The sequence below is a fragment of the Stegostoma tigrinum genome, chromosome 27, assembly GCF_030684315.1.
Source record: "Stegostoma tigrinum isolate sSteTig4 chromosome 27, sSteTig4.hap1, whole genome shotgun sequence".
Classification (NCBI taxonomy): domain Eukaryota; kingdom Metazoa; phylum Chordata; class Chondrichthyes; order Orectolobiformes; family Stegostomatidae; genus Stegostoma; species Stegostoma tigrinum.
The window spans coordinates 16,842,169-16,964,064 of record NC_081380.1 but is presented as its reverse complement, the minus strand read 5'-3'; the positions used below and the strand labels follow the sequence as shown (position 1 = coordinate 16,964,064).

Below are 121,896 nucleotides of genomic sequence, written 5' to 3'. Positions count from 1 at the left end.
ACAGTAGTTTGGACGTTGATTTGGTCGATCAAGTTAGAACCAGTGCTAGTCAGTTAACCATAGAAAATATTAGAGAGAAAGAGAGAACCAGTTCTGACTGATTTTTGGCAGGAGGCAGAATGATTTTTGAAAAATTCCAGAGACTGTCATTTTTTTGCTTTGCTCCCTCTCTGGTCTCTGTCTAGTCATCAAGTTGTTTAATGCCCTGAGAAAAGAATCCCATTCTGTAAGAAATAAGCAAATATTTCTAGAAGTCTACTGAAACAATCAGCATTAGCTGGTGACTTCGGAATTCAAACAAGACATACAGATCTGCTTGCCTGTGAATAGCCCAATGTCCAATGAATTCTGAAGACCTGGCATTTATCATTTTAAATAGTTTATTGTACTGGCAAATTATGATTCTTATTTTTTATTTCTTTAAATTATCCCTCAACTGTATCCTGTGCACCTGTCTGTGTGTTAATTTTTAATTGTTAATTTTTGATCAATTTATAAACTTGGTGTCTCAGAACTGTTGTAAGGAACAACTAAGCATTTAAGTGTGTCACTGTATGTTTAATTTCACTGTGCTGCAAATCCAGTGCTAGTGAGGCTGTTTGGTTTGAGGTGCTATCCCTATTTCATAACAAAGGGACTTAAAATGGAGTTTGTTGGATTTTGATTACTCAGACTGTTAAAAAAAGGTTCACGTTAATCCATTTAAACTCTGCAATTTAGATGATTCTAGTTTGGCAGAGATGTACCATTTGGTAAGGCAGAACACTTAGTTGATGCATAATATCAAACTTTATTGAATATAAGCAAAGACCATAACACAGTAATCCAACTACTATAATGATTACTGTACCGAGCAGAAGACAAATGCTAAGCTTTCAAGAGGATCACAATAGCCTCCACTCAATTACAGTTAAGCAATATATTCAGGTACAAGGCAGATTTCTGGTTCAGCTTGGATTCCCATTTGTGGATGGGAAATTTTCTTCTCTCCTAAGACAGTACATGCCAAAGTCCCCAATGACAGAAGTCCGTAACTATGCTGTCCTGAAACTGGTCCTTCCAAAACACCTTAAGCTTCTACTTCGCAGAAATTGAAAACATTTTTAAACTGGTCCATATTCTGGCCAATGTGGGCAAAAGAGTCACTTCCCTCAGCTGGAAAACATCCGCACATAACCCTTATTTTACAATAAGTTCAGAATTAAGCCTTTTTATTTAAAACATATTTTAATTTAAAAATTCAATTTGCTTATAATGCAGTGATGCTTAAATTATTTGGTCTTTACCATTGTACAAATTGCCTTAACATTAAATAAAGCAATTTTCTCATAGAATGTCAGGCCTACATTCATTAGTCTGTGTGTCTGTGGATGTGAAACCTGAGGACAGTTTTAGCTGTTAGTGAATTGGAAGCGTTTCGCCCCGTATCTCGCAGAGGCGGTTTCTCAGCTTATGAATAAATTCCATTTAAGATACATATTGTTACATTTATCGGTAGGAATTAATTTTAAGTCTTTTATTTCTAATTATTAATTACTTTTTTTTAATACAAATATAGTTAGGACACTTCTTCTAATTAATCATTGATTTCTGGGTCGATACTAAATCTGGCAGCATGTTGAGATTGGGTGTATCTCTGCAGCAGCAGTGCAAGGTGACTCCTTTCAGACCCCAATGTATCAATGCCCAAAATAATTGCTTTCCTCTCTCAGATTAGTTATTTGCAAAAAGCACCTAAAAATACACAGATTAAGCAAGCTGAATCTCAAATCCATACCTTCACTCTACTTATAGGGAAATCAGTTGGTTTGTGGGAGCAATACTCAGTGGCTGCTATTCATGGAATGGGTCAGGAGTTGGAGAGGGAGATTATTATGGATCAGGAAGTCAGAAGTAGGAACAGGGAGGGTTCACAGTTCTGACGGCCCAGATCAAATGGATCAGGAGAAAGCTCGAAATTCTAATGAGGGGTGTAGGTTCTGAGAGCTCGTGCGCAAATTTGACAGTGCTAGATTGTGGAATTTCCTCAGGTTGTCAAATTAGGTCCAGGAGTTAAATACAAATGGACATTCAGCTCTTTGATCCAAACAACCATTACCTCTAAGTAACTGATTACATCAACCGAAGTTTGGGAAGACTATCAAAAAATCTAAACTAAATCTAAAAAAAACCAGAACAACAATGATATAAGCCACTTCCTCCCTGAATCAGTTTAATCTGAAAGTGGGTCAGTTTAAGGCTCATTTTAGTTTGGAACCCAATTTAAAATGTTTAGACTCCCCACCCCTCCAAACTCTGTCAAAACATGCCCATTTATGTTTGGGTTAAATTTCAGCTATGACTAGTCTCACAGCCAAATCAGGGATAACATAATAGAATTGAACCGGTACAATTAATTTTGGATTCTCAGTTGCCTAATGTGCAGAAAAAGTTGGATGTTTTCAGAATAATTCTCTTGTTAAGCGGCCCAGCTTAATCATTTTCTGATCCAATAAAGTTGTCATCCACTGTTACTATTCTTTGATTCTCACAAGGAACCCCATGCACCTGTTAAAAAAGAGTAGATCAACATGTTTATCTGCACCCTGCAATACGCAGATATTTCCCTGCACTTGTTAAGTAACATAGCTCCCATCTTCTGGATTATTTGGAGAAAGAAGAAATTAAGACATAATTGAGGCCAGCATACAATGAATTTCTTTGAGAAGCCATCACTAAAGGAAGCTGTGACAAAGTTGATGAATATGCCCAGTATTGGCAGAAGTGAACGGTATTGCACCTTGCACGGATCCCTCCAAAAAAGGCTAAAATCAGAAATTGCTAAGAGTCAATATACAAATTATGAATGACAGCTAGGAAATATTTGGTGTGGAACGGCCTAAGTGAGGACAGTTTTATACAGTAAACCACTCAAAGTCACTGCAACATTTTACAAACATTTATCTCCAAAACACAAGAGGCTTAATGCGCTGAACTTGGGCTTCACAAAGCAAGTTGAAAGATCTCAATGCTCTGCTCCTGCTTTAAGTTATCATGCATAATTTGCAAAAAAAAATAGAAATAACACCAAACAATTTCTCTTTGAGATAGTAAGAACTGCTGAAGCTAGAGTCAGAGGTAACACAGTATGGAGCTGGAGGAGCACAGCAGACCAGGCAGCATCAGAGGAGCAGGAAAGTTAACATTTCGGATCAGGACCCTTCTTCAGAAATCAGAAGTCCTGACCCAAAACGTCAACCTTCCTGCTCTCTGATGCTGTCTGGCCTGCTGTGCTCTTCCAGCTCCACTCTAAATAATTTCTCTTTAGTGTTTTCCCCAACATTTAAAGAAATCGTAAAGACTTGCATTTATATATGACTATAAGTTGTATCAAATTGTTTTACAGCCAATGAAATACCTTTTTGCAGCGTTTAAAGTGAGTGAAAATCAGCTTTTAGTGTTAACTATGGTGTGAGCAGTGAGGTTTTGGATGAGCTCAACTTAAAGATAAGGGCAAATCCAAGAAAAAAAGATTATTTATTCATTCCTCAAGTAAAGTCCTGAGGATATGATAATGCAATTCTAAATTAAGATCCTGCATTCAGTATCTGCTTATGAGCTGGATTTAGTCCCTAAACGTTAGAACAAAAACCAATGTCTGAATAACAACAGAACAATACTGGTTCCTAACTTCTCTTCAGTGCAAGGCCCTTCAAAAACAATGCAGAATATAAAAACAGACAGGAAAATGAGGTACAAGAATCTTGCAGGCATATCAGAGGAAATTGCCAAAAGTCTACCTTTTCCAGGTGCCCATTCTCTGATTGCTTCCATTTTGAGCAAATCTTGACCCTTGCACCTGTAATTTAATCAGATACAATCAGTACGGAACCTAAAGATTTATGATATTTAGTGAAATGTACCAGAAATTAATTCAATAGTTCTGTTATAGAGTCACAGAGTCATACAGCATGGAAAGCGACCCTTTGCTCTGACTAGTCCATGCTGACCATAATCCCAAACTAAACTAGTCCCATCTGCCTGTGCTTGGCCCATATCCCTCCAAACATTTCTTATTCATCTATTTATTCAAATTTCTTTTGAATGTAACTATACCTGCATGCATTACTCCTTCTGGAAGTTCATTCCACACATGAACCATTTGCTGCATAAAAAAGTGCTTCTCATATTATTATTAAATCTTTCTCCTCTCACCTTAAAAAATACAGCCTCTAGTCTTGAAATGCCCCATCCTAGAGAAAAGACACCTGCCATTCACTTTATCTATACCCTTCATGATTTTATAAACTCTATAAGGTCACGCCTGAACCTCTTATGCTCCAGTGACAAAAGTCCCAGCCTTTCCAGCCTGTCCTTAAAGCTCAAACCATCCATTCCTGGCAACATCCAGGTAAATCTAGGCATGTGTGCTAACTGCTTTCTTAACCACACTGCCTGTATGTGATGCAAACTTCAAAGAATTATGTGCCTAAATGCCTAAGTCTCTCAGTTCTACAACACAACCCGAGGCCATACTTTTAATTGTATTATTTCCTTTCTGAAATAACTCCACAAAGGCCGGTATCCCATCACCAAGCCACCCTTTATTTACATGCGGAGAGCCCTCGACACTGATCCAGCTTCCCCAGAGTCAGCTCTCAGAATGAACAGAACCTCTGATACCCCTGTTCATATTTGTCAACCAGGGCTCCCTCATTGGATCAGATTAACAGCCACGATCAGGGAACTCATATTCTATGAAGTCCACCTGGATGTCTACATTTTCCTCTCAATTACCTGCCACTTAATCCTTTCCAAGTGCATTTGCTGTGCACACAGTGAGGTAGGACCAATCTGAACTACAGTTTGCCACAGATACAGAGATGGCTAAGGCAATGGAGATTAATATAGGTTTATACTCCATCTTTTGTAAATTTCACTTCATCATACCATATATGATGGTCAGTAACAACACTGATCTGAATCAGTATTTACACTAAACTTTTAAAATTGACATCCCTGAAATTCCTGGGCCTCACTCAGTCTCCTCCCACACTAATTCCACTATCTGGCAGATTTCCTGTGGCCAATCTTTTTGCATTTTTCACTTTGGACCACTAACATCATCTGAGTTTGATTGATCGACTTTTCTTATATATGTCCACTGTTTACCTCCCCTCTCTTGCTTGTACATTTTGTATACATTCAGGCTAATTTAGATGCTGTGCAGAGACTTGACGCTGCAGGAATTAACATCAAAGCAGTCAGCTCCTCTCTCTGTTAGTTTGGGACGTGTGTTATACTGTGGAGCTTGACATCTCCCCTCTGAGAATTAAAGCTGAAACACCCAAAGAAGAGTGCCTCACCCTTTAATTTGTCAAAGGAGTATGAAAAGTGTTGTAACCTGCCTTTCAGCAACTTCTAGTGGTTAGATAAAATAAAACCCTGACACTCACTTCAAGATCAACAAGTTACCATTTATCTAATTCTAACAGTGAACAAATTAACTAAACTATTAACAAACCAAATAAATCTTGTCTAACTACTAACTATTCCTGAATAAAGCAAGATTTTAATGGTATACCAATAAATACAGGTCGCACATGTGTAAAATAAAAATAGAATTGAGTCTCTCAAAAGCATAACCAGGTTACCTGTCTTCTGGAATTCTCCGTGCTTTCTCCATTGATTCTTCTTTCAGGAATATTCACTAGATGTGCCCTTATTATTTAGATTATACTTTCTCTAAAACTTAGAGGAGACTGTGAGAGCCAGTGATCCTCTCTTGAGAGCTGATGGCTGTTAGCTCTGGCAGATGACAGTTAGCTCTCTGGTCTTTGTATAAGTGCCACCTTCTTTTATACCCTTGATGACATATCAATATTTCTTACAATAGGATTGGTCCCATGTTGTCAAAACCAAGGATCTAGGCCTGAAAAATTGGCTTTCCTGCTCCTCTGATTCTACCTGGCCTGCTGTGTTCATCCAGCTTTACACCTTGTTATCTCAGATTTTAATGTAATTGGTTTTTGGTATCTAAGTGCCTGGTTCAAATTGATTGGCTAAATTCAAAACTTATTGCCTTAGTAAAAACTGCTGCTTTGCCGATTAACTGTACAGCCTTTTAATACAAACATTTCAATCTGGGGCTCTCTGTGTACTTGCAAACTTTCAAGCTCCTGCTCGCAGCCATCCATTTTGAATCTCTAAGTACAGAAAAAGCACATCATCTTTTAAAGGACCATGCAATGCTTTCTTCCCCTAACATTTTATAAACCGCAAATTTTAACTTCCTGCCTCCTAATCCGTAAGTACTCTGCCAAACTTCACAACACATGTCTGAGACACCTATCAGGCTCAGTTAGGAATCTTGTAAACAGACTTGAAATAGGACATTGTTTACAATGACTGCAAAGCCTTTTTTTGGTGAAGTATCCTCTGTATGCACTTAGTTGAGCTTGTTAATCATGAAGTGAATACCCTCAGTGGCAGGTGGGACGTTTATTTTTTGTGGGACCAGAAAACACTCGAATGCTCTTTGAATTTAATCCTCTTGGTTACAGTCCTGGGCACACCCTCACACACTTCTGAAATTGTAAGCCTTTACCTAGCCTTCTCCTACCACAGGTTTTACTGTAATGCTGCCTTCATGGTATCCAGCTTACCCAGCACTGCCCTTAGCTTTCCAGCTTGCCAGTTCTATATAAATGAGATTTTGCACCTGGAATAACCTGGCTCTCCTGGATGGCTAGCTTCCTGGTTGCTAAAATGAGAAATTATTTTCCTCTGCTTCTACATCTATTAATTCACTTACTTATTAAAACTCTTACCCACGCATCTAGGTGGTGAAGAGTTCCACTTCCCATTACTCAGACATGTTATTGTGTCCTCTCCCACCATCTTGAATCCAGATTTACAGCTGTATTTGACGGCCAAATTACAGAGTGAAAAATGAGCATTTCTCACAACAGGAACAGAGCCACAGGGGGTCACTGTAAAGAGAGTAAACAGACATTAATTAGGAAATGTTACAGAGAATGTTCGAACAATTGTGGGTGACCAGCCAAAGGTCAGACAAATTGACAGAAAGATGGTGATCAAGTGAGTCTTAAAAGTAAATCTTAGAAGGAAATGAGGATGATGAAAACATTGAGAAAATGAGAGGATATTCCAGTGTGTAGGCCTTGAAGACTGAAAATACGAAAGCCCAGCCTGCAATTGTTGGATAAAATGAGGAGGAACAGTTAGAAAGGTAATGGCAGAGTTCAGAGATATCGAGAAGCAGAGCTTTTGGAGAAAGAAAGAAAGAGGAGAATCTAAAGCACAAAGATAAAAATTTTAAGAATAGCAAGTTGAGGACTGAAAGCTGGGACATATCAGTCAAAATAGGGGTGAAAGGAAAATGCTACTTGTGTGGACTGTAAACTTGCAAAAGAGTTTTGGGACAGTTGACATTTATTGACCATTAAAGACTGGAATTTGGCCAGACATTATTTGGAGTAATTGAGTATTAAGAGAAAAAAAATACATGGATACAAAATTCATTGGTTGATATTCTGTGGTCAAGGCAGGGAAGGTAAAAATAGAAAGGTTTGACTGCTAGAGAGTGTTTGGGTGCTTCTGACATCTTGAAGACAATGGTAACAATAAAGAGATAAGGACTGCAAAATTCTCTTGTGAGAAATATTTTGATCTCTATGGTTTTTATTGTTTATTGCAGCTTGAAATTGAAAATTTTTATCTGCTCTTGAGTAAGTGGATTAAGAAGATATTAGGCCATTTAGAAACAGTTCTCCACACTCAGTAATTTCTTTAATGTGCTTCTTTTGCAAATCAGTTCATGCTGGTAACGGCGTCTGAGGAAACCTACAGGCAGCCTTGAAATGTCAATTGAGAAAGGAAATCCTTATGGGATCAAGCAGTGAACACTTACAGTTGTTTTAAGATGACAGATTATTAGTTATGTTCACAAATTTTGTATTTAAAAATCAGAATAAAACAACTGGCAAATTATGACAATAAAGTGAGAGTGCTTGGTTGATATTCACAGAATTATGGCAGAGAAGGAAGCTATTTGACCTATTGTGATTGTACTGGTTCCCCAAAGGAACAATTCACCTAATGCCAGTTCCCCCATCTTCTCCCTGTAATCGTGCACAACATTCCTTTTCAGGTAGTAGTCCAATTCCATTTTGAATATCTCAGTTGACCATGCCTCCGCCATTCTCAGGCAGCATATTCCAGATCTTAACCTCGTATTGATTGAGGAAGACTTTCTGTGCATTGTCATTGGTTCTTTTGCAAATTATCTTAAGTCTGTGCCCTCTTGTTCATGATCCTTCCACCAATGATAACAGTTTCCCTACTATCTACTTTTTGCAGACATCATTTGAACTGGATATTGAAGCATCTCTTTTCATTCAAAGTGGGAGTGGGATAATTATATGCAAAAATGCAAATTTAAAAGCTCAAGAAATCTAATTTTGAAACTGCAGGTGGATCCCCTGCTCTTGAAAAAGCAAAGTGCATGACTAAATCACAAAGAAATGGATTTCAAAGTTCCAGACCTTAGCTTCTCTTAGCCCTTTTATTACACCAACAGGTTCAGGTAGTTCAAAACTAAATGAATGATAATTCCAGCTTTCTGGAGGCTGTGCCAGTCCTCTAATCCCATACCTTGAGCATCCTCCTTCCAGTCACTCAGGTCTACCTTTGGTATCTTGCTGCACTCCAAATAGTCTTTTGGGTACTGATTGAACTTAAATGCTTCCTGAGGAACAACTTGAATCCCGGTGTTGTCACAGATAATCCTGGACAGGGAGATTGCAGAAAGAGCCTGACGTTGGCTGCCTGAGAAAACTCCTTGATTTTCCCACCAGAATCTACAGGAAAAGAAGAACTTGCATATGCATTACTCCCTTTACAACATCAATATTCCACAGCTTATCATAGATAATGATAAACACTTAAAGCACTTTCAGGGACGCAACACCTAATTTTGTGCATAGCAAAGAGCAGTGAGATAAATGACCAGATGCTCTGTGTAGAGGGAGAAATATTAGCCAGATTTATGGGAAGCTTCCTTGCACCTCTTCATTTTCCCTTGAAAGGGCAGAAGGATCTGAGTTTAGCACTTTATCTGAAAATGGATCTCTGACTGTGCAGCACTCCTGTAAATATTCACTAAGATGTAACTTAGGACTGTAGGCTTCCGGTGAAGTACTTGAACCTATGGTAGTTGAGTTCAGAGCTGAGAATGCTCAGAGAGCTAAAGCTGATGTCGGATAAATCAAAGGGAAAGCATCATAGAGAAATCTCTGAAATTGGTAAACTAGATCAGGATGCAATGTGCATGATCGAGACTGCTTCCTGTTGGAATGAATCACATGGAAACAAGAGGATTCTGGCAATATTTTGAGAATTATTTGAGATTTACAAATCAATAGTAATCAATTCTATAAGGGATAATCAAGAAAGGAGTTTCACAGGGTGCAAAAATTATTCCCAATGATGATTGCCATAGCAGAATAAATATTTTCAAAAAGGGAAAGAGCTGTGAGAATATGGAGTACTGTGTCATCCACCAGGCTAAACTGAAACATCATTCATTTAAATGTGTGACCATACTATGGCTCTAGAGGTATATTTTGTCCTGGTTTTCTCATGAAGAAAGCTTAAGAAGGGGCGCCAAGTGGTCTGTTCCAAGCCAGTAAAGTAAACAGCTTGAGAGGCTTTTTTTTAAGAAGTTGGAACAATAGAAGCAGCATGAATGGGTGTACGCAGACTCCTACAGAACCAGGGTCTTAGTTTAGCTCTCAGTAATTGTTGGGGTTTTGAAGTTGCCACACACCTCTCCCTGCTACAGCAAAATGCTTGAGTTCATTCTTCCTCTACCAGATGTTTTTCTTAATGCTCTTTCCTCCTGGACTGTAGAAATGTTGCACGTGAGACTATCTGTTTTACTGAATTTGATTTACAAGAATGTATTTAAGTGCCGTTACCACATCGGAACAGTTGTTGTTTAGCAAATAATCTATTATTCTGCTCAGTTTTCCAACACAATTAATGTTACACCAATCCATCTTTTCTTGCTTTTACTTTAACTGTAGAGTAAGAATTAAGTGTGTTTTGCTTAAAGCCGAGTAATATAACCAATGAAATTACATCTGGAACACAGCACATTACACTTTTCTTTAAATAAAGAAAACTTAGCCTAGACCATAGTTCCTTTATATTTTGAAGGGGGTTTGGTCTGGACCATAATAAGTGGAAACTGAGCAATTATTTGAAAAGAAATAATATAAAATGATTCAGGAAAATGGGATCAGAGTAGTTAATCCTTGTTGAAAGGCAAACATTGATATTTGCATGAAGGATCAAGGGACCTCGTTTAACAATGTGACTTCCATGGCTTCTACTTATTCAATGAGTGCAAATGCACAGCAGAGAAAGTGTAATTGCTATCCTAAACACAGTAACAGTTGACTTTCAGTTAGACTAAAGCAGCTATTTTAAGAAGGTCAAACAGGAACTGCATTCATTGGCTTCAAATGTAGTACCTAGTAAACTCAGGAGGGGAAAATCAACTTTCCCGTATTTGACAAAGAGACTCAGATTCTCAGACAGAAGATCTAACTATGACTGTCCAATGAGTTCACTCAACAAGCCCAAATGGTGAGTTAGGAATAATAAAAAAGGTCACCATTGTCAACAAACCGATTTCTCTGTTGTTAGTCACCATTTAACCAAAACAGACAATCTAAGCATTGCCCTTGTGGGCATATGTCGCATGTTTCCTGAATAACCTTTGATCCTATAGCTTCTTGGCCAAAGCCCTTTCTGACAAAACTCCAATTATAAGTAGAAATGTATCATCATTTTTATTGTAATGTTGGCTTTACACTTTACTTAATTTTCAAATTTCTTCAGAATACTAAGTGATCACACAGTTTCCAACTGACTGAAAGTACATCTACAGGAAGGCAATAGCTGTTGAACAGTTTTCATTCATGTTGGTTCATTTTGAAGACTGTAATCATATTTCCATAGTCTCTGAAAAGTGGCATGATGTAATGGACTGATTTGTTGGTTGATCAACAATGTGATACGCTGAGCACTCCCATTACAACTTCGTAGCTCATAATATGGTCCTTCATCTTATATGGCTGGAAGACTTTATAGAATCTCAGAATTGGGAATGGAGATGGAAACAAGAAATGATACCCACTGGATCACAGATTAGAGCGGCATGTCAACCTAGAATTCAGAGCCAGGAGCACTGATTTCGGTGCCTTGAGACTACCCGAGGCTGAGTGCGAACCTTGCACCTTCAGACACAGAAGTCAGATTGTAACACAAAGCCAACTGTTTATAAACACAACCTAAAATGGCAGGGTGGCTGAGTGATTAGCATTGTTGCTTCACCGCCCCAGAGCCCTGAGTTTGATTTTAGCCTCAGGCAGTTATATGTGCTGAGTTTGCACATTGTGACTGGGTGCATCACTTTCCTCCCATTTTGCAGGATAGTTAGGTTGGCCATGATAAATTGTCCAGGGATGTACAGCATAAGTAGGTTAGTCATGGAAAATGCAGGGTTATATGGATGGGTCTGGGTCGGACGCTGTTTAGAGAGTTGGTGTGGACTTGATGGGTCAAATGACCTGCTTCCATACTGTAGGGATACTACAATAACTGACTTTGCCTGTAACTGTGATGCATTGAATCAATCAATTTAGTTAAGTCTGTTCGACTGGAGTTCTAGGGAACCCAGTGTCTCTGAACTGTGATTGCTTGATTGTGAAGTCTTATTCTTCTGGAGTACTGAATATCAGCGTGTTTAGCTGTTTTTGTGCTCTTAATATTATCCATTACCTGTCTCCATCTCTCAGGTTCTTGAATTGCTGTCCTATTAAACAAGCCAACAAAGGGCCCACCTTTCCACCTTTGACAGGGGGCTCAGCGACTGCCCCAACCCACACATCGATATTGTTTGCAGTTCCATACAACTGGAAGAATTTATTTGTCAAGACCAAATTCTTGAGAATACTTTGAAGTTGTTGTCGATTCCCGGCTTCTGGAAGGCCACAGAATTTCCGCCAAGCATTAAAACCTGAAAAATTTAGAGAGAGTTAATGGAGCTACGCACTTGCATTTTAGTGAATAACACAGGTAATTCGGTGACCAGCTTCAACAGTCGCCAAATCCAGTGCCATTTTGAGTCCCTGGCTCAGCTGCTGTTTCAATGACACCAGTAGCATCAGCTCTGGGCATACAATGCTGCTGCTGCAGTTGCTGCCTTGCCAGCACCAGGAGTCCCTGCTCTGGGCCTACTGCAACCAGGAGCCCAGGAGCCCCTGGCTCGGCTGCCAGACCAGGCCACGGCCTCTGTCTTGCAAAAACACCTGCTCCAGCTGCCCTCCTCTGAGACATTGCCCTGTCAGTGCCGCCATCTTGAAATCTGCTGCCGCTACTAATCGCTGGAGGAGTCTTTCTGTTGCTGCCTTTGCCAGCTCTGAATAGGAGGAGGATAACTTTGTACCTGCTACTGTCCTCTGTAGCTTCCGATTGCTGGGAAGCGCCACTGTTCCACATACAGCCCGATCTAGATGCCACTCTGATTTTATTGACTAACCCACTGCAAAAGGCTTCAAAGTAAGGAGAGAAAAAAAATTGAGAGAAAATAAGCAGAAGTGAAAAGAAAAAGAAAGAGAGCATGTGAGAGTAAATGAGCCCTGTACTACAGCCCCCATGCAGCCTTGCTACATCTTGATAGCTGTGCATTACTTAAGCCAGACAAAGCACAAATGCTGTTCTACTTGTGAGACAGTACTCATTTAAAGATACTTGCTATCCCATGACTCTGTCCCTGTTTCCCTTTGTAACTGGTTAGAGCACACTATCCCTAACAACGGCTAGCGGATGATATGTTTCATAATACAGTTTGTGGAGTGGAGTAGACTGAACTGATAAAGATTGGTCAGTGCTGGGATTATACGTTTTTGCTACCTATAAATAACTTGGACCTTGGCGTGAAAGGAGATTGAGGGGATATTCTGGAAGTTATGCAAGATTTTGACAGATCTGGGAGAGGTCAACAAGGAAATAGCATTTCCATTAGCTGATAAGAGAAGGACTGGGTGGAAAAGAGTAAAGTCTTGGGCAATAGATGCAGGCATATATGAGGAGGAACACCCTTTACACAACAAGTGGTCATGACCTGGAACATACCTCTCATGAAATGGAAGGAGTGGAAAATAAAAATCAATGATTTCAAAAATGAAATTGGAACTCAGTCTTTCACTAACTGACTCCCCCTCATTTTATCCATAAAATCTTTTCAAGAAGTCTCCCTTTAGGCTTAACGATCATAATTCTTCTTTCAAAAGGCACTGAAAGGCAAGTTCAAAAGACCCTCCTCCCCTGCAAAGGTGTGCTTCACCAAATAACCTGCATGGTCCTTCAGCCACTCTACTGTAAGGTATGGAAATTCCAGGCCCAAACACCACCTATGCATTGTAGAGAAACAATGCTCTTCATAGTAGGAGTTAGATTAACAAAAGCTTAAAAAGTTATTCATTCATAATTTTTCATTACATATCGTAAAACATTCTCCTTTCTACTGCAGAGCAACAGAAATATCAGTCATCTTGACTTCTTAAAGTTTCAATACCTGAAATGTTTTACCTTCTGTGAACCAACACTATCAAATTGATCGAGATCAGAGCTGTCAATCAAGCTGGGCATAGCTATTTCAACAACTGAGTGCATATTTTCTCCCTGCCGTGGGCTCTCAGCCAAGAATAAAACATAATGAAACTGTAGCTACATCTAGCTTTTCTTTCTGGAGTAGGCTGTAACCAGCAGCCAGCTAAGATTGCACTTTTGAAAGCAATACCTCCAGAGGTAGGCATGCAAAGCTGGGAAATATTTCAATTTTTTTTCTACCTGCCTTGAGGATGAAAGTCCAACTTTTTACTGACTCATCTCTGCATCTCCAACCTCAGACTCAAATACTTACTCTACCTGAAGACTCCCTGTTTTTTTTTCTTCTGCTTTACAAAGATTAACCCCTGCTTCTGTAGTTTCTCCAGGCAACTGAAGGCACTCATTCTGAACACCATTCATGTCAATAACCTTTGCAACTTCAGCTTTTCCCCAAAAGCTATGGCTAAACTCATGAGTTCAAAAGATTAGAGTAATGTTTTGCTTTTGGGCCAGAGGGCTGCTAATAACTGTAAGGGGTGGAAATTTGGGAGTCAAATTCAGTAGTTAAGAAACCAGGAAGTACATTTCCCATTTTATTTTATTTTGAGCATTTTCATTTCATACATCAGCCTTTTTACATCATTTTCAATCAGTCCTGGAGTGGGGTTGTTAAACAAATTATCTACATGAGTGAAACTAGTGCTTGCTAGCTAAGGAACTCAAAATACCATGCAAGCTGGAAATCTCAAACAAACACAGAAAATGTGGACCTGGATAGCTGAATTGGTAGAGCATCAGGCTTTTGATCTGAGTACAGGGTTCATGTCTTGCTTTAGGCAATTTTTTTTTTGAGGCACAGCATTGTGGGTCAGAGGTTAGCACTGCTACCTCACAGTACAGGCAACCCAGGTTTGATTCCACCCTTGGGTGACTGTGTGGAGTTGGCATACTCTCCCTGTGTCTGCATGGGTTTCCTCCCACAGTCCAAAGACGAGCAGGATAGGTGGATTGGCTGTGCTAAATTGCCTACAATCTCCAGGGATGCATAGGCTAGGTGGATTAGCCATGGGAAATGTAGGGATGGAGGGCGGGGTGGTGGTTGGTCTAGGTGGGATGGTCTTCATAGGGTTGTGTGTGGACTCGATGGGCTAAATGGCTTGCTTCCACACTGATAGGGATTCTGTGAATGCTGGTGAATCTCAGCGGGTTTAGCAGCATCTGTGGAAACAGAGACAGCAATGATATTTTGATTTCAGTATGACTCTATTTAACTCTGATTCTTTATTCACACATGCTGCCAGCCCTTCTGAACACCTCCAGTATTTTCTACGCTTGTTCCTGCTAGCATCTTCATACTAAGAGTCTTAGTAATAAAATTGTTGGACATTTCTATATATTTTTTTCATTTGCACAATGATTATCCACTTACCTGGAATTCCATGATCCCGGGAACGCTGCATATTCAAAGAACCCAGGTCCATGGCTATCTGGCTGGTCAATTCAAAAAGCCTTTCTCGCAATTCATCATGCATCATCTTGTCCTGTACTTGCAACTTGGCTGGCCTGCCCAGCAATCCTCGTATGACAGGGTCAACGCCACCTAAAGCATATGTGGGTGCAAGGGCACGCACACACACACACACACACACATAAACACACACACACACACACACACACACACACACACACACATAAATAAACACACGTTGTTAATCTATGTCGTGGGTAATTATTCTATTGTCTAAACTGTACCTTGAAGAGCATTAGTGGAGTTGACAGAGTAGGAGAAATACATAAATATCTATGACAAAGATTACTACCCAACAAAATCTTACATTGTTTAAGTAAGACTCTATAACATTATATAGTGTTTGGCCAACAGATAGACGTCTGAATTATAAGAAGGCAGTATTCAAGTTTCTTGCCATAATTTCAAGGGCCATATGGCAAAATTGACATTAATGGCTTTTGTGATATTTCTCCAGAGGATTCATTTCTCTTCCACTAGTCTGTTTTCAGAAATTCTGTGCAATGCTATGTGGTACTTTAAAGAGCGAGAGAAATATAGTTTGATAGTTTGAAGAATATAAGAAAGAATATAGAAAGTTATTTTCATGTTTTTGAGTCTGCATATTGTAATGAAGCTAGAAGTCTATAAAAGCAAAAATTTATGCATGCTAGAAATCTAAAATTAAAAGAGAAAATGTTGGAAATGTTAACTCAATTTATAGCTCTTGCCTGACCTAAATACTTTCAACATTTTCTTGTTTCATTGGAATACAGCAATGTGCTCTTTGTTTCTTATATTCTACCATTCTGATCAAGTTTTATAAGGATATTAAATGCCAATTTAAAAAGCATTGTATATAACCTACTGTCTGTGGGGGAATCAAAAATAGCATGCAAATAAACAAGGATAGGAGATAAAGTTGGCATTCTCTTAAATTCCGATGTCAATTCCTTAAACTTTTCTGTATTTGAGTACAGTTCCTTTGTGATGATGAGTAACCAATTAGTTTATATTTGGATGCAATTTGTGGCAAAAGGAAAACCTCACTTTACTCAGGTTCTCAGGCTCTGCTGCAATGAGTGATGGTGTGGATTAAAATAGTCTATTCAGAGAATTGGGTTTGAAAGAAGAACCCACATGAAAAGTGTGGGTCGTTGCCTTCAAGTGTCTCCAGCCAGACTCATAGCAGCTAACAATTTAATTTGACCAATATTGAGCAATTTTCCTTCTCAGTTATTAAATGACGAGTTTGCTGGCCTGGCAATCTGCCGATACAAGTACAACATGAAGCCAATCAGAAATTGATTGCATTGAACTTCAGTTATCTCATTCATCATTTATCAGGTACAACCGCTGAAGTCAATGGGACAGAAAATGGGAAAAGGTGCATACAATCATTTAATTAGAATCAACTACTTTTATTCTAATGCTGAAGATTAAAGCCATTCCTCCAAGAGTTTCCATTGAGGGGGAAATGGCTTTCAATGCCTCCCTTCCCCACTGTTAGGGGACAAATAACAGAAGGATATAGTTGACATATTAAAGACAACAGACTAGGGAAAACAGGCCCAATAGAAGACAAATGACAGGCAACAAAAATTCCAGCAGAAGGATGAAAAACGTTTCATACAATCAGAAGCAAAGAACAACTAAACTAGTGGCATCCTGAGAGTTCTGTTGTGTGGGTTAAAGCACAACCCCGAGGATATTGTTTTGTGTTATCATTTATCAAACTAGTTATTTACTATCACATTTATTTTTCTTTTGAAAGAAGTGGAAAATGGTGGAAGAGTCAAACATTTGAGATCCTTAGTGTTTCCTCTTTCAATTTGGTGATGTTGCATACTGCAAAATAGAAGTACAGGTAGTCCTCATTTAATGCTGTCTATTTAATGGTGTTGTACTTTATTATTGTTAAATTAATGCGACCTATGTGGTCTTTGACCATTGCAAAATTTCCTTTAAGATCATTCCTTGTGCAGCCAAGTGGCCAACTAGGTCCAACATAAAATCAGATAAACTGCTTCTGCAAGCAAGGCCTGATGGAATGCAAAGATGCCAAGGTTACAACAGATCAAAAACAAACAAGGACTCGCCTAGAGGAATAGGACTGCCCAAAACTCATTGCATCATCGATAGCCATAGATGAGGCCCTGGAAGACTGAAGGGGAGTGAATGTTGTGCCTTTATTTAAGTAGGGCTGCAACAAAAAAAACCTGGGAATTATAGACCAGTAAGTTTAGCATCTGTGATACATAAGTTTCTTGAGAAGATTCTGAGGGATAAGGCATATAGGCATTTGGAAAGATTGGGTTTGATTAGGAGTAGTCAGCATGGCTTTGAGCATGGGAGATCACACCTAAAAAATTTGTTAGAAATATAGATTTGGGTATGGATCCAAATGGATTTCAGCAAGGCCTTTGATAAGGTTCCACATGGGCTACTCTGGAAGGTTAGATTGCATGGAATCCAGGGAGACCTGGCAAGTTGGATATACAATTGGCTTGAAGTTAGGAAGCAGAGAGTAATACTGGAAGGATGCTTGTCAGACTGGAGGCCTGTGACTAGTGGTGTGACTCAGGGGTCGATGATGGAGCCATTGATGTTTATTATCTGTATCAATGATATGACTGAGAATGTACAAGGCATGATTAATAAGTTTATGGATGACACTAATATGGGCGGTATCATGAACAGTGAGGAAGGTTATCAAAAATTGCAGCAGGATCTTGATCAGCTGGGGAAGTGGGCCGAGAAATGGCAAATCAAGTTTAATATACATAAGTGTGAGGTGTCACGTTTTGGAAAGCCAAATCAAAATAGGAGTTTCATTGTGAATGGTAGGGCCTTAAGGAGTGTGGTGGACCAGAGGGACCTTGGAGTTCAAATGCAAAGTTCTCTGACAGTGGAGTCACAGGTGGATAGGACAGTGAAGATCACTATTGGCACACTGGCCTTCATGAGTCACGGCATTGAGTACAGAAGTTAGGAAGTCATATTGCAGTTGTACAGGATGTTAGTGAGGCCGTACTTGGAATACTGTGTTCTGTTTTGGTCACCATGCTATAGGAGAAATGTTGTTAAAGTGGAAAGAGTGCAGAAGAAATTTACAAGGATGTTGCCAGTATTTAAGGGTCTGAGTGATAGAGAGAGTTTGGACAAATTGGGACTTTTTTTTCTTTAGAGTGTAGGAGACTGAGGGGGGATCTTTACAGAAGTGTATAGGATCATGAGAGGCATGGATAGGGTGAATGCACTCAGTCTTTTCCCAGGGTTGTGAAATCTAGGACTAGAGGGCATCAGATTAAGTTAGGAGGGGAAAAAATACATGGGAACCTGAGGGGCAACATTTTTACACAGAGAGTGGTATGCATATGGAATGAGCAGCTCGTGGGAGTGGTTGAGGCAAGTACATTAACAACATTTAAAAAGCATTTGGACAAATGCATGGATAGGAAAGATTTAGACGGATATGAGCCAAGTGCAGAGAAATGTGATTAGTGTGGATGGACATTTTGACCAGCATGGACCAGTTTGGGCCAAAGGGCCTGTCACTGTGCTCTAGGACTGTATGATCCTATTAAGAGTTACTCAGCCTCAGAGTGAAGAGATAACACTTTAGAACTAAGGATGAGGAGGAATTTCTTAAGCCAAAAGGTTGTTAATTTGTGGAACTCATTGCCACAGAAGGCTGAGGATGCCAAGTCGTTAAGTGTATTTAAGACAAAGACAGAGAAGTTCTTGATTAGGAGTGGCATCAAGGGATATAGGGAGAGGCAGGAGAATGGGTTTGAGAAACATTAGTCATGATCAAATAGTAGAGCAGACCCAACCCAGTGGTTTGGAATGCTCTTTCGTCAGTTGGTGCAGACTAGATAGACCAAATGGCCTCTTTGCACACTGTAGGGATTCTTTCATTCTAAATGCTTTAATACTTCCTGCTTTCTGCTATCTTCTTACTATAGCGTTCATATTAGATTCCTACGGGAATCTGGGTTTCATTTAAAGCTGTTTCCCTTAAAGTAGCAATTCTCAGAAATGTGACGATAACATTAAATAAGGACTATCTGATATGACACACCACACTTAGATGCTAGTTCGTGTAATCATGAGACTTTTACTGAAGTGGAAGGCTGCTCTCAGTCTCACTGCAATGTCTCAGGATGAGATTGCTGCTGTCATATTAAACGCTGTTACCTACCTTCCCTGATCAGTCTCCAGGGAGTGAAGAAAGTCAAGTGCAGGTCAATGCTTTTGAATTGTGGGTGTTCCTGGTAGCTCTCATTCAGGCGGAATATCTTTGGCTGAATGATGACATGTCCGAAACGGAAAGCTGCTGTTGAGACAACATTGGCAATACTGGGATCGATAAATTCATTATAGCTTTCATAAGGTGGGAGAAATTTCTGCATTGCTTCATTCCCAATAAGTAATGGAAGAAAGTCTCTGTAGGTTATTATCTGTAGAAGGAAGAGAAATTATGTGTAGTTTGATCTAACGGGATCAGTAAGTATTGTGCTAGAAAATGATCTGCTTATTGTTAGATTTTAATTGGTTCAGCTCTGGCAGACAGAAGTATTCATGTTTCCACCACTGCTGAGTTTTGGGAGGGAGAGTGAATGTGAATTACTCTTTACCCTGATACTTGGGATATGGCAGCTCAGAACGTAATGATTGGGTACGGAAGTTCAAATTAATAACGGAATCAGAATATTACGGCACAAAAGGAGATCAATTGACCCATTGTATCTGTGTTGACCTTCTGAAGGACTGATCAACCTATTCCCAAACTTTCCTCAGAGCCCTGCCCATGTTTCCTATTCAGGTTTTATTTGAATTTCCTTTTGAATGTTTCAATTTTAAACCAGTATCTACCAATTTCTCAGGAAATACATTGCAGATCTCAATTTTTTGCTGTGTGAAACATTTTTCTTCTTGTTGCCATTGCTTCTTTTACTAATTACCTTAAATCAGTGTCCTCAGGCTCACAATACTTCCACCAATAGGAACAGCTTGTCTCTATCTACTCTGACCAGACACCGTATAATTTCGAACATCTATCAGATATCTTGTGAGCCTTCTCTTATCTGAGGCAAGCATCTGCAATTTCTCCATTCCGTTTAATAATGGAAGTTCCTCACTGTTGGAAATATTATTGGCATGGTGACTCAGTGGTTACCATTGCTGCCTTATAATGCCAGGGACCTGGGTTTGATTCCACTCTCGAGTGACTGTCTGCATGGGGCTTGCATATTCTCCCTGTCTTTGTGAGAGCTTGCTGCAGTTTCCTCCAACAATCCAAAGATGTGCATGTTAGCTGGATTACCCGTGATAAATTGCCATGTAGTGTCCAGGGATATGCAGGCTAAGTAGGTTAGCCATAGTTAATGTGGGGCCACTGAGTCTCAAGTCTAGCTGGAATGCTCTTCAGGTGGTTTGGTGCAAATTTGATGGGCTAAGTGGCTACGATATGCATGCTAGGGATTCTATAATTCTCTTCAATTGCTTCTGCACTCACTCCAAGGTCTTCACGTCCTTGCAAAGAAGTGGTGACCAGAAATGTATGCAATATTCTAGTTGAGGCTGAACTGGAGCATTATACAGTTCTAACATGAGCTCATTGCGATTTTATTCTGTACCCGGATTCATAAAGTTCATGATGCTGTATGCTTTATCAGCTGCTCACTTAACCTGTGCTGCCATCTTCAGTGGTTAATACACACAGGTCTCTCTGCTCCTGCACCTCTTCTAGAATTGCACTCTATTTCATATTGTGTCTTTATGCTCTTCCTATCAAAATAAATCACTCCTCACATTTGTCACAATAAATTTCACATCATTACAAATTATCTATCTTCTTTTGAAGTTTACCACAACAGTGATTCACAAAACTTTCAAGTTGCATATTATCCACAACTTTTGAAATTGTGCCTTCTACATTAAGGTCTGAGTCATTAATCTGCATAGGATAGGTTATATGGAGACCAACACTAAAAACCTGCCCCCTATCTGAAATACAGTCTCTTACCACTACTCTGTTTTTGTTCATTAAGGCAATTTCATTGAGCCATTTTGCTACTGCCTCATTTTTTACATGAGATCTAACTATCCCCACAGATATTAAACAAAAAGCAAAAGTACAGCAGATGCAGTAAATTAGGATACAAAACAGAAGTTGCCGGAAAAGCTCAGCAGATCTGGCAGTATCTGTGAAGGAAAAAAACAGAGTTAACACTTCGGGTCCAGTGACCCTTCTTCAGAACAGTTCTGTGGAAGGGTCACTTGGACCCAAAATATGAACTCTGTTTTTTTCCATCACAGATGCTGCCAGACCTGCTGAGCTTTTCTAGCAATTTCTGTTTTGTATCCTCACTGATATGTTGCACAATACTTTATCAAATGTCTTCTGTAAACCTATATCTTCCATATATACAGCATTACCTTAACAAGCTTCTGTAGCACCCCAAAAAACTCAAGCAACTTCAAAACAATTTGTCCTTTGAAAATTTAAGTTGGCCTCCCTCAATTATTCTGAATTGTCCCAAATGACTGTTAAAATATCATTTCTAAAAGCTTTCCCACTGAGATTGAAATGACCAACTCTTTTGCTGAGCTTCCCTCGTCATTTCAGAACATAGAACATAGAACAGCACAGCACAGTACAGGCAATTTGGCCCACGATGTTGTGCTGAACTTTTACTTTAAACCTAACGTCTATATAACCTCCACCCCTACCTTCTACTATCATCCATATGCCTGTCTAATAACTGCATAAATGCTCCTAATGAGGCTGACTCCACTACCCTCTCTGGCAATGCATTCCATGCCCCTACCTCTTTTTGAGTAAAGAATTTACCTCTGATGTCTTCCCTGTATCTACCTCTACTCGCTTTAAAACTATGCCCTTTCACAATAGCTACCTCCACCCTAGGAAAAAGTGTCTGGCTGTCCACTCTATCTATCCCTCTGATCATTTTTTACACCTCTATCAAGTCACCTCTCATCCTTTGCCATTCTAAAGAGAAAAACCCTAACTCCCTCAACCTTTCCTTGTAAGACCTTCCTTCTATTCCAGGCAATATCCTGATAAATCTCCTTTATACCTTTTCCAAGGCTTCCACATCTTTTCTGTAATGAGGTGACCAGAACTGTACACAATACTCCAGAAATGGCCGAACCAGGGTTTTGTATAGCTGGGGCATAACTACATGACTCTTGAACTCAATCCCTCTATTAAAGAAAGCTAACACACCATATGCCTTCTTAACAACTCTAGCCACCTGGGTGGCAGTTTTCAGGGAACTGTGGACATGAACCCCAATATCCCTCTGCTCCACCACACTGCCAAGAATCTTTCCGTTAACCCTGTATTCTGCTTTCAAGTTTGTCTTTCCAAAATGAAACACCTCAAACTTTTCAGGGTTAAACCCCATCTGCCACTTCTCAGTCAAGCTCTGCATCCTATCAATACCGCTTTGTAATCTAAAACAGACCTCCGCATGATCCACAACTCAACACATCTTCATATTGTCCGCAAACTTGCTGATGCACCCTTCCACTACTTCATCCAAATCATTTACAGAAATCACAAATAGAAGAGGACCCAGAACAGATCCTGGTGGTACACCAGTCATAACTGAGTACCATGTTGAATATTTTCCATCCACAACCACACTTTGTCTTCTAAGGGTCAACCAATTCTGAATCCAATCTGACACACATTTCCCCCTGTCCCAAGCCTCCTTACCTTCTGAATGAGACTACCAGTGGAACCTTATCAAACACCTTACTTAAATCCATGTATACCACATTTACTGCTCTACCTTCATCCATGTGTTTGGTCACCTCTTCAAAGAATTCAATAAGGCTTGTGAGGCATGATCTACACCTCACAAATCCATGCTATCACGAATCAAACTGTGCCTTTCCAAGTGATCAGATATCCTATTTCTCAGAACCCTTTCCAGTAATTTGCCTACCACTGACGTAAGACTAACTGGCCTGTAATTTCCGGGGTTAACCCTATTCCCTATTTTGAACAAGAGAATGACATTTGCCTCTCTCCAATATTCCAGCACTATATGTTGATAGTGAGGATGCAAAGATGATGGCCAAAGGCCCTGCAATCTCTTCCCTCGCTTCCCATAGAATCGCTGGATAAATTCCATCAGGCTTGGGGGACTTATCTATCTTCAAGTTCCTCAAAATTCCTAGTACATCCTACTTACTAACATCAACCTCTTCTATCTGACCACTGTCCTCCTCTACAACTAGGTCCCTCTCAGTTGAGAATACTGAAGAAAAGTATTCATTAAGGACCTCTCCTATCTCTTTAGGCTCTGTGTACAAACGCCCCTTACAATCCTTGATTGGCCCTACCCTTTCTCTGGTCATTTTCTTAATCCCCATGTACGTGTAAAAAGCCTTGGCGTTTTCCTTGATCCTATCTATGAAGGTTTTTTCATGACCCCCTTATATCTCTCCTAAACCCTTTCTTCAGCTCCTTCCTGGATAACTGTATCCCTCTAGAGCCTTTTCCATTCCTTGTTTCCTAAACTTTATATAAGCCTCCTTTTTTCTCCTAACTAGTCGTTCAGCCTCTTCAGAGAACCAAGGCTCCCTCACTTGACCGCATCTTCCCTGCCCTGCTGGGGACAAACTTATCGAGCATACACAGAATGCTTTCCTTAAACAACTTCCACATTGCAATAGTGATCTTCCCTGATGGGATCTGTTTCCATTTTGAGTTACCCAGTTCTTGCCTAACAGAATTGTAACTACCCTTCCCCCAATTATAAACCTTACCATGATGTATGTACCTGTCCTTTTCCAAGACTATTGTAAAAGTAACAGAGTTATGATCAATACTGCCAAAATGCTCTCCTACTAACAGGTCTAACACTTGGCCCGGTTCATTGACAAGCATCAAATCCAAAGTGGCCTCTCCTCGTGTTGGTCTATCAACATACTGTGTCAGGAATCCTTCCTGAACACACGGGACAAAACTCACTCCATCTAAGCTGTTACAACTAAAAAGTTTCCAATCAATATTTGAAATGTTGAAGTCGCCCATGACTACAACCCTGTGACTTCTGCACCTTTCCAGTATCTGCGTCCCAATCCATTCCTCCATTTCTCTGCAACTATTAGAGAGTCTGTAAAAAAAACCCAACAAAGTGACTGCTGCTTTCTTGGTCCTGTCCTCAACTCAAACTGACGGTAGACATATCATTCTCATTTTTTTCTGAACAAGTGGACAACACTGGCAATTTTACCAACCGCTGGCAATCCAATGTTGGAAAATTATAGACAGTTCCACCACAAACCACATACAGACTTCATCAATATAATGTTACAAGATAATGTACGGCTTAGAAAGGGTGAACGCTGGGAAGTTGTTTCCGTTAGGTGGGGACACTAGGACCCGTGGGCACAGCCTTAGAATTAGAGGAGGTAAATTTAAAACGGAACTGAGGAGACATTTCTTCAGCCGCAGGGTGGTTGGCCTGTGGAATTCATTGCCACGGAGTGCAATGGAGGCCGGGACGTTAAATGTCTTCAAGGCAGAGATCGATAAATTCTTGATCTCACAAGGAATCAAGGGCTACAGGGAGAGTGCGGGTAAGTGGAGTTGAAATGCCCATCAGCCATGATTAAATGGCGGAGTGGACTCAATGGGCCAAAGGGCCTTACTTCCACTCCCATGTCTTATGGTCTTATGGTCTTAATATCCTAGAGTACACCTCATCCCATTCTGGTTCCCTGTCAACTTTAATATATTTGAACTTTTTGAAACAAGGCGAAGTTCCCTGAACGCTAAGGCCACCTTAGCTCAGATACTGCCTGACCTGAGAACATGGGCATCCCACTATCTGACTCCAGAATGCGGCTTTCCTAAAATCTGACCCCACAGCAGGGCACCCCATGGATATCCCACAGCCTTAACCCCAGAACATATATAACCCACTGCCTGACCCCAGAATGGAGGCATGCCCATGCCTGACCTCAAAGCGGGGGCACTCCCCACTGCCTGACCCCAGAGCGGTGGCACCCCCTACTGCCTGACCCTAGAGCAGGGGCACCGCCCACTGTCTGACCACAGACAGTGGCACACACTTGCAGTGGGCCCTTCAATTTCTAACCCCAGTGCCACTGGAAGTGCATTGGCAATAAAACATTGTTTAGGCATAACTAACTAGTTCACAACTGGAATATATTCATAAAAATTGAAACTCAAGGCAACATTATGTCAACAAATGTTAAGTGAACAAAAACAAGGAAAATGTGTCGAAATAACTGAAAAAGTTACAGTCTGATTAAACTTGAAGAACCGTGAACTTAATTAAAGATGACCTGTACATGCTCCTATAGATATCACTTGTGACATTTTCTCTGTACCTGTTGAAAAGCTCCCAGGATTTTTCTTGCTTCGTGATAAATTGTATCTCCGCTCCAGTGAGGGTTCATCCTTTTCAGCTCTCTTGCTAAACGATTGTGTTCCCGGAGAAATACCGTATGTAACGATAACAGGGCTAGCTGTTCATTTACTCGTACATCTCCTGGGAGAAGACAGTTACATTCAAGTTGAAAAGTGCTATGTCTACAATCCTACAGAAAAAGAATTAAAAGCCAATAAATAATGAAAGTAACTCAACACAACCTTCCCAATGGCAACTAGCATGGGCTATAAATTTTGGTTCAGTAATATCACCAACATCCCACAAATGAATGAGGAAAAAACCTGAAAATGAATTAAAAAGATTGAAGATGGTAGGAGATCTCAATAGATTTAGATAGTATAAGGGTGACAATGTGGGAGGATTACTGATTCTAGATAACCAGCAAGATCGTACTACATCATTGAAAATCTTTGGGGCATGAAAACTTAAAGGATACACTTTCTTTTGCACCAGAGATTTTGGGTCTATAGTTGTGGAAAGAAAATAGTAAGGGCAAAATATTAAGGTATCTGCATTTATATATCACCTTTCACAAATTCAAGACATCTCAGAGCAAGGTGTAGACAAAAAAAATGCTGAAGTGGAGTCACTGTTGTAATGTAAGAAATACAACAGCTAATTTGTGTCCGTCAAAGCAAGACACAATGTTTAGATTATAAACTTTGTGTGGTATTGGTTGAGGGATAAAAAGCAACCAAATGAAGTTTCTGTCTCAAAATAGTGTCATGAGATAATTTATATCAACCCGAGAGTGCAGATGGGATTTTGGTTTAACATATCATCCAAAGAATGACACCTGTGACAGCAGAGCATTCCCCTCAGTACTGCACTCGAACATCAGCCTGGACTATGTGCTCATGTCTCTGGGATAATAAACTGGAAACCACAATTTAAAAGACTTAGAGGCACAACTGTAGTCAATAGATGATTAAGAATTGAGTTATTAAATGTACCTTTGGCCTTGTGACAATATTCTCACCACTGAAAACAAGAAGGCAAAGCTTCATTCTAGAGACCAGGCAATTTCAGCTGGGATAAATTGCAGCATTGTATTGACAGAATGCTAGCATTGCAGTGTGGGGTGTACTGAGGAAATGCTACATTGCCAATGATGCTAGCTTTCAGATGAGGTATCAAACTAAGGCCCCCCTCTTCCTCTCAGACTGACATGCTTTTGGAAGTGGAGACATCAACATTCCTATAGTTCATTATTTATCTGCCAAGCCTTACCTGAAAAAAAATAGCTAATCATTTATATTTTCTGTGATAGTCAACATGGGTAAAGATTTGCCAGCATCAGGCAAGGATTTTGTTTTTGATGGACTAAGAGCAGTATTTATTTCTCACCAGAAGCCTGAAAATAGGAGGTTATCAATTTTATGCATGTTGGCAAGAAGGATAGAAGAGCTGAATATTATTTTAAAGGAGAAAGACTGCTTAAGGACAGAGCACAATCAGAGTTGGGGCTTCTCATACATTAAACCCAGCATCCATGTTCAACAGACTAATAGGTAAGGCGAATGGAATATTGGCCTTTATTTAAAAAGGAATTAAGTATAAAACTACGCAGGACCGTAGTCAGATCGCATGTAGATTACTGGGAACAGATTTGGTCCCCTTACTTAGGGAAAGATATACTATCATTGGAAGTAGTTCTGAGAAGGTTCAGTAAGTAGATCCTGGATTAAGAGGTTTTTTTTACACGAAGAAGTTTGAGTAGCTGGACTTATGTTCACTAGAGTTTAAAAGAATGAGAGGAGACCTTATTGAAACAATAGGATTTTTAGAGAACTTTGCATGGTTGATGGGAGAGGTTATTTCCTCTTGTGGGAGAATCAAGGACCACAAGGGATAATCTCAGAGTTAAAGGTTACCATTTAAAAGAGAGGTGTGCTTTTCTTTTAGATTTCTTCTCTCAGAGAGTTGTGAATCTGTGGGAATTCTCTATCACAACATGTTATTGAGATTGGGTCATTAAATATATTCAAGGCTGAGATAGACCAACTTTTAATCAGTAAGGGAACCAAGGGTAATAGGGAAAAGATAGAAAAGTGGAGTTGAGATTGATCAAATCTCATCAAATGGCAGGGGTGAATGGCTTACTTCTCCTCTTAAGTCGAATGGTCTTATTTTGCCGAATGCCAAAAGATGGAATGTGCATCATAGGCATCTCACCACCGTCACTACACAAGTTGCAACATCCATTTACACAATACAAATAAGTTCTCTTCTATAAAGATATGTTTCTGATTTGCCCAGCTAAAAACATAAAAGCAGTAACTGTATGAATAATGATAAAGTCAATCGTGAGGTATAGTCATTTTTGACTTGCTATTGCCCTATCCCTATAAGAATGCTATTTTCCTAGTCCACTTTAACATCATTGGTGCAAATTTTGGTGTAATGGTCTTTCATATTTCAATTATTCTCATCTTTGGACATCTTACAAAATTAATTGCTACAGGATATCTCCTAACACCTTTCTATGTAAATTCCTCTAATGTGTGTTAAACAATTGTAAGCCTGGAGCTGTGTATGTAAAAAGAATGCCCCATACAAAAGTTAATTGGGACAGGATTAACCCAGCTGTTACTCACCAGCTAAAAAACATGGAGTTGAGTTTTCACTGGTTAAACAACTTTCCCCCATACTTCCACAAAGGTTGCTTGAAATGGTGTTAAATGGTAAATATTCTCGTCCATTGTCGGAGAATTTCGTATTGACAGCCAACAGGCCAAGTTCATTAGTGAGGTTTCTGAGCTTGTTGGCCAGACAGTCTGTACTGCCATAGACTTCGTTAACATCAATGAAAGCAGTAAGTGCGTTGATCTGCTGACGAGTGTTGACATCTCCAAACAATGAGCCCAGCTCACCACTGCCACACGCAGGAGCTGACCGGAAGAATGGCAAACATGTACTACTGTCCTTGATTCTTGGGTCATTTCGAGGGATCTGTCAGGAAAGACCCAGAACACTTTAGACCAAAGTGGAAGAAGTCCTGTCTATAATCAGTGACTGGGACAAGGACTTTGTCTGCATTCTGCTGCTCACAGAATAAATAACTTGGAGCAGTTGACTTTAAGCAATTGTTAAATCTTGCCTAATGACACTAAGGCACATAGCCAGGTAGCTTTTAGAAATAGGTAAATAGTATTCAAACTGTTCAGACCAGATATATTAAAGGACTAAGAAATAGTTAGTTGATTTTAATGTGAGTAAAACAGCATGACATAATGCAGGTTGGTGCAAGATATGAACGATGCATAGACAACGAATAAATACTTATTTTTAAAAGCACAAATTTAATCATTTAGCAAAAATGTCATAGTGAAGAATACCTGTGATATGTTATAAATATAAAATCAAGGGCAGGCACAGTTCACAACACTAGAGCTCAAGGAATAAATTACATTAACTATAAAAATTCATTGATATAACCATTGGATTCGACTATGGACACTGACTGCATGTTGATTTAGTGCAGAGCATTGCAGAAGAGTGTAAATAAAGATTCTAAGAACACATATGACCCAGAAAAAAAACAAGTATTTTTTGAAGCAATCCCACTGTCCTACTTCTTTTCAATAGTGATGTGTATTCTGACAATGTAGTTCTAGAGCATAATAACAGTTTTATCTTCAACTGGCCTTCATTTTCCTCAATACTTCTTCAATCGGATGCAATACATGGTTCCTCACTCTTTTCCCTATTCCACCTTAGTTAATATTTCAGTTGCTATAGAAAAATTCAGTTACACCTTTCCTGATCCATTATGAGTAAAGACTGTAGGTCAAACCAGGTCAGAGGGTATTTTATAGTTGAGAATTTTGAGTGGGATTTTCAGGAAAAATTTGAATACTCCTGATTTCACTGGTGAGCCTAGATAAAATGAATGGAACAAGGCTGCAAAGAAGTGAAAAGATCACATGCTGCATGAAGAACTTCAGGAGTAGAATAGAGGTCTCACCTGAATTGGGAAACAAGGACTTTGCCGAACACAAGTCTTTTCACAATTGATGCCGTCATTGAAGGTCTGGAGGCTGCCACTAAAAGGACTTAAACTCAAATCATGATCAATCCACTGACCCCACTGCATAAAAAAATGACTTCTTGTTAAATCTGAGATCACGTCTGTATTGGCTGTTTTCAGGATTTTGTTTGACACGTGTCGAACCTGGAGGAAAATTGAAAAGCATTCTGCACATGAAAATAAGTCAAGGTTCATCCAATGATCAACCTTCTGTCCTCTCCTCTGCTGTTCTACACCATGTTCCCAACAAAGGGAACATCAATGAAGGCTGAAATGTCATGAGAACACAAAGAATGTATCTAGCTAGAGACATTAAATAGGTGATGGGGATTTTCTTTTTAACTTGCCCAACCAGTGGGCCATTTAGTACATCACTGCATTGCAGTCTTTCCATAGATGCTGCAAATCTATTTCCAGTTACTGCTGTATTAAGGAGTCGTTTGTGCTTTGTTTCCACACCCACTAAGACTGTGTTGAGTTTTTGCAAAGACGACCCATAAAATAACAATGAAAGGATGAAAGTGAAAAAGTGTGCTTCATCCTATCTGACTGGTTAACTCTAGGTGCAGTATGAAGTAATATGCGAGATTTATATGTATTTTAACATCATTTTTATAGGGTTTGGATTTGGTAGACTTTCTGGGGCCATGATTTTTGTAAAGTGTGAGGATATGTTTCCTGGAATTTGTTCACATTAGTAGAGTTATTAACCAGTAACTGGCTCTGGGGACTCAGGAGGTGAATTACTCACACAGGATTTCTAGCCTCTGACCTACTCTTGTAGCCACAGTACTTAGGTGGCGAGTCTAGTTGAGCTTCTGATCAAAGGTAACAAGCAGGATGTTTAGGATTTAGTGATGGGGATTTGGAAGCTGAGTGATCCTGGTGAACCATGGTCAGGTAAAGAGTAAAATGCATTATAATTGCGGACAGAAGGATCCAGAATGTTTTTTTTTGTTTCGGGAAACACTTATAGTTTGGAAACATTTTGAAAACATTGCTTGTGGTTTCAGTTTGGAGGAGTCGCTCGAGAGATTAGATCTGTAGGATGTATGTTTCCTCAGTATAAACTATTTGAAACTCCAGGCCTGAGGTATTTAGTTAGAGCCTGCAGTGATTATTTGAAGCTGAGAAAGTATAAGCTCTAGCATGTTAATGCTTAAAAGATGAGGCTATCCGACTTTCAGGGCAGGGAATTGAAAGAAAAGTTAGATCAATCCATAAAGGTGACAGAGAACTGGTGTTTGAGTATTTTCACTGTGGATATTGAAATATTATAGTTTGTCTTATATGAAAATAGCTTGGTTTATTTGGTTTAATCTTCTTTTATTTTGATAAATAAATTGCATTCTTATTATTAAAACCAAATGTTTGATATTGTATGCCTGTGTTTCTGTCAATTAATTTTCTGTCACCATTTAAAAAAATATAAAGAAAATAAAATATAATCTATGATCTAATTTGTTCGGTCATAATATCAAATGGGATCATAAAGAAGGGATACTGCACTAACACACCTCATTATCTGCTCCCAGTATGGTGTAGATCTGTACAGGTGACTGCAAACAGACAGCTCTTTAATGCATAGCACAGAGATTTTGATTCATTTTTGCCTGATATGCAAATAATTACCAGTGGCAGAGGAGATCCAGCATGCAATTTTCCCGGAGTCCAGCCCAGTGGAAGTGAAATTCCATCTTCGTAGCGAGCTGGGAGCCATCGGGCGAGTGCAGTGTTGGACGATCCCAGGCGAGGCTTCCTCCTGGAAATCAGGCAGACAAGACTTTAAATTTCTTTCCGTCAATGTAGCCAATCCAAAAATAGAACTTAGTCTAAATGAAACTTGTACAAATAATGTTTCTATAAGTGAATGACATTTTAATAAAAACATTTACATTTTGTCTTACATGTATACTTGTTAAGGTAAATTTTGGTGAGTTAGAAATTACTGCACAAATTTTGCTTTGTAGGAAAATTTCAACAAACCTAGAATTATATATACGATCTCTTTTCAAATAATTAATTGCACAGTTTCAGAGTTTTGACCTATAGTTGAGGGGCCTGAATAAGCAAATATTTGGCAAGAGGTTTTAGTTTACAATTTAATAGCTAGAATGTATTAAACCTAAGGCTACTCAGGCATTCAGCTTTAGCAACAATGTTATCTTGCTGGTTTGCAGAAAATATTGCCTGAAGTAACACATTTTTCATAATTAAACATAAGTACGGATGTGCTTATCCAATACTTTAGAAGTTATGGATCCTGATTGAGAAGTACAAACTCCAATGTTGATCAATAACCTTTTTCCATGTTGTCATTTCTAAGCAATTATAAGATGGTTCAGAGGTTTGAACTGTAAAATCCAGAGGCGACCAGAGTAGTCAAAAATTCCCTTAGCAGAAGGAAGCCAGTAGATGTCAGTGTAGTGAAATGTGAGGCTGGATGAACACAGCAGGCCCAGCAACATCTCAGGAGCAGTTCCCATTATCACGGATGTCAGTGTAGACTTGATTTCTAGACATCTGACAGAGATCCTCAGCATCACAGTTACCAGCCTTCAACCAATCTGATTCACTCCACATGACATTGAGAAATGACCAGAGGAACTGGATACTGTAAAGCCCATGGACCTTGACAACAGTCCGGCAATAATACTGAGGATCTGTGCTCCAGAATTTGCTGCACCAATAGCCAAACTGTGCCAGTACAGGTCCAACACCAGCATCCACATGTGGAAAAATGACTCACGTTTGTCCTGGACACAAAAAGCTTGGCAGATCTAATCTGGCCAATTACTGTCCCATAAGTCTACTCTTGATCATTGGTAAAATGATGGGAGGTGTCACCAAAAATGCTATCAACCAATACCTGCTCATCAATAACTTGTTCATTGAGTACACCAGGGTCACTCAACTCCTGAATTACCATCACTGAATCCCCAAAATCCTGCTGGTTACCTTCGATCAGAAACTCAATTGGACTGACCACCTAAGTACAGTGGCCACAAGAGTAGGCCAGAGGCTAGAAATCCTGTACCAAGTAATTCACCTCCTGAATCCTCAAAGCAGGTCCTATATCTAGTGACACAGTCAGAAGTGTGATGGAGTGCTCCCCACTTGCCTGGATGAGTGCAGTTCCAGTATCACTTAAGTAGTTTGACATGATGCAGGATAAAACAAACCATTTGGCTGGCACCACATCCACAAACATTTATTCCCTTCATCACAAATGCTCAGTAGCAACATTGTGCACCATTGACAACATACAGTGCAGAAGTTCGCCAAGTTCTGTATAGAGTGTAGTGATTCTAATGAGGTCAGCCAGGTGAACAGCATAGAATATGAGTTTCCTGATTATGGCTGTTAGTCTGGTCCAATCAGGGATTCCTGACTAACAGCTGAAAAGAAGCATGTCAGACATTCTGACCCTCTGACAGCTGGTTCTGAGGGAGCTGGACCAGTGCCCAGGACCTTTCATGTGTAAATAATGGAATACCAACCTTTGTGGGGTAATTTCACACAATACTTTCTGAATCCACAACCACTTCCATCTAGAAGAATAAGGGGAAGAGATAAATGGGAACACCCCCACCTGCAATCTCCCTTCCAAAGCATTCGCCATCCTGACTGGTAAACATGACACAGTTCCTTTAGCGTCATTGGAGCAAAATTTGGAACTCCCTCCCTGAGAGCTTTGTTGATCTATCTACATCAAATAGAGTGCAGTGTTTGAAGAAGGCAGCTCACCACTGCCTCCTCAAGAGTGACTATAAATCCACAGTAAATGCTGGCCCAGGCACTGATGGCCACAACCCGTGAATGAATAAAAACAAACTCAAAAAGTCATCCATCAATTATGATGGTTTAAAGGAAGTATAACTATAGTAAACACATACTAGATGATACTTTGAAACTAGAAAAGTACTGACAAGCCAGTGGAAAATTTATAACTGGATGGCTGGTGCAAATGTGTAGAAGGCCTGGAGAATTCATAAGCCACTCATCACAAGGCGCAAGTGCGATTTATAGCGTTGCAATTTTTCGTATGGTTCGGGGGCGGGGGGCAATCATTGCCACCCACGCTTTGTGTGATCTGACAGAAAATGTTGAGAAATACCTCAGTGGGAAAAGCTTCACTCCCCCAGTGTAAATCTATCCAAAGTAACAGGTATCTATTATTACAAACAAATCTCTGTCTTTGCGAAATCTTTACAATCCATCTTGGTTTCGAGACCTTTTCCTGTTCCATCGCTCTCTCTTCAGTTAAGACCATTGACAATATTCACAGGTCTCATGCATCAATGTGATGTAAAATGGCTCTGAAAATGGTCACATTTTATCCACAATGTTGCTTGTTGCCCTAACATTTTTGGTTTTTGTTACAATGATATAAATGCTTCTGAGGACATGTTTTTTTTTATCATGAATAATCAAAATGAAAATGAAAACATTTAATAAATAACTACATTTGTTTAACGCTCAATCACTGCAGTGGATAGTGGTCACCAGCAGCATCAGTTCCTACCTGTTGTTGCATATAGATGTAAAGGTTCTGTATCGATCTGTAAAACAGTCGTATTTACAGAGTGGGGGTTGACGTATAGCTAGACAGCCTGTGACACGCACAATGGCATCCAGATCAGCTGGTGATAACAAATCTGCAGGAAACACACACACACTTATTGATCCAGTTGAGAAATTTACACACTAAAAGTGCATCAGTTAAACAACAATTTGGCTGTCTGCTACAGCAACAGCATTGATAGGTACTGGCTGTCCCCTCTGGTTTGTGGAGGCATACAAATGGTTGCACCACTCCAGGTTCTGTGATTGTGGGTTTGAACTGTAGGGTGACCTACTGTTATGTGCCACTGCCTTTGACTTTATTTCACACAATTTCAATGAGAAATTCGTTGTTTCTCAAACAGGCTGCTTCCAGGTGTGTTTTGTAAGTGCACATCTCCTCACATTGGATAACAGCTGCAGCTCAGGACTTGGCAAGTGCCAGAGCAGGATCTGAAATCCCAGGAAAGATTTTACTCAGAGCTACTCCCCAGCCTCCCTTCAAATGTGCTGCAGGAGGGCTGTGACACTCAATGGATGAAGCAGAGTCTTGAACTGAAGAAATCAGTAAAATACGGAGTGTCTTCCATGTAGTCAGGCAGCCCATAGAGAACAGCTAGTTGGATGGACCTTCTGCCTTGTATCATCCACTCCCTGGCCTGTGTCTACACTGTCCTCATGCATATTGTAGTTTTGTGAATGGAACTTATCCTCACATGACTCAGTTTGCAAAATTGTTGCAAAATTTTAGTGATCATGGCGTGGGATTGAATGAAATAAGTAGGTTGGACAGTCAAATGCAGCAAATGTTTCCTTCAGGTTTCTTTAAACCAGGTTAAGTGGGCATATTTGAGTGATTTGTAGGCACCTAACGTGACCAGTGGGGTGACTCTAAGCACTGGCATCATTTATATGTTGATCATTTCAACATTTTCCTTTAAACTGCAACCAGAAGCCTGCTCTTCTGAAAGTGGAAAGCAATGGAAGCACTCCAACTGATTCCTTGACATCAAACTAATTGTTTTTTTTCCCTTTATTCGTTCACAGGATGAGGGCATTACTGACCAGGCCAGGATTTATTGTCCAATCCCAACTGCCCAAAGGGCATGAGTCAACCACATTCCTGTGGGTCTGGAGTCACATGTAGGCCACACCAGGTAAGGATGCAGTTTCCTTCCCTAAAGGACATTAGTGAACACGATGGGTTCTTCCTGACAATCAGCAATGGATTCATGGTCATCATCTGACTCTTAATTCTAGATATTTATTGAATTAAAATTCCACCAGCTTTTGTAGTGGGATTGGAACCCAGGTCCCCAGAACATTACCAAGATCTGTGTATTAACAGTCCCACTAAGGACAATATCACTAGACCATTGCCTGCTGTTGGCGATGGGTGGAGCCATCACAATTGCATTGCACATTGGACGAGCTCAGCAAATGCTCCAAGAGCTCCAGAATATTTCTTAAGCATCTAATTTTTTTAAAAAAATGGACTAGCATGTGCAATAGGCTGCAAAATTTTCTTTTGCATGTTATTGCTATCAGGAAGCCTTTTTAGATCTTTTCTCTCTTGGAAAGTGGGTGTTGTTGGACAGCATTTGCTGTCTGTCTCTGATTAGAATGGTCTGCTAAAGGGCAGCTCAGAATTAATGATATTGTTGTGGATCTGTGGCTACATATAATCCTAACTGTGAAAAGATGGTGAATTTTGCTCACTGAAGGACACTAGCGAACCGAATGGATTTTTAAAATGATAATATGTGGTAGTTTCATTGTCTCAATTCCTATAACCAGATCTATTTTTTTTAAACAATTGAATTTAAATGTCATCAGTGTTGTGCTTGGATTTGAACCCATTGCCCCAGAGTATTAGCCTGGGTTTCTAGACTGCTCAACCAATGAAAGAGTGGCTAACAGCAGACGTAGATTGAAATAAAAGCAAAAATTGCTAGGGAAACTCAACAGGTCTGGCAGCAACTGTGGCAGGAAAGCAGAGTTAATGTTTTGGATCTGTTCACCGGACTCAGCTTTCTCTCCGCAGATGCTGCCAGATCTGCTGAGTTTCTGCAGCAATTTCTTCTTCTGTTTCAGGTTTCCAGTACCTGCAGTTCTTTGATAATAAAATGTGAGGCTGGATGAACACAGCAGGCCAAGCAGCATCTCAGGAGCACAAAAGCTGACGTTTCGGGCCTAGACCCTTCATCAGAGAGGGGGATGGGGGGAGGGAACTGGAATAAATAGGGAGAGAGGGGGAGGCGGACCGAAGATGGAGAGTAAAGAAGATAGGTGGAGAAGGTGTGGGTGGGGAGGTAGGGAGGGGATAGGTCAGTCCAGGGAAGACGGACAGGTCAAGGAGGTGGGATGAGGTTAGTAGGTAGCTGGGGGTGCGGCTTGGGGTGGGAGGAAGGGATGGGTGAGAGGAAGAACCGGTTAGGGAGGCAGAGACAGGTTGGACTGGTTTTGGGATGCAGTGGGTGGGGGGGAAGAGCTGGGCTGGTTGTGTGGTGCAGTGGGGGGAGGGGATGAACTGGGCTGGTTTAGGGATGCAGTGGGGGAAGGGGAGATTTTGAAACTGGTGAAGTCCACATTGATACCATATGGCTGCAGGGTTCCCAGGCGGAATATGAGTTGCTGTTCCTGCAACCTTCGGGTGGCATCATTGTGGCAGTGCAGGAGGCCCATGATGGACATGTCGTCAAGAGAATGGGAGGGGGAGTGGAAATGGTTTGCGACTGGGAGGTGCAGTTGTTTGTTGCGAACTGAGCGGAGGTGTTCTGCAAAGCGGTCCCCAAGCCCTTCAGGTATCCATTTGCAAGAAAATATATCATTGTTTAGCCTTTTTTACCTGGAGCGGGTAGCATGGGAAGGGTGGGAGTTCGAGGTGAGAGTACGGTGTAGTTTTGAGAAACCTTTAACTTGCCACCTTCACCCAGGACTCGGATTGCCCCAGACTGGAGTGAATACAGCTACCACCCACTCTCACAACCTGACAGACAGGTGCTCAGCTACTTGGTCATCTTTCTCACCTTGTGAGAAAGGCAGGCAGTAGAGGAGAAGACGACAAAAGAGGAAATAGTGACTCAAGGGAAAATGTTTTATGTGGTGAATGGTCAAGATGTGGAATGCACTGCCTATAAAGAGTGAGGTAGGTACAATCAAAGCTCTGAAGGAGAAATTGGATTATTATCTGTAAAGCAAAAATGTGCAGGGTTACAAGGGGAAGGCAGGGAAGTCACAGTAAGTGATTTGCTACTTCAGACAACCAGAATGCACACAACTGATCAAATAATGTAAAAACCAAAAGAACTGTGGATACTGTAAATCAGGAACAAAACCAAAAGTTGCTGGAAGCTCAGCAGGTCTGGCAGCTTCTGTGAAGGAAAAATCAGAGTCAACATTTCAGTTCTGAGGAGCAAAATGTTAACTCTGATTTTTTTTTCTTCACAGATAAAATGGTGTTCTATGCTATAGCCATTTTGTGTTTGTGTCTTCTGTCACACTCACTCCAGCCTGGTTGGGTTCAGTTTGTGTTTCACTCATCTGTGGATATACCACTTCTAAACTGACCTGATGCATTCAGGGAGCGTTTGTGGACTCGATGGACGTTGTGTTGGATGATGTGCAGTGCAGTTTCCATGTACTCTGCAGATCGCACTGCAGTCCTAGTTTCTGCTAGAGGTTGCTTAAAGAAACGCAGAAGGTCAGTTGTTTGCAGGGATCTTTTTTTCAGCTTCTCTTTGTATCTGGAAATGAAAGAGCTCATACTAAATGGAGATATCTCCCACGGTGACAATGTATGAATATGAATCTAGGATAAAATGCGACTGAGTTAAATAACAGTTTGTTAATTAAGAACACTTGTTTCATTAACTTTGGATTACAGTTTCCCCGCACTGATCATTTAACAAAGTAAAAACCAAAAGTAACTGCAGATGGTGTAAAGCAGAAACAAAAACAGACGTTTCAGGGAAAGCTCAACAGGTCTGGCAGCATCTGTGGAGAGAAAGCAGAGTTAATGTTTTGGATCCGGTGACCCTTCCTCATACTGATGGTAGCTAGGAAAATATCAGTTCATATGCAGAAGATATAGTGGGAGGAGACGGTAAGGGATAAATGATGAGAGGGGATAGAGCCCAGAGCAGAAAGAACTGTTGGGCAGACAAAGGAGTTGCTAGCAATCTGGCTAAGAGAGAGAATTGCTGTTAATGTGGACAGAGACATTTTTGGGGGCAGGACATCAATGATCTGCAAAGCAATCACCCAGTCTACACTTTGTTTCCCCAATATAGAGAAGACCATATTATGAGTAGCGAATGCGGTAGACTAGATTGTGGGAAGTGCAGGTAAAGTGCTACTTCATCTGAAAAGTATGTTTGGGCCCTTGAATACTGAGGAGGTAAATGGCTAGATGTACACCTTTGGCCGTTGTAGGGCAAGCTGTGGGGGTTGTTGCAAATGAGGGAACAGTGGTCCAGGATGTCCCAGAGGGTGCAGTCCCTGCAGTCAGACAAGGCGGGGAGAGGGGATAATATGCCGAGTGGTAGGATCTTGCGGGACGTGGCGGAAATTTTCTGTATGTGGATGCTGGTGGGATGGAGGTAAGGGGATAGAGATCCCTATCACTGTTGCGGGACAGAAGAGTGGGACTGAGGGAAAAAAAGTGCAGGAAATAGGTCAGACCCGGTTGAGGGCCCTGTTGACAATAGTGCTGGGGAATCATCGTTTGATGAAAAAGATGGGTATTTTGGAGGGTTCCTTGTAAAGGTTGGCCTCATCTGAACAGATGCAATGGAGACAGAGAGACCGGAAGTATGGAATTGGGATAGTGAGATGAAGTTCTTAGAAGAAACAGGGTGCGAGAATGTATAGTCCAGAACGTAGTGGGAGTCAATGAGTTTATAGTGGGTATTAGCAGTCAGACTATTCCCAGAAATGGAAACAGAGACATCAAGGAAGGGAAGGGAGGAATCAGAGACAGATCAAGTGAAAGTCAGGGCAGGGTGGAAATTGGAAGTGAAATCAATGAACTTTTTCAGTTCCAGGCGAGACAGAGAGAATAGCACTGATGACATGATCGATATAAGGATCCGGAATAGACAAGGAATGTTCCAAGTACCCCACGAAGAGACAGCCCTAACTGGGGCCCATGCGGGTACTCATCCACTATAAACCCACCGACTCCCACAGCTACCTGGACTATACATTCTCACCTTGCTTCCTGTAAAAACTCCATCCCATTCTCCCAGTTCCTTTGTTTCCATCGCATATGTTCCGATGAGGTCAACTTCGACAATGGAGCCTTGAAATGTCCACCTTCTTCTTCAGCCGAGGATTCCCAGCACTGTTATTGACAGGTCCCTTAACCAGGCCCAACCCATCTCCTGCACTTCCACCCTCACCCACTCTCTTCCTCCCAGAACAGTGATAGGGTCCCCTTGTCCTTACCTACCATGCCACCAGCATCCACATCCAGAAGATCATTGGACACCATTTCTGCCATCTCCAGTGTGATGCCACCACCAGACATCCATTCCCCTCCCCTCCCTTGAACACCTACCGAAGGACCATTACCTCCAAGACAACCTGGACTACTCTTCCTTCACCCCCAACACACCCCCTCAGCTCCATGGCACCTTCCCCTGCAACCTGCAAAGATATAACACCGTCCATTTACCGCCTCCCTCCTCACTATCTACAAGGGCCCTGGATCTGATGGCCTGCATCCCAGAGTTTTACAAGAAGTAGTTGTCCTATTGAAATCTTTCAAAGTTCCCTAGAGCCTGAAAAGGCGCCAGCAAATTAGATACCCTGGTAATGTAACAATTTCATTCAAGAAAGGCGCTGAAACAGAAAACAAAAAACTGTGTTCAATTATTCTATCATTTATCTTTGGGTCAGTGCTCAAATTCATTATTGAAAGGTAGTAGCAAGTTGTTTAGAAACTCTTAATTCAATCATAATTAGATTTGTAAAATTGAAAACTTGTTTGACAAATATTTTAAAGACTTTTGATGATGTAACATATATAATAGATTAGGAGGAACCCATGATGTAGAGTATTTAGATATCCAAAAGATGTGTGATAGGGTGGCTTGTCAAGGTAATCATACGAAATAAGACCTTATTGTGTTGAAGATATATCTTAGTATAGATAGAAGACTGGTTCACTAACAGAAAGAGAATTAGGAAAAACAAGTTACTTAAAAGATGACAAACACTAATTAGTAGAGTACTGAGGCAGGAACTATTTATGAATAATGACTTGGGTGCAAGGACCATCAGCATTGTAGCCAAATTTGTTGATGACATGTAGATAGGTAGGAAATAAATTTGTGAGGAGGGTATGAAGAATCTTCAAAGGGATATGAATAGGTCAATTGAGTGGGCAGATAAGAATATTATGGAGGAAACGCAACAGCTGTCCATTCCAGCAGAAAGAGTAGTAAAGCAAAATATAACTTAAGTGTACGGGGGGCTGCAAAGTGACAAATATTGGCAGTATCTCAATGTCCTTGTACATGAATCAAAAAAAGTATAGCAAGTCATCATGAAAGCAAACAGAATGCTGGCCTTTATTGCAAAAGGAATTGAGTATATAAGTGGGTTAATCTGGCTACAATTGCACATGGCGTTGGTGACTGCAGTCTTTGATTGCTGTGTGTAGTTTTGATTACCTTGCCTTTGGAGAGATACACTTGCATTAGAACAAGTTCAGAGAAGGTTTATTAGATTGAATTGTCGGATGGAGGGTTTCTCTTAAGAGGAGGGGGTGAGCAAGTCACGCCTATACATGTTCACTTTTAGAAGCATGAAATGTAATCTTATTGAAATGTATAGGATTCTGAGAGGGCTGGACAAGGTTGATTCTGACATAATGGTTCCTCTCGTGGACAAATCTAGAATTAGGGGCACAGTTTAAAAAATTAAGATGTAGATCAAGAGAAATTTCTTTTCTCCAAGATCCTAATTGACAAAGGAGTCAAAGGTTATGAAGGACAGACAGGAAAGTGGAGTTAAGGTTACAATCAGATCAGTCATGATCCGACTGAATGAGGAGCACATTCTACAGCCTGAATTGTCCACTCCTGCTCCTACTTCATATGTGTTCATGCTACAGTTTGAGAGGTCATGCTATGCAAAAGTTGATTTCAACATTTCCCTATGTAGCAGCAGTAGCATTTGAAAGTTAAAAGCAATCGTTTGTTGTAAACTACTTTTGATACTCCTAAAACCATACAACTGCAAATGGTATATTTGATCAAAAATATACCTCATGGTCACATTTCACATTCCAGTTTAAAATTTCACTCAAGCCTCTCATAAATTTAACTTACAAAAAAAATCTTTCTTAGCTTTTTTTCTGAACTTTCTGATATCGAACATTTTTTCTGTGCTACATCACACCAAAGGGGAATGTTCTTCTATGATCACAATTAATTTCCAAATCCAAATTTATAGCCTTAACACAAAAGGTATATGTTTGATCACTGTTGCGTCAAGACTTTCAGATCCCCAGAATTGAATATATTATGAGAAGACATCTCATAGAAATGGTTATGAAATAGTTACTTACCGGTCTCTGGTCACTTTATAGGCCTGGTCCACAAGTTCCATGGCTTCACGTACAGCTCTTTCCACAAATGGACTGCCCAGGGCAACATCTATAACAATGACAAAGCAGTTCTAAGCCAAACAGGTCACATCCTGAGAAAGTTGAGAAGTGAATTGATATGCCAATCATTAATTTTGTCAACTGAATCAAAACATGTCTGCAGTATGTTGTAAGTGTGGCAGAGACTTGCAAGAGTGACTGCTTTCTGTTTCGTTTGATGCAAGTGCTACTTTGTGATAAATGAATCAATTTGCAAGATTTGAAGCAATAAACTATTATTAGGTGAAGGCTCAGAAATGTAATAGAGGACCAGGATAACTCAACAGAGCTGTGACAACATCTGATCCGATATGCTGCCAATGTAGCTCCAATTTAAACAGTTATTATTACTTTGTATTTGTTGAGTGCCTTCCCAGTAGCAAACTTACAATTTGTTCAAATGTTTGTGTAAACTCCAACAGTGTCCATAGGCTATTTTTCTCAGCTATAATAGGAATGGAGCATTGGTTCATTGATATTGCTTCAATTTTGAGCATATGTTACCTGTAAAAGCTGAATAAACCAACCTGGAACTGAATATCCTGCCTGCAGTGTTAATTGGAATTCAGAAAATATTGTTTTTTGACTAAGTGACAGGTCCATTTCTTTAAAGCATGACACGGAATTCATGCATAGCACTTTTAGACCTTCTCTTTTCGTTGAAATACTGAAATTGAGTATGTCAAACCATAATTAGGCTGGCATGGTGGATCAGTGGTTAGCACGGCAGCCTCATGGCACCAGGGACCCGGGTTCAATTCAAGCTTCAGGTGACTGTCTGTGTGGAGTTTGCACATTCTCCCCATGCCTGCATGGGTTTCCTCCGGGTGCTCTGGCTTCCTCCCACAGTCTAAAGATGTGCAGGTTAGGTGGATTGGCCATGTGAAATTGCCTGTAGTGTTCTGTGATGATTGGAATGGACGATGGGTTTCTGGGCAGGATGCTCTGATGGTTGGTGTGAACTTGTTGAGCCAAAGACCTGTTTCCATACTGTCGGGAATCTAGGATAATCTCACAATGGTAAAACAGCAAGCAACAAATCAACACAGCATTGTGATGCATAATTACAAAATAAAAATATGCTGATAGCTGTAAAATACTGGGGTTATATTTTCACTTTTAGGAAAGTTCTGCAATTGTCACTTTTAAAAATGTAATTACGATGGTTTACAACTTACAATTTCCACAAATTGCACTTGCTACATAAATTGTAAATTGAAATAATCCACCTGGCACCTCGCAACCGATATCCATTTCAAGCCCACCAACTCCCACAGCTACCTAGAATAGACCTCCTCCCACCCACCCTCCTGCAAAAATTCCATCCCCTATTCCCAATTCCTCCGCCTCCACTGCATCTGCTCCCAGGATGAGGCATTCCAATCCCATACATCCCAAATGTCCTCGTTTTTCAAGGACCGCAACTTTCCGCCCGCAGTGGTCGAGAACACCCTCGACCGTGTCTCCCGCATTTCCCGTAATTCATCCCTCACACCCCATCCCCACAATAGCTGCCAAAAAAGAATCCCCCTCGTCCTCATGCACCACCCCACCAAACTCCAGATACAATGCATCATCCTCCGACACTTCCGCCATCTATAATCTGACCCCACCACCCAAGACATTTTTCCATCCCCACCCTTGCCTGCCTTCCGGAAAGACCACTCTCTCCGTGACTCCCTTGTCCGCTCCACACTCCTCTCCACCCCACAACACCCAGCACTTTCCCCTGCAACCTCAGGAAGGGCTACACCTGCCCCCACACCTCCTCCCTCACCCACATCCCAGGCCCCAAGATGACTTTCCACATCAAGCAGATGTTCACCTGCACATCCGCCAATGTGGTATACTGCATCCGCTGTACCCGTTGTGGCTTCCTGTACCTTGGGGAAACCAAGCAGAGGCTTGGGGGCCACTTTGCACAACACCTACGCTCAGTTCGCCATAAACAACTGCACCTCCCAGTCGCGAACCATTTCAACTCCCCCTCCCATTCCTAATATGACATGTCCATCCTGGGCCTCCTGCAGTGCCATAATGATGCCACCCGTAGGTTGCAGGAACAGCAACTCATATTCCACTTGGGAACCCTGTAGCCCAATGGTATCAATGTGGATTTCACCAGTTTCAAAATCTCCCCTCCCCCCACTGCATCCCAAAACCAGCCCAGCTTATCCCCGCCTCCCTAACCTGTTTTTCCTCTCACCTTTCCCCTCCTCCCACCTCAAGTCGCACCTCCATTCCCTATTTCATAACCTCATCCTACTCCCTTGACCTGTCCATCCTCCCCGGACTGACCTACCCCTCCCTACCTCCCCACTTATATTCATCTCTACAGGCTCCATCCCCACCCCTTTAACTTGTCTGTCTCCACTCCACCTATCATCTCCTTTATCCACCTTCGATCCGCCTCGCCCTCTCTCCCTACTTATTTCAGAACCCACTCCCCATCCCCCTTTTCTGATGAAGGGTCTGGGCCCGAAACGTCAGCTTTTGTGCTCCTAAGATGCTGCTTGGCCTGCTGTGTTCATCTAGCTCCACACTTTATTATCTTGGATTCTCCAGCATCTGCAGTCCCCATTATCTCTTGAGATATTCCTTAACAGTTTCCAGAGGAGCACTGCTGCAGAGAATGGTTGGTAAATCAATTACACTCATTTTCACCTGTTCTATTTAGTTTGATGCTAGCACTTAGGAGCTCACTCATCACCCACTTGTCAACTCTCCTCTCCATCCACCTAATCTGTCGCATGGGGAGGTATTAATTTTTACACCCACAGTGTGATTACCTCAACTTATTACTTCATAAAAACATTTTCCTTATCTTGTGTTGATTTTTGTTTTATATTTACCCTAGTGATCCCTGGATTTAGAATCGGTACCTCAATTTGTAAAGACTATAAGTCTTAGGTTATAGATTTTTGGTATACAAATTTGAAGAGTGGGTTGGAAGTAGAGGGAAGGTAGCTGCTTAAATCAGTCTGAACAGTTTCAGCAATTTGGCAAAATTTACAAATTGCAGGATTAAATCGTTTGCGATCCATTCAGTATTCGCAGCCCTGTGCATTGTGTCAGAAGCCAGAAATACTTTCCTTCTCATAGCTAGTTTTCAATTCAATTGATTTGTCATTAATTCTCAAAAACCTCCAACATGGAAGTTTCGTAAATGTTTTCTTTAAGCTATCTCTGCTGTTAAGTCAAAGACTTCAGAGATTCATAATTCATACTCAACACAACTGCAATCTTCAGATCAACATTCCATCAAATAAAACCAGACTCAGTGGTTTAGTTTGTTATTAAAAGTCAGTGTTGTAATAGTAGTCTCCAGATCAAGACTGTGATGGTTTTCTTCACATATTAAAGTTACTATCTAAAGCATGGATTAACTCAGTTTGACTAAATTTTGAATTTATCCAATGTCTTCATTCAACCAAAGTGGTGTTAAAGCTTCGCGTATTAATATTTCCACGTCCTAAATGACTTGGTGCTTGTACTCAAGCATTATCCATTTTAAAGGCATATTTTGTTTTCTTTCTGGCATCTAATTTCATATATTTTGCTGAAGGATTTCTTTTTAATTCTCCCATCACCTTATTGTGCCTCTCTCAAAGGGAGATGGAGTTTGGGATAATCAGCCTGAGATCTATTCTGAGATCTAGCAGGCCATATCAGAGGAGTCCGATTCAGCTCCTCATACAATGTGAGTTTACTTGATTAGATTAGATTCCCTACAGTGTGGAAACAGGCCCTTTGGCCCAACAAGTCCACACCGCCCATTGCAGCATAGATTATCTGGGTTTAGCCACTTACCTTCTTTAACTCCTTGAGTCTGAGACAGGAAAGTGCCAGTGAGAAACACACCCAGGAACCACAGGGGTGCCATTCTGAAGGAAAAGAAGCAACCAGTAATTTAAGAACAAGGTTGGTAGTTCAGAGATGATGTTTGTAATTTAGTTCAGATTAAATAAGGTAAATATGGAAATACAGATGTAATGTTTTGATACTTGATTCTATTGTAGCAAGATCAAAATGTCAGTAAATCATAGGAAATTTTATTGATTACTGCGAGTTAAACATTTGTCCATGTCACACCAAGATCCAATGAAATCAAAAGAAAATCTTATAAATTTAAGAAAGATGTTGATATATACGAAACACTAAAAGACTTGATTTGCTTTGCATGCCTTGTCATTTATAGATCGGAATAAGATTCCTACCTCGTTTAACTGTATACAAGGTGAAGATGCAATGAAAAGAGCTTAAGGTCAGTCACATTAAGGACTTAAGAGTCAAATAATGAACAAATTAATTTTAACTCAATAAAAATCTGTTTAATGATAAACATCCAACTTACTTTGCACACATTAGCTACAAGATTTGAAACTAGCAGTCAGAGTGATGCTTCCATTTGAATCCTTGGGTCCAATCAGCAAAACAAAAATTGATGTTTCACCTTATAAACCATTTGGGCGGTCCTAATATTTGCGTAGACAGTTTGAAGTTCCAGCTGATCCAGTTAAGCAACAACTAGCAGAAAATATCATTGCATTTTTGTTTGTTATTTTTATAGAAATTAGTTGATTACAGATTTTTGCACAGCCTATTACCTCTAGGTATGAAGCAATTATCAGAACAAGGCACAAATTTTAAAAATTTCAACTTAAGTGTTAACCCTTTCACCACCAGTTCCTGTAACTTTGATTAAGATTCCCAAGTATGTCAAGACTCTGAAGCTAACTAGATGTCATATCTTTTTAGTAAGCTTTACTGGTTTGCAATCTTCCATATGATAATTGAAATTTCTATCCGATGACATTTTGCATGTTAGCTTATGTTGTTCTAACATTAATCTTGTTCATTATTTGAACCATATGAAGACTTTTGGTCTGCTACATTATGCCTGAACTTGACAGGACATTTAAATTTCTGACTAATTCTCCTGTGAGTATTTAATATTCAGGATATCTTGGAAGCATCTTCTGTAAAAACACCATGTTGATTGATAAAGTTGCCCATTGCATTGTAATAGCAAGCTCTGCATTCGGCAGAATAAAAAGCTAGATATGTTCCACCTTTGATGTCTTAAGATCTATCTGCTGCATCAAATGTCAAAGTCCTGAACATTAAAGTTCATGCAAAATACTGCATTCTGCATATCAGAGGTATGCTCATCTGATCTCAGCTTCAATGGGAGGACCATAACTGCTTGCATGGAATATTCCAATTTGTATTTAACTGCGCCATAAGACATCCAAACATTTGCAAAGATGTTATGAAAGTCCTTCTGCTGTAGGTTTGAACCCATTACATGGGGTTTAAAAAAAAAACAATCCAAAATGGATTCAAGTGGAAAAATCTTTGTTATTAACCACTCAGCATTTGAAGGGTTACCAGTCACATCATTACAGACAAATGAGTGCTCCATAAAGCCAGAGCCTATATCTAAGTGTTTAATAGTTTTTTAAATGTAATATTTTGCAATTGGATCTGCAAATCAAGATTTGGCTTATATCACAAATGAAAGGACATTTACATTGTTGGTGAGCAATTGGTCTCCTTGAAGAACACTCATCTTTTGAAGCAATGGGAAAACCCGGCTTCAAGGATCAACAAGCCAATTCCCATTGTATCTGTCTTTGAATCAGAACTTTTCCTTTAGCATTTCCTTTTCTTTTCATGTTTCTTGATGCTCCATCCTATTCAGCACCCAATGGCCCTGATTTACAACAGAAACTGTATCAGCAGTTGTCACAGTTTGGCAAGAAGAATAAGGAGCTCTCATTTTATTTGGAATATAAGAATATAAATAAGACAGAGGAGCCAAAGGATTTGGAAGTTCAAATACATAGATCACTGAAAACTGTGACATGGGTCAATAAAACAACAGCAATAAAATGCATTCAGTTGAATTTACTTTACGTGAGATAAAATTCAAAATTTTTTGGACTACAATGGTGAGTACAGTCTTGTTGCTATTTTAGAAAAGAATATGCAGTCATTGGTGAGAATGTAAAAGTGATTTAATGATTCCAGATCTACAAGACTATTGCCATCAGGAAAGGATGAGTAGGCTTGGTATCTTTTCCATTAAAAAGAGGAAGCCAAAAGCTCATATAATGGAAGTTTTAAGATTATGAATGATTTTAAGAAAGTAAACTGTATTTTTGCATTTTTTTGAGAAGGAGAAAAAGGTTTTAAATAATCACTATGTAGGACATAGGAACATAGGACCTAAAAGCAGGAGTAAACCATTTGAAACTTCAAGCCTATCCCACCATTCAATTTAATCATGGCTGATCTGGTAGTGGTGTTGTCTCCATTTTCATGTCTGTCTCACGTAATATTTTACTCCTTTCTCACCAAACTTCTATCTAACCCACCTATGAGTAAAATTAAAGACCCAGCCTCCAGTATCTTCTGGGAATGAGAAATCCACCCAGAGAAATTATTTCAGTCTTAAAAGAGTGTTCTATTATTTTTGGACCATGGTGCCTGGTTTTAGTCTCCTGAAAAAGGGGAAACATGCTCCTTTTTTCTACGCTGTCCAGACCCCTCAGAATTTTTACAGAGTTTCAATGTATGCTATCTATAATATGGGAATGTGAAGTCTAAACCTGAGGGAGTGAACAGCAACAGACTTTATTGAACACAGTTATTTACAGAAGTTGGTAAGAGAGGACATCTTGCCGGGAGCCCTGTAATCTCAAGCTATAGTTCCATGTGATCTGATATTACTATAATATAGTTCCTTTAGCAAATGCCCAGCACTTACACTCACAGTAAAGGTATAATCTCCTTTACTCTGCACAATGGTCAACAAGACGTTCATTGGGAAATCAGATGAACCGTGTATACACAGACAATGATGAGAATGTGGACCTGACTAAGGGAGTGGTTGATGCAAGTAGTATATATCCGTGGAAAGCTAATAAACATACAACGGAGAAGGGAGTTGAAGGTTATGCTGAGAGAGTGGGATGAGAAAAGACAGAGGAGGCATGATTAGAAAATAGACATTATTTGTATGAGTGGTTAATTTCTAACAAAATTACATCTTCAGCCACCATGGGGCACTATGACACTCAAAGAGTTTTAAAAAAGGCAAGTCAAAAGGAGACAAACATTACATGAACCCATTATAAATCAGCAGCTTCGCTGAAGGGATAGCGAACATCCAACGTTTTGGATTTTGAGATGAGGATTGACTTGACCTTCACTGTATTTTCAAAAGTTTCTGTTTTCTCCCAAATGTATTACAAACAGCAACTCAAATTTATGCCTGATTGTGTGGTGTAAACACAGCTACCATTCATAATATGTAGACAGTAAATTACATGTCACACAGTCAGTCTATCTTACGAAGACTCATGTTATCGAATTTTAAATCCTTTTGGTTAAGTGCGAGTTGGTGGGAGGCTTCTCCCCTTGAGGCCGAACAGGTTGCCTCCCTATGAGGTTGAGTGGTTTTTCTCACCCTATTTGGCCAAGCTCACTGTGTTGATTGGCTTTCCCATAGGTACGGCATGTATCCTGCCCGTTCACCGGCAGCCATACCAACTTTGAATGCCTGTTGTTGCTCACCTAGAGGAGCAGTGGGATTTGGCTGCTGTCCTGATCAGTGAGGATAGATACCAGACTGCCAGTGTGCTTCTCTGAGAGACCCCTGGAAGTCCTGGTCAATGGGGTAATGAAGTGGAGGTGTGCTCTATTTCTGGAATACTCTAACAGGAGGCTACACCATCAGATGATGCCAGCTTAGTTGGAGATCATCACTCAGGCAGTTCCATCTCCACCATATAGAGAACCCTGCATGCTGAAAGATGGTCAATCACCTTCTCCCTTCGCTGCCAGGGCCATATCACATCTTCACAAGCAATCTTGTTCCCTTGTGAATACCCAGTTACCTGTTGCAGGTACAGCTCCCTCCCATGCACATTGGTTCACTTAGTCCACCCATTCTGAGTGTACATGAACGTTCTTCTCAACGCTGAACACTACCTATGTGCATCACAGTGGGAATAACCTCAAGCAGTCCTTTGCCAGTAGCTTTCAACCTTAGTGCAAACGTGCCACTGAATCACCAAATGCCAACCTGGCCTTCCTCAGTGCCCATTTCATCAATCCCACAGGATTTATATTTCCCCTGGGAATCACCCAAGCTTAGTACATGTGCCTACCCCTGCTGACCTACCCAACACCACCCCCTAAACAATCCTTAAAGCCCCCCTCCTACCCAACACCACCCCCTAAACAATCCTTAAAGCCCCCCTCCACCTTAATTTCTCTTACAAGAAATGACAAGATGACAGTGGCTCATCTCACTGAGTGCATGGCATGCCAGCTCCAGCTTAGGCCAGCTCCTATGGAGACAAAGTGCTGATCATGATCCACCAACTGGAACAGAGACATGGCTCATCTGTGCAAAGGCACCCCGACTGGAGCCTGGGTCTGTTTTTGACTAACCATGCTGGGCCCTTGTCTAGACTTCACTGCAGACACTCCCCATAGACTTACAGACATATCCAAAGGCTTGCTGCTGTGTGCTTGGTATGAACACTGAGACCACATGGTACAGGTGCTAGGTTGGCATGGCAAACTCATGTGTAACAAAATGTACACACCCTTGATTGAGGACTACTGCCCAGCACAGCAACCTGCCTCATGCTGTGACTGCGCCAGTTGTCAATGCAAGGTAAGGCATGCACAGTCACGGCATGTCAATAGGCGCCATGTGAATGGGTGCTGAGAGAGGTTGGGAGCAGTCCTGGTAGACAGCCTGATCCATGCTGTAGACTGGTTCCTGACCCCTGACCCCATACACTGCCAGTTGCCAGTCTGCCCTGTTAGTAAATCTGCCCTTGCAGGTATGGTGCCAATGCATTGGAGAAATGCCAGGAATGGTGGCTGTATTTCCCTGAATATCAGGTGCCAATGCCCGTGGTGGACAGATATGCACTTCTGCCTCTCACTGTGCCCTCCTCCGCAGTTTGTCTGTGGGCAACAGGGAAGTTATCTGGAGACAATGGAAATCTGTACCCGGCAAGCACCTGCTCTAGTTTCCGTATCAGGTTATCCCAGCAGCTAGTTGGTTGGGCAGTGTTTGGTAAAATTGTAATTGGAATATTAATGAGGTGCGAAAAGTATGTTGGAAATTTGAAGCAATCACTGAGTACACCAGAACAACTCAGTGAGAGGGTTACAATCTGTGGAGGGACAAATAAAGTTAACATTTTGAGTCTGATTTGGCTTGTTTTCAGAATATTAACTATGTTTCTCTCTCTGCAAATGCAGCCAGACCTGCTGAGCTTCTTGGAGTTTGCTGTTGGTGTTTGTCGTTAACAGGGCAAAATGGACCTCTCCATGAGGAGCTTGACGAATATTAATCACCGTCAATTAGTAAGTAACCATTATCAGGTAAGAATCTTGCTGTGGCCCTTGCACTACTTGTCATGCAATTCTCCACACATTTTGCCCGAGCCCACACTATGTTCCTCAGACTCCTGTAAGATTCCTCTCAAGCTGATTAACATCTATAGGTGAGGTACCATGCCTCTGATGGTTCATTTTTGTGAACTACTTAATATGTTCCTGGCACAACAACAGACTCAATCAAATTGAATAATTTGAGTATGAACTTGATCACTTATTGTCAATGAATTTTACATGTTCTCTTTAAAGTCATTTTTAATGACCTGTCACTTTATGGGAAATTTATGTTGCATTAGACATGAAAAAAATCACAACTTAAAGCACCACAATGCTTGTCAAAAGGCTTAAATTGAAGCAAAAGCACAAAAGTAGTTTACACATAGCTAAGATGCATAAAGTGAGAGAAGTATTGTATTCAAGAGCAACTAATTGAATGTTTCAGTTCATTAGGACAATTAAATGCAGTATTCTTGAACATCTGCATCTCAATGATTTTGGAATCCAACACACGAATACAAAAGACTACACTGAAGTGCTTTAAACCATTTTCAGCCAGCAGTGCTGAGTAAATATTCTATTCCAGACTTTTGCTGAGATCTCTGCCATCACAGAAGCTAATTCAATTTACTGTGCACAGCATTAAGCGACTGATTGTACTGATCAAAACATAGACTATGGATCCTGAGTATATCGTAGACATAGTACCAGAGCTTGTGTTCTAGTGTAGCCATTTTTCTAGCCAAACTCTTTCAGTATAGAGACAATAATGACATTGACCTGACAATGTGAAAAATTGTCTAGATATATCCTGTATACAAGGAGCAGCACAAATCCAAACCACCCAATTACTGTCTCTTGAGCCTACACTCAATAATCAGTAAAATGATGGTGGTTTTGTTTACAGATTTATCAAGTGACACTTACTCACCAAAAGCCTGCTCACTCTGTATCCAGTTTGAATTTAATTAGGACCAGACCTTATTACAGTCCTAAATAAAAACACACCGATTTGAAAGTATTTGCAGCAGGTCAGGTAGCATCTGTGGAGTAAAAAAGAGTTATTGTTTCTGTAAGATATTATTGCGTAGAATGTTGCATACCTATCTGAGTCCCTGCCACTGTCTGCAACCTTCTGGCCAGCATGGAAGGAAGAGAAGTGTATTGAATATGGCACTGAATCTTAACGTTTTTTGTGGAGGAAAGATTATGTGATAAATCTAGGGGGAAGTTAATTGAAGCTAATTGTGTAACTGAGGTAAGGGGAAATAAATGTTATCAGATAAAGCTGTAATGAAAAGAAATTGAGACATGGGGGAGATAGTAGGACCTGCTTTGCACCATACTACAACTGCACCTCCCTTGTTCGCAGGTTTTATGGTGAGGTTGGGATTGGAGCAGAGAAGGGTCTAGGACCGAAACTTCAGCCTTCCTGCTCTTCCGATGCTGCTTGGCCTGATGTGTTTGTCCAGCTCTACACCTTGTTATGTGAGACAGGGGGAGTTTGGATTCCAAGAAAAGTATGAACAGCATGGACTACAGCAAGATTAGTGGCAGGATTGTCCAAGCAATTTAATTCAGCCCATCTTGATGTCAGCTGCAACTTCTTCCATCTCTGATACTTTTGCAGATTGGTGAGAGAGGTAATTGCTAGGCAGCAAAAATTTGACAATTGATTGGGATTAACAATGATTAAACACCTCTGTAATTCCACGTCTTGTCTCATTAACTTCAGTTTTCTAATTTACCAAACACATCGAAAATGACATCTGTTGAGAAAACACAACATGGAAATCAAAGCGTGTACCTGGCAAATTCAGCGTGCTACTGGCTTATACATTGATATTGGCATCCCGCATTTCTCAACTCCTCGCAGCCATCATCCAAGCCAGCAACAAACTGTTTAGACAGTGCACTCTCACATTGCAGAGCACACAGGCAGATTGCCCTGAAAGACTGCAACATAGGGTCAGGCACTCAGCTCCTAGACTGCATCTCAGGGATACTCAGTTGTTCTCTTAACCCATGTTCACTTAACACCTATCTGCATGCTCACAGCAACCATACCTTACCTTGTCATGCCAGTTAGCACAATTTTACAACCAGGCAGATTGTTTGCTAGCCAGCAGTCCACAGTCAAGAGGCTGTATATCTTGTGTGATACATTAGTGCCATGTTTTCCTTGTGTCAGCAGGTTTCATGCCAAGGCAACTGTATGTGGAGCAAGTGAGCAGCCATGTCCTCAGTTAGATCTGTCGAGGTGCCTGCCAGTCAACTGTGGGTCATTATGGCAGGAAGGAGACTTGGGAACTTATTTGGAGAGATCAGGGAATGCATATTGGAAGAAGTAATCACAGTTGTGTAATGAGGCAACAATATTTGGAAGGGATGAAATGGCAAAGGATGGATAGGAAGGGAGTCATGCAGGAGGTGGGCAATTATCCACAGTTCAGATTAGCCTGGCTTCAAGTGGGGGAGCAGATTATTATGGAGCTGGCATGATCATCTCGTATGGCTTGGCCTGGCAGAAGAGAAGCAGAGGGGTGGAGTGACTTGTAGACAGGATGGTGAGGACCTGGCATGAGAGAATCCTATAGGGTTCATGAGAACAGTGATTAGACAGAGGATCTGGATGTTAGGCAGCTGTGCATGTGTTGAGGCAGATGTTGAATGCAATCACTGATGAGTACTCACTATCGGTTCCTATTTTACTGCAATATGAATGAGCTCAATGTGAACGGAATCAACTGTGACCAGACCAGTAATGGGTGCAGTAAATGTGTCAACATGTGAGGGAGATAGCTGCAAGATCTGCTAATGTGAGACATTTTCAATGGAAGTCACATTGCATGGGGAGCCAGGCACTGTATAGATGACGGATCTGAGGAGTCTCTAATCCCTAGGATCCTAAAGCATTGGCCCTGTGTACATCTCCCCGCCCTAGATATCAGTGGCCACTTCATTCACACAAACACCTTTGCACACAGAGGCAAAGGATCAAGTAGGAATGTACCGCTATGTGGGCCAATGGTGTTGCAGAGCCTTCTGTCCCTTAAATGCCTCGTGATATGCCCCTCCCATGATACACTCTTCCTATACAATGTGAGAAGTCATGGACACTTTTAATGTCCTTGGTGACCGTGTGTACAGCATCCATGTCCAGATGCAGCTATTGACTAATCACATTTCAGAGTTGGTGCAGTCACTGAGGAGCCTCCATGATGTTGAGATGATCATAGCCACCACATTTGATGAAGGTAATCACTCCACTAGTGAAGACTGAACAGGTAGAAATGGAATGTGTGACTACCAGACAGAGGAGAGGAAGGCATATACCACCGGACACCCCAGTAGCAGTCCCCCTCTCTAACAAATATTCCATTTTGGATGCTGTTGGGGCAGAGTGGGGTACATCTTAGGGATTGCAGCTGAAGTCAAGTCCATGGCATCACAGGTGGCTCTGTGGTGGGAGAAGAAAGGATAAGGAAGGCCAGGCTATTGTCACAAGGATTTATTAGTAAGAGGAACAGTTGCTGCACCTGGTAAAGAGGCTCCAGGATGATGTGTTGCCTCCCTGATACCAGGGGCAAGAATGTCTTAGAGTGGCTGAAGGGCATTCTGAAGGGGCGGGGGGGAGCGAAGGTGAGCAGCCAGTGGTCGTGATACAAATCAATACCAATGACACATGGTGAAAAAAAGATGAGGTCAAACGAGCAGAATATAGGTCAGCAAAACATAAATTAAAGCATAGTGACTCAGAGGTAGAAATCTCAGAATTATCAAAAGGTGAGAAGCTAAAGTGGTCAGCAAAAAAAAACTTGAGTGAAAAACAAATATAGCGAAGGTGTAAAACTAAGATGGCTGCCAAGGTTAGAAAGGCTAGTCCAAAGGCTTTGTCTCTCAATGGACGGAATGTGAGGTAAATGGAATTAAAGGCATGAGTAGGTCTAAATGGTTATGGTATAGTTGCAATTATAGCAATATGACAGTTGGGTGGCCAAGAATGGGAACTGAACATTCAAGAGTTTACCTCTTTAGGAAAGACAAACAAAAATGGTAAGGAGATGGGGTGGCATTTTTAGTAGAGCAGTTTTATGTCATAGTGAGGAAGGATATCAGCTCAAAAAAATCATGATTTCGGATCTGTGTTGACAGAGAAGAGAAATACCAATGGACAGAAAACATTGTTGGGCAGATACATACGTTCAAAAAAGCGTAGTGGAGATGGAAGGAAAGCAGTAAACAAGAAAGCGGAAATGCATGCAATAAGGTACACTTGTAATCATGGGTGACTCTAGTTTATATATTTACTGGACAAACCAAACCTGCAATGATATTGTGTAGAAGAATTTCCTGGAAAGCGTTTGTGATCATTTTTAGACTAATGCATTGAGGAAACAACCAGAGAAAAAGCTATGCCTGACTGGGAAATGTGCAAAGAGAAAGGATAAATTAATATTCTTGTTGTGCAGGGTGCCTTGAGGAAGAGTGACAACATGGTAGAATTCTTCATTAAGAGGGAGAGTGAATAAATTGATTTTGAAACTAGGACCCTGAATCTAAATACAGGGACCACAGTGATGAGGGTGAAGGTTAGGCTGGAATTGGCAATGATGGATTTCGGAACGAACCAAAAATATCGATATGGATAAAGATGGATAGGCAATGCATAATGAACATACGCATGGATTACAGCAATTCTTCATATCTGCCGGAAGCAAAAATAAAAGAAACGTAAATCAGCCATTACTTACAAAAGAAATTACGGATAGTGTTAGATCCAGTAAAGAGACATATAAAATTACCACAATCAGCAGCAAGCCCAAGGTTTGGGAGCTTCTTAGAATTCAGTAATAGAGGACAATAAGTTTGATAAGAGGGTAAAATAGATTATAAGAGTAACATTACACAGATTATAAAAACAGAACGTAAAAGAGTAAGTAAACACAGGAAGAGAAAAAGCACTAGTAAAGACAAATTACAGTCTTACAGTCAGAAACCAGGGAAATTATAATCGACAACAAAGAGATGACAAAAGAATTGAACACATACTTTGGTTCTTTCTTCAAGGGGAATTAATGGAGCTAAAGGTTGACAAATCTCTAGAGTTGGAATAGCTACACCCCAGAGTACTAAAACAAAAGGCCCTGAAAATACTGGATAATTTGATGGTCCTCTTTCAAAAGACTAAAGACTCTGGAGCAGAGCCTGCCGATTGGAAAGTGTCAAATGTATCTCCACTATTTGAAAAGGGAAAGAGTAGCAGAGTAGTTAGCCTAACATCAGTAATTAGAAATCACATGATGGCACAGTGGCTCAGTGGTTGGGGATCAAGGTTCGATTCCAGCCTTGGGTGACTGTCTGTGTGGAATTTGCACATTCTCCCTTTCTCTGCGCGGACTTGCTGTGAGTGCTGTGGTTTCCTCCCACAGTCCAAAGGTGTGCAGGTTAGGTAGATTGGCCAGGCTAAATTGCCTGTGGTGTCTTTGGCAGGAAATGGTGTAGGGGCTGGGTCTGGGTAGGATGTTCCTCGGAGGGTTGGTGTGGAACTCGATGGGCCGAATGGCCTTCTTCCACACTGTAGGAATTCTGTGATCAGTGGCCAGATTTATTTGAAAACACAAGCTTTTGAAGCCTCAGTCCTTCTTCAGGTGTTCGTGAAGAAGGCAATATCAGACACAGAATTTATAAATTAGAGATCAAAAATTCACATCGTTGATGAGGAGTACTTCATTCTTTAATCAGTTAGAAGGGTTTAGTTGATTAATATGTGCATGTATATCTCCAAAGTCTTTTCAAGTCACAGTCCTGAGAGAGCTACAGGTTTTATCAGGGCAAAGAAGAGGTGACATTTTAGTTCAGACAATGCATGTTAGGTGTCAGACCTTGTTTAGAATCTGTTTGTGTTTTAGCTTGAAGTCAGGCTGGTTCTATTTCTAAACTAGGTAGTTGTAAAATTGACTGATTGTCTATAAATTGTGTGCATTTTGAACAAAATAGAACGAATCTGCAAATACAAATTCACACCATAGATCCACACACGTGTGTGTGTGTGTGTGTGTGTGTGTGTGTGTTTGTGTATCTGATTGAGAGTGTGTGTATGTGTATGCACACATACATGTATGTTTTGGGCCAAACTCCTTTGCCAAGACTCCTGATGAACGGTTTTGGCCTCAAGTGTTGACTTTCCTGCTCCTCTGACACTGTCTGACCTGCTGTGCATATTGAGCATCACAAACATAGACTAAGAGTTCTGGGCAAGGCACTCCATGGAAGCTGCCAACCTGTCTATGGAGGCAGCCATAGAGTCATAGAGATATATAACACAGTAACAGGCCCTTCGGTCCAACTCATCCATACTGACCAGATATCCTTAATTACTCACATCCCATTACTCAGTATTTGGCCCATATCCGTCTGAACTCTTCCTAGTCACGTACCCATGAATATCCAGATGCCTTTTAAATGTTGTAATTGTACCAGCCTCCACCACTTCCTCTGACAGCTCATTCTATGCACGCACCACCCTCTGCATGAAAAGTTGACCCTTGGGTTCTTTTTAAATCTTTCCCCTCTCACCTTAAACTTATGGCCTCTATTTTTGATCCCCTTTACCCTGGGAAGAAAGACCTTGTCTTTTTACGGTATCCATGCCCCTCATGATTTTATAAAATTCTATAAGGTCATCTCTCAGCCTCTGATGCTCCAGGGAAAATAGATTAGATTAGATTCCCTACAATGTGGAAACAGTCCCTTTGGCCCAACAAGTCCACACCACCCCTTGGAGCATCCCACCCGGACCCATCCCCCATAACCCACACACCCATGAACGCTACGGGCAATTTATCATGGCTGATCCACCTAGCCTGCACATCTTTGGACTGTGGGAGGAAACCGGAGCACCTGGAGGAAACCCACGCAGCCACAGGGAGAATGTGCAAACTCCACACAGGCAATCGCCTGAGGCTGGAATTGCACCTGGTTCCCTGGTGCTGTGTGGCTAACCACTGACTAACCACTAACCACTAACCACTCAAATCCCTTCGGAAAGATACATTGGCCTTGAGGCAGTGCAATGTAAGTTTACAAAAATGATACCAGGGCTTCAGGGGTTAAGTTACATGGCGAGATTATATAAGTTAGGCGTGTTTTCTCTAGAATTTTCAAGGTTACGGTGTGATCTAATTCAAGTGTTCAGGGCATTAACAGGAAAAGGCAGGGTGGGTAAAAATAAACTATTTTCACTTATTGGAAATACTCCAACTAAGGGACATATTCTGAGAGTTAGGACCAGAACATCCAGGAACCATGTTGAAAAAACAATTCTATGCAAAATGAGTGGTACGTGTTTGGAACTCTCTTCCAGAAACAGCCGTAATGGTAGATCAGTTGTTAATTTTGGATATGAGATTGATAAATTTCTATTGAACAAAGTTGTTAAGAAATATGGGCCTAAGGCAGGCATATGGAGTTAGGCAACAGATCAGCCATGATCTCATCGAATGGTAGAACAGGCTCAAAGGGCTGAATGGTCTATTCCTGTTCTTATTATACATAGACACCTTTAAGGCATCTTGCAGGGGAATGTACTATTGAACCACACAAACAGGTATCAGGGTGGTCCACAACAATGTGGCGATGAGGCAGAGAAAGAGAAAGAGAGAGACAGAGAAAGAAAGAGAGAGAGATGCCAAGAGAGTGTGAGTGCGTCTGCATGTGTGTTGTGGTGGAGGTGGGTGGGGGGTTAATAACAGATTCAGAATAGTGTAAAGATGAGTTTTCTTTGATATATTTGTTCATAGGATGTGGTCATCACTAACTAGATCAGCATATAGTTCCCATCTCGAATGGCCCTGAAAACAAATGGCTTGTGTGGCTATTTTAGAAGGCCGTGAAGAGTCAAGCACATAGCTGACAGTCTGAAGACTCCTGTAGGCCAGGCCAGGTAAGGATGGCAGATTTCCTTCCATCTAGGGAACAAACTGGGTTTGTACTCAATTGACAGTGGTTCAGACATTCACATTGAGAAATGAGGTCCATTCTGTCCCAAATACCTGTTCCTCCCAGACCATGTGCCGTACATCACTGATTGCCAACATTGTACTGTCCTCACCTCTCAGGGGCATCTCTTCCTTGGCCAGCTATGGAATGGCTGCAGTAAGGAGATCACCAGCTTGTACTATTGAACCCTGAAGCTGACATTTCCCATGAGGTGTCTGAATCTGATCTGGTGGGGCTACATGAGGCAGCCTTATCAATTCTTCATCTGAGGCCACCGTACTGTCGTCCTCACACATCAAGGAGGTGACTTTTGAGGAGGGTGACCAATTCTCCACCAAGCCGCTGGTGGACATCTCGCTGGTATCTGCAAGACAACAAAGAAGAGAAAGGATTGCAGCTAATGGTTAGGGGTAGCGTGCAATGGAATGGCATCAACAGTGGTGTTAGTGTGAGAGTGACAGTGGAATGAAGAGTTGTCCTTACTCATTTGGTGAGTCATGGATGTTTCAGCATTCCCACTGGTGCAGTCCTTGTCTTTTCTCAAAGGGAATGTGGGGTTTAATATTGGACATTCCTCCATCCTTCTGGTCTTCATTTCACCTGTGGAGGGGTGTCTTCTGCCAAGAAAGGGAGGGATTGAGGATGGTCTAAGAGTGTGGTAGAGCAGTTAGTACTGGTGCATGTGAAGAACAGGTGGTGAGCTGCTCTGAGGTAGTGAGCAGGCTGTCTGTATAAGATGAGCAGGATTACTGGTAAACGAGGTCAAGTTGAAACAAGAGTGGACGAGGGAAGATGTTGCAGGCAATAGTGGAAGTGTTAGACCATGAGCCTTGGTGGAAGGTTGATGCCATAGTAGAGATAAATTGAGTGTGATATTGCTGTGTGAAGTGTACACTGGTGGAGTAGAGAGGGTCATTGAACTACTTGCGGCATTCTGGCCATTTCTGAGGATTGTGGAATCCACGCTGACCCGGGTGGTCACCTCAGACTAGGCTGATAGAGTATGGCGGTGGGCCCTCCACTGTTAGTGCACCAGGAAGATATCGACCCTCCTCTGGAACACCCCAACCACCATGTTGTCTAGTTGCCTATGGGAGAAACACAGCACCAACTTTCCTTTCTCAGACACCTTTGGAAACACTGTCCTTCAACAAGCAACAGCACCACGATGCCAGTGGTCATTCGGGCACTAATTCAGTGGTTTTTGAAAATGGCATGTGCACAAGAGATGTTGGCATTTGGGCAGATATTTGGTGAATAGTGAGCTGTTCCAGCAACAGTGTGGTAAAGTGAAGTGGAAATCACATGAACAAGGCACCTTTAAGGAAGGGTATGCTGTTAATGCAGTAAATTGGTAAGATACAGAAAGAAGTCTGATAATCCTGAGGGAGAGAACTGTTTCTAAAAGCTCATCACGATCTGTACTTAGCCTTAAAAAGTAAGATTCAGCCAGTGGTATGATAGTGAATAAACAAGTTGCGATCAAACAAAACTTTGGTGGTCAAGTGGCCTTCTCATATTCCATTTTTTAAAATGTTTTTATATATATCACTGTTTACGAGGAAGCCAGAGGTTAGAAATATATCCTGGAATATTTCAGAACAATAGCTGCTGGTTAGAATATGAAATTGGGACCAAGAAAGGAAAACAGACATTTTTAAACACTTTATGCAATAAGTCAATGGAGAAAGTTCATTGAAGCTAATTGTGTAACCGAGTTCAAAAGGAAGTAAATGCTATCGGATGGTAGCTGTAATGAAAAAGAATTGAGACATAGTGTGATAGCGGTTAAATCAGTTGAGATAAAACAAAAACTCGTTGGACCAGTGGCCTTTTCATATTCCGATTAATATTTTTATGTCCTTATACATTACATGACAGTTTATAAGGAACCCAGGGGCCTACTAATATACCCTGGAACACTATATGTCTATGGTGAGTTTGTATTTTCACACTCTCTGGCAAGGATTCCATAATAGGAGCAGGAGTAGGCCATGTGGTCCTTTGAGCCTGCTCTACCTTTCAATATGATCATGGCTAATCTTCCAACTCAGTGCCCTGTTTCCTTTTCCTCCTATGCACTTCGATCCTTTAGCCCTAAGAACCATATCTAGTTCTTTCTTGAAAATATTCCATGCTTTTGGCTTCAACCAATTTCTGAGGCAGTGAGTTCCACAGGCTCACCACTCCCTGCATATAGAAACTGCTCCTCATCTCAGTTATAAATCATCTATCCTGTATCCCAAGACTGTGCACCCTGATTACAAAGACCCCTGAATCCCAACTTCAGTTTGGGTTCCAATTGGACTCAACTCTAGCCTAAAACAAAAATGGAATCTGCTGGCAATACTTGTAGCAGGTCAAGCAGTATTTGTGGAGGGAAACAGTGTGTTTGAGCAGTCTACACAATGCTGGGAAATGTGTCAGAAACACCTGAGAGTTTTCTGAGACCCACTTTGATTACTACGGTGTAGCAAAGCAGGATTCTTTCTGGGCAGCAGAGAGTTGACTGTTAAGGGGGTTTGCTGCTTGTTAGTGACCTTGCTAACTGCACATCCTGCCTCATTAACATACAGCTTCCTGTCTTACCAAAGCTGCCAAGCAAACTAAATGCTGAGAATACTCAACATGGAAACCTGGAATGAGAGAAAGGCATGAGAGATGGGTGCAGGGAAGGTCATGACACTCGACTGTGGTATTAGGCTGCCACCCAGGTCAGTGCAGTCTGGAAGGATGCCCCGTGGTGTAGTGCCATTCTTGGTCTCCCAGAGTAAGTGCCACTATCGTCTTTCTGAGATCTCACACTTCTTTTGTCTCAACTGCTGTACTCACCTCCCACCAAGGCGCATGGTCTATCACTCTCACTGCTGTCCTTGCCTATTCAAACCCCAGACTCCATGAACCCTGTGTGCCCCTTTGACTCAGTATTAAGGGAGAAAGTAGGTGGCTGAGCTATTACTGTTGATGTAGGTGGGAAGGTGTCCTAACTGAGTCAGTAGGCAGCGCAAAGGGGCACACAGCGTTTGTGGAGTTCAGGGTTTGAATGGGTGAGGACACGTGAGGGAGACATTGCAGACAACAGTGAGAATGATAGACCATGCGCCTTGGTGGGAGGTGAGTACAGCAGTTGAGACAAAATGAGTGTGAGGTCTCAGAAAAACGATAGTGGCACTTACCCTGGGAGACTAAGAATGGCACTACGCCATGAGGTGTCCTTCCAGACTGCACTGACCTGGGTGGCAGCCTCATACCACAGTCAAGTGTCATGACCTTCCCTGCAGCCATTTGCACCATTCATTCAGCAAGACCATCGTATCTCGGGGCACAAAATGAGGCACCAATTTTCCCTTGTCTGCCATGTCCAGAGCAGCCATCAGGAATCATGCGGTGCAGCTGTGGACCAGCAGAGTTTGTCCGGGTACACAACAAAGTGTCGGAGACAGTGCTCGTGTCAGGGAGAATTCTGTGATGTCTTTGTAGTGGTGATTTGTCCTCAAAAGTGGTGGTAGGATGGAGCAAGAATCACACGAGAGAGGTGACATGGTGGCAAGGGAAATAGTCAATGAGGTAGTTTGGTAAGAGACACCAAGAAAATTCCCTGGGCCTCATGGACTGAAACTTTCAGTAGAATTTGACTGACACTTAAGTAAAAAAAAATTGGAAGATTCTGCATTAAGTGATTGTTTCTCAAAAGATATGACTGTTCAATGTGTCCCATACAACAGCCCTAGCTCTGCCACCTTCTTCCCTGATTGAAAGTGAGAGAAGTTCACTAAGGGTAGAGGAAAGATTATGGATGTTTTCTTTTCTTATTTTCCAAAAGATAATTAACAAAACAATGCTGACAATTTAATTCAGCATGGAAATGCTCAAATCCAAAGTATCAACATTGCACATAAAACAAAATACCAAATCTTTTTACTGTGTTGATGTTTCTAAAGGTGCATGTGAACAGAAGATGAGATTGACCCAAAAAATGGAAGATGGTATTTTGCAGATGTGCAGAATCTGGGGAAGATGGGGACATTGCTGAATGATTTGGGGAGATGATTTCAGAACAATAGCTGAAGGTTAGATTATGAATTTAGGAGCAATAAGGAAAATAGACATTTTTGAGCAGTTTGTATGGAAAGTCAATTGGGAAGCTCATTTGAAGCTCATTGAGTAACTGAGTTTGAGAGGAAGTAAATGGTAACAGATAGCAGCTGTAATGAAAAGAAGTTCAGAGATAGTGTGATAGTGGTTAAATCAGTTGAGATAAAACAAAAATTTCTTGATCTAGTTGCCTTCTCATATTGCTAATGGGGAAAAATATACAGGAAAATTATTTAGCAATAATGAGATTGTATTTGCTTATCTTATGGCTAGGATATCATGGAACTCTTGGTTGATGCAGAAAATGATTGCAAAAGCTCACAACTTCAAAGTTGGTGCATGATATTGATAGTGGGAAGCTGGGATATCTGCCTTTGATTTAATTGGTGGAAAACTCTGTCATTGATGATTTTTGAGGGCCTATGATAAAGGTGGCTATAAAACTTTAACATTTATAAAATTTTAAACATAGCATATGTGTCTCAGTAAAGACACTTCTGCCATAAATATTTAGCAAAGCAGTAGGCAGAAGATATTCTATCAATCGATACTGGTTTATTATTCAGTATTTATTAAGGGCTGTTTTACTCTGGTGAGGATATTATTGAAAGTAGAAGGCTAAATCAACTTACCTAAGACTATAATAAACACGTGTAAAATTCCTTACACTTCAGCAACAGGGAAGGGTTGAGATTATATATGTATAGCAGTAGTATTTTGCTGAGTAAAATAAAGTGTAATTACATATATGACCCCAGGTCAAAATGTTTCAAATAGTCTGAAGGAACCTGCATGCTTGAGATTCTGCATGTCTTCAAAATATCATCAACTGAGTGAAGGAAATTCCGAATCAGCAACTCCATGGCAATGAACCACACAAACAAATTGTAAATTACCTACCCTGAATCAGGAAGCAATAAACTATTTGTAAGATTAAAACATTTGTATGGGAAAAATGTGTTTGATTACCTTTCAAATTCAGTTGAAAGCCTAGAAATAGAAAGAATCAGACAAATCTTGTATCTCAAATATCTCCGTAAAATGTAAATAATTAAATAACAACAGAGTCTGAATTCCTTCTTTATTAAATGATTTAGTTAAACATTGATTGCTAAGTAATTTTACTTTTTTAAAAAATGGTTTATCATATTTGCAATTAACTGTGTGTATATTAAGTTTTAGACATTGTAACATGAGGTTTGAACATAAGATCATAATGATGGGATTATTTAGTCCACTGGCATCAGGTCATTTTACAACATAAAGAGCAATTAAGATTAAACATATCTACATGGACTTAAGCTCTGGCTTACAACTGCTTGAGGATATTCTTCATCTGTCTGACTCTTCTCCCTACTGGATTTTCTCATCCAAAAAGTGCCCTTTCCTTCAAGAAGGATCACTCAAGTTGCTCAGTTCTGTGTCCTCCCTCACTTTTGCTACCTGCAGTTGGCGATCCTGGCACATCTGCATCAATTGCCCTGCCTGATGCCATCCCTCACCATCACCACCTACTGCTGGAGATTCTGTTCCACAGAGCATGCACAATGAAGTGTGAATTCCTCTGCACACGGTACATATTAATTGTAGTACTGGATTCACAACCCAGAGGGTGTCAATCCCAATTTCACCATGGCAAGTGATAAAATTGAATTCATTGGTCATTTGTGGATTAGCCCCAGATAAACAAAACAAGGTCATGTGTCGGCTCTGACTCTGATCCAAGCTCAGTGAACTATTTTCAGAGTAAGACGGTCATGAGGTCAAGGTCCATTCCAGAGGCTTGCTCCATAATATAGGCTGAATCCAATGTAATACCAATGGAATAGTGTATGAATATTTAACTCCTCCCAACCACTTCTGCAACATTTTACCGAACCTCAGGCTTCCTGCTGCCACCTTCCCAGGCTTGAATCACTTTTTAGTAAAACTACAGCTTTCCTCTGTCCTTTCTTTGGCATCCTCTGAAAGGCCTATTGAGATTCCTCTCACTACATCCTTGCACACAGCAAGCTAAGCTCTTTTGTGCAATTTTATTGTTGCAATAGAATATCTGTCACTGCCGCTATCCTCAGTAACTTCTTGGCTATCCATCAACTTGTGAACAATGTCCCTGCCATCCATGAACTTTTGGATGTTTGGTTAGATGTTGTGTCCTTTTTTGGAAACATGGCTTGTGGATAACGATGGCTTCCCCTTTATGGAGCCCCCTGTCCTGCTTTACCTCTGTACAGACACCAGTATTACAGTGAGTCTTTGCCATCCTAACTTTCTACTCTAGCACCACCTTCTTCCTTGAGCATCTCAACTTTTTGTAACTTATTAAAATTCTTATCCTCTACTACTGCTACTCCCACCAAACCTCCCGGTTTTTCCACTGAGAAATCTTCACTGCTGCCCTGCTTCACCCTCTGCATCAAGAAAATTGTCATCCGTGATCATTTCAACCCGTGTCTCAACTATCATGCCCTCTCTCCTTTGAATTTACTGCCCTCCACTCCTCCTTGCATTTTCCCACCATATGTGTCTCAAACCATACTCAGAGTCACATCGCAAATCTTTCCATCTCTATTGGAACTCTCTATTGCGTTAATCAATAAGGCCGTCTCAAATCAGTGTCTTATATTCTCCTCTAGTAATCCCTCCAGTCCCACCTACTTCTGCATCCACCCTTAAAAGAAACATTTCCCCCTTTCCCAAAGCCTAGTGGGCCAATGGCCCTTGAAATTCTTCTTGTCCTAGCCATGAATTCACATGCTTCTCCAGTTTCTCTCTTATCTTCCTTCAGGCAGTCTGCAAGTTTACCTTGTTCACATCTTATTCCTTTCAGCCCAATCTCCATGAAGCAGCTGAGTGGCCAGTTTTCCTCAGGCATTGATCCTGTCCTCAATAAGACCACCCTCCTTCTTGCAGATCGGCCACTTCATTTCTAACCTTTATTTCCTCTTAAGTTTTTCAACATATTATTGTTACCCAAAATCCACACTCTTCCTTCCCTGAACTCCTTGTTTGCCATCCCAATATTATTCTCTCCTTTGCCAACAAACTGAAACATCCCTTATCAAGGACACAGATGACATCAAACATGCCTCTGGCTATGATAACTATCCCTCACCATTGGAATGGAATAGAATCCCTACAGTGTGGAAGCAGGCCATTTGGCCCATTGAGTCGTCACAGACTCTGAAGAACATCTCACCCAGACCCAACCCCCAACCCTGTCCCCATAACCCTGCATTTCCAGTGGCTAACCCACCTCGCCTGCACATAGAGTCATAGAATCATACAGCACAGAGACAGGCTCTTTGGTCCATGCCAGACACAAGCCCAAACTTAACTACTCCCACCAGCTGCTCCTGGCCCATGTCCCTCCAAACCTTTCCTTTAGATATTTTTATCCAAATACCTTTTAAACATTGTATTTGTACCCACAACCATCACTTCCTCAGGAAGGACATTCCACACGCAAACCACCCTCTGTGTAAAATTTGCCTCTCATGTCTTTTTAAATCTCATTCCTCTCACCTTAAAAATGTACCCCCTCATCTTGAAATCCCCATCCTAGGAAAAAGACAGCTACTATTAACTCTATCTGTACCTCTCGTTTGTTTATAAATTTCTATCAGACTCCTTTCTCTCAAACTCCTTTCCTCCAGTGAAAAAAGTCCCAGCCTATCCAGCCTTTCTTTATAACTCAAACCTTCCACACCAAGCAACAACCTCGTAAATCTCTTTTGAATCCTCTACAGCTTGATAATATCCTCCCTATAACAGGACAAGCAGAACTGGACATAATACTCCAGAAGAAGTCTCACCAATGCCCTCTACTACTTCAACATGACTTCCCAACTCCTATACTCAATGAAGGCAAGCGTGCCAAATGCCTTTTTAACCACTCTGTCTATACATGACACAAACTTCAAAGAATTATGTACCTGCACCCTAGGCCTCTCTGTTCTACAACACTACCCCAAGGCCTACCAATAATTTTATAGGCCCTACCCTTGTTTGTTGCACCAAAATACAATACCTTGCATTTATCCAGACTGAGCTCCATCTGCCATTTTTTAACCATTGACCCATTTGATCAAGATCCCTTTGTAATCTTAGAAAGCCTAATTCACTGTCTACTATGCCACCAATTTTGGTATGGTCTGCAAACTTACTAACCAAGCCTTCTATATTCTCATCCAAGGTATTTATATAAATGACAAACAGAAGAGGACTGAGAACCAATCCCTGTGAAAAGCCACTGGTCAGACCTCAAGTCTGAAAAGCAACCGTCTACCATTACTCTCTGCCTCCTGCCCTTAAGCCAATTATGTATCCAATTGGCAAACTCATCCCGAATCCCATGCAACCCAACTTTACTAATTATCTACCATTAAGACTCTTGTCAAAGACTTTACTAAAATCCAATTAAACAATGTCTACTGCACTGCCATCATCAATCTTTTTGGTATCTTCATCAAAAAACTTTATCAAGTTTGTGAGACATGATTTTCCTCACACAAAACCACACTGACTATCCCTAATCTATTTTTGCCTCTGTAAATGTCCATAAATCCTGTCTCGTTTAATCACCTCTAACAATTTACCCACAACTGAGATCAGACTCGCATGTCTGTAGATCTCCAGTTACTCCTTACAGCCTTCCTTAAACAAAGGTACAAATCTCCAATCATCAGGCACCTCACCCGTAGTTATAGATGACACAAATATTTGTGCAAGGGGACTCATAATTTCCTCCTCTACTTGCCACAATTCTCTGGGATACATTAGATCAGGTCTCGGAGATTTATCCACCTTTATATTCTTTAAGACCTCCTAAACTGCCTCTTTTGCAATGTGAACTGTCCTCAAAACAAAGTTTATTTCTTTGCATTCTCTAGACACCATTTCTTCCTCCACAGTATAAACTGATGTGAAATATTTGTATTGTGCCTCCCATCTCCTGGGGTTCAACCCAAAGATTACCTCCTTGATCTTTAAGAGGCCCCATCCTCTCTCTAGTTTCCGTCTTGCTGTTAATGCATTCGTGGAATCTCTTTGGATCCCTGGATACATGGGTAATTTAGCATGACCAATCCTCATAACTCGCACATCTCTAGCCTGTGAGAGGAAACCAGAGCACCCAGAAGAAACTCATGAAAGCACAGGGAGAATGAGCAAACTCCACACAGACAGTTGTCTGAGGATGGAATTGAAACTGGGCAGCAGGCAGCAGTGCTAACCACTGAGCCACAGTCCTCCCACATTTATTTTTATTTTATCTCCAGCATTTGATGCAGGTAACCTGTTCCTTTGGCAGTGGTTTGACTAGATAATAAATAGGGACAATGGGAATCTCATTCATCCATTCACGCATGTCACTAGTTAGATGACAAGTCATTTGGCTATTTTAAAACACATAAAGGGTGCCTCATTGAAGTACTTACATGCTCATCCATGTTTTGGAAAATCTCCATGTAGTGAAATCACAGCCACTAGGTCTAACTAAGGAGGATGGTCTTGGGATATCCCAGGGCCCAGGACAACTCACCAAGCATTGATGTTCGAAAACTCCACAGTGCAGTCAGAAATTTTGAACCCAGTGGGCTGCTCTGGTTACTTTCCCAAGGTCAAAGAAACATCAATTGATGTGCATTTGTACATAGTTACACCGCAGTACAATACTAACACAACTTATTCAAACTTTATTCAATCTATCAAAACTACGTTACCCATGTTGGTGCCCACATCAAATGGTCTTGGTTTGCCCGTACAACCTTGGCATCGGAGGTGGGTGAGGGACATCCGCAGCTTGCGCTGGGTGACATAATGTCATCTTCACCTGTTGCTGAAAACCTGAAGAAGCTCCAGGGCCAGGGAGATGGTGAGCCAAGATATATCTTGGGTAAAGGACTTATATCTCTGAAGGCCCAAGGAATGGTCAAGGCTGTTGTTGCTTCTTAACCACTTGTCCTGTGCTGACATGATGAATCCTAAAAAACAAACTGTTACATCAACCATGGCAATTTTGTGCCCTTCTTGAAGATAAGATCTGGCTTCCAAAGATGTCCACCATCATCCTTAATCCGTAATTCCAAGTAGGTGGACCATCAGTATTGGTTGATGAACTGATGAAGACTCTCCACAATCTTATTATGACACTTTATTATGTCATTCTTCACAAAGGGGCAAATTCCAGTTATATGGGATAATCACTCCCAGGGAGTGTCACATTTCCGGCATTCCTTTAACAATTATGGTCTACCTCTAGAAAGTGTTGTTCGACTTAGGTATAAATTACATTTCGACAACAATCTGTGAATGAAACTCAATAATTTAATCTGTAATGAAGTCTTTGTCCACGAATCAGAAACAATATCATTCTTGAAATGCTGAATACCAAGTCCTTGGCTTTTTAGCTTTGACCACTTAGACAGCTCCCAGTCATGTCAGGCCCTATGGTCAATAATATCTATGGTAACTTGTTGGTGGATTAGGCGATCTAAGATGTCTCTGGCTTAGTCAATGAAGCTTTATGAGTCTTCCAGCTAAATTGATAGCTTTCAATCTATTCCAGGAATTTAAATGCCTCAGTCCTTCGATATATTTGACATTCTTGCATTATTAGAAAGAAGGCCTAATCACTGGGTCCTTGGGTTTTTCAAGAGACTGTTGTTTATGTATCATAGCGGCCGGAATCTGGACCTCTAATTTTGGTACCTAATCCACCATCTCTACTCCGAGAATAGAGTAATCGATCTGTGGTGTAGGGCAGGAGATGCAGAGTCTCCTTGACTGAGATCGTAATAATAGTGCCCCACCTCTGCAGTATATTCTAAGAGGCTTCTGCAAGGATTAGATGATAGTACATTCTTGGAATTTTATGCAGTATGGAGAGCAATATGTTGTAGTTTGGAAATCCATATCTTCAATTTCTTGCCCCAATCACCCTCCGACACACCTGCCCATGGATCAATATGCACACCCAGCTATTTCACTATTGTCCCCAGGGGAATGTATTCAATGCTTTGTCCTTTGAGGGCCCAACTTTTTTCATGGTTATACAAAAAGGTCTTCCCTTTATAAGTAAATTGGAATCCCAGTGTCTTTAAGACATTAATAGTCAGACTGAAATTCTCACAGAATGATTGAATAATTTTGAGGTTCTTTGCTATCCCATTGTGAGAGTCACTCAACAAAGCAATGTTGTCAGCTAAGGCAAGAGTGGAACAGAAATTTTCCTTCCATTCTGTTGCACAGAAACCTCCAAGCTGACATCCTCAGGACTGCACATCAAAGTGCCCAGCGCAATGTTAAACAAAATTGGTGATGAGGAGTCAATCTGTTTGACTCGTTCTAGAATTTTAATTGGATTAGTTTTGCAGTGATTCTCTTCAATTGTCGTTGAATTATTAATAAACATATCACTGATAATTTGAATGAATTCCTTTGGCAAACAGACTTGTTGCAGGGCTTTTAAAAGATGCTTGTGTCCGATTGAGTTGAACGCCTTAACCAAGTCAACAAAGACAACTGGAAGGTCCTTCCTGTTTCTCTTGGGGCCTTTGATAATATTGGCCAGGATTGCAATATTTTCATTACATCCCATTGTTGCTCCCAAGAATCCCTCTTGTCTTGGATTCAGTTGAACTATCACAAAGTCACTTTGCCAGAATTTTGGCAAATAGACAAAAAAAACATGGGCCCATATATAATCAGCCTCCAATTGTTTGCATCACCCAGCTTCTTTGGTTTATCTGTCTTAGGTATCAAAATGGTCTGACTCCTCATCAACAACTCTGGGATCATGCAAGTCCTCATCCGCAAGGTGAAAAGCCTCACTTGCTATGAAGCTTCACCATCATAGATCTTCTGGATGTTTTCCACCTTCATGCCATCTGATCTAGCAGCATTGCTTGGGTCAATATCCTTGATAACTGCAAGGACTTTCTCCTCCTTAATGGGCTGCATAAGCAATCTGTCATCTGTGCTTCCTGTGTATGGTTTGAATTTTCTGATGTTGGCCTTGTTAGCGGTTGAAAGTTTTGTGACAAAATAGTTCTCCAAATCTTCCTTGGATAATGGACATTCCATGATAGCTGGTGCTTCTATAATTTGTCTTGCTAGCTGTCTCTTACCTTTCTGAAAGAATATCTGGATGGTTTGGAACTTGGCCTTCCTCACTACCCAATGTCATCTCACACTGGAATTCTTGCAAAATGCCATCCATGTTCTTCTTTCCCTCCTAACTTCTATGGTCCTCTTTTTTCTCCGTCTTCAGCCCTTGGAGAGGGATCTTCTCCATTAATCATGAGGTCTGTAATACTTTCTATTAACCCCAGACCCAGAGATTTAACCTCACGGTCACTGTTCTTGACAAGTTCTGCCTGTGTCAACTAATCATCAATGTCTCGGTGTTTCAGAGTGCAGGCCAGTGGTCTTATAACTGTTTTATATTGAGAGATACCTAGGGATTTGTGTGCAGAGTCTTCTGTAGGAGTGACCACTTAAGGTTTGGGCAGTGGGGCTTGAGATTCCATATCAATATTATGCAGCATTCTTCACTTTTCAGAAATCTGCTTTGGTGTTTTAGTCTTCAGGATGCTGGTGATCTTCTTGTTGATAAACCCTTGTCCTACTTTTCCAGCTCACAAAGAAGATTAGACTCTCCTTCTGTCCATTTATATGCCTTCCTGCCTGCCTTAGATGTAGTTCTCAGGGCCTTCAGACTCTTCTCATTGCGATACTCTGCACACTTATGTTTTTCATGGTGGTTAAGGCCAATCTTAGTCAGTTCACACCTCAAGCACGGCCCCTGGTTCTTTTGGAGTCTTCATGCCACTACATTTCAATAGCGTGGTATTCTCTGCTGTAATCGCATTTGGAGCACCAGTAGGAAAATCCCTGACCTGGAGTATCTTGATCAGGTGCTCCCTGAAGGTCCATATGGTAAGGAGAGAATCACAAGCCTTACAAAACAAACCATCTGGGGTATAATGTATTACAACCTCCTTGATGGCTGCTCTGTCAAACGAGGGCTCAATAATAGTCAGTTCAATATAACACAACGGTTCAGCTGTTTCTGTGCCCTGTTGTTCTCAAATTTTTCGGTCCCATCTATTGTATCTTCTGCTGTGGAAGGTTTGTGTCATAATCACCTGTTCCATGAGGTGGGTCACCCTCAGTTCCTCTTCCTCAGCAGGACTCTCGAATTCCACATTGGGCCTTGGCCTACCATGCCTGACTGGACCTTGATTCACACAGATAACGTACTTCGGGTCTTACCATCATCTCCGCCATCTTTGCAGAGATGGATTTTATCTTTGTTTCGTTTCGGTACTTCTCACAGGTCACTACCACCAATGAACCTGCGGTGAGGTTTTCTATCCGGGATTGCATCCCAACCGGGCTGATGCAAATCTTTAACAGTCTCCAAATTTTCTCAATCGTTTGCGTATTGTGATCCACATGGATCAAGCCACCATCTCGGAAAATTTTCCAGGTTACAATTGGCCAGCAATAGCCAAGTGGAAAGCTATCGTCATTACCGATGGCAACCCTGAGGGGTAACAGCCATTGTCTGACAGGATTGCATCAAAACTACCACAGCAGTAACTACTCAGGTGTGACTCCCTTGGGAGAACTGCCCACTGAGAGTTATAGTCACTCGCACCGCTTACCCGCGCTTCATTGAATTTTTTCACTTTGACATTCAGAGCACTGGGCAGAAATCACATCAGCACCCACCTGCGGCCTTCGCCAGGCTCTGTTTTATTTAAATGGTTGGATTCCACTGGTCCGCACCAGTTCTAAGTCACCTGCTAGACACCAGCCAAGACCACCTGCCTGCCGTGGAATGACAACGGGCACCGCAGCTGGGGCGATCCACTGGAATGGCCGGCATAATTCCAGAGTAATCACTGGCATCTGGAGGGGGTGGCACCTCATCCAGCCGCAGCACATACCCAGCTCTGCGTCGCACCATAGCCTGACTGCTGCAACCCTTGTAATCAATCTTATCCCAAAGTTACGGATCTGACTTGCTGATTTCTTTTACCTACATTGTTCTAACTTGCCAGAGGCTGTTCTCCTTGGACACCTGCTGCGGATATGGGTACGGCCCAGCGCGAGATTTACACCATCTCCTCAGGATTTTCAAGTGCCAGTGAGAGCTCGCCAGATGCTGCTGGTAACATGATGTTTTCCCATGAGGTTGAACCCATTCCAAGGCACGGGCCTCACTGTCAGGGTGAACCCATTCCAAGGCATGGGCCTCACTGTCAGAGTGAACCCATTCCAAGGCACGGGCCTCTCTCTCAGGGTGAACCCATTCCAAGGCACGGGCCTCATTGTTAGGGTGAACCCATTCCAAGGCATGGGCCCCTCTCTCAACACGAACCCATTCCAAGGCACGGGCCTCACTGTCAGGGTGAACCCATTCCAAGGCACGGGCCTCATTGTTAGGGTGAACCCATTCCAAGGCATGGGCCCCTCTCTCAACACGAACCCATTCCAAGGCACGGGCCTCACTGTCAGGTTGAACCCATTCCAAGGCACGGGCCTCACTGTCAGAGTGAACCCATTCCAAGGCATGGGCCTCTCTCTCAGGGTGAACCCATTCCAAGGCACGGGCCTCTCTCTCAGGGTGAACCCATTCCAAGGCATGGGCCTCTCTCTCAGGGTGAACCCATTCCAAGGCACGGGCCTCTCTCTCAGGGTGAACCCATTCCAAGGCATGGGCCCCTCTCTCAGGGTGAACCCATTCCAAGGCACGGGCCTCACTGTCAGGGTGAACCCATTCCAAGGCATGGGCCTCTCTCTCAGGGTGAACCCATTCCAAGGCACGGGCCTCTCTCTCAGGGTGAACCCATTCCAAGGCATGGGCCTCTCTCTCAGGGTGAACCCATTCCAAGGCACGGGCCTCTCTCTCAGGGTGAACCCATTCCAAGACACGGGCCTCACGCTCAGGGTAAACCCATTCCAAGGTGCCCTGCCCTTCACAAAGAAAAGAGATCCCTCCTTGGGGCTCCAGCTGGCTTCTCTAGGGCTGTTTGTGTTACTGCACTGGCAGCTATGAATGGAGCAATGACCTACTGGTACTGTTGCTGGACTGTTAATCCAGTGATCCAGGTAATTTTCAGGGCACCTGGGTTCAAATCCCACCACAGCAGCTGGTGGAATTTGAATTCAATAAATATCTGGGATTAAGAATCTAGTGTTGATTGTTAGGGTAAAACCCATCTGATTCAATAATGTCCTTTAGGGAGGGAAAATGGCTATTTCCCTAACTGGTCTGCTTTACCTGTGAATCCAGACCCACAGCAGTACATTTAACTCATAACTGCTCTATGGGCAATAAATGCTGGCCTAGACCGCAATGCCCTCATCCTGTGAATGTATTTTAAAAAAATATTAACCACACAGGCAACAGAATGGTGAATGCTGATTTTTGGACTAAAGTAAGGTATACTCTACAGTTCCTAGAATTCGGCACTCTTTACATTCTTGTTATATAATCCTGCTGCAGACATAATAATATACAGGGGACAATTTTCAACATTAGCAGATAACTCAGATCTATTAAATATTATGAATTGTAGGGAGGATGGTGATAAACTTCATGCACTGTAGGCAGGCTGGTGAATTGCGGAACAGTTACAATGTAATGCAGATAAATGATTTTGATGCAATTTGGTAAAAAGAATAAAGAGGGACAATATAAAATGAGGAATATAATTTTAAAGGTGTTCAGGAACAATAGTTTCAGAATAGATGTGCCAAAGTTGCAGGATATTGTAGGACAGGTTAACAAGAGTTGTTGAAAAGCTATATAGGATCATGGGGTTGATAAATAGAAGCATAGAGTACAAATACAAAGAAATTGTAATGAAACTTGATTGTACAGTGTTTCAACTTCAAATGAAGTACTGTGTTAAATTAGACTCTGCACTTTGGAAAGGCTCTGAAGATGTATGGGAGATTCAGGAAGGATTTAGAGAATGATGACATTGTTGATGGACTTCAGTTACATGGATTGATGGAAGAATCATAGAACACCCACAGTACAGAAAAAGGTCATTCAGCCCATTCAGCCTGCACTGACCCTCCTAACAGCAGCCCAGCCAGGCCCTGCCTCCACTCTATCCTCATATTTAGTATGCCACTCCACCTAACCCGCACATTTTTGGGCTGTGGGTGTAAATCTGAGCACTCAGTCAAAAACCACACAGACACAAGCAGCACTTGTAAACTCCATCCGGGCAGTTACCCAGGGATTGGGTCCCTGGCACTTGAGGCAGCAGTACTAACCACTGAACCACCATGGTGCCTCGGCAAGTGTTTTTTTTTCTGTGCAGAAAAGAACAGTGTGGAGAGACATGTTAAAATCATCCGAAATCACGAGGGTTTGAGACGAAGTAGTTAGAGGGAAACAGTTCCCATTGCCAAAAATCAAAGGATACTAATTTAAGGCGATCAACTACCAAAGGTAACATGAGGAAATCTTGCTTACATAGTGTGTGCGCTGCCTGAGAGTGTGGTGGAGGCAGATCTTGGTTTCCAAAAGAAAATTGGATAAAAACCTAAAGACAGGAAATTTGAAGGGCTGCTGTGGAAGGACAAGGGAGTGAATTGAGGTTCAGTTACACCTCCAGAGGGCCAGAACAGACATAACACACTGATCTGCTGTCATCTGTGGTTTAAAAATTCATGAAACTTCATTAGCTGTGAAGAATTTGGACAATCGTGTGATAGTGAAAAGTGCAACACTAACGTAGGCTTTACTTTCATCTTACAATAAGCTCTGAATCAATTCTTTTTGCCATTAAAAAAATCATGTAACAATTTTCAAGTGGAATCTACTTCCATTGCCTCCTTCTATCCACATGTGCGTCCAGCCCCACACTGACTCATAAAATGCTCCTTGAGGTAGCCTGGCAAAATAATTAGTTTTACAATTATTTCAGATTAAAGGGCATGTGGGCTGAACAATAAATGTAGCGTTGCGAATTAGAGTCATACAGTCACAGAGTTGAACAGCATGGAAACAGGCCCTTTGGAGCAACTTCTTCATGGTAACCAGGTATTCTAAATTAGTCTAGTCCCATTTGCCAGCATTTGGTCCGTATCCCCCTAAATCACATACCTATCTCGATGCCTTTTAAATGCTGTATTTGTACCAGCCTCCACCACTTCCTCTGGCAGCACATTACAAACACTACCCACTCTCTACATAACTAAGTTGCCACTTCCTTTTAAATTTTTCCCCTCTTACTTTAATCCCTTTAATTTTGGACCCCTCTACCCTGGGATAAAGACCATGGCTATTCACAATTATCATGCCCCTCATGATTTTATAAGCCTCAAAAAGTCACCCCTCAGCCTCCAATACTCCAGGGAAAATAACCCCAGCCTATTCAACTTCTGCCTATAGCTCAAGCCCTCTGACCCTGGCAACATCCTTGTAAATCTTTTCCGAATTCTTTCAAGTTTTGCAATACCTTTCCTATAGCAGGGAGACCAGAATTGAACACAACATTCCGAAAATGGCCTAACTAATGTCCTATATAGCCACAACATGACATCCTAACCCCTGTATTGATGCACTGACCAATAAATGTAAGTGTACCGAACGCATTCTTCACTACCCTGTCTACCTGCAATTCCACATTCAAGGAACTATGATACTGTAACCCAAGGTCTCTTTGTTCAGCAATGGTCTCCAGCGCCCTACCATTAAGTGTATAAGCCTGCCCTGATTTGCCTTTCCGAAATGCAATGCCTCACATTTATCTAAATTGAACTCTATCTGCTACACCTTGGCCCATTGGTCCACATAATCAAGGTCATGTTGTACTCTGAGATAACCTTCTTTGCTGTTCACTATACCTCCAATTTTGGTGTGATCTGCAAAGTTTCTAACCATACCTCCTGTGTTCACATCCAAATCATTTATATAAATGATGAAAAGTAGTGAACCCAGCGCCAATCCTTGCGGCATACTGCTGGTCACAGACCTTCAGTCTGAAAAACAACTCTTCACTGCTACCCTCTGTCTTCTACCTACATGCCAATTTTGTAGCCACATGGCTAGCTCTTCCTGGATTCCATGGTGATGTAATCTTGCTAGGCAGTCTTCCATGCAAAACCTTGTCAAATGCCTTGTTGAAGTCCATATAGACAATGTCCACCACTTTGCCTTCATCAATCTTCTTTGTTACTTCTTCAAAAAATTCAGTAGAGTTAATAGACACAATTTCCACACACAAAGCCATGTTGACTAACCCTAATCAATCCTTTCTTTTCCAAATGCATGTAAATCCTGTCTCTCAAAATCCCTTCCAACAACTTACCCACCACTGATGTCAGGCTTACTGGTCTATGCTTCCCTGGGTTTTCCTTACCACCTTTCTTTAATAATAGCATGACATTCACCATCTTCCAGACTTCTGGTACCTCACCCATGGCTATGGATAATACAAATATTTCAGCAAGGGACCCAGCAATCTCTTCCCTGGTCAGGTCACAGGAACTTATCCACCTTTATGCATTTTAAGATGCCCAGCACCTCTGCCTTATAATATAGATACTTCTCAAGATGTCACTATTAATTCCTCCAAATTCTCTAGCTTCTATATCCTTCTCCACAGTATATACTGAGGCAAAATACTCATTTAGTATCTCATCTACCTCCTGTGGTTCCACGAATAGACGGCCTTGTTGCTCTTTAAGGGGTCCTCTTCTCTCCCTTGTTATCATTTTGTTCTTTAATGTATTTGTAGAATCCTTTTGATTTCTTCTGAACCATATTTGCCAAAGCTATCTTATGCCCCCTCTATGGCCTCCCAACTTTCCTCTTGAGCATACTTCTACTCTCCTTATATTCATTGAGGGATTCACTTGATCCCAGCGATCTATATTGACCAAAAGTCTCCTTTGGCTTTTTGTGAGCCTCAATTTCTCTAATCATCCAGCATTCCCTACACCACCAGCCTTGCCCTTCACTCGAACAGGAGCATACCGTCTTTGGACTCTCATTATGTCAGTTTTAAAGGCTTCCTTTTTCAGTGAATAGCCTGTCCCAATCTACTTTTGAAAGATTTTGCTAATGCCATCAAAACTGGCCTTACTCCAATTCAGAACTTTAACTTTTAGAACAAATCTATTCTTTTCCATAACTATTTTAAAACTGTTAGAATTATGATCACTGGCTGCAAAGTGCTCCCTCACAGACACCTCAATCACTTGCCCTGCCTTATCTTCCCAGAGGTCAAGTTTTGCTCCTTCTCTAGTTGGTACATCCACATACTGAATAAGTTCATTTTGTTGTACACATTTAACAAATTCCTCTCCATCTAAGCCTTTAAGACCATGACAGCCCCAGTCTATGTTTGGAAACTTAAAATCCCCTACCATTACAATGCTCCTGTTCTTGCACATTTCTGAGATCTCCTTACAAATTTGCTTTTCAATTTCCCACAATTGTTGGCGTGCCTATAGTACAATACCAATAAGGTAATCACTCCTTTCTTATTTCCCAGTTCCACCCAAATAACTTGACTGAACTCACCAACATCCTGTACAACTGCAACACAATGCCTCAACTTCTATAATCAAAAGTCTGAACAATGGGGGCAAGTGTGGTAAACACTTTCTTAACTGCCCTATCCAATGTGATTCAAACTTCAAAAGATAAAGTACCTGAACGCCTAGGGTCATTCATTCAGCCAAGACTCTACTTTTAGTAGCAATCGTCATTGGATAAGCATACGGACGTACATGGAATAGTGTAGGTTAGATGGGCTTGAGATCAGTATGACAGGTCAGCACAACATCGAGGGCCGAAGGGCCTGTACTGTGCTGTAATGTTCTATGTTCTATGTTTTATAAGTCCTGCCCTTGTTTGTTTGACTAAAATGCAATATTGCACATTTATCCAAAATAAACTCCATCTGCTACCCTTCAGCCCATTGACCCAATAGATCGAGATCTCTTTGTATTCTCAGATGCTGCTTGGCCTGCTGTGTTCATCCAGCCTCATATTTTATTACCTTTCTTCACTGTCCACTATACCACCAATTTGGTGTCATCTGAAAACTTCTTCCATATTCTCATCCAAAACATTTATATAAATGATCAACGAAAGTGGGCCCAGTGTGTTTTTCTTACTCTACATTAGCACACTTTAGAATGCTATCTGCAGATAAATTGGGGTGGACTGGGAATGGAGTTTTGCAGTAAAGGTGGTTGAGGAACAATGGCTGATATTTAAGAAAATAGGTTATGGCTCACAACAAAGACATCTTTCAGTGAGGAACAAGGATTCTAGGAGGTGAATAAGCTATTGTTACCTGTTGTTTTTTTTTGTCTCCTTCCTGTTTTAAATTAAGCTGTTGAATTGGCACTTTTCTTAACCTTTAGGGTTATTTCAGAATAATCTTGTTTTTTTATTTATATAAAGAGGTTGTCCAACTTGACATCACTTTCAAATGTATCCTCAAAGTTTATTTTCTCCCTCTTGTTATTTTTACATTTTTTTGTTGTTGTTTATTTAACACTCTCTTAATCCACTTACCTTTTTGATGTTTGTTTTCTTTCAATATGATACTGCCCTCAACTTCCCTGGTTAGCTATGGTTGGCTTATCACCCCCCCCAGAATCCTTTTTCCTAAACCTAAATAGCTAACCAGGGAAGTTGAAGACATATCATATTGAAAGAAAACAAACATCAAAAAGTTAAGTCGATTAAGAGATTGTTAAATAAACAACAATAAAAAAACGTAAAAATGACGAGAGGGATAAAATAAACTTTGAAGATACAGTTGTAAGTGATGTCAAAGTGAACAATCTCTTTATATAAATAAAAAACAACATTATTCTGCATCAATCCCTGTGGAATACCCCCAGTCCAAAAACAACCCTCCACCATTACTCTCTGTCTCCTGCCATTAAGCCACTGAGTCTGTTCTATTTAATGGCCTGTTCATTAATTGTATGATATTATGTTTAGCTCTACACCATTGATAACTGTCAGCTGGAGAACATCAGGAATGAACAAAGAAAGTGGCATCCAGCCTTCCTCTTAGCGCAAGGAATGATTACTTTCACCCATAGAGCATTTGGATACCCAGCCACAATCCACCAGCTGATGTAAAGCTTAGGACTATAGTCTTTCTAAGAATTTTTCTATGTCCCTTCTTGACTCACAACAAAGACATCTTTCAGTGAGGAAAAAGGATTCTGGGGGGATAAGCCAACCATAGCTAACCAGGGAAGTTGAGGGCAGTATCATATTGAAAGAAAACAAACATCAAAAAGGTAAGTGGATTAAGAGAGTGTGTTAAATAAACAACAACAAAAAAATGTAAAAATAACAAGAGGGAGAAAATAAACTTTGAGGATACATTTGAAAGTGATGTCAAGTTGGACAACCTCTTTATATAAATAAATAGGAGAATAATGTTATGTTTCTCTATTTAAACTCAACATGCCTTATGTTTAATGGGCCTTAACTAATTCCTTTGTCACCTATGAACCTGGTTGTGCCTTTAGATGTCTAAACTTAGTGAGATCTAGGAGTTACACTGAATTTGTAACCCGCTTGGTTTTACTGAGACATGCCTCAGAGGCCATATGCAGTCAGTTATCAAGCAACATTCTCTTCAAAAGTGAAACAATGAATCACTTCCCTGCATTAACTGAAAAGCAAAGCCTGTGAAACAAAGTTGTTTACTATACTTACTAAACTGAGCACAATGCAGAGCCTCTGCCTACTCACTGCTATAACTGGCTCTTGATTCATTCCTGTCTGAATGGAACACAACAAGAACATAGCTCCTAAGATATTGTAGTTCATTAGAATATATTAACTGTCGCTTAATTGGGATTTTGCCAAAAATATCGTTCTCTTTTGCAGTTAAAATGTTAGTGGATGGTCAGTGAAAATCCTATTTATGGTCAACTGGGATTTCTGGTAATCACACACCAAATTTCTAGCAGCCAAGGAAAGTCTCAGCAAGTGCATTGTCAAAACTCACAGGATTCCAAGTAACGCATGTCCTCATACTTAGCAATCAAATATCGACTAGACTGAGTCAAGAAGGAACTTAACTAGCTCCCTATGTTTTACATGATTTATGATCAATCTCCTTTAAGGACAATTATTTTTCTTTCCCATGGATGGTTTCCTGGAGCCTAAGCAGCTATGGCTTCTTTCATGCCAAAGAACATCCACCCTGCAAGTATTTGTAAATATTTTCCTTCCTTGAATATGTTGCAACAATTTGTGATCATTTTCTGGATGCAGTGTAATACTGCACCATTGTTCTTTAGCCATGTAAAAAGATATGCATGAAGAGTACATGGAGGATGCATTTCAGCAAATAGCTGTAGGTGAGAGATTGGTGTAGGGGAGATTTGTACAATAACGTACTGGTGATCAGTATTTGTTCCAACCAGATTGCTGACCAGAAGCAACAAAAGTCCCATTAGTTACTACGTATTTTCTTTGAACTGTGTTTTTCTTACTCTACATTAGCACACTTTACAATGTTATCTGCAGATAAATTGGAGTGGACTGGAAAAGGAGTTTTGCAGTAAAGGTGTTTGAGGAACAATGGCTGATATTTAAGAAAATAGTCTATGACTCACAACAAAGACATCTTTCAGTGAGGAAAAAGGATTCTGGGGGGATAAGCCAACCATAGCTAACCAGGGAAGTTGAGGGCAGTATCATATTGAAAGAAAACAAACATCAAAAAGGTAAGTGGATTAAGAGAGTGTGTTAAATAAACAACAACAAAAAAAGTAAAAATAACAAGAGGGAGAAAATAAACTTTGAGGATACATTTGAAAGTGATGTCAAGTTGGACAACCTCGTTATATAAATAAAAAAAAGATTATTCTGAAATAACCCTAAAGGTTAAGAAAAGTGCCGATTCAACAGCTTAATTTAAAACAGGAAGGAGACAAAAAAAACAGGTAACAATAGAACAGCTAACATAATATCTGTTATTGTAAAAGTGTTAGTCTATTGAAAAAGGATGCGACAGCAGCTTATAGAGAAATGCGTAACATGACCAAACAGAATTAGCATGGCTTCATGAAGGGGAAATCATTCAATACAATAACAAGTTATTGGAACTCTTTGAGGATGTAACAAGCTGGATAGATAAAGGCGAAGCAGTGGATGTAGTAGATTTGAATTTTTAGAAAGCCTTTGGCAATGTACTGTTAGGCTACTTAATAAGATGTGTCCACGCTGTTGGAAGTAATAAATCACCATGGATAGAGGATTGACTAAAATAGAAGACAGTAAGTTGGGATAAGGGAGGTATTTTCAGGATTGCGACCTACCAAATGATGTGCCAGAGTGATCAGTGTTGGGGACTCACAGATTTACAATATATGTTCATGAGTTGTATGAGGACAGTGAATTTACTTTACCTATGTTTGTGGATGACTCAAAAATAGATGGAACAGCAAGTGCTGAGGATTGTACTGTTGGAAGGATATAAACAGGTTAAGTGAGTGGGTAAAACATTAGGGAACAGAATATGTTGTGGGGAAATATGAGGTTTTGCACTTACAGAATGCAGGAGCTGAATATTAGATAAATGTAGAATGACGGCAGAAAGCTACAAAATTGAGACATTCGGAAGGCCTTATCCATGAATCATAAAAGCTGGCATCCAAGTTCAGTAGGCACTAGGGAAGGCAAATGGAATGTCGGCCTTTATGTTAAAGGGAATTAAATATGAAAGATGAGAGGTTTTGCTGAAACTTATGCAAGCCATTAGTCAGACCACAGCCGGAATATTATGGACAGGTTTGGGCCATTTACCGAAGGAAAGATATGCCAGCATTGGAAGCAGTCCAGAGAAAATTCCCTGGGCTGATACCATGTTTAGAGGGACTACGTGAGGCAAGCTTGAGTAGACTGGGCCTGTATATGTTGCAATATAGAAGAATGAGAGGCAACCTTATTGAAATATACAACACTTTTTAAAATTCAAATTAAAACAAAACTAAACGGAAAATGGACCTTTGATTTTAGTTGACTCTTACACCTACTTCAGTATTTACTAGAAAAGAATTATCTAAAAAAATGTATATATTTAAAAATTAAATTCTTGGCATTTATATGAGGCATCAGGGAGGGTCCAATTACTGCATGGACCCCCATTATGCTTGGCAGAAGGACCAAATACAGCAGTCTTTCCCCACTCTGCCTTGGCATAGCTCTAGCCTGCACCTCAGTATGTAGCCCTAGACCTTGGAATGAGTAAGTCTGCAACATTCTGGTATGGTCAACTCTTTCAACTGGAAGACGAGCAAGATTTGGGCAGACCAAAGCTCGTCATTCACTGAGTTGCTGGCCCTCTAGGCGTAGTTGATGTTTGTCTCTGTGTGCATTCCAGGGAACAGACCATAGAGCACAGACTCCCATTCACAGAGCTGTTCGGGATGAGCCTTGACAAAAACCATTGCATTTGTCTCAAAAATAGTAAAAAGTACAGATACTGAAGTCAGAGATAGCAAATGCGCAGCTGGAGGAACACAACAGGCCAGGCATCATCAAAGGGGCAGGAAAGTCAACGTTTCAGGTCGACAACCTTCTTCAAAAATCAGATTCTTGAAGAAGGGTCCCGACACGAAACATCAGCTTTCCTGCTCCTCTGATGTTGCCTGACCTGCTGTGTTCATACAGCTCTACACCTTGTTATCTCTGCATTTGTCTCCAGGCTTGTGTGTGCATAGGCGCAGCCCAGGAGGTATGTGACAGTCTTGCCAACTCTGCAGCCACTTCCAGGGCAGTATGGGGTGGTACAGAGTCCAGGCATCTATAAAGAATCTTACAGGCAGTGTCCTTCTCAGCACCAACCAAGCGATGTTCTGGTGAATGTTGGAAAATTCTGGTGATGAGGCATTCTGCCAAATGACTTTGACAGTCTGTACAGGGTGCCACCGACAAGATCCACCCTTTCCTCCTCTTGAAGGGTCTTGAGCGAATCACTTCCTGACGACTTGTGGTCAAAATTGTTTTCCTTCACAAATTTCTCCACAAAGGACAGGTGATACGGGACGGTCCAACTAGTTGGAGCATTCTGTGGCAATGAGGCCAGGCCTATCCTTTGCAACACGGCGGGGGGGGGGGGGGGGGGGTGCAGGTAGGACCTCAGTATTCTTGCTGCTTACATACTGAGGGTCTATGCACAGCTTGATGCAGCTGCATACAAAAGTGACCATCAGGGTGAGGGGGCAGCATTGTTTCTCCCTCTTTTTTCAGTTGTTTATACATAACGTCTCTTTGGACTTGGTCCATCTTCGACTTCCAAATGAATTGAAAGATGGCCCGGGTGACTGCAGTGATGCAGTTTCGGGGAATAGGCCAGATCTGTGACACATACAACAAAACTGACAGTACTTCACACCTGATTTTTACCCGCAATGGAGAGGGACCAAGCTCCCATCTGACTGGTTCCTGCCTCACTTTGGTGACCCGCTCCTCCCAAGTTTTGGTCCATCCCCCAGCCCCTCTAAATCAATACCGAGCACTTTCAGGTAACCTGACCTGACAGCAAAGGGGATAAAGGATTGGTCTGCCCAGTTCCCAAAGAACATGGCCTCGCTCTTCCCTCTCCACCTTGGCACCCAAGGCTACTTCAAACTGGTCGCAGATGCTCCTGACTCTGCGTGCTGACAGTGGATCCAAACAGAAGACATCAATGACATCCATGTACAGGGAGGTTATGACCTGCAGGCCTCTGCTGCCTGGAATCTTCTTCTGCCACCCCCCAAAGGTTCGCACCCTTCCTGATGGATTTGGCAAAAGTCTGTACACAACACACAAACAAAGCAGTAGAGAAAGGGCATCCTGGTATGACTCCAGCTCTGATTGGGGAGCATTCTGGTTCCCACCCATTGATTGAGACTGCACTAACGATGCTGTTGTAGTGCAGTCAGATCCAATTGCAGATACCCTTCACAAAGCCCATTTTGGAGACCTCGTCCCACATGCAATATCCTGTCAAAGGTTTTCTCCTGGTCCAGGCTGACAACACAGGTGCCCACTGCCACCTCCACCCCGTCCTGTATGTAGGCGATTATATCGCTGAGCAAGGGTCTCAGAGATCTTCCTGCCTGGTACAACACAGGTTCAGTGATTTATTTGCTTCTCTGCAAGGGTCTTCACCTTGCCCAATGCACTTGGTCATGCTGTCTATTTGCCTCAGGATCATCATCTCGCACACCTTCATGGTGATACCAATTGCCTACCATTGGGCCTTCACCCCTCTTGCTTCTCCTCCTTTTTTTTAATCATCATCCTAAACCTTACAACGCAGTAATCATTGTCTCCGATAAAGAAGGGCCCCGACACAAAACGTCAGCTTTCCTGCTCCACTGATGCTGCCTGGCCTGCTGTGTTCATCCAGCTCTACACCTTGTTATCTCAGACTCCAGCATCTGCAGTTCTTACTATCTCTGATCATTGTCTCCTAGTTGTTTCCCACTGAAAGTTGATCAACTTGGTTCTCATTTCCAAGAATTAGTTCCAACTGTGTATCCAATCTTGTTGGACAAGACATAGTTTGCTGTTGAATATTTTCCTGAACACAATTGTAGGAATATTGCTCCTGGCTTTCCACGCTGCCAATGGTCCCAGTCTACATTTGAGAGAGTGAGTAAATTCTCCTATTTTAACTGCTCCATATTTTTAGTACCTTCCCGTAATCTTCCAGCAGATTTGTTTCTCTATATCCTTTGTATTAATTTGTGGTCTACAGACTGCACTAAGGAAATTAATTGCATCCTTTTTTGTCCTAAGCTTCAGTCAAATTGATCCTGTCCTTTGACTCTCTGAGGCATCCTGCATTTCTCCAGCATTGCAATATTTCCTTAATCAAGCGCAAAGATGTGCAGGTCAGGTGGATTGGCCATGCTAAATTGCCCATTATGTTCAGAGATGTTTAGTAAGGCTTCAGTGGGTAAGAAGGGGATGGGTCTGGGTGGGATGCTCCAAGGGTCAGCATGCACTTGTTGGGCAGAACAGCCTGTTTCCACACTGTAGGGATTCTATTCTATTCTATGCTAATTCTACCACCCCATTCTTTCCTGCTTTCCTTTTTTTTCTGAACAACTTGTATTCATGAGTATCAATTTATAATTGCCAATGATGTGGTCAAGATTGCGTGTGGATTTGTACCCATAGATGTATACTGCATGTGTTTGCAGGGTACTACAATCACAGATGCATCAACCTATACTGTACCTCATTAACACAACTGCCCTTTGAAGGGCCTCATATGTCTGACATGCTGACCCTGCTTGGGGTTTTGGGCAGTGGGGAGAGCTATTGAAAATGCAAGTGCCTATATCATAGAATCCCAACAGCGTAGAAGCAGACCGTTCTGCCCATCAAGTACACACTGACCCTCCAAAGGGTCAAGGAATGGAGCAGTATGTCATGGAGGAAGAAATTCCTTTGGTATGCTGAAAAAGGAGACGAGAAGAAGACATGTACCTCACAGGTCAGTTGCAGAGTAAAGCTCCTTTCATATTGTTCACTTAAACAGGGTCAGGCTAGGATTATAACAACAATATTCAAAGTGGAAGTAAATCTGCATTTAGCATTGTTTTAAATAAGAAACTCCAAACATTCTCAAATTTCCTACCCCATCACCTGCTGTCCTCCATCTCCATTTAGAGGATAATTTGAAGCGATGTGGATACATTAATGAAGATTCTGTGTACACAACCAAAGTTGGGTTTGATGCAGGCTCCTGTCCCTATATCAGAAATGGGGAAAACCTTTCCATTTTGTCACTGGGGACAGCTTCTGGCTTCCAGTGTAAAGTTATGTACTCGGGTTTGTTTGAGTTTCTTGCAACATGTTGTTTTAACTTTGATCTCATTATGGGTATGTGTGACTCCCCAGTCCACATACCTTTGAAATTGCTATTCTTGCAATGAATGTCAGATGTGGTTTCAGTAACACACCCAGTGACTGGTCAGCAAACTTCTGGCAATTGCTGTTGTATGTAGAAGTGATGGTATCCCCTGAATTCTTGTAACAGCATTCCAAAATAGTGGGGCATGAGATTCAGCTTTCATTAAGCAATTTACCAAGTTAGTTTGTTTTTATTTTCTTCTGTTGATGAGAATGAAACATTAATGGGAATTTTCTTGCTGCTTGCACTCTGTTGTTGTAAAGTCTGCTAAGCTGGAGAGAAAACTCTAATTGTGTAAAGTGGAGTCTCCCTCCACAATGTATAGATCTCATGAACAAATGTACAACATGTTGGCATTATTGGCACAGTTAAAATGAGCAGGAGTCGGTGTTGCAATGAGAAATTAGAGAAATAGCAAGCAACAGAGGAATCAGATACTTCACAGAAAAGAGAGGATAGCGTGAGCTTGAGGAACCTGCATTGAGCTGATGACTCAGCCAGTGAGATCAGTGGATTCCAGGCAATGACAAGTAAGCATTAATTAATTTCAGAGAATGAAAAGCGTTTATTTTGATGGGAGGATGAAGAGTTGTTTGATACTTTGTAGGTGAAAGACAATAATGCTGTCTACTGAGAAAAATTGTGAACTGTTGAGCTATGCCAATTAGTCCTGTGTGCAACTCCATTGTTATGCCAATTAACATGGCCAAGGTGTTACATAACAGACATATCAATTTATCTGGATAAAATCTTGTTAGGACAAAATAAATCAGATGTAACCAATGGCTGGTACAGTTTATATGAAAGTTAAAATAAAAAATTGGCAATAATAGGTCAAAATTGAAATGCATGAGAAACAGGTTGAGATATTAACATATAAAATGGTTGATCAACCAGCAACATATTCAGGAGCACTTCTAGTTTCTACAAAAATTCTGATTTTGAAACTAAAGAGTTAAAAGGGGCACTTTGAACATTTGCAGCAGGCAAACATCAAATATTGCATTTAGGGTGAGGAAACAGGATTCAGTTACAAATCAACAAACTTTCTTTATTGTTGTGACATTTAGACTTTTGATCTATTCACTTGTTTTGACTTTTTGATCTTTATTTTGTAGGTTTGTTTTAACAGATTTAAAAGCTGTATAACTCTTTTTTTGTCTCTGGTCCTATGAAGTGCATTCTATGCATCTGGGTCATTGTCTTTGTCTATAAGTATGCACTGATTAATATTTGTTGATTACTTACATGGTGCTTGTATATAATTTTTGTTTTTTATTTCAGTTTTGAGTTCTTCTGTTCTGGGGTTTGACCAATGAAATTAACAGATTGAATATATGATCAGATTACGGGAATATGAGCACTGGCTTTTGGTAGTGATTTGGACTTCAAGGGCCATTCCAGAGAAGTGAGTTAAAACGAAAACACAGGTTGACATTCTAGTGCAGTGCAGAATTGGAGGATGCAGTCTTTGACGTGAAATGTGAAACTGAACCCCATCCATTCTCTTAGAAGGATGAAATTGATCACATGGCATTAATGTGAAGAAAAGAAAAGGAGATTCTACCCTGATGCCTTGGACTCTGTTTATCCTTCCATCGCCATCACTGTAAGGTGGATTAGCTGGTCATTATCACGTTCCTGGGGTGAGAGCTTGGCATTTCCAATTTGGATACTGTATTTCGGATATGACTGCACTTCAAAAGGGCAGGGCATGAATTGCTTTGGAGAATCCTGAAGTTGTAAAAGGTGCGATATTGTACACATCTCTCTTAGTTAACCCATGTTGGTATTTATTGTCGATATAATATTAGGCACTTCTGACTCCATCAACTCACAATGAGGAATCAAGATCTGGATGAGAACGAATGAAAGTTTCAAATCATTGTGGTGTGATGCATGGAACTGATAGCATGTTCTTATGTCTGTTCCAAGTGTATTCATTTTAAGATTGTGCCCCCAAAGGTGAAGTCAGTACAGCACTGGAACAGGCCCTTTGGCCCACCATGTTTCTGCTGACCATGATGCTATCCTAAGCTAATCCCGTCCACCAGCATTTGGTCTGTATCCTTCTATTCCCTGTTAGTTCATGTGACTTTCTTAATTCTTCTTGAACATGGCTATTGTATCTGCTTCTACCACCATACTTTACTATCCCTGATTTCAGAAACCTATTACCTGAAACCCCTTCACACAGACTGCTACCCCATCATCAAGTCATGCTTTGTTTACACATGGAAAGCCCTTGACACCGATGCTGCCTCCTTGGACTGAGCTGTCAGAGTGAACAAAACTCTGTCAGCCATGGCTCCCTGATTGGTGATGTTAATTTGGTCCAATCAGACAACTTGTATTCAATGAGGTCCACCTGGCTGACCTTGTTACAATCACTACATCCCTCCTGCTCTGAGTCTGAGGACATAGGCCAGTCCTTCTGTTTTAGTAGCTCCTCCTGGGGCATTTTAGCATGGAATCAGGTTCCTCCAACTCTGCCCCTGATGCAGGCATTGTGTAGTGCATTTTAGCTCATCTCTTGCACTGAGAGTATCTCAGAAGAAATTCATTCTCCTCTTCAGGAGGCAAAGGCATCGAGGCAGCAACATCTGCCATTCACCTTAGATTCCGAAGTATGTTCATCACTTGGTGGAGGAGGAGAACCCCTGGGTTCTGGGACAGTCAGAAAGGCAGTCAAGGCGTTGGGTAAGTGTTGCTCCCACACTGTTTGTGAGTTTGCAGCTTTCATCTGGTTTATGTGCTTGTTTAGGACCATCGCACTTACCTGAATTTTATATGTCGCTGGACCTGATTTCACACTTACAGTGCCTCTTACCCAAGTAAGGGCATTTCTGTGGTTTCCTATACCAAACTTTGACCCCTGAAGTAAACTGTCTCTTTCACTCAGCAGAATCTTGTGCCCGGAATTGACATTCCTCATGCTGTTCCCCCCACGCAGGCCTGGGAAGATCAGATTTAACCTGGTGTGGAGCCTTCTCCCATTTAGCAACTTGCCTGAAGCTATCTGTGTCATTGCGTGAGGGGTGGCCCGATAATTTAGGAGGAACCCGGATAATTTGTATTGAAGCTGCAGGCTGTTTCTTTAAGCACTCCTTCAAAGTTTAGACTGCATGTTCTGCTAGATCATTGAAAGATGGATAATATGGAGCTGTGCTTACATGTCGAATACCATTTGATTTTAGGAAACACAGTGTTTTTCTGAAGAAGGGCCCCAACCCAAAACATCGAGTGAAGACCTAATTAAAGACCTGGAACTTTTGCAGGAAGGTCAAGGGACTATCAATTGTCTTTAATTAGGTCTTCACTCGAGCAGCCATTTTCTAATTGAAAAATGTTGAGTTAATCTGAGCAAAACTTTGTCAACCAATTTCACCTCCACCAAGCTTGGGCCTGAGCCTTATAATACAATCAATGATAACTGAACCTGCTGTCCATCATAGAAGTCCAGAACCAAAGTCTTATCCTGTAAAAGTTCCTGGTATCAGTTCTCAGTCTAGTTGCAGTCTCGCCCAAATTTTGTTAAACACTGTTTCTACAATCATTGAAACAGCTGTGCTGGTATCGACCTCCATTAGAACCTGCTCATCATTTAATCAGACGTTCATTTTGATTGGTTCAGATTTGGATGTTGCTGACCAAATGGACTGTTCCAAACTAGATGTAGGTGGACTTTCCAAGATATGCACTCTCCTGGATACTGGCTGGTGAGTTCTCTTACCCAATTTAGGTCTAGTGGGACGGTTTTGCTGTCTTGAGTCTGCATACCGTCGGTAATTACAATGGCTTGCTGGCACGGATTCCAAAGAAAATATTAACCATTTTGTTGTGGCTTGGCTTTGATTCGGGGTTTTGCAGATAGATGACCTATAGCCCCTCTGTTCAGGGTATATTTTGAGTGGCGTTACACAATTGCCTTCACTCAAGTGGTGTTCCCAAGTTCAGTTGGACTGGCAAGAGTGTCCACTTTCATCGGAATAACCTGTAACTCATATGCTCCACTTGTTAGATTTTCCAATGAGAAAGCCTGTTTTGAGGTCCAGTTGGGCTTTAGCAAGAAGTGCTTTTGCATAGTCACATCATTAATCCCACATGCCAAATGGTCTCTCAACATCTCATTAAGCGTTAAACCAACATCAAATGCCTCTGTTAGTCATATTAACCTTGTCAAAAATTCCAGTACGGATTCCCTCTGGTACTTGAATTATGAAGTCAAGCCAATAGCGTTACATAATTAGAGGATGCTGAGGGTCATGATATTCATTAACTAAATCCATCAACTCTTGAAGTGTTTAATATCAGTGCCTCAGGAAAATAATAACTGAGAACCTGTAGATGTGCAAGCTGTCAGCAGAATTACTCATTGCTTTTCATCTGCTCCAATGTAACATGCCTAGAAAAATAATGCATTCTGTCCACATACTGGACCAAGTATTCGAAGGCAGAATTGAACAAATCAAGCTTCCTAAATAACCACATGATGCCACAAATGTTAGCCCAAGTCAAAGACAACGGTAGTGAGTAAATTTCTTCTGGAGTGTGTTTTTCTCCTGTTGTTCCTGAAAGAACACCTCCAAGGCCAGCAGCCGCTCACCGAGTTGTCCTCTAATTGGATGTGGAGAGCCATTCATACTGACCCAGCTCCCTCGCAGCCAGCTCTGAATGAACAGAACCTCTGTTTATATCTGTCAGCCAGGGCTTCCTAATTGGACCAGGTTAACAACTCCAATCAGGGAACTCACTCTATGGACCTTGTTACCATTGCAAACCACCCTTTTGTATGAAAACACTTGCTTTACAGATCTGCTTTAAAATTGGTCCCCTCACTTTGAACCAACCCCCTATTGTATTTAACATTTCCACACTGGGAAAAAGATTCTGACTATCTAACCTATCTGTGCTTCCCATAATTTGATACATTTCTATCTGTTCGCCCTACTCACCCTCCGATGCTCTAGTGAAACCAATCCAAGTTTGTCCAACTTCTCCTTACAGCTAATACACTCCAATCTAGGTAACATCCTGGAAAACTACTCCAAAGCCTCCCATCCTTTCTATAGTGTGAAGGCCAGAATTGCACACAATGTTCCAAATGTGGCCCAACTAAAGTTTTATGAAGTTGTAACATGACTTACCAACTTTTATATTCAGGGCCCCAGTTGATAATGACAAGCAAGCTATGTATTTTCTTTACCACCTTATCCACTTGTGTTGCCAGTTCCAGGGAGCTATGGACTTGTACCCATGTATCTCTCCATGCATCAATGCTCCTAAGGGTCCTGCCATTTACAGTATATTTTCCCCTTTCATTTGACTTCCCAAAATGTGTCATTGAACTTATCCAGATTAAGCTTCATTTGCCATTTCTCTGCCCAACTTTCTGACTGATCTATATCCTGATGTATCCTTTGACAACTTTCCTCACTAGCTACAACTCTGCCAATTTTAATGTTAGCTGTAAACTAACTGATGTGACCACCTGGATTCATATATATTACAAACAACAAGGATCCCAGCATTGACCCCTGCAGATCACCACCGGTCACTGACGAAGGAGCAGAGCTCCGAAAACTTATGATTTCAAATGAACCTGTTGGACTATAACCTGGTGTCATGCGACTTCTGACTTTTTCCAAGTTTGAGTAAATCCAGCCCCTGAGAATCTTCACTAATAACTTCCCTGATGTAAAGTTCACTAGCCGAAAATATCCTGGATTTTCTTTGTTGCTCTTCTTAAACAAAGGAACAACATTGGCTAATGTTCAGTCTTCTGGGATCTTACCTGTAACTAAAGAAGATACGAAGATCTATGTCAAGGCCCCAGAAGTCTCCTCTGTTGTCTCTCTCAGTCTCCTGGAATAGATCCCATCAGGCCCTGGGGACTTAGTTACATTAATTTTTTTAAGACACCCAACACCACCTCCTTCTTAATATCAACATGATCTAGAATATCAACATACCCATCCCTAATCTTACCATCAGCCACGTCCATCTCCTTGGTGAACACCAGTGCAAAGCGTTCATAAAGGACCTCACTGACTTCCTCTGGCTCCATAAATAAATGACCTCCTTTGTCTTTGAATGGACCTATATACATATATAATACATACATAATGCCTTGGGGGACCCTCCTTAATCCTAGTTATCAAGGATAGTGATTTAAAGAGACCTTTATACTTAGGTAAAAATAAATGCTTACTATTAGATTATTGACATATTTTGACTGTGTATGCTGCTTTAAACATGAGATGAGTTAATTTCAGAGATAAGAGAATATGATAGTTTGAAGGGATATCTGTGTAGGCATATGACCTTATATGGCCAGGTCTGTCCTGGGCTGCAAGAATTTCAGTTTGATGCAGAAGCAGTTAAGTTTGGGTACTCTCTGGTTGGAATCTATACAACAATTCATAGCCTGATTTCAAAAGCAACATAGTGACACCTTCAAGGCTTAAAACAATAGAATTGGTCACAATCATATACTCCTATACTCACCAGCTGCCAGAGGAAGTTTTGGAAGCTGGTACAATTACAACATTTAAAAGACATCTGGATGGGCCCATGGATAGGAAAGAGGTTTAGAGGAATATTGACCTCGTGGAGGCAAATATGACTACAGTGGGATAGCTGGTTGGCATTGACGAGTTGGACCGAAGGGTCTATTCCTGTGTTGTACATCTCTATGACTCAACATGAGGGTAAGACAATGCCAACAATTAGACCATAGCAGCAGTATGCCCTTGTGTTATTCAGTTTAAATATTGAAACTGGGAAAGAATTACAGATTAATCATCAGGTGGAGAAAATTCTTTTAATGGTGGCACAAAATGAGTGGAATCAAATCAACCATTTGTTCTAAACAATGTCTGAAGTTCAGTTTCATTGCAGTCAACTGTATCATGTGGGACCTTCCCCGTATCATAAGCTCAGTAAGATGTTCAATGATGATAGGAAAATGTTCAGGCCCATTCACAACTCCTCAGATGCTTAAAAATCCATACTTGCTTACAGAAAGACCCGGGTATCATTCGGTCATATGCTGATATGCGGCAAGTAACATTCATTCTCACAAATACTAAACATTGGCTATCTGCAACAAGAGAGAGTCCAGCCATCTCCACATCATGCTAATTGGCATTTCTGAATTCCCACTATCAAATCCCTAAGGTTATCATTGGCCAGAAACTGATCAGACCAGCCACATAAATACTGTGGTTTACAAGCAGGTCAGATGTTGGGAATTTTATTATTAATAACTCTCCTCTTGATACCCAAAGCCTGTTAATCATCTACAGACACATCTAAGGAATGTGAATGAACACTTTCGACATGACTTGATGAATGCAGCTCCAACAAATCTTGAAGAAGCTCAACAGAACCCAGGACAATGCAATCCTCTTGATCAATAGCCACCACTTTAAACATGAACCTGCCTCTACCTTTGACACACAGAGGCAGCAGAATGTACCATTTACAGAATACACTGCAGTAACTCACAAAGGCTCCTTTAACATCACTTTACAATTCTGTGTCCACACCACTTACAAAGGCAAGAACAGTCATCAAATCATAGAATCCTTACAATGTGGAAGTAAACCAATTGGCCCACCAAGCCCACACCACCCCTCCGAAGAGCATCCCATCCAGACACATGCCCTGACCCTTTTCCTTGTAATTTTGCATTTCCCATGGCCAGTCTATCTAACCTGCATGTCTTTGGACTGTGGGAGGAAACTGGAGCACCCAGAGGAAAGAGATAACAAGGTGTAGAGCTGGATGAACACAGCAGGACAAGCAGCATCAGAGGAGCAGGAAGGCTGACGTTTTAGGCCTGGATCCTTCTTGAGAAAGATCTTTTCACCCAGAGGAAAGGCATGCTCAAACAGAGAGAATGTGCAAACTCCACACAAACAGTTGCCCGAGGGTAGATTCAAACATGGCTCCCTGTCGCTGTGAGGTAGCAGTTCTAGCCATTGGGTCATACGGGAATATCACCAACTGTACATTCCCCTGCAAGACACACTTGCTGACTTGAAGAAATATTGTTCTTTGAGTATTGCTTGGGCATAAACATAGAAATCTTTTCCTAACAATGCTGGAGTGAACTTATGCCATATGGATGTGAGAGGTGCAAAAAGGTTGATCAGCTTTATCTTCTGAAGGGTACTTAGGGGTGAAGAAAACATTTTGATCTTTCTACTAGTGAATGCCATATCCTGTGAAATACTAAAGAATTTGAATTCTTAACACTTCTGATTTTGTGTTTTGGATTTACAATTTTTCATCCCTTTTTGTCTTCAGCTGCTGTGCCTGTATATCCAGAGGCTGTTGTTCAGAGCATGCTTGCAATAACCATTTTCTTTTCAAAAATAATTTGCTTTATTGTTGTAGTATTTTGTTACTGCTCCATGGTGACAGGGAGTGAGGTATGCTGACATTTCCACCCTGAGTTATGAACAAACACTCCCTATTGTGCAGGTCTGGCAGAATTTATGGCAAGTGATATAGAATTAACATTTCACGTTAATAACCTTTCATGAGAACTGTAAAATGGTGGAAATTTAATCATTTTAAGCAGCTAAAAGCTGGGATGGAAAGGCAAAAATGCTGACAAAAGGTACATGATAAAGCAGTGGAGGGAAATATTGGTAAAAGAGTTGATGATGCAATGACAAAGGGAATGGTAATGGAAAAAGTTAGTAATAGAAGAATCGAGATGAGGCCTGATTGGCAAAAGGATGGCAAGCTGCCAGCTGAAAGGAAAAGTGAGAGGAAAGTAAGAATAAGATGCAAACAAAGGAAACAAAATGGTGACAGAAATGATGTTTTGAAATGGTGAAACTCAAAGTTGCTTCAGGAAGAATGTTGCTGTCCCTGAGCTTATACTGAGCTCATTTGAACACTGTAGTAAGCTGAAGAGAAAGAGATCAGAATGAAAGCAAGTTGGAACAGCTGGATGTTGGAATCTTGTAGTTAGCTTATATAGAGAGAAATATAAATATAAAGGGGTTTGCAAAGTGGTCACCCAATGATTCACAAATTGCTGTTCCATCTGGAACATGTGTCTGGGGTTTTGGTATCAGAAGAGAGAGAAGGTGAAAGAGCAGGTGGCACATGCTCTGCCCTTGCATGGATGAGTACCTTGGGTTGTTGGGAATAATTAAGGAACATACTAGGGGTGTCATTTAGGAAGCAGTCCTTTTGGAATGCTGAAAGTGGAGAGGAGGGGAGGATTTGTATCACACAAGTTAGGTGCAGTGTTAAACTCCTTTTATACCATCCCATTAGACATATCCAGGTTAGGTCTATGACAACAAAATGTGAGGCTGGATGAACACAGCAGGCCAAGCAGCATCTCAGGAGCACAAAAGCTGACGTTTCGGGCCTAGACCCTTCATCTCTGATGCAGGGTCTAGGCCCGAAACGTCAGCTTTTGTGCTCCTGAGATGCTGCTTGGCCTGCTGTGTTCATCCAACCTCACATTTTGTTGTCTTGGATTCTCCAGCATCTGCAGTTCCCATTATCTCTGATACAGGTTAGGTCTATGACAGCCAGATTTAGGGAAAAATACATTTGTCAGCATACGACCATGTTGTGCATTGAACATTGACCCAAATAGTTTGCTCCAAACATATTCACCTCACCACCCCAATCTACTCTGTCCTTCACTCTCATTTTTAATGTCAATTGGAGTAATTTTGAGAGTTTATATTCATACGTTATTGGTGTGTTCATGTGTCAGTATTGAGAAAACTTTACTGCAGATTAATCTCCCTCGATCAGATGGAGGAAGAATCATTTTGTCTTATTTCTGTGGCTTGTAACTTATCTGCAATGTCAGGATATGTTCTTTTGACTTTCCAAATTTCTTTGCAGTGTTCTTTTAACTCCCTTAACTCATTACTGCTGTGGGTGACTACCGATTCCAACTATTTTTGAGAGTTCCTTTTAATCTAGGTATAGTTTTAGTAAAATATCCAGTAAGTGGTCAGCAAACCTGTTTTTTGTAATTGTCGTTGGGTGCAGCAGTAATAACCCCTGAGTTCTCATTTGTTCCAAGTTTTGGAAAATTATTTAGTCCCACTTTTTAGAATGATTCATAATATACATTTTATTTGACTTAGTATTTTAACTTCAGTGATTCCCCAACCATAAATGATTAAGTTTATAGGAGACTTAGCCATAAGGTGAGACCAAACCCTTCAGTTGGTAAGTTCATTAGTTTATTGAACATTGAGTGATAGAAATGTTATAAGTTAAAACAATAAATGCTAAAGTATCAAGTAACAGTAAAAAGAGAAAAAGCTTAATCTGACATCCGTCTTTGATGATAAAGCAGAGTGAAACATGGTGTATACTTCACTCCCCAGTGACTAATAGATTAACGTGTCTTTTCCAAATCATCATTTCATACACTCAACTCCATATTTTCTGAAGTCAAATCAACCTCAGTGCCAAACATGAATTATTTGTATTTATTGTCTGTTTAAGTTTCTGACACCAACAGTTTCCCACATTTGTGAGCACTTTTCCATACATTAATACAATTGTACTAGTCGCCAGACTGTTTCCACATCTCATTTTAGTATCAAATTCAAAAATGCAATTTTTTTTATTCAGTATAATGGTACTATACAAAATCATTTATGAAAGGTTTGTTTTGCATTTTTTTTGTTTAGTTTCTGAAACGGCCATTTTGCAGAGTAAAAACTCACAACGTACATTTTAAGTTATATGTTTTATAAAATTGTATGTTTTATCCTTTACTAATTTATTGAGTAATTACTTATTCAATTTCTTACAATTGACGCTCACTGCTTGTTTAATCATTCTTAGCTGGTTTTCAAATGTGCAGTGACTGATTTGAAAATCATTTCTGTATCCATCTCAAAATGACTTCATTTGCTAGGTTAGCTTAATGTAACAACAAATGGCTTAAAAAATGGCTAAGTCATACTAAAACTATTCTAGTTTTCTAGAATTACCGAGACACAATAACATTTAGAAATGTTAGATCAGTAATTAGACATTCTGTTTAAAGCTCTCAGTAAATATATTTAATTATTGTCAAGTAAATTTTTTTTAGTAATTATAATAATAAAATAATCTCAACTCTTAAATAAGTGACACTGGGTATTTTCTCTAAGCTTCAGGACCCCTGCTGCCGTAACTTCTGCAATAAAATCCTGACTTCTGTAAATAGTGCCCTCTGTTGTATATTTGGTGAAATTGCACCACTTGAATGGGTGGAGGTCTAAGGAGATGTAATTTTTAAAATAAGAATAAACCTATTTTACTAATCAACCTGTTCAGAGAAGCTATTACACACCTTGGGATCAGGTGGGACTTGAACCCAGGCCTATTAGTCCAGGGTAGGGACCCTACCAGTGCACTATAAGAGGACCCTCCAAGGAGATTTTAGTCTGTAATCATTCATAAATGGCAGGTGAAAACAAATCACTGCTATTTTACATTTTTCTTTGCACGGACTTAATTCAAACTGAAAATGTCACTATACTATCTTGCAAAGACAAAATTGCTCAGGCAGTGACAATATTACAGTCCATTATAAATTAATTACCAGATGTAACTACAGCAGATACAACAAATTGGCTTGGCAATCCATCAAGCAGATATGTCATCAATCTCAGTTACAAAGGATTTCATCTTTCTTTTCGCTAGGATTATCCTGATCCTCATCCAACAGCAGTGAATAACCAATCCAATCTACACAGACACAGTATTCATCAAAAATTATACACTTCAGCAGAATCTCCTCACTTTTAACGTGGGTTGAACCACTAATACAGGTTACCCAAATGTTTGTACTGACCGGCCACCTATGCACAATGCCACGTGGGCTGCAATGATATATTTTGGAAAGTTTCATATAACAGTTCAAGGTATAAAAATAAAGACCAGTAATGCAAACATATGAAATACTCTGGAAGGCTACACGTGGCCTAGGGGCCATACGTTTGGCACCCGTACTTAATGTCATCGCTTCATAACAGAAATAGCTACAGCAACCATCTCTTCGCCTACTCTTAGCTATTGGATCTGTACTCTACCCTCCTCAGCTCGCCTGGACTGCAGCGCTGGATGCACTGTTCACTGAGCTCAAATTGTTCTGTTTTATTTACATAGTTTGAAGCAGGAGTTTTGTTTTCACTCCAACCTTCTATATGTTTCCTTAGAGACTGGGAGTTTCGGTTTCATTGCTCAGCTTGCATTTTTGGTTTCCATTTCTTTTCCATTACTGGCTTTACAGACAAACACAACTTTTGACACTACAGATTTAACAGCAAGATATTTCATACATTTCTACAAGCAAAATGTTTTGTCATTGAGGGAGAAGTTTCTTTTCCACCCCATTACAGCAGCTGATCTGCCTTTATCAGAGATATACGCTTTGTGATTTTGAAAGCGTAACATCATGTGATAATGAATATTGTTAGGCCTCAGTCTGGAGAAGTGCACTGAACTCTATTCCTGCTACTTTGTAGGTCAGAAATAAAAGTACATATTTTTCAGTTATGAAGATGACCAATAAAATGGGCATGCACAAAATCTTGGGAAGAGGCAGAAACTGGCCTTTTGGGAACACTTGCCCCTCTCCATTGTGGGTAAAAAGCCTGGTCATCAGGTGTGAGGCACTCCCTCTGCTGTTGTACATGGTGCAGGTTTGGCCAATTCACTGAAACTGCTCTGTTGCAGTTCATCTTCATCTGGAGGTTTAAGATGGACCATGTCTGCATGGATGAAAAGGGACAGCACGGTGGCTCAGTGGTTAGCACTGCAGCCTCACAGCACCAGGGACCCAGGTTCAATTCCCACCTTGGGCAACTGTCTGTGTGGAGTTTGCACATTCTCCGTGTGTCTGTGTAGGTTTCCTCCGGGTGCTCCGGTTTCTCCTTCAGTCCAAAGATGTGCAGGTTAGGTGGATCAGCCATGCTAAATTGCCCATAGTGTTCAGGGGTGTGTGGGTTATAGGGGGATGGGTCTGGGTGGGATGCTTCAAGGGGCAGTGTGGACTTGTTGGGTCAAAGGGCCTGTTTCCACACTGTAGGGAATCTAATCTAAATGCTAGGTTTTAATCAATAAGATCCATCAATCGGGATTCTGATAAACAGAGTTTTTGGTTTATTAATATTTACAAACTTATGAAAAGAAATAGCTATTCCTTTAAATACCCTCAAAGCCCTGTGGTTTGACCATTAGACCATTAACCCAAAACTCAACTAATGTTGTAGGGACCTGGGTTCAAATCCTGTTACAGCATATGGTGGAATTTGAGTTTAATAAAAAAAGTTCTGGAATTAAGAATCTATTGATGACCATGAAACCATTGTCAATCGTTAGGCAAAATCCATCTGGCTCACTAATGCCCTTTAGGGAAGGAAATCTGCCATCCTCATCTGTTCTGGCCTACGTGTGACTCCAGACCTACATTAATGTGGTTGACTCTTAATTGCCCTCTGAAAGGTCTAGGTAGCCTCTCAATTCAAGAGCAGGGCGCTACATCCTGGCCAGGCAGTGATGCCCATGTTCCATGAGTGAATTAAAAAGAATGAACGCCAATCATACACACTCTTCAGATAAAGAGAAATAGAAAATTTACTGTAATAATTGGCTGTCAGGGGAAAAAAAAGACACTTTGCTAATAGGTTAGTCCTGAAGGCAAAAACATAAAGCATTGGGTGTTCCAACGTCTGTTGCTTTAATATTCTGGCAAGTGTAGTCACATGCATAGTTGTGCCTGAAGTCTTGCAGACTCTCTTGTCTCAGGAAGTAAATCTCGAGACATCCTTTCAATCAATCTTTCAAAAGAACAAATTGGTTTCGCTTGGAACTCAACAAGAGGGCTTTCTTTTCAGATTTGGTAGAAATCACCTGGAAGGTTGTCCTTCACCTCAACTTGTTCTCCAACGTGGTTTGCTCCGAAGTCACTTCTCTTCAACTCAACTTTTTCTTAGCAGGCTTTCCCCAAACTAAGCTTGTTCTTATCCAGTTTTTTTTGACTCAGTATGTCCTTAACCAGTTTTACTCCAAATGAACTGGAAAAGTCAAAAACATCTCAATACCACTTACTGTTCAAGGTAGTCCCATCAGCATCTATAATAAATAATCAGTCATATGATTGGCAGGAAGACTTTCTAATGAAATCTCCAGTGTCCACAGTGAAGCTTCCATGACCGTCTTAAAGTAACCATTTCAGGTGTTTCCACAAAATGTAAAAAATAAATCAAATTACCAAGATTCTGCAAAACTTATGTCCTCCAAGTAAGATTAAATATAAAAATCACCACCGTCTTACCAAACTCATTTGAGAGAGATGTCTGCTGGTTGTTTGACCTGAGGGTGAGAGGTAAAGCCCTTTATGGTAATACCAGCCAGTGAGGAATTGAACCCATGCTGTTGGTATCATTCTGCGTTACAAACCAGCCTTTCAGCCAACTGAGATTGCCAACCCCATATTTGTACCGTGTTCACATGTGGAAAATGAAATTCCTTTTTAAATGTGTTGCAATATGAAATCAGGGCAAGACAAAAATGTTTTAAAATCTCAAGATCCATTTGCATTCTCATTGTCATTTGCTCTTTCCAAATAACCAATATATCTATTGCTAACATATTATTAGGATTAAGAAAGCTAAAAACAAACTTGCATTCTTAGCAAAGATCGTTTTCTTTTTCTAACCATATTCTGAACAATCTTTAGAGGAGGAAAGCTTAACAGCAAACTCTACCAAAATATACTTGTATTTTGTTTTCCGAATTTTTCCACTAAGGCTATGATCGGTATAAGCCAATACCTCTCTGTTGGTCATGATGGTCATCTACTACAAAATAGAATGGAGCCCATTCTCCAAATGCCTCCACCTCGATCACATCTGTTCTGATGATGCCAACTTCAACAAGTGAGGACTTTGGTTCACAGAACCTTCAGCAGGGTCCAACCCATCTCCCGCACTTTCTCCCTCACCTACTATTCCACCAGCATCCACATCTGTGGGATCATTAGCTGCCGTTTCGAGCACATTTGGCAGGATACCACACTAGTAGATATTCCCTTACCCTCCCTTGTCAGCCTTCCACAGGGACTGTTCCCTCTGGGACACCCTGGTCCACACCACCTTGATTCTCAACATGTTCTTACAGTCCATTGACACCTTCTCCTGCAATTGCAGAATGTGTAACACTTGCCTGCTCACTTTCTCCCTCCTCAGTATCCAAGATCCCAGCACACCTTCCTGGTGAAGCAGCACTTTACCTGCACTTCACTCAATGGAGTCCACTAAATTCGCCACTCACAATGTAGTCTCCTGTGCAATGGGAAGAAAAGTGCAGACTGTGTGACCACTTTGCAGAATACCTACATTCCAACCACAAAAATAACTCTGAGCTTTCTGTTAAATGCCCTGGCCAACATCGCTGTCTCAGGCTTGCTGTAGCGCTCCAGCAAAACTAAGCTCAAGCTTGAAGAACGACGCCTTACTTTCTGCTTGGTGTCCCTTCAGAACTTAATATCGAGTTCAATCATTTTAGGGCTTGAGCACCTTCTCCCATGTCCTTACCCCAGCCATCACACTCCAGACCTTGTTATCATACACAACCCATTGTCAGTTTCTACTGGTCCCCATTAGCAGCTTTTCATTCTACCAGACTGACATTTACCCATTCCTTTGACTGTCTAACTGGCTCTGTCTTTGGTCTCTATCTCCACGCATCATTTACTCCTTCCCTTCGACCACACCATCTTCTGCATAAATACCATCCTTTTCCCAGCTGCCATCAGTTCTGAAGAAGGGTCACTGGTTTTGAAGCATTAACTCTGCTTACTCTCCACTGATGTTGACAGACCTGCTGCGTTTTTCCAGCAATTTCTGTTGTTGTTTCTGATTTTCAGCATTCACAGTTCTTTGGTTTTTTTATTATGTGAGATCCCTTGGGGAAGAGTAACTATAATATGATGGATTGTTTCATTCAAGTCGAGAATAAAATGATTGAATCTGAATCTAACTAAACAGAGTTATGAGGGCACAAGGAATGAATTGACAAAGAGTGATTGGGAACCTTACTGAAATGGTTCATGGTGGATTGGCAACGGTTCTCCTTTAAAGAACATATACATGAATTAAAATAATTATTCATTCTTGTCTGGCACAAAAAGAAAAGTGGCTCAACCATGGCTTTAAATTAGGACTAGTATTATATTTCAAGAGGAGACCTGTAAAATTACCAGAAAGAAAGCCTAAGGAACGAAAGCATTTTAGAATTCAGCAAAAGAGAACAAAAAGTTTTGATGAAGAGCAGGAAAATAGAGTAAAAGAATAGAATTGCAGAGAACACAGAGACTGAACATACAAACTTCCATAATTGCATGAAGAGAAAAAAGACTAGTAAAGAGAAATAAAGGCCTGTTACAATCAGAAGCCAGGGAAAGTACAATGGGGATCCAAGAAAAGGCATATTAATTGAACACATGCGTTTGGTTCTGACTTCACAAAACAGGGCGCAAATAATCTCCCAGAATTGTTAAGGAAAACCAAGGGTCTAGTAAGAGTGTGAAAAAGAAGGAAATTATCATTTGTAAGGAATGGTGTGAGAGAAACTAATAGGATTTATAGTCTGACAAATCAAGGCCTAATAATCTAGACTGTAGAGTAGTAAAGAAAGTGGCCCTGCAAATAATGCATACATTGGTGGCCATCTTCCAAAATTCAACTCTGGAATGTTTCTTATGGTTTGGAGGATGGCAAATGTGACACTATTATTTTAAAAGAGAGGGAAAGAAAAATCAAGACCAATCAGCCTAACATCATTAGTGGGGAAAGTGCTGAGTCTGTTGTGAAAATGCTGTGGCTTTAAGAGGTGTTTTTTGTCCTGGTTCCTTTTAGAGGCAGATTGGGGGACAGGTATTGGGCAGTCTGTGAGAACAATTTGTGAAGCCTTGGATTTTCTTTATTAAATTTGGGGCAATAGAAGCATCTGGAGTGGGTGGGTCTAGCTCCCACCCACAGAACCAGGAACATTAGTTTATCTTTAGGCAGTTGTTGAGGCCTTGAGGAAGTGAAAGCTATTTTCGCCTTTCTCAAACATAGCCACAAGCTGGGATTCTCTGCCTGTTATGGGAGTTGCAACGTGGGGCAGTCTGTTTTCTGAATTTTCCTTTTGCCAAGGGTGTTGGATGTTGGATTGATTGATGTTATTATATTGGAACAGTTAATTAGTAATAGGTACTGTATCTATTATTCTGTTAAGTTTTCCAACAGAGTTGTTATTCCAAGCTCCTCTTTCTTTTGTTGTATTTTAACTGTAGCGTTTGAATAAATTGTGTTTTGCTTAACATCGAGTAGTTTGACCAATCAAGTTGCTGGATGTGAGTTTGCTTGCTGAGCGGGAAGGTTAGTTTTCAGATGTTTCGTCATTTTTTTTTATTTGAAAAAATATACTTTATTCATAGAATGTACAAAATAAAACATTTATACACCTACCCAGTCATGCAAGCCACTCCGGATTACCCAGGTACGTACACCAACTAAAGGAAAAAACAAAACAAAGAAAAAAAAGCAAAGAAAATACCCCGGCAGTCGTCACCCCACACAGTCCCTGTTGGCCCCCTGACCAGTTGGGGAAGGCGCCAGCTGAGCCCAGTTACCAGGTAGGGCCCTTGTTTCTATTCTGGAAGAGGGGGTTCATACCGTGGTCTTTCCCCACCGCGCCTTGGCGGCGGCTGCCCCAAGCTTTAGCGCGTCCCTCAGCACGTAGTCCTGGACCTTGGAGTGCGCCAGTCTGCAACACTCAGTCGGGGTCAGTTCTTTCAGCTGGCAGACCAGCAAGTTGCAGGCAGACCAAAGAGCGTCTTTCACCGCATTGATGGTCCTCCAGGCGCAGTTGATGTTGGTCTCAGTGTGCGTCCTGGGAAACAGCCCGTAGAGCACGGAGTCCCGTGTCACGGAGCTGCTCGGGACGAACCTCGACAAATATCATTGCATCCCCCTCCAGACCTCCTGCGCATAGGCACACTCCAGAAGGAGGTGATCGACAGTCTCGTCCCCCCCCCGACAGCCGCCTCGAGAGCAGCGTGCAGTGGCGCAGAGATTCCGGGCATGCATAAAGGATCTCACTGGCAGAGCCCCTCTTACCACCAGCCAAGCAATGTCCTTGTGTTTGTTTGAAAGTTCCGGCGATGAGGCATTCTGCCAAACGACTTTGGCAGTCTGTGTGGGGAACCACACGACGGGATCCACCCTCTCATTTTCCTGAAGGGTCCTGAGGATACTACGTGCTGACCACTGCCTGACGGCCTTGTGGTCAAAGGTGTTTCCTTTCAAAAGTTTCTCCACAAAGGACAGGTGGAACGGGACGGTCCAACTATGCGGAGCATTCTGTGGCAATGAGGCCGGGCCCATCCTTTGCAACACCAGGGACAGGTAGAACCTCAGTAAGTAGTGACACTTGGTGTTTGCGTACTGAGGATCTACGCACAGCTAGATGCAGCCGCACACAAAGGTAGCCATCAGGGCGAGGGTGGCGTTCGGTATGTCCTTTCCCCCATTTTCCAGGTCTTTGTACATGGCGTCCCTGCAGACCTGGTCCATCCTCGACCCCCAAATGAAGTGGAAGATGGCCCGGGTGACCGCAGCGGCGCAGGTCCAGGGAATAGGCCAGGCCTGTACCACATACAACAGTACCGAAAGCCCCTCGCACCTGACAACCAGGTTCTTACCCGCGATGGAGAGGGACCAGAGCGTCCAACTGCCCAGCATCTGCCTCAGTTTGGTGATACGCTCCTCCCAAGTCTTAGTGCATGCCCCAGCTCCACCGAACCAAACACCCAGCACCTTCAGGTAGTCTGTCATGACGGTGAAGGGGATGAAGGAGAGGTCATCCCAGTTCCCGAAGAACATGGCCTCGCTCTTACCCCTATCGACTTTGGCACCCGAGGCCAGTTGAAACTGGCCGCAGATGTCCAACAGCCTACTCACTGTCTGACGATCAGTGCAGAAGACGGCGACATCATCCATGTACAGGGAGGTCTTGACCTGAAGGCCTCCGCTGCCTGGGATAATCACGCCCTTCAGGCTCACGTCCTTCCTGATGGATGCGGCGAAGGGCTCCACACAGCACACAAACAAGGCAGGAGAGTGCGGGCAGCCCTGCCTGACTCCAGATCTCACAGGAAAACTGTCCAATTCCCAACCGTTGATCGAGACTGCACTAACGATGTTGGTGTAGAGCAGCCAGATCCAATTGCGGATGCCCTCCCCGAACCCCAATTTGGAGAGGACGTCCCTCATGTAAGCATGAGAGACCCTGTCGAAGGCCTTCTCCTGGTCCAGGCTGATGAGGCAGGTGTCCACCCGCCTGTCCTGTACGTAGGCGATCGTATCCCTGATGAGCGCGAGGCTCTCAGCGATCTTCCTGCCCGGCACAGCACAGGTTTGGCCAAGGTGAATCACCGACTCCAGGACAGACCTGACGCGGTTGGCTATGACCTTGGCCAGGATTTTGTAGTCCACATTCAATAATGAAATAGGACGCCAATTCTTAATTTCTTCCCTCTCCCCCTTCCTGTTGTAAATGAGGGTGATGATGCCCTTCCTCCTGGACTTGCACATTTCCCCTGCCCAAAATGCACTATCGTACACCTTCAGCAGGTCCTGTCAGACTAGGTCCCACAGAGCGGAATACAGCTCGACCAGTAAGCCGTCAGTCCCGGGAGGCTTATTCCTCTCCAAGGACTTGAGGGGTCTGGTCAGCTCGTCCAGGGATATCGGCCAGTCCAGCCACTCCCTCATGCCGTCGTCTAAGACCTCCATGATAGACGACAGGAACGACTCGGAGGCCGTGCTGTCCGTAGGCTTTGCGTCGTACAGTCCGGCATAGAAGGATCTGCTGATCCTCAAAATGTTGGGCTGAGATGACGTCACCGAGCTGTCGTCCTCCTTCAGCCAGCTAAGCACAGAGCTCTCTTTGTGCACCTTCTGAAAGAAGAAATGCGAGAACGTCTCGTCCTGCTCCACAGAGCGGACCCTGGACCGGAAGATTATCCTGGAGGCCTCCGCGGCGAAGAGCGAGGCTTGCTGGCCCCTCACCTCGCGGAGGTCATCCGTGACATCGACCCCCATCGACTGCAGAAGGAGCAGGTTCTACATCCTTTTCTGGAGTCGCAAAAGCTTTCCCCGCCTCTCTCTCGCCTTCCGAACACCCTTGAGGACAAAGAACCTCTTGATGTTCCCCTTCACCGTCTCCCACCAGTCGCCCGAAGACTCAAAGAGGGGTTTCACGGTTCTCCAACTGGCGTACTCCCTCTTAAGCTCCTCAACGTTCTCTGGGGTCAAAAGAGTCGTGTTGAACTTCCACGTCCCCTTGCCGGCCTGCTGGTCGTCCTGTAAGTAACAGTCGGCCAGCAGGAGGCAGTGGTCAGAGAAGAACAACGGCTCGACGCCGGTGGACCTGACCGAGAACGCATGTGACACAAACAGGAAGTCTATCCTTGAGTGGATAGACCCGCCTGGCCGCGACCAGGTGTACCTCCACTGCGCTCCGTCTGCAGGGGTGCTGAAGACGTTGAGCAGCTTGGCGTCCTTCACCGTGCCCATCAGGAATCTGGATGTGACGTCCAGTTGACTGCCCCCACCCGCTCTCCCCACACCGGATCTTCCATCTGCATCAATGATGCAGTTGAAGTCTCTGCCTAGGATGACCGGCCTGGACGTAGCCAGCAGGGGTGGAAGCCGCTGCAGGACGGCCAACCGCTCACTCCGTACCACTGGGGCGTACACGTTGATCAGCCTCAGGGGAGCGTTCCTGTAGGTGACGTCAGCCACTAGGAGGCACCCCCCCACCACCTCCTGAACTTGAGAGATGGTGAAGTTGCGCCCCCGCAGCAGAATAGCCAGGCCCGAGAAGCGACAGTCGTTACACCCGACCAGATCGAAGGCCCACAGGTCCAGGCGCCGGACCATTTCCCGTACCTGCCGAGGTGCGGTATCCCGCACTCCTGCAGAAACAGGAGGTCTTCCTTGATGGTGGTCAGGTAGGCCAACGTGGATACACATCTTGCAGTGGACTTGACGCTGCGCACATTAATGCTCGCAACTCGTACCCCCATTGTGGGCAGTGACCGCAGTACCCTCCCCAAGTCCAAGGTCCAGCCCTTCTATCTGTCCCTTCATGTCCATTGCTCGGGCTAACTGCTGGACGCTCTCCGGGCTCAGGAAACCGTCCGTGCTGCCTTCCGGGTGGCATCCCCCCATCAGGGATACGGAGGCAGGAGAGTCCGGCTCTGAGTCAGGCTTGGGACGCGCTGTTTCCTCCTTCCCACCTGGAAGCTCTGGGGGGCCTTCCAGGGCCCCAGCGGCATGCGACTGGGTGTCAGAGGGAGCCTCAGGACGCCTCCCGTCACCTGGAAGTGTGGTACTGCTTTCCTTCTCCCTTGAGATCTTTAGCTTCTGCTTCAGGTGGGCCGTCTCCGAATCTCCTTCGTCAGAGGAGCTCTCTTAGCCCCCCTGTAGCTGCCTCTTCCTGCCTAATGGTTGCGGTTCCTGGGCCCGCTGAAGCACCTTCCTCCTCGCTTTCCGGACCGTCGTCCACTTCCCTGGGTCGCCTGTCGCCGCCTACATCAACTCCGGGTTGTCGGGGTGGGAGCAGAGCCTGCAGGGGCGCTTTGCTGGCCTCGGGCCCATCCTGCGGGGCTGGGCCCTCCTGCACGACCTGGCCCTCCTGCACATTAGTAGGGTCCTTGCTGGGCGCTGGTGCCTTCCTCTCCTCCAGGGGTGCTGGCCCTGCATTACCCCTGCCGGCGACCTGGGCGTAGGTGGTCCCCCGCTGCGGGCATGCCCTATAGAGGTGGCCCGCTTCCTCACAAAGGTTGCAGCTTTTCTCTTGTGGGCAATCCTTTGCAAGGTGTCCCTCCTCCCTGTAGATGGTGGCTTTGCAGTCGGCCGCCACGTGACCTGACCTACCACAGGCATGGCAGACTTTAGGTTGCCCTGCATAGGTCAGGTAGCCCCTGCTCCCGCCGATCGCGAAGCTGGACGGTGGGTGTACGACATTCCCATCCGCGCCCATCCTCAGTGTCACCTTGACCTGCCTCTTACTGGTCCAGATGCCAAAGGGGTCCACGATGTCAGTTAGGTCCCCTTCCACCTTCACGTACCTTCCAAGGAAGGTCAGGACATCAACTGCTGGCACATGCGGGTTGTACATGTGTACAGTCACCATACAGCTCCTCTGTGCTGGCATCACAAACAGCAGGACAGCGGTCAATACAGAGAGGGGGCCCTCACCTCCTTTCTCCTTGAAAACCTCCAGGAAGCGCTCGCAAAGCTTGGCACTCCTGAAGGTCATGTCATAAAAACCTCCTCTGGGGAAATCCTGCAGGCAGTAAATGTCCGCAGCAGTGAACCCGCAACAGTCCAACAGGACCTTCTTCACGAAGAAGGTGCGGTCCATAGGTGCACCTTCATCCACCTTCTTTACAGAAACACGGATGGTGTTCCGGACCCCCTGACCTGGGGCACGAGCACTTGCCACAGCCATCGTTGCAGGTTGGCTGCTCCCCTGAACCAGCGTTAGGCCTAAGCCAGCATTAAGATCCACTGGTTGCAAGGGTGCACAGCCAACCCGACGTCTTCCCTTTCACCTCCAACACAGCGCTCTCCCCCTCTCGGTCCACAAGAGAGTGGGTCTTTATTTTGTTCCAGATGTAAGCTGGTTCACTGAGCTTGAGGGTGTGTTCCCAGATGTTTTGTCACCTTTTTTTTATATTTGAAAAAATATACTTTATTCATAGAATGTACAAAAAATAAAACATTTATACACCTACCCAGTCATGCAAGCCACTCCAGGTTACCCGGGGGTACGTACACCAACTAAAGGGAAAAAAAAAACAAAACAGAGAAAAAAAAACAAAGCAAAGAAACCGCCCCGGCAGTCGTCACCCCGCACAGTCCCAGTTGGCCCCCTGACCAGTTGGGGAAGGCGCCAGCTGGGCCCAGTTACCAGATAGGATTCTTTTCCCTTTTCTGGACGAGGGGGCTCATACGGTGGTCTTTCCCCACTGCGCCTTGGCGGCGGCTGCCCCAAGCTTTAGCGCGTCCCTCAGCACGTAGCCCTGGACCTTGGAGTGCGCCAGTCTGCAACACTCGGTCGGGGTCAGTTCTTTCAGCTGGCAGACCAGCAAGTTGCGGGCAGACCAAAGAGCGTCTTTCACCGCATTGATGGTCCTCCAGGCGCAGTTGATGTTGGTCTCGGTGTGCGTCCCCGGAAACAGCCCGTAGAGCACAGAGTCCCGCGTCACGGAGCTGCTCGGGACGAACCTCGACAAATACCACTGCATCCCCCTCCAGACCTCCTGCGCATAGGCACACTCCAGAAGGAGGTGATCGACAGTCTCGTCCCCCCCGCAGCCACCTCGAGGGCAGCGTGCGGTGGTGCAGAGATTCCGGGCATGCATAAAGGATCTCACTGGCAGAGCCCCTCTCACCGCCAGCCAAGCAATGTCCTTGTGCTTGTTTGAAAGTTCTGGCGATGAGGCATTCTGCCAAACGACTTTGGCAGTCTGCGTGGGGAACCACACGACGGGATCCACCCTCTCCTTTTCCCGAAGGGTCTCGAGGATACTACGTGCTGACCACTGCCCGACGGCCTTGTGGTCAAAGGTGTTTACTTTCAAAAATTTCTCCACGAAGGACAGGTGGTACGGAACGGTGCAACTACTCGGAGCGTTCCGCGGCAACGAGGCCAGGCCCATCCTTCGCAACACCGGGGACAGGTAGAACCTCAGTAAGTAGTGACACTTGGTGTTCGCGTACTGAGGATCTACGCACAGCTTGATGCAGCCACACACAAAGGTAGCCGTCAGGGCGAGGGTGGCGTTCGGTACGCCCTTTCCCCCATTTCCCAGGTCTTTGTACATGGTATCTCTGCGGACCCGGTGCATCCTCGACCCCCAAATGAAGTGGAAGATGGCCCGGGTGACCGCAGCGGCACAGGTCCAGGGAATAGGCCAGGCCTGTACCACATACAACAGTACCGAAAGCCCCTCGCACCTGACAACCAGGTTCTTACCCGCGATGGAGAGGGACCGGAGCGTCCACCTGCCCAGCTTCTGCTTAAATTTGGAGATACGCTCCTCCCAAGTCTTAGTGCATGCCCCAGCTCCACCAAACCAAACACCCAGCACCTTCAGGTAGTCTGTCCTGACGGTGAAGGGGATGAAGGAGCGGTCGTCCCAGTTCCCGAAGAACATGACCTCGCTCTTACCCCTATTGACTTTGGCACCCGAGGCCAGTTCAAACTGGCCGCAGATGTCCAACAGCCTACTCACCGACCGACGATCGGTGCAGAAGACGGCGACATCATCCATGTACAGGGAGGTCTTGACCTGAAGGCCTCCGCTGCCTGGGATAGTCACGCCCTTCAGGCTCACGTCCTTCCTGATGGAGGCGGCGAAGGGCTCCACACAGCACACGAACAAGGCAGGAGAGAGTGGGCAGCCCTGCCTGACTCCAGATCTAACAGGAAAACTGTCTGATTCCCACCCGTTGATCGAGACTGCGCTAACGATGTTGGCGTAGAGCAGCCGGATCCAATTGCGGATGCCCTCCCCGAACCCCAATTTGGAGAGGACGTCCCTCATGTAAGCATGAGAGACCCTGTCGAAGGCCTTCTCCTCGTCCAGGCTGACGAGGCAGGTGTCCACCCGCCTGTCCTGTACGTAGGCGATCGTATCCCTGATGAGCGCGAGGCTCTCAGCGATCTTCCTGCCCGGCACAGCACAGGTTTGGTCAGGGTGAATCACCGACTCCAGGACAGACCTGACGCGGTTGGCAATGACCTTGGCCAGGATTTTGTGGTCCACGTTCAAAAGTGAAATGGGACGCCAATTCTTAATTTCTTCCCTCTCCCCCTTCCTGTTGTAAATGAGGGTGATGATGCCCTTCCTCATGGACTTGCACATTTCCCCTGCCCGAAGCGCACTATCGTACACCTCCAGCAGGTCCTGGCCGACCAGGCCCCACAGAGCAGAATACAGCTCGACCGGTAAGCCATCACTTCCGGGAGTCCTATTCCTCTGCAAGGACTTGAGGGCTCTGGCCAGCTCATCCAGGGATATCGGCCAGTCCAGCCACTCCCTCGTGCCGTCATCTAAGACCTCCGTGATAGACGACAGGAACGACTCGGAGGCCGTGCTGTCCGTGGGCTTCGTGTCGTACAGTCCGGCATAGAAGGATCTGCTGATCCTCAAAACGTCGGGCCGAGACGACGTCACCGAGCCGTCGTCCTCCTTCAGCCGGCTAAGCACAGAGCTCTCTTTGTGCACCTTCTGAAAGAAGAAATGCGAGCACGTCTCGTCCTGCTCCACAGAGCGGACCCTGGACCGGAAGATTATCCTGGAGGCCTCCGCGGCGAAGAGCGAGGCTTGCTGGCCCCTCACCTTGCGGAGGTCCTCCGTGACATCGACCCCCATCAACTGCAGAAGGAGCAGGTTCTGCACCCTTTTCTGGAGACGCGACAGCTTTCCCCGCCTCTCTCTTGCCTTCTGAACACCCTTGAGGACAAAGAACCTCTTGATGTTCTCCTTCACCGTCTCCCACCAGTCGCCCGGAGACTCAAAGAGGGGTTTCACGGTCCTCCAACCGGTGTACTCCCTCTTAAGCTCCTCGACGTTCTCTGGGGTCAACAGAGTCGTGTTGAGCTTCCACGTCCCCTTGCCGGCCGGCTGGTCGCCCTGTAAGTGACAGTCGGCCAGCAGGAGGCAGTGGTCAGAGAAGAACACCGGCTCGACACCAGTGGATCTGACCGAGAACGTCCGTGACACAAACAGGAAGTCTATTCTTGAGCGGATAGACCCGTCTGGCCGCGACCAGGTGTACCTCTGCTGCGCTCCGTCTGCAGGGGTGCTGAAGACGTCGAGCAGCTTGGCGTCCTTCACCGTGCCCATCAGGAATCTGGACGTGACGTCCAGTTGAATCCCCCCACCCGCTGTCCCCACGCCGGATCTTCCATCTGCATCAATGATGCAGTTGAAGTGTCCGCCTGGGATGACCGGCCTGGACGTAGCCAGCAGGGGTGGAAGCCGCTGCAGGACGGCCAACCACTCACTCCGTACCGCTGGGGCGTACACGTTGATCAGCCTCAGGGGAGCGTTCCTGTAGGTGATGTCAGCCACTAGGAGGCGCACCCCCCACCACCTCCTGAACTTGAGAGATGGTGAAGTTGCGCCCCCGCAGCAGAATAGCCAGGCCCGAGGAGCGACAGTCGTTACCCCCCGACCAGATCGAAGGCCCACAGGTCCAGGCGCCGGACCATTTCCCGTACCTGCCGAGGTGCGGTATCCCGCACTCCTGCAGAAACAGGAGGTCCGCCTTGATGGTGGTCAGGTAGGCCAATGTGGACACACATCTCGCGGTTGACTTGACGCTGCGCACATTAATGCTCGCAATTCGTACCCCCATTGTGGGCAGTGACCGCAGTACCCTCCCCAAGTCCAAGGTCCAGCCCCTCCATCTGTCCCTTCATGCCCATTGCCCGGGCTAACTGCTGGACGCTCTCTGGGCTCAGGAAACCGTCTGTGCTGCCTTCCGGGTGGCATCCCCCCGTCAGGGGTGCGGAGGCAGGAGGGTCCGGCTCCGGATCAGGCTGGGGATGTGCTGTTTCCTCCTTCCCGCCTGGAAGTTTGGGGGGGCCCTCCAGTGCTCCAGCGGCACTTGACTGGGTGTCCGAGTGAGCCTCCGGACGCCTCCCGTCACCTGGAAGCGGGGTGCTGCTTTCCTTCCCCCTCGAGACCTTTAACTTCTGCTTCGGGTGGGCCCTCTCCGAATCCTCCTCGTCAGAGGAGCTCTTATAGCCCCCCTGTAGCTGTCTCTTCCCTCCTGATTGTTGCGGTTCCTGGGCCCGTCGACGCACCTTCCTCCTCGCTTTCCGGACTGTAGTCCACTCCCCTGGGTCGCCTGTCGCCGCCTCCATTGGCTCCGGGTTGTCGGGGGGGATCGGAGCCTGCAGGGGTGCTTTGCTGGCCTCGGGCCCATCCTGCAGGGCTGGGCCCTCCTGCACGGCCTGGCCCTCCTGCACATTAGTGGGGTCCTTGCTGGGCCCTGGTGCCTTCCTCTCCTCCGGGGGGGCTGGCCCCGCATTTCCCCTGCCGGCGACCTGGGCGTAGGTGGTACCCCGCCGCGGGCATGCCCTATAGAAGTGGCCCGCTTCCCCGCAAAGGTTGCAGCTTCTCTCTCGTGGGCAATCCTTTGCCAGGTGTCCCTCCTCCCTGCAGTTCCTGCAGATGGTGGCTTTGCAGTTGGCCGCCATGTGACCTGACCTACCACAGGCATGGCAGACTTTAGGTTGCCCTGCATAGGTCAGGTAGCCCCTGCTCCCGCCGATCGCGAAGCTGGACGGTGGGTGTGCGACATTCCCGTCTGCGCCCATCCTCAGCGTCACCTTGACCTGCCTCTTACTCGTCCAGATGCCAAAGGGGTCCACGATGTCAGTTAGGCCCCCTTCCACCTTCACGTACCTTCCGAGGAAGGTCAGGACATCAACTGCTGGCACATGCGGGTTGTACATGTGTACAGTCACCATACGGCTCCTCTGTGCTGGCATCACAAACAGTGGGACAGCGGTCAATACAGAGAAGGGGCCCTCACCTCCTTTCTCCTTGAAAACCTCCAGGAAGCGCTCGCAAAGCTTGGCACTCCTGAAGGTCACGTCGTAAAAACCTCCTCCGGGGAAATCCTGCAGGCAGTAAATGTCCGCAGCAGCAAACCCACAACAGTCCAACAGGACCCTCTTCACGAAGAAGGTGCGGTCCACAGGTGCACCTTCATCCACCTTCTTTACAGGAACACGGATGGTGTTCCGGATCCCCTGACCTGGGGCACGAGCACTTTGCGCAGCCATCGTTGCAGGTTGGCTGCTCCCCTGAACCAGCGTTAGGCCGAAGCTAGCATTAAGATCCACTGGTCGCAAGGGTGCACAGCCAACCCGACGTCCTCCTTTCACCTCCAAGACAGCGCTCTCCTCCTCTCGGTCCACAAGAGAGTGGGTCTTTATTTTGTTCCAGATGTAAGCTGGTTCACTGAGCTTGAGGGTGTGTTCCCAGATGTTTTGTCACCATTCTAGGTAACATCACCAGTGAGCCTCCAGTGAAGCGCTGGTGTTATGTCCCGCCTTCTATTTATCTGTTTAAGTTTCCTTGGGTTGGTGATGTCATTTTGTCCGTTGGTGATGTCATTTCCTGCTCTTTTTCTCAGGGGATGGTAGATTGGCTCCAAATCAATGTGTTTGTTGATGGAGTTCCGGTTGGAATGCCATGCTTCTAGGAATTCTCGTGCGTGTCTCTGTTTCGCTTGTCCTTGGATGGATGTGTTGTCCCAATCAAAGTGGTGTCCTTCCTCATCTGTATGTAAGGATACTAGTGATAGTGGGTCATGTCATTTTGTGGCTAGTTGGAAGCAAGTGAGTCAGGAAGGATATGAGCCAGAAGGGCGTGATTATCCCAGGCAGCGGAGGACTTCAGGTCAAGACCTCCCTGTACATGGACGATGACGCCGTCTTCTGCACTGATCGTCAGTCAGTGAGTAGGCTGTTGGACATCTGCGGCCAGTTTCAACTGGCCTCGGGTGCCAAAGTCAATAGGGGTAAGAGCGAGGCCATGTTCTTCGGGAACTGGGACGACCGCTCCTTCATCCCCTTCACCGTCAGGACAGACTACCTGAAGGTGCTGGGTGTTTGGTTTGGTGGAGCTGGGGCATGCACTAAGACTTGGGAGGAGCGTATCACCAAACTGAAGCAGAAGCTGGGCAGGTGGATGCTCCGGTCCCTCTCCATCGCGGGTAAGAACCTGGTTGTCAGGTGCGAGGGGCTTTTGGTACTGTTGTATGTGGTACAGGCCTGGCCTATTCCCTGGACCTGTGCCGCTGCGGTCACCCGGGCCATCTTCCACTTCATTTGGGGGTCGAGGAATAACCGGGTCCACAGGGACGCCATGTACAGAGACCTGGAAAATGGGGGAAAGGACGTACCAAACGCCACCCTCGCCCTGACGGCTACCTTTGTGTGCGGCTGCATCAAGCTGTGCGTAGATCCTCAGTACGCAAACAGCAAGTGTCACTACTTACTGAGGTTCTACCTGTCCCTGGTATTGCAAAAGATGGGCCTGGCCTCATTGTCACGGAACGCTCCGAGTAGTTGGACCGTCCCATTCCACTTGTCCTTTGTGGAGAAATTTTTGAAGGGAAACACCTTTGACCACAAGGCCGTCAGGCAGTGGTCAGCACGTAGTATCCTCAAGACCCTTCGGGAAAAGGAGAGGGTGGATCCCGTCGTGTGGTTCCCCACGCAGACTGCCAAAGTCGTTTGGCAGAATGCCTCATCGCCAGAACTTTCAAACAAACACAAGGACATTGCTTAGCTGGTGGTGAGAGGGTCTCTGCCAGTGAGATCCTTTATGCATGCGCGGAATCTCTGTGCGACCGCACGCTGCTCTCGAGGCGGCTGCGGAGGGGGGGGTGGTGAAGTGAGACTGTCTATCACCTCCTTCTGGGGTGTGCCTCTGCACAGGAGGTCTGGAGGGGAAATACAGTGTTAGTTGTCGAGGTTCGTCCCGAGCAGCTCCGTGACACGGGACTCCGTGCTGTACGGGCTGTTTCCCAGGACGCATACCGAGACCAACATCAACTGCGCCTGGAGGACCATCAATGCGGTGAAAGACGCTCTTTGGTCTGCCTGCAACTTGCTGGTCTGCCAGCTGAAAGAACTGACCCCGACCGAGTGTTGCAGACTGGCGCACTGCAAGGTCCAGGACTACGTGCTGAGGGACGCGCTAAAGCTAAAGCTTGGGGCAGCCAAGGCGCGGTGGGGAAAGACCACCGTACGAAACCCCTCGTCCAGAATAGAAACAAGGGCCCTACCTGGTAACTGGGCCCAGCTGGCGCCGTCCCCAACTGGTCAGGGGGCCAACTGGGACTGTGTGGGGTGACGACTGCCGGGGTATTTTCTTTGCTTTGTTTTTTTTCCTTTGATTTGTTTTGTCCTTTAGTTGGTGTACGTACCCCCTGGGTAACCCGGAGCAGCTTGCATGACTGGGTAGGTGTACAAATGTTTTGTTTTTTGTACATTCTATGAATAATGTATATTTTTTCAAATAAAAAAAAGATGACGAAACGTCTGAAAACTAACCTTGCAGCTTAGCGAGCGAACTCACTTCCAGAAACTCAACCTGAGCTACAAATCTTCTCAAAACTCGCAATCAAGTTGTGTCTGGACTACAGCATCTGACATTTACCCTTAAGATAAGAATAAGTTGGGGTCTAGGCTACCATAATGTATTTTGAAAGGGTCTGGTCTGATCCATTAAACTATTAGAAAACACATGATAGCCAAACAGTTGTAAAACATTAACAAGATTGGACTAAACCAGCATGAGTCTAATGAAAGGCAAATCATGCTTAACAAATCTACAGGAATATTTTTGAAGATGTAACTGATGGAATGGATAAGTGAAAACAGTACAAGGCAAATCTGGGTTGTTAAATAAAGTTCCTCAAAAGAGGTTAATCAGCAAAGTAAAATCACATAGGATAGGTCATACTATATCAGTATGGATCGAGATTTGGTTAACAGGTAGGAAATACAGATTGGGAATGAAGTGAGTCTTTTCCCAAGAAACATGCAGTGACTGGATGTATACAACAGGGAGTCATGCTTAGGCTCTAGGTATTCGAGATATACATAAAGGACCCAAATGAAGGAATGAAATGATGACACAGAATTGGGTGGGATTATGAGGAGGGTGCAAGGTGGCTTTGAGGTGATTTAGGCAAGTTGAGTAAGTGGGCAAACACATGGCAGATGCTGTATAACGTGATGAAATATGAATTTATTCACTAACGTGTAAAAAGCTGTAAGGAATAGTATTCATTAAATGATGATATACTGAGAAGTGTGAGCATATAAAGGTATCTGGGTATTCTTCTATACCAGTCAATTAAATTAGTCAGGCAATTTTGAAGGCAAGTGGTATATTGGCCTTTGTTACAAGAGAACCTGAGTTCTGAAATAAGGACTGCAGGGCCACGCTGTGATCATATCTGGAGTAGTTTCGGTCGAACTAAAAATGGATATACTACCTTAGAAGGAATACAGTGAAGGGTCCCTCAGCAGATATGGGAATGGCAGGATTGTCCTGTGAGGAGAGATTAGTTTGGCTGGGCCTGTATTCCCTAGAGTTTAGAAGGATGAGAGAGAATCTGATTGAAATGTATAAAATGCTAACAGGGCTGCACAGGCTAGATATGCCTGGAGGAGTCTAGAGCCAGGGACACAATCCCAGGATATGGGGCAGACCATGTAGGATAGACATGAGGAAACATTTCTTCACTCAAATGGTAGTGAACCTACGGAATTCTCTACCTTAAAGGTTGTGAAGGTAAAGCCATTAATACATTCAAGAAAGAGATTTTAAAAAAAGGTTTTTAGAGGTAATGGCATCAGTGGGGTTGGGGTGAGAGCAGGAATACTGCATTGAAATAGAGGTTCAGCCAATAGCTGGCGAGTAGCTAATAGGGATAATCCAGGAAACTGTAGTTTGGTGAGTCTCACATCAGTGGTTGGGAAGCTATTGAAGAGAATTCTTAGGGAAAAGCATTTATGCACATTTGGAAGAGCATGGTCTAATTAGAGACAGTCAGCATTGCTTTGTGCAGGGTAGGTCATGTCTTAATAACATGATTGAATTTTTCAAGGAGGTGACAAAGGTGATCGATGACAGTAGAGCAGTGGATGTTGTTTACGTGGATTTTAATAAGGCTTTCAACAAGGCCCCTCATAGTAGGCTCGCCCAGAGGATTAGGATGCCTGCGATCCACAGTGACTTGGCCACGTGAATTCAGAATTGGCTTGCCCATAGAAGACAGAGGGTAGTGTTTGGAATGTGCTTTTCAGACTGGAGGTCCATGACTAATGGGGTTCCACAGGGAGCCATTTTGGGACCTCTGCTGTTTGTGATATATATAAATGACTTAGGTGAAAATGTAGATGGATGGGTTAGTAGGTTTGCAGATGGTACAAAAATCGTTGGAGTTGTGGATAGTGTAGAAAGTTATCAAAGGATACAGTGGAATATAAGATCAGTTGCAGTTATGGGCAGAGAAATGGCAGATGGAGTTTAATCTGGGTAAGTGTGAGGCTCTGCACTTTGAGAGATCACATGTTAAGGAAAAGAATGCAGTTAATGGCAGGGTTCTGAACAGCATTGATATACAGAGGGATTTTGAGATTCAAGCCCATAGCTTCCTGTAAGTGGCTAAACAGCTAGACAGGGTAGTAAAGAAGGCATGCTTGCCTTTATTGGTTGGGGAATTGAGTATAAGTGTCAGAATGTCATAATACAATTTTGTAAGAGGCTAGAAAAAAGACTTTGGTTGTTTTCTCTTGAGCAATGGAGGCAGAGAGGAGATTTGATAGAAGTTTTATAAAATTAAGAGATGTAAATGTAAGGTTTCTGGTCAAAATTTTTTTTCCCAGAGTTGAAATGTCTATTACTAGGGGGCATACAGTTAAGGTGAGAGGAAGCAAGTTTAAAGGACAACAAATTGGAGCTGGAGGAGTACAGCAGGCCAGGCAGCATCAGTGGAGCAGGAAAGCAGATGTTTGGGGTCAAGGCCCTTCTTCAGAAACCTGACCTGCTGTTTTCCTCCAGCTCCACGCTGTGTTGTCTCTGACTCCAGCATTGGCAGTTCTTACCAGCTCTACAAGTTAAAAGGAGATGCGAGGGGCATGTTTTTTACACAGAGAGTGGTAGGAGTCAGAAACATACTGCTAGGGGTGGTGGTGGAAACAGATACGATAGGGGTATTTAAGGGGCTTTTAGATAAGCACATGAATATGCAAGGGAATGGGGAGTGGGGTATGGAACAGAAGCAGGCAGAAGGGATTAGTTTCACTTGGTGTCATATTTGGCACAACACTGTGGACTGAGGGGCCCATTCCTGTGTTGTACAGTCCTATGTTCTATCATTTTCACTGATGAAGCAGATTTGAAGGGCTGAATGGCCTACTGTTGCTCCTAGTTTTTATGCTCCTATATTTCTATTTAATTCTGAGCTTTAATGTAATTGAACTGAAAGCAAAGGCAGTTTCTTAATTCAGCATCAACTTCACATATAGAAGTAACACTACTGGAATGAGTGTGCAGTGTTCTTTATTGTGTATCTTGCAAGTTTCCAAACAATCAGTGTTTCAATTTCCATAGAATTAAGTTTTTACAGAAACAACCACTTCAAAAGAATAGTTTTAACAATCTGTTTCCCGCTGGACTAACCCACGAAGCTCTTATTATACTGTTCACCCAGTCACTCCGTTAGAAACTGATTCTTTATAATTGTTCATTATATTCAGAATGTGGAAGTAATGACTTATTTTGTAATTTAATATGTATCAGTCCTGTAATAATCCATATTAAGATTTTACCACAAACAGAACTGAGAGGTCAATTGAAATGCTTTAAATCAGACAAATCCAGACTTAAAATGAACATGAAGAAAAGAGATTTTCTTTAGTAGTTTAACTTTTCCATTATTTGTTACCAGAAACACTGAGCACAACCTGCACACACTGGGGGTCCCAAACAGTGAGGAGCAAGGTAGAGAAAGGCAGTATCACACGCAAATTGTAGCTAGTGGATTGTGTAGAGTAAGGGAAAAGCCCACCATTATTGATCTGAATTGTAAACTCTCAAGGAATCTGCCGGTTAGGCACTTATTATATTCTGGATCCAGACATTTCAAATCCATTTAATGATGACTTTGTTTAGGAATAGCTGTGGAATCGAGTTCTTATTAGTCAAAGATCTGTTGCAGAACTTCACGTAACCTCAGTCAAATCTGTGATAGTGAAGCTAGTACAGTGCCAGGTAGCAACAGGAAATACATAGAAATGGGCAGTAATAAATGTTAGCAGATCCATCCGAGTAGCAAATCCAAATGAGAACTTTTGTCTTTTCGATGTTTAACAGCATTTGGGGATATGAATCCCTTATATTCATTATCCGGTAACAATGTTCAATTACTGACAATATAATGCCAGATATTTTGCTGAAGTAGAGTCTAATTATTAGCAGATACAATGAGTGACCATCGAGAGCTTGACAACATTAAAGTCTCAAGCCATGTTGAGTAACGAGCTGCGCATGCTGCTGTCTGACCTCTTCATTTTCATGTCACACAGAAAGATTACTAGATGATATCACAGCTAATTAACCAACAACAAATATGCCAATTAGATAGGGACATATAATATGCAAAAAATTCTTTAGCTTTTTAACTGTAGAAACAGTCGAGAAATGAATGGGTTCTTGATCATAATATACAAGAAGTTTAAAGTGTTTAATTTTTAAGTGACCTTGTTTTGCTCTGATTGCAAATCATTCTGTCCGAATGAAGCACACAAAGCTCTAACTCTGTTTGATGTACATCCATAGGTGGTTTCAAAGAATAGGTGTCTGGAACAGTTAC

General features: G+C 42.7%; 1 protein-coding gene across 2 annotated transcripts; it reads right to left on the bottom strand.

The window, feature by feature from the left end:
• Positions 1–776: 776 nt before the first annotated feature.
• Positions 777–52,521, bottom strand: LOC125464557 (myeloperoxidase-like). Of its 2 annotated transcripts, none has more exons than XM_048557068.1 (16): positions 52,430–52,521; positions 45,711–45,784; positions 41,823–41,910; positions 37,817–37,992; positions 34,209–34,341; positions 31,316–31,445; positions 29,621–29,827; positions 28,251–28,605; positions 25,592–25,752; positions 19,395–19,653; positions 15,113–15,283; positions 11,851–12,088; positions 8,656–8,861; positions 6,810–6,971; positions 3,780–3,838; positions 777–2,547 (listed from the first exon to the last, which is right to left on the bottom strand). In XM_048557068.1, exons 2-16 carry the CDS (start codon positions 45,781–45,783, stop codon positions 2,473–2,475), a joined length of 2,493 nt encoding a protein of 830 aa, XP_048413025.1. In that variant the 5' UTR covers position 45,784; positions 52,430–52,521; the 3' UTR covers positions 777–2,472. The 2 variants fall into 2 exon arrangements, with proteins under 2 accessions (XP_048413025.1, XP_048413024.1); XM_048557067.2 differs by lacking the exon at positions 52,430–52,521 and adding an exon at positions 46,255–46,321.
• Between the last annotated feature and the right edge of the window lie 69,375 nt (positions 52,522–121,896).

What these genes read in the sequence shown, in the direction of transcription:
- LOC125464557 (XM_048557067.2), bottom strand. An exon ending in TCCTGGGAGCTTTTCAACAG is followed by an intron (nt 19,654 to 25,591) that starts GTACAGAGAAAA and finishes TTCCTTCTACAG; the next exon opens with ATAATAACCTACAGAGACTT. An exon ending in CTGGAAGGAGGATGCTCAAG is followed by an intron (nt 6,972 to 8,655) that starts GTATGGGATTAG and finishes CTCTCTTTACAG; the next exon opens with TGACCCCCTGTGGCTCTGTT.